This window comes from Ictidomys tridecemlineatus, chromosome 5 (genome assembly GCF_052094955.1).
Source record: "Ictidomys tridecemlineatus isolate mIctTri1 chromosome 5, mIctTri1.hap1, whole genome shotgun sequence".
Classification (NCBI taxonomy): domain Eukaryota; kingdom Metazoa; phylum Chordata; class Mammalia; order Rodentia; family Sciuridae; genus Ictidomys; species Ictidomys tridecemlineatus.
In genome coordinates, this window is record NC_135481.1 from 41,212,567 (window position 1) to 41,356,745 (window position 144,179).

General features: G+C 37.9%; 2 protein-coding genes across 3 annotated transcripts; one reads left to right on the plus strand and one right to left on the minus strand.

Annotated features, from left to right (window-relative positions):
* Positions 1-13,249: 13,249 nt before the first annotated feature.
* Positions 13,250-83,316, plus strand: Rasgrp1 (RAS guanyl releasing protein 1). Of its 2 annotated transcripts, none has more exons than XM_005316384.5 (17): positions 13,250-13,531; positions 17,009-17,193; positions 48,023-48,128; positions 53,947-54,009; positions 54,908-55,039; positions 57,372-57,525; positions 60,641-60,814; positions 61,773-61,889; positions 63,105-63,380; positions 64,491-64,571; positions 65,913-66,017; positions 66,871-66,980; positions 67,705-67,849; positions 68,573-68,609; positions 69,385-69,537; positions 78,299-78,684; positions 80,704-83,316. In XM_005316384.5, exons 1-17 carry the CDS (start codon positions 13,497-13,499, stop codon positions 80,836-80,838), a joined length of 2,394 nt encoding a protein of 797 aa, XP_005316441.2. In that variant the 5' UTR covers positions 13,250-13,496; the 3' UTR covers positions 80,839-83,316. The 2 variants fall into 2 exon arrangements, with proteins under 2 accessions (XP_005316441.2, XP_040132341.2); XM_040276407.2 differs by lacking the exon at positions 13,250-13,531 and adding an exon at positions 14,774-14,875.
* A 3,048-nt stretch (positions 83,317-86,364) lies between these two features.
* Positions 86,365-116,913, minus strand: Fam98b (family with sequence similarity 98 member B). Its single transcript, XM_021725698.3, has 8 exons — positions 116,766-116,913; positions 107,950-108,095; positions 106,313-106,447; positions 102,038-102,216; positions 99,554-99,634; positions 98,530-98,646; positions 90,444-90,611; positions 86,365-87,136 (listed from the first exon to the last, which is right to left on the minus strand). Exons 1-8 carry the CDS (start codon positions 116,834-116,836, stop codon positions 86,762-86,764), a joined length of 1,272 nt encoding a protein of 423 aa, XP_021581373.2. The 5' UTR covers positions 116,837-116,913; the 3' UTR covers positions 86,365-86,761.
* Between the last annotated feature and the right edge of the window lie 27,266 nt (positions 116,914-144,179).

Here is a 144,179-nt window from a genome sequence, read left to right on the forward strand (position 1 = left end):
TTCATTTGTTATCCTAAAACATAAACACTGGGCAAATGAAAAAATAACCGTCTGCCTTAGAAAATCTATGCTAGTAGGTTCCACTTTTAATTCCACCCAAGATCTCAATATTTTTTGATGAGGTTACACTGGCCTTGCCTCCCTGCTTCTTTTTTATATTGTGAAGCCTTACTTTCTTGCCTATTACTTAACCCCAAATCCTGAGATCCTTCCTCCTTTCCTATCCAGGTAACTCCTATAGCACTTTTTTTATTTCCCTGAATCTGCTTCTTTGAACTCATTTGACACTGAAAATGTATACTCATCACATATATCTGAATGAGTGCCCATACTCATGGTCACATGCAAACACGCACCTTTACAGACTCACACAGAGGAACCCTATACCTAGGCCCAAAGCTCCTTAAATTGCCCTTGAAAAATCAAGATCTAATCAGTCACCCCAAGACTCACAACCTCATGACATCTTGTTTAATTTCTCAAGTTTGGGCCAATTGGTGTGAAGCAAGCAAATGTGCTGTTTAAAAAAGAAAGAAAGAAATCTGATCTACAGAATATCCTTAAGAATACAGAGTTTTGTGGTGTGTTTTTATTTTTTCACTTCCAGGACAAACATTAATGGAAGATTCTTTCAGACTGCTTTGCTAAACTTATCTATAATTAGCAGCAGTGCTTCAGAAGTATGCGAATCTTCAGAGGTAGTTTTCTTCTTAGCAGGTTATGATTTGCTCATACAATCATATGCTTAGGTTTAATAAACACTTGCTTCATGTATATATTTAAAAAATAGTAAGCTTCCTCGCATACCTCTGGTTTGACTAGCCTCTCCAAGTATGGAGTGTGGATGAGTGACATTTTACTGCGTCACATGTCTAATTGAAGAGCTGTCAAAACTAAGCCAGGTGAAAATTATCAGCTACCAACTAGAGCACAGCTGGGTAGCCCAAGGTCTCAGAGATGAGTGACTGGTCCAGGGTATTAAGCAAGGAAACAAAGAAATGAACTAATCTAAATACTGTGTGTTTATTAAAAACTGAGGGAAACTCTGCAAAACTTAAAGTCTGATGACCCCTGACCCCTTTCTAGGTCCTGTCCCTTTTGGACTGTGGTGGGGCATCCTGGCTGGTGCAGTTTCTAGGAAGAAAGGAAGCAAGGAGATAGAACTCCGAGACCAACTCCGAGACCTTCTGGCCCTCCCCAAGTTCACAACAGTCCTGATTAACGTCCTCAGAAATTATCTTCTCAGACAAGCTTTGATATTAAAAGATCGTTGGTATTTATATTCAAAGTAAAAATATAATTGTACTTTGAGTTTTCATGTCTTATTCCCAGATTTAAAAAAAAAAAAAACAAGAATAACAAAAAAGACATACTGGAATCATCATCAGTAGAATCATCATCACTAGAATTCCTGTTAGGAGTCTAGCCAGGTACTTGGCTCCCTCAATCTCAAGACCATGTACAGCTCAGAGCAAGAGATACAATGGAGATAATTTCTAGACACAGAAAATTTCTACAAGCCAAAAAGAAAAAAGGAAAGAAAAAAAAAAAGCTTACGTGGCCTTCTGCCTTTTTTAAATGAGGAAAAATAATTCAGCACAGAGAGAACATGTAAAAAATCAACTTATGTAATGTGAATCAATTACAAAAGCTAATCAGGCTTTCATATAATACCGGCTGGAAACCAGGAAACGAGACTAAGAAAGGCAAAGGCCAATGCTTTCCCACCTATGACATAATCCTTTCAAGTAAAACTAGACACTCTTTTGGTCAGAAAGCCAGGCTGGGTTTTGAAGAGGTGATGCAATTCTGTATTTACTACTGACTCACCCTGTGGCACTTATCTCTGGGCCTTGGGAGGACCTCGGTGAGTAATGAACGATGAGCGGGAAGAGGAACTAACCTGTCCACTAACGTCTTAGGAAAATCAGGAAGGTTTGGAAATTTCCCACGCTATAGCCCTGTAACTCTGGACCTGCCTGTTGCAGTCAATCTTCAGTTGTGAAAATTTAGTTTGATCTATTTCCAGAAGTTTCTCACCACCCTAAATCTTCTCCAAGAAACCAGTCCCCCTTTAGATGTCCATGGGGTAGTCTCAGAAATCTGGATTCTTCCCAGTCATTCCCAGGATGGGGTCTACTTCTTAAGGTCCACACAGAGTTGATAAGACCATCCTGTACCTCAGGTGAGTGCTGAGTTCTGTGGTTTTCAAGAGGTGTCAAAAATGACAAGAATAAAAGGAACTTAGTAAGCTAGAAATTGATTCCCCGAGTGTTGTCCTCTGTTAGAATGTAATTGCTTTCTGTTTGATAAGTACCTGTAACTACAGCTATGCCTCTCATGAAGTACACATGAGAATAATTGCAGATAAGACAGAAAAGGGGTGTTTCTCTCTTCCACTCCAGACGGACTTTATGCCAAGCAATAAGCACAAAGTATCTTTAAGGGTGGCTGACCCTCCCATCAAAGTACAATCCTGTCTGGATTCCAGGGAGCACAGTTTGATGTACTTTCTCTGCAAAATGAGCAACTTTGATTCAGTGAGGAGTGAAATTCTGAAGACGAGGGACTAAAAGGATTTTTGTTTTAGACAGTTTTTTCAAAACCTTAATTTTCTTTAGCTCTGGTCCTATTTGTGTCACGCAACAATGACTTACTGTTTTGAAAGAGCTGCATCTGCCAAAAACCTGGGGCCTTGAGAGTCTGATTCAAAAGCCACCCCTGACACTGAGAAACTTACCCTAGATATGGGAGATGCCCAACCTGACTAAAGTTACAGCATACAGAATGTTAGGACTGTTGTCAATCTCCGGCAACTCAGCTCCCTGCCGCTAAGTCACTAAGGCAAAAATACAGGGTTTCTTTTTTTTTTTTCAGGGGGAAAAGAAATCTTTCACCAGCGGAAGAAGTCAAGAGGGTCACAACTAAATAATTTTTTCAGTCATGTGGACCTGATATGCTTCTTTTGAGCAAAGCTAGAAAGTTGATAAGCATGCATTTCCTTATATTTCCTTATATCTTGTCCCTGTCTATCTTAGAGGCATCGTTGCATAATTTGCCATCTGACCCTTCCTTTGTATACGTCGGGGTTTTGGGCAGGACGGAGTCTGCACTCCAAGGTTGTCAGAGCTACCAGGATTCCACTTTAAATAAAAGATAAAATAAAAATTGGCTCTCAAATGTCCTGAAAGAGTAAAAGGAGTAGTAATAAATAGAAGTTTATATGTCCCTTGAGAGTCCCTTCAGAGGGGCTAAAGACCAAGAATATTCAGGATCATTGCTGGTCCACTCCGGTGGCACATGACTGTTGAGGAAGGAGGATCTCGAGTTCAAAGCCAGCCTCAGCAACTCAGTGAGTCCCTCAGCAACTTAGTGAGACCCTGTCTCTAAAACAAATATATTAAAAAAAAAAAAAGGAGGCTGGGGATGTGGCTCAGTGGCTAAGCTGCCCTGGGTTGGATCCCCAGTACTAAAAACAACAATAAAAAAAAAAACAAACAAACAAACAAAAAAAAAAAAAACAGGACCACTAAGTCAAGTACCTCCAAGCATGTGAGTCATCCTGTATGGACAGCAAGGCAAGTGAGGGCACCTCTCCCTTCGGTGCCAGATCTGAGTAGGCTGTGAGCAGGTAGGGAGGGCCACAAGGTGGGAGAATGCTGAGAACCCTGGGTGTCTGAGCTATGACAGGAAAGAATGGTGTTGGCTGGGATCTTGAGAGACTGGACAAAATAGTCTGGGGAAAAAAATATTTGAATTTATTTCTGCACCTCAGAAAAATATTCTCATCTGTTCAAAGTGGATTTTGAGAGTGGAGCAAAAATTCTAATAATAGCTTGGGTCGTGAGAATATTTTTAAGAATATGAAAATAAGCTAAAACCCTCTTCAAATATACCTTAGTAAATAAAACTTTTTGGTTTGTCTTTAGAAAACCCTAAGGAAAAAATATTTGGATCACTTAATCTAATAATGTCCCCTTTTTTTATAGGAAAAAAATCAAAGCCCTCAAAAAAGGAATCATGGAGAAGAGATTATAACAAGAATATGTTTCTCACACACATACACACACACACACACACACACACACACACACACACACACACACACACACACACTATGGTACCTATCCTATGAGAACTGATAGATTAAACTAGCATGGCCCCCACCAACATACTCATAACACACTGACGACATATCTACTTTCACTTTTCAAATAACTTGAAAGTGAAAACTTGGGGCAAGGCCAAAGCAAGTCTAAGTTTATGGTTCCTTTTCTCTCGACCAATAGCCAAATCATTTTTTAGGAGCAATTCCAACTTGAGCTAGGCAAGGAATAGCTTGTAAAGAGGCCAAAATCCTCACCCCATCTCAGACTTGTACCGTATAGTTGATAAGACAGCTAAAGGTTTAGCACTTCACTGAAGACCAGGAACAACCAGAGTTGGTGACCATCCTCTTTGCCTCCCTCAGCACCTCATACCAAGTAATAACCAACAAGCTCAAATTGGGTACAAAATTTAATACAGCAAGAGTGAGCGGTGCAGCAAAGGGGACAGCTGGGTTCCAGAATCACACTGATCTGTAGCCCAGATTCACTTCTCACTAGATACCCGTTCTTGAACAAGCAGCTCGACCTTTCTCAGCCTCAAGTTCCTCATCTATTAAGGAGGGACAAGGACAATGGCAAATCATCCAGAAGCTGTTTGCGAGGATGAAGTGAAATATACAATAGGTATTTTTGGCACAGTGCTCAACCTGTAGGAGATGGACTATAGGATGGTGCAGATAATCATGAGGAATTTTAAGGAAACAGAAAGTACAAAGAAGAAAGTTTAAAAAAAAAATTGTTTGACTCTAACTCTGACTTTTGACAAAATTTAACCTGTAACTCAGCCCTTTTTGGTTTCCTTGTTTATTTGTTCTTGCCACCTACCAATTTTGCCTAATAGTCTGCTCAACTTTCCTCCGTTGCCAGAGGTTGCCAGGTGCTTTCTAGCCAGCTCTCTGAGTATAAGGACCCCAAGTTCAAGTCTGGCATGCAAGCAGTAGACTTGTCTGTGGTTCAGAGTTTGCATTTCTGATTCACTGAACTGACATCTGAGTGGACAGTAGGGACTGCCTTTTTGCCCCTTTAAATTAGATCCTCTGATCTTAAATGACCCTTTCAAGCCCTTAATTTGTTTTGTTCTTTTTTTTTTAATGGATTTTATTATTTTAAAAGAGCAGTTTTAGGTTCCCAGCACAATTGATTTGAATACAGAGATTTTCCACATTCCTTCTTTTTCCACAGGAGCACAGCATCCCCCATCACCAGGACCCCTACCAGAATGGTACATTTGATGTACTGATGACTACACGGACACATCATGATTTACTTTAGGATTCATGCTTGGTGTTGTGAATTCTCTAAGTTTGGGTGGGATGTTCAATGACATGCATCTACCAATGTCCTACAAAGTAGTTTCACTGCCTTGAAAATCCTTTCTTAGAGCCTCCAGTTCTAGGATCCTGTGTGTATGGCACCCCACCACTTGGCAAGCCCTCATTTCCCATCTGGCTGCTCTCCAGGTGGTCATCTTTCATCCTCCTCCTTAAAGCACAAGGAGGGACGAGGATCTACAAAAACAGGAAGCCACCAATTCTCCTGGAACCAAGAAAGAGCACTTTGTCTTTCAGGAAGGAGCAAGCCTAATTGAGATCCAGGAGGTACAGTATGTAGGACCAGGGAAGTTCTAGGTTATATAACTATATATGAGTTCTATTAATTTCTTTTAAAATCAGACAGCAACAACAAAAAAAGAATGTGATAATAATGAGTCTGTAATAATCCAGTCTGTGTTATATTTATCTTTATTCTAACAGTTATAAAATATAGTTTAGAAATTATTTTGGAAGAAGGGGCATGAAATGTCAAAAATTGCACTCCTACTGAGTTTAAACAGGCTTTAAAGGGTGGTGAGGGATCCTAGAACGTGTCCCACAACTGTCCCTTACACATTTACTTTCTCTTGGTTACAAAGCAAAAGTCACATTGATTTTAACTTTTAAGAGGATTTGTTAAACAAGCACCAATACTGATTATATATAACTTGTTTATTTCACGCACTCATCATAAATCTAGCCCATTTCTTCACACCCCCAACCCAAATACAAACTAATGACGTCAAAGCCACTAACAGCACAGCAGGATCACACCTGCATGGTCCAAATTAAGATCCAGCATGAGGTAAGTCCCTCTGGGAAGTCTTGCTTCTGGGACACTTGCAAATCACACATAAACGGGCAGAGATTACACTTATCACAACATATGGCAATGGTTTTTGCTGATTAATTAACTCAAGATCAATGATGCGGAACACTTGCTTGACACAGTCAAGAGCTGGTCACAGTCCATACTTGAGAGCCTGTCATGCAGCCTTCTTCAGCAGCACACTTTTCACTTTAATGCAAGGAACAGAAAAAAACTAAAACAATAAAAAACAAAGAAGGTGGTATTTTCTTTTATAGCAAATTTGCCGTCGCCCATGGATATGGATGCTAAGAAATTATTTCTACCAAAATGTTTGAGCCTGTTGCAAACTAGATAGGGTTGCAGGCCAGTCCTAACCCATACTATACAGCAAATTGAAGCTTTGTTTTTTAATCTGTGCATTTCGAATGCCCACAATGCTCTCTCACATGTGGTTTTATTATTTGTGAAACACAAATTCTAGTCACAGAAAACAGAGGGTGAGATACGCCCTCCTCAGTCTGTCTGTGAGTGCCCTGCTTCTCATCTCCCAAGCCAGACAGCACAAAAGAAAAGAACAAAGAAGACAGATTATTCGAGGACCCCAAGTTCTACTTTCATAAGGCTGCTTTCTGCCCACGGAAGTATGGCTCCCTATTACCATGACAAAGAATCAGACCGAATTAAAAAAAAAATACTTAAGGCTGTGTGTGATGCATAAGATTGCACTTTGGCACAGGGATAGAAGGATGGAGTACTAGGAACTCTACTGTCAAAATCAAGTGGTGAGCCGGGCACTGGTGGTGTACACCTGTAACTTCAGTGGCTTGGGAAGCTGAGGCAGGAGAATCACGAGTTCAAAGCCAGCCTCAGCAACAGTGAGGTGCTAAGCAATTCAGTGAGACCCTGTCTCTAAATAATATACAAATTAGGGCTGGGGAGTGGCTTAGTGGTTGAGTACCCTTGAGTTCACTCCCTGGTTCAACCATGCCCTCCCCTGCAAAATTCAAGGGGTGAAACGCTTGTGAATTTTGTATAAAACGGTTTACTTTAGGCTTTCTTAAATATGAGTAAATATGACTTCTTTTAGGAAAAACAATTTCTTGCAGACCTGAAGGGTTCATCTACAGATGAACCCCAGTTTGAGAAACATCCACCCACATTAAATTGCAATGATTTTCTCTACTGCATTTCTTGCAAGTTAGTCTATTAACATTCAGGAGTTTTCATTTCAATACTATGCTCATCACAGTACTTTTTTGACTGCATATTAAATTAAACAGGTTTTTTTTTGGTTTTTTTTTTTTTTTTTTACACAGAAAACCACATCCTTTGGCTGGTCCTGGTCATTTGAATCTTTCTATGAACTCTTTTTTCCCAGCTTTTACCTATGTTATCTTTGTAGGTGTTAAATTATTAAGCAGACCGAATGCAGCAAGGTGCTGGGTACACAATAGGAGTTTTAAAAATAGTTGGTTGCATGACAAAACTGGTTTTAGCATTTAAATTATTGCTGTTCAGATTGCAATGCCAGCCTTTTGAAAAGAGGCCCAGTGTGAATTTGAATTAATTCAGCCCTCTTTTTTGTCGCACTTGTCTCAAGCACCCAGAGGCAAACCTGAGGAGCAGTGTTAATGGATTCATATCCAGAGTGGAGTGAGGGATTCAAAGAGCTCATGGAGACTCTTCAATGTGTGAAGCCTCCCAGACTCCACATGCAGGCAGCAAGATTAAGTCAGACTTGAAAAACCTTATTTATATATAGGTGAAGGGTGGGGTGGGGAGGGAGGAAGATATGTTCCTGAGTGTTGTGGTTCAGCAAAGAGAGCCCTGTTCTGCCTTACCTCTGCAGATTCCTTTTCTCTAAAACACCTTCCTCTCCCCTCACTTCTGTTCAGCTCTTTATTCATCCTACCAGCCCAGACCTCACCTCCTTTGAGAAGTTGACCCTCCATCTAGCAAGAACCTGGCAGTTGCCCCATGGACTTGAACGCAGAGCACTACATTACCTAACCATTTGGAATCCTGCAACCTGGCACAGAGGAAGTGCTCAAAACACTAGCGTGTCTTCAGTGCTTACCACGTGTGAGGTACGGGTCCTTCAGTGCCATCATCAGCAAGGCTATACAAGCTGGGCAGTGCTTGTACCTACTTTCACAAACAGGTTCAAGAAAGTTGTTAACCAGCTTAAAGTCACATCACTATGAAGCATTGGGGCTGAGAGTCAAACTCAAACTAACTCCATACCTCACACTTTTAACTCTATAAGCCATTCTGTCATTCCAACATTTGCAAGAAATGATGAATTTCATCAGATAAACTTGAATAAAGTAGATTCGCCAATAACTTAACTTTGTGGCTCCAGCCTCTGGTTTCTAAAACCCATTCAGGCAAGATCAGAAAGCAGTTAAGTTCTGTGCTGGAATGATTTGAAATAGCATTTATTTATTGACTAGATGCATGCAAAAATAGAAAAATAAAAGTTATAAAGTGGGAACAATGAAGAATCCCTCCTATCCAGAGCCACTTGGTTCCCTTTCCAGAAGTAATTATCAAGACTTACTGATGTCATGATGGGCAGAACAAGAACTGGATTTTTAAAACTAGAATCCCAACCCAGTAATGAATTGATTTAATAGATTCTAAATAGCATTTTTAAAATGCCATTGAGAAATAATAAATTTGAAGGAACCACAATAAGGATTAATCTTGCAGAAGCACATGTAGTAAGAGTCATTATTGACTCAAGCAGCTTGTGTTCAGTTTTACATGTACCTTAAATTCAAGCAGCTTGTGTTCAGTTTTACATGTACCTTAATATAATGTCAGAAGCTGCACCTATAACTGTCCTATTATAGTTTAAATTTGGAAGTGCCCCCCTCCCAAGACCACAGTGTTCAAAACTGGGGCTATGGGAGAAGTGATTGGGTCATGAGGGCTCTGACCTCACCAGCGGATGAGTAATTTGAAGGCATTATTGGGAAGTGTCCAAGACTAGACCTGATTGAAGGAAGTAGGTCTCTGAGGGGTATGTCCTAGGAGACTATATCTTGTCCCCGAACCCTTCTCTCCATGACCACCACCTTTTTCTCTGCTTCCTGACTGCCGTGAGCTGAGTAGTTTTCCTGCCACACCCTTCCACCCTGATGTTCTTCCTTGTCTCAGGCCCAAAACAATGGCGACAGCAGACAGTGGATGAAACGGTGAGCCAATATTAACCTTTCCTCCTTTAAGTTGCTCGTGTCAGGCATTTTGGTAACATCAAGGAAATGCTGACTAATATATCTCCACCAATCTAAGTAAAAGGTCCTGACTGGAAAGAGGAAAAGTGACAGAGAAAGAGCCCAGAGGAATGGCCTCACCCAAAGGATGGACAGAAAGACTTTAATTGCCCCTACTTAGCTGTTACAGAAACATTGACTCTCGCCTATCAAATAAGTAGGAGAGGAAGAAAAGAAGAAAACAAGGGTACAAGAAAAGCAAAACCAACCCTTGTTCTCAAGGCCAGAGGGGCCTCATACACCAGGGAGACTATGGAGGATGAAGAGCAAGACAAAGCTAATTACTAATTTTTAGATATTTAGAAAAGTTGCATTGCTCAGGTAGAAGCATCCAGAATACCTCAGGTATACCCTTTCCTCGGCTGCTGCCAAGGTTCTAGTCCTTCTGAGAATGCTAAGGCTGTGTTGGGGTGAGGCTCTCACTTCATCCAACAATGACAGCCCTGAATTCCCTGAACCATGGCCTTGGTCTCCAAGCTTGCTTGTATCTATTCTGCTCGAATCCTGCACTTGAGTTGACCGCCACAGAAGATCAATGCCCTTGGCAAAGTAGCTGTTGTAAATGTTAAACCTTTTTGCCCTGTATGATTTACAGAAAGCCTGGCCAATATTCACCTTTGAGAGCCTCAACTGCAAAAATTGAGGAGGTAGGCCTACTCCAGCTGCAGCTTTGCACCAGAAGGAGATCCTGCCCTTCTATTACTGGGACTGGGCCCACTGTGGAGAAAGTAGAGGCAAAGAAAGAAGAATCAGAGGAATCTGATGAGGTCAAGGGCTTTGGTTTTTCAACGTATTTCTTTTGTAATACGTTCAATTAAAAAGCTGAATTTTTTTTTTTAAGATAGAGTGAGAGAGGAGAGAGACAGAGAGAGAGAGAGAGAGAGGAGAGAGAAAATTTTTAATATTTATTTTTTAGTTCTCGGCGGACACAACATCTTTGTTGGTATGTGGTGCTGAGGATAGAACCCGGGCCACACGCATGCCAGGCGAGCGCGCTACCGCTTGAGCCACATCCCCAGCCCCCCAAAAAGCTGAATTTTTTAAAAACCAAAAATCTCAGGTGGGCCCAGAATCAGAATCAAATACAGGTGAAGTGTAGATTTTTCAAAAAGCCCAAGAAAAATTGTGGAGACTATGTAGGCTTCTTTCTTTCTTCTTCTTTTTTTTTTTTTAAGAAAGAGAGAATATTTTTTTTTTTTTCAGTATTTGGCGGACACATCATCTCTGTATGTGGTGCTGAGGATCGAACCCGGCCTGCACGCATGCCAGGTGAGCGCGCTACCGCTTGAGCCACATCCCCAGCCCTAGGCTTCTTTCTTAACTCAGCAAGACTCATTTCATGAATGAAGAAATAATCTCAACTTGTACTACTTATGTTTTGTGGAATTTAGGTATTTAAGTGTATGTAACTGCCTGTATGTGTGTTTAATATTAAGAGTATACACCAAATAACCTATCTGTATACATAAACACATACTTACATATAAATATCATCATGTATTTACATAAAGATATATGATTAGTCACTTGGCATATATACATATATACAGTATAAGTCTGGATTATTTCCTTGCCACATACAAGGCCTTTGGTGTCCAGAGACTGAGTACAGAGGGGCTCTATTCTCAACAGAAGCAATGGAGCAATGGTGAAGGGGGTCCCATGAAACCTAGAGATTAGAGCTCCAGGAAGATTACCAATTTTTCTGTATATAAGACACTTTTAAGGAAAACACACATCCTTTCTTCAGAAATAATCAGTAAGGATATAATTTTCTTCTTTGAGATCATTATATTCCACATTGCAAAACTGAATCAATAGCAGTTTATGACCCACATGTGTTGCTCAAAGCTACACATGTGGGCTAGTTCTTTGGATGCTAACAAAGCATAAGACCTGATCCTTGACCTCATCATTTACAATATAGAGATAAAACAAAGATAAGATGATTCTAGAGATAAGACAAAGGCATGGGATATTATGTGGCAATATGAAGTCTAAGTAACATTTAACTTTCTGAAGGGCAATGGCAAAGAGCTCACTCTGGGACGAGATCAGTGAAAGGTTGTGTACCTGGTAGTTAGAGAAGATCTCTGAACAAAACCAAAGCCCACACGCTCATGATTGTTTTTGGAAATAGATATGAATATAGGTAAAGATATGACTCTCTACCATCTTCATCCACATTTTTTGCTTGTCTGTGTTTTAGGCTCACATGAGAGAGGAGGTATAATAGCACTAAAACCTTGTGAAAGTTAGAGCCCCTTAGTGAGGAATACAGTCATTAATTAATAGTTATTGAACTTTTGCCTGCCCTTCTCTCTGGCTGTGACCAAGGACTTGGTTCTTCATATTACTCAGTGTTCAGGAGGGTTTTCTGAAGAAATATATTTATGGTCTCTGTAACAAGAAGAACAGAAAGCCTGGAGGCATGGCTCAGTGGTAGAGCACTTGCTTAGCATGTGGGAGGCCCTGGGTTCAATCCCCAGCACCAAAGGAACAAAAAAAATTCCTTTTGAGAACTTGCCAGGGGGGTTGGGGGGCGGAGGGAGGGGGCTGTCACATATTGTGGCCCCACTTGAAGCAAAAGTATTGAACCCTGTGGGGTACAAGTTTTTCAACTCATGTTTATTCCCAGTCCCATTTTATGTGCCTTATTCTTCATTTTTACACACTTCTTTTTGAGGTCATGTACTCTTGCAAGTGCTCTTAAATTGTTCTTTACAACAAGGTGGCGTATAAATATAAGGAAATATGTAAGTGACATTGCAAACAGAGGTCTTAAAGTCTAGAACCCTGTGACTGGGAAGACAACTATCATTGTGGCTAGAGTTAGGGAATGTGACAATGAGAGTGCTATTAGGACAACCCTGCAAGGGATTATAGGTAGTAGGCAGATCTCAGTTCTCTGCTGTTTATTGGTGGTGTGATCTGAGGCATGGTATTCTCTAAACCTTTTTTTTTTTTTTTCTCATCTCTTAAAGGGTGACCTCTTTGTGATTGGGGGATTGGTTTAACTGAGGTATAGAAAACACACAACACAATCAGTATCAGCTATTGTTATTACCATCCTTTGGACAATCTGCTGGTGGGGAGTGGTGTGGGCCGCCATTCTTGTCATTGTAAGAAGGCTCTCCCACTCTTCCACCCCTGCTCCTTTTCCCACATCACCCACACCCTCGAACTCCAGGCAGCTGTCTCTCTCCGGGTCCAGATACGGATCTCGCCTCCCGAGCGCAGCTCTACACCTGCAGTCCTCCTCCAGGGAGCAGCGCACACATCGATGGCCAGATCTTGCGAACTACTACCAAGAGACCCAAATGCGAGGTTCCAGCAACTCCACAGCTGACTTAGTTCTCAGCCCTGACTCTGTGCTTTGATTGATGTGTACAAGAGAGGTCTGCGAAGGTGGGGGAAGGAGTCCCAGGAGAGCCACTAGGTGAAGCTCGCTCCCTCGGGCTCAGGTGGTAGACAGCTGGACTCACGGCTCCTCTGTAAGGAGCGGACGTGGGCCCGGGACAGGGGTGATTCAAGGGAGTCGCGAGCCTTCCCCCTCCGCTGCTCTCCCTGACTTAACCCTTCGCCCGGGAGAGGTCGACAGTCGACGGGTGTGAAGAGAGATCTGTTTGAGGCGCAGGCCTTGGGGCGCTACTGAGTAATGGGGGCAGGTTTCGTAGAAGAGCTCAGAGCCCTACACGTTTCCTACAGCCGATAACATCAGCGTTTGTCAGGTGGTTCGTGCGGGCGAGTGTGTGTGCGCGCGCGCGCGAGTGAGGCGAGGGGGCGCGCTCACACAAAGTTTGTGCCTGCGGGTGCGCCTCTGTCGGCTCGCCTGGCTCCGAGAGCTGCAGGCGGGCGGCCGGGGGCGGCGAGGACCCGGGGCGGAGAGGCCGGGCTGGAGGCGGCGGCCGTGGCGATGCGCCGCGCCCCGCCGAGCCCGTCCCGCCGCGCTAGGTGAGCCGGCTCCAGGCGCTCGGCCGCGGCCATGGGCACCCTGGGCAAGGCGCGAGAGGCTCCGCGGTGAGTAGAGGTGGCGGCGCCCTAGGGACCGTCAGTTTCCTTTCTGGGGGGAAAGGACAGCTGCGCAGGCGGCCCTTGCGATCCTCTTGTTGATGGGCAGATGGGAGTTGCGGGCGACAAGGACCTTTCTCCCAAGGGAAGCTGTTGGAGGGGGATGGAGGACCTCGGGGAGCCGGGGTCTCAGCTGACGTCCGAGGAGACCCGCGCGAGAGGAGAACGGGTCCCGAGCGCCTAGCAAGTCGCGCGTCGGGGGTGGAGGAGGGATTTGGGGCTGTGCTGGCGGTGAGGCTGCGAGGCCGAGTTCGCCTGGAGGGATCCAGAACGGCTAGGACCAGTGCCTTTCACCCATGTGGTACCCAACCTCCGACCTCCTCCCGAATTTTCCCCGGACACCCGAACTCCCATTTTCCCACTCGCCGACTCTCCGCGCCCCCAGCACCTGCTGCTGGCGCGGGGCTCTGGCAGCGCCACCTGGCGCTCTCTTTCGGTCCTGCCCAAAACGGCCAAAGGCGTTTGTAGCGAGCAAACAAGCGGAGGTGGCACCGCTTGGTTGCCCCTGCGCCAGAGAAGTTTCCAAATCCTTGGTTAGCAAACCATATAACTTCTGAATGAGAGCCCGCACTCCTCCTGTCCACCACTGGGATTCTAGAGAGGTGCTTAAGAGGGTCTTGGGATGACAGGAGATGAAGGAAGAGTGACACTTAGTTAAAGGGCTCTTGGCAAGAGAAAAAGCCCTGGCAGGGCCAGGCAAATGAAGAACTGACTCCCAAAGGACCGGAAGTAGGCTAAGAAGTCCTGATTGACCAATGCCACCAACTAAGAAAGAAAATCGAATTTTCTCTGAATCTCCAGTCACCTCCCAGCTTTAGCAGGATGAGCTCTGTTTGCAAAGCAGGACAGGTGCCTATGTGCTGTGCTTTTGCCTCTTTTCCAGAGTCTAGGGAAAACTATTGTGGAAAAGAGAAAAGAGACTTTTATCAGGAAGGTCAGGACTTATGTCTTTCTCCTACTCTGCCTTTGGAGGTCATCTAAATGCAGCACCTAAGGCAGCAGGTGAAGCAGAAAGCTAACTAATCCCTACACTGGGCCAGGATTAGGGAATTGTCAGTACTTCCAAGAAGGGAAAGGAGCCCAGCTGGGAAATATGGCATGGGGCCTAGGAGGCTGGGTTTTAGACTGCTTTGCCCTGGTGGACAGTCACATTGCCTTTCCAAGCCTGGACCTCTATATCTATAGGCAAGGAGTTTGGAAAATGAATGTGAAAAATCCATCCAGCCCTGAGGTTCTGAGGAGAGTTTCAAGGACCTGAAGAAGGAATAAGGACAGAGATTCAGCCTCTGTATTGTAAGCTATGTTTTTGAAGGCTTCAATTTGTTTTACATTGAATTAACCTTTTCAGCCTCTCTGTGAGTCTGCTTGCCAATTCTGATGTAGTGGAAGGTTCACAATTGAAGGCACAGTAAATATTTTTTATTCTAAAGCCATGGAGGTTCCGAGAACAAATCCCAATCCAGCTCAAGTTGTGCAACCTTTAGGCTCTTTTCTAACTCAGCTTGAGTATCATGATATGAAAATAACAACTTCAGAGACAATGCAGATCCCCAACACAGTGCCCCCATAGCATAGGTACTCAATTCATGGTGGCCATTACTGTTTTGTTTTTAGATTATCATTTTATTCTGAGGCTATCATAGGACCTGAGTAAAAATCAGTAATGGCCAGAAACTTGTTTGAGTCATCAATTCACTCTTTCAGGAATCACTGCCTTGGGTTAGCAAAACTCAGTAACCAATTGGTGATTTGTTTTAATTGGCCTCATTCCAGGTTGGAACAGAGCCTATTGCTACCACAGACCAGTGTCCCAAAGCTAGTTTGAAACAGAACCTGAAGCCCCGAGGTGCTCCCTCCTTGAGACTGGCCTGGTACTGATTGGCCCGTGTTCAGAGTTGTCTTATGGCAGGCTGGCTTTCCAAAACCCAGGTGTGCTCAACATTTTTTGTTGATCTAAGCACTTAGCCCCTTCTGAGTGAGATATTATCTTGTCAGAGAAGCTCTTCCAACATTCACCCAGAAACTGCTTCTCCCTCCTCTGAGGACATCGTATTTCTTGTCCTTGGCCCTCACAGGACACTTACTTAAGAATTATGTAGTTACCTTTTTATTATCTCAGTCTGATTCCCCAACTAGGTTTTTTTTATATATATATTAAAGAAATTCTAGATTGCCTTTACATAACACCTAACATACAATGAGCATATTTTTTGGCATACAAAGTACCCTCAGGTATACTATCTCACTGTGGTCCCTCTACTAATGCAATGTCTTGCTCATAGAATAAGCACTAACCGATTAATTGATTCCATTTTGTGTTGATCATAAAATGTGATGAGCACAAAGTCACAGTTATGGGGTATATGTCTCTTTCACTTTGTCCTTTCTCTTCTTTGGGAGTAAATTGGGAAAAAAGCCACAATAGGGAAGGAAAATTAGCTACATGCTAAAAAAGCTATGAGCAGCAACACCTATCAATGCCCTTAAGAGATTTCAGATATGTATCTGTGTGAATGTATTTTTTAATAAACAGGAAAATAAAATACTTAATGTTCGTGAGAGTTTTGCAAAATAACTCATACAGACTAGGCCATGACCAAAGGTAAACTAAGTGAGGAAAATGAAGGGCCTTAGGATCCTGGATCCAGATCCAGATCCAGATCCAGATCCAGATCCAGATCCAGATCCAAACTTCTCTTTTTACATTTAGTTCTGGAACAAACCTCTCTTAGCTCAGCTTTCTTTTTTAATTGTTAAGGACCCAAGCAGGTACTTCATGGAATAATGTGTAATGATTAAAATGGCCCATAATGACTACCTGTATTATCAATAATGACACCGTTTCTTAAAATTAGCCAATATTTGTAATAAAGGCAGAGCTAACTTAAAATCTAAATACCACCACCACGATTCCTCACTCCGTATGCTTCAGTCTTTGACTTCTCCCTTAAAGTTCTTAAAGATGTTTCTGAAGCTGCCTGGCCACCTGTAACATCTCTGGTTTTGCTCATGAAGAATGAACTTAACTGAAGACTAGGCCAACTTAATTCTTTTAAGGTCCAAGTCAGGGGCCTAACAGCTAAAATAAAAAAATATATAGATAGATAGAAACTAAGGACTGCCAGGATACAGTCTTGCCTCTGCCTTTCCCCTTTGGGAACCAGGAAACAGCAGGACAGAGCAATCCTCAAGCCAGGGCAAAGAGCCATAGCTACAATCCTAAAATCTCACCTGTAATTTGCTGGGGAGATGTCTCTTTAACAGCCAACCAGTCCATTTGGTGCATTTGCTAAGTGGGAGGGGTATGTATTCTATCAGCCCAACTCTGGGGATTAATTGTTTTATCTCCACGCCTTTTGCTGTCCAATCTGCCTTCAGAGCCTGGAGCTGCTCTGCTTGCTCTCACTGCCTTCTCTCTTTCCCCAGGAAACCTTCCCATGGCTCCAGAGCTGCCCCTAAAGCAAGACTAGAGGCAAAATCAGCCAACAGCCCCTTCCCTTCCCATCCCAGTCTGGCCCAGATCACCCAGTTCCGAATGATGGTGTCCCTGGGACATTTGGCCAAAGGAGCCAGCCTGGACGATCTCATTGACAGCTGCATTCAATCTTTTGGTGAGTTGGCTAATTGCTCGTGTGCAGAGAAATCGCTATATTACTTTGTTCTTCCCTTAAAAAATGTTTTATAGAATAGCAACCTAGATTGTATTTTGGCTTTAAAAATAGCTTTTGAGCCTTTGAAATGTTGGAGACAGTCTGCAGTGCCTATGGCACATGACTATGTGGGTGTAATAGGTCGTGATGAGAGGTGCAATTTAAAGTGAAAAAAGTTACTGAACAGAGTTTGCATTTTCATTTTTCTTAGGTTGGAGATCTGTCTCATGGTGAAAAATATCATAAAATAATATTGTGCGTCCGGTCCTCTGACACTCTTTTGTCCTTGTGTTCTTGGGGCAGATAAAGTCTGTTACGTGAGCAAACATTGTTATCCAACAGAAATTTGAAAGCCTTCGAATCATTTGGACAAATAATGTCTCGATAATTCCTCTTACAATCTGGAATTGCAATTGTGTCTGTGATTAGAAGATTCTGGTTAACAAATGTTATGATGGAGGATCAAGGAGCTGGGAAGTGAGCGTGTGGACACACATACGGGCAGCGAATTATCCAGACACTGCTCTTTGTCAACACCTGTACGCATCACAAAGGGTACTCAGGCTCAGCGGAGCTATAAAGCAATTCTCTGAAAAGATTTATTTTTAATTTTATAAGCACTATCTTTCTTTTGATTATCATTTGTGTACAAGTGATTAGAAAGTGCTAAATATTTGCTTTGTTCCCAAAGGGAAAAGATTAAATTAATGGATTTCTGTGAAATCTTTGAATTCAAAGATTTCCAATATCCAATTCCTCTGTGTTCCCCTTTTTGTATTCTTCCATCTCCCATTGGGAAGAAGATGAGTTTTGTTGGCTCAGCTCTGTAGCTCCCACCCCAGCCCTGGTAGCCTCCTAGAGAGCAGAGAGGAGGGTTAAGCGGATCCCTGGTAGCACAAGAGCTATTAGATCTCAGAACTGGTCTATTGACTGGACATGTTTAGTGTTTGGTTAGACTTATTTATAGAGATACTCATTTAGTACAACACTGAATCAACTATTTCAAAATTAGTTTAAACAATCATTCCTAAACATCAATGCATCAGAATCATGTGGAGGGGTTTTTTGTTTTGTTTTGTTTTATTTTTAAGTAATGCAGATGGCTGGACCCCACCCCCAAAGTTTCTGCTCCAGCGGGTCTGGAGCAGGGCAGGGCCCCAAATTTGCATTTCTAACAAGAGTTCCCAGGTGATACACATGCAGCTGCTCTAAGAACCCCACTTTGAGAATCACTGTTTTGCAGTGCTGTTTATTGTAGACCTTTTAACTTGAAAAAGAGAGAGAAAATCTAGGGGTGTAGTTCAGTGGTAGAGTACTTAACCTAGCATGCACAAGGCTCTGGATTTGATTCCCTGTACTGAAAAATAATGCAAGGGTTTTATTACTAATAAATTCCTCTTTATTTACCTTTTGATCTTTCAGTTAAAGATGAATTTGGGAGCAAAATGAATGATTTTCTTTTTCAAAATGTTCTTAGAACACACACATGCAAAGAGATAAGTAAAGACAGTGGAAGCCAATGGGTACAAAAGCCATTATTCACATGCTGCTTGTATCTAGTTCCCAGCTTGGATAAATTGCAAAGTTCCTTACCCACTTTTTTTTCAGTCATATTTACTGGTCCTTAGCAGAACATAATGATTGTTTTATGAAAAATGACTTATTTTCTTGCTCTTTCACTATTAAGAAAATTGGGATCATTAATATATTTATCATATTATCTTTTTTCCTCAGAGCCATTCAACCACCTGCTGAGTGCAGGACTCTTTTCCTAACATTCAAGTAATCATGACATCAAACAGAAAAATATATAACCAATTGCAAAGTCCTTCCCCATAATAACCAAGTGTAACCCACTCCTCTCAACAAATTCTACAAAGGCACTAATACATTGTTTTGGAATGTGTTGAACTCAAAAACATTTAATAGCTGGGCTGGGGTTGTAGCACTTGCCTAACATATATGAGACCTGGGGTTCACTTCTCAGCACCACGTGTAAATAAATGAATAAAATACAGGTCAATTGACAACTAAAATAATACACACACACACACACACACACACACACACATATGTTTGTGTGTATGTGTGTAATAGCTGTAAAAATCCCATTGAATCTAATGGTTTCTTATTCATTATCAAGAAGCATTCTTTAAGCCCCTAATTGCATCTGACTTGCTGGGCAATGTGTAAGGGGAATGACAGTGACCAAACCCCCATGCCACTAGAGCTTATGATACCTGAGAAGCATACTATTTAGAAAAACATATATATTATATAAAAAATATGTACATATATGCACACACAAAAGATGGTTGATGATAAATGAAGGTATGCAGGAACAATATGTGCTTTTCACCACGCAGATGTGTACTGTAAGTAAGTGTACTCTGGTACAAGGTGGCAGATTGAGGAGCGTGGCCAGTCTCCAGACTGTCTTGGGCCTAGGAAATGCTATGGGGAAATGATAAGGTTAGAGCTCAGGGTTTGTTGTAGTATGTACTGCAGAGTTTCCTGTCACAGAATTTACATGAAAGAGGCAAAAAAAAAAAAAAAAAAAAAACTACGTCTAGAGGGGATGGGAGTGCTTTTTATTCTCTTCTCAGTCTTCTATCTTTGGTTATCAGTTGAGGTATCTGTTAGGATATCTGTTGGGATATCTGTTTTGTATCCAAGCTACAAAAAAAGCTCTCTTGAAGATAGACTGACTAATTCATTAGTTAATTTGGCTCCAGCCTCACTATCCGAAACAGTAGCCAGTAGCCACTGGCCACACCACGGGTTTATTGTCATATGCATTTCAATTAGTTAAAATTAAATCAAATTGAAAATTGAGTTCTGGAGCCTCACTAGTCCTAGTTCAAGTTCAAGCAGCAGTGCCTACTGCTGGACAGAGTAAATAGGGAATATTTCCATCATCACAGTCTGTTTTACGGTACTAGAGAGGGTAAATGGTTGACTTGAAGGGGGAAAAGTAGCGGATAGATTTTTCTGGAAACTATGGGATTTGCATTTCACTAGCATTTATAGGTGACAGTCTGAATACTGTTAGCATCACAGGCATTCAGAAATCTTTAGGGATGGCTGTCTCTAGCATTATTAACCATTAATTTTATCACCCACACTGTTCTCAGAAGAAGTGTGCATTATAATGTTTATGAGAATAGATAGCCTGCACATACAAATTAAGGGTATGTCTGAAGGTCTCCAGCAGACTTCCCAGTGCCTCACACAAATTTACAGACCTGTGATTAGAAACTTAGTGCCTTGAGTCATAATTCATTGCTCTAACCATGGAACAGCCCACTCCTACCTTCTGTTCTAATTAGAGGTCATGTTTTACATCCTCAATATATTACTGCCAGTTAATCCACTCTTCAGCTGAGCATAATGAGGCAAATCATCACAACCTGGTACATTTATGTCAAATGTATGTGAATCATACCATCTGTTTCAGAGGTAGAAAGACCTATGAGATCATCTGGGCTTTTTATTTTTTATTTTTTTTTCCACTTTGTAGTAGGGCCATGAACATTGGGGACAAATAGAAGTCTTCAAATGTACAAATTCATGAAGCCTCTCCTAGTTTCCTCAGTGTAAGGCAATTTCTGATAGCATTAGAAAAGAAACACACACACATACACACAAATACACACACACACACACACACACACACACACACACACACACACACACAAGACCCAGAAAGCACCTGTCTGCAAGCAGCCCTTCTGCTCTGGGGAGGGGTGAAAAAGAAACTCAATGTTTTGTTTTAACTGTCAAAGCAAAGAGAAATGCATCCCGGTATCTCATATTTATGGACTATCATTTTTTTCTTATCACTTCTTGTGTATTGATTTCTTTTATACTCAAAACAACTCTGAAATAGGTCAGGTATTACTATCTTTTTTTGGACAAACAAGAAAGTGAATTGAATTTCTGAGAATTGAAACAACTCGCTCAAGCTCATGGCCTAAAAAAGAAACATGTTGCTCATGTTCCTCCCCTACCCCTGGCAGCCACAGCAACCTGAGCTGGGGCGGACTTGGATATTTCTCTTCAAACCCTCCTTCCTGCACTCAGGAGACCTACATGCCACACAGGACAGGCCTGTACCTAATTCTGCAGGCCTGGCCTCTCCAGATTAGAAATTTAACCCATTCCATGTAAGAAATATTTGTTAGATCCCATCTTTTAGACCACCAGGCATCTTCCTGAATTTCTTTTTAATTAATGAGTTAGTATATGCATTTTATTAATGCTACTCAAAGACCTTGCAAACTGGAAACAGCCCAAAATGAATAACATATTTTCTCCATCACGAAGCTGCTAGCTAGATATTAAACATTTTGTAGACCTTAATTAAAGATAAAACATTATATCTGATTTTAAAATCAGAGTCAAAAAAGGCAAACACACTTGTTGGGATCACAGTTCCCCTGTTGACAAAAGGAACGTTAGGGATTTCTCACCACTCTTCCACTTTAAGTCTGTGTACTAGAGCAAGGTGCCTGCAGGCATCCGGAGAACAAAACCTGAAGATAAGGGCCATGACATCAATGAGCACTTAGACCCAAGAACTGGGAACAGCAAGAACCAAGTGAAGAGTAAGGTCAGGAAGGAGCCCTAGTCTTACCCCCTGCTGATGACGGACTATATGAAGCCCACAGCTGACCGAAAAGCCTCCTCAGTGGAACCCCTAGTTGCTGGCAGTCATGACCACAAGGTTTCACATGTAAAGCATGGTTCTGGGGTGCGGCTCCCAGGCACACCTACTCTTAGTCTTCAGGAGTGAATTGCCACTTTGTGGTCAGGATGCCTTTTATTTTAATGAGCCCTCTGTTGCATCTTTGACTGGCTGGCACCACCCAGTGCCTCAGGCTGGCATGCTTGCCCTCTTACATGCATAAGTTATAGTGACCATCAGGCCTTTGGAAGGTGGGAAGTCCCTTCCTGCTTATCTGTGCTCCCCTGTGTGCACTGTTCACAGCAGGCCTCCCTCAGTAATAGAGGATTATTGAAAAAACTCAGGAATTCTGAGTTTTTTCAATAATCATCCAGAGATGAATTTTACTGCCAAGAGAGACAGTCAAGGACTGACAGTAGTTGAAAACTTGCATACTACATTCTCCTAGGGCACTGTGCTTTTACCTGTTTTGATCCGGTTATCTTCCTCATTACTCTATGAGGTGAGTATTGTTTTGCTCTTTGAACTGCTAAGGAATTGAAACTTGGAAAAGTTCAATGGCCCGTGTACAGTGCAGCTCATTAGTTGGTAGGAAGCTGACCTCTGGTTAAGTTATCTCAGGCTCAAGACGTTCTGCTATACTTGACATTCTCCAACTGTGATGTGAGGAGTAGTCTTTAAGGGAGGGTGTTCAGCATTCTATTCCTGTAGGCCAAACCCAGAACTTTCGATTTGGCCAGTAGTCACTCTGGTTTTGATGGAGGTGACCTATGACCTACGATAAAACTGCTGCATAGCCCATTTGCTTCCTGGACATCCCAGAGGTTTCTCTCACTCTTTCTAGGAAACCCTGAAGAGCACAAATCTCTGGAGAAGCAATGGAGCAAATAGGTTTTTCAAGCTATGAAATAGAAAAGCACATGAGGGAAATAGCCTCTTGGGGATCTTTAAAGCAGTCCAGCCTTTGTGTAATTAAGAGGCCCTGCCTGTGAGCAGGTTTGAAACCCAGGGACAACTACTGTCAGATTTTCCTGCCTTCCTGTTTCTTCTCAACTAAGGTAAACTGTCTATAGAACTAAACTAAGTCTGTAAATCTTTTGACCATAGAAATAAAGAGAATGTGGATGTCTGTTGTAACTATAATGTGATTGTTTGCATTCAAAGGCAACTTTCCTACTGTATGTTTCTACCTTCATGCAGCACTCAGTCCTGTTTCATAAAGCATGGCAGGGGCAGGCTCCCTAATTAACGCCCAGCCTCCATGGGTTAGAGGCTTACAAGTAGTGGCTTAGCTGGAGAAGGGCCTCCCAAGAAATCACCCAGATATACCACTTCACCAATTAATTTTTTTAAGGCAGTCTGTTGATCTAAAGGTTATTAAGAAACAGTGTGAACACAGTCCGCTCAAAATCAACAGAGACAGCAGTAACAGAACTGTAGAACCATGGAGAAGGACAGTGCCACCCGGGGCCTATCTTCTGATCTAAGAGCCTGTTGGCCTTTGCCTAGAGCATTATAGTGTCCAAGCATTGTGCCTTATTCTGCAGGAGTAGTGAGTTTGAGCTACAGCCTAGCTGAGGTACCCTAGATTTACTGGGAGGAAAATACAGGGCAAGAGACAAAGTATGGGCCAGCTTTGGGGCACACTAACTAGGTGTACTTTTTAAAATTTTATTTCACCTCTGGTTGCATTATTTCCTAGCAGTGATGTGCTGGATTGACTGGTACCAGCTCACAAGAGCAAGTTGTTAAATTTTCAAGAATTCTTCAAGCTTGCATCATTAAAAATTAAACTATATTCACTTAAATCATATTTTTACAAAAAGGTCAGAAGTATTCAAGACTTATCACTTCCTAATACATTACTATATTTTACTATGATCTGTGCTTTTGAGAATATGTCTATTTGGTATAAATGCTGTATAATGGCATGCATTTGTGCAGTTGCTCCCCAAGTCCATGACCAGTAGAATCATGCTGGTAGCTTAGCTTGATATTGTCTACGTTGGAAGTATTCACACTTTGGAAATCAACAAATGCTACTATCAGTGTTCAATACCAACCCTAGAGAGACCATTGTCAAACGTTTACCAGCACATCACTGTCTTCCAGGTATAGAGGATGCTTACCACACAAAGTGTTTAGAGGGGAAGGGAAACTCCTCAACTGGGTATCTTATTTTGTATCACTTAGTTAGAAGAAAGTAATAATTTTTCCATTGTTTTGCTTCTTTCATCTACCTATCTTTTTTTAAAAAAGAAAATCCCCACGTGTTCTTCAAAGGAAAGAAACAATATACCGTAAAGATAAGGAAATCAAATATTAGTAAGGTTGAGAAGTGTTTTTGAAGTGATAATGGGACAAAACTTTAAAACCAATGAGAGATTCATATTCTGGAATTGAAGTTATCACTCTGTGCTTTTTTAAAATTTTTATTTCACTTCTAAAAATTCTCCAGGATTAAAGCATCCCTTGTTTCTGATCAACCAAATCTCAATTTTGTGGACTTCTGTTCATCATATATTTTATGCTCTGTCTCTTTATTTCTGATTCCACCCGTTTAATCATTCTACTACATGGTAACAGGCACCCTTAATGTATACAACCAAACTTTTATTGAGTGTGTTTTTGTAAGTTTGAGTGATAACCGTATTTCAATTTTATAAACTGTTCATATCTTTTGCCTATTTATCACCTGCTGCTTAATTAATGCTTTTTACTACTAGAGGTTTGCAAAAGCTTTTTATATTTAAAAATTTGGTAACTCTATAGATATTATTTTGCTACAGGCATTTTCTTCCTATTTCCTTTTTATGTTGCATTTAGTTTTATAATATGTAGAAATTCACATTTTTATATAGCTAAATTTGTCTCCATTTCTTTTTTTCTTTCATTAACTCTAAGCTTTAAAAATTCATATTCCAAAGACTTGGTGAATATCTCATTGCCATTTTAATTAGAGTTTTATTAAATCCAGTGTGTAATGCCACATCATTCCTGTTAGGGATGACCAGCAAAAGTTTATGAGTTGCTCCTGGAGAAAAAGAAGTGTTGAGTTTTATTTCTGAAATTGACATTGGCTTGAAACCAAAGTGCTTTAACAGGTCACTTTGTAACTCAGAGCTTTGGTTTTTCCTCATTGTGATACTATTGAAATGAATTCTGAAACTAAAAATGTCTGGGAGAAGGTTTCATTTTGATATCAAATGTGAACTTGAAAAAAGTTCTTCAGAATTTGTATATTTAAAGAAAGTGCTTTTGATTGTTTGGAGAGCCAATATTCTTAGGGCGGAGTCCCAACCATATTTAAATCCATTATATCTTAATTATTAATATAGACTGAGTTTATATTGTTCTTACGTAAGATTTTTTTTCATTGTGGTAAGATATACTAACAAAATCAACCACTTACCTAGACTTTTAAAATATTTAAAATATCATCGATTAGTAATACCTAACTTTTCAGTAATTACGATGAATAACAGTGTTTATATTAATACTTTATATACATGATCTCATTTAATTCCCACTATTCTGTAAGTTCTTGTATTTGTGAAGCTCTAAGTGTCACTCAGTTCTCATACTTACTTTTTAAATATTAACAACTTTTAAATCACTCATATTCACTATAGAAAACTTAGAAAATACACACTAGCAAAGGGATTATAATCATTCATTCTACCATAAGCAAGATTAGCAATATCAACTTTCTTGTTTTTTTTATTTCCTAAATTGACTTCTGTGCATAGTTACAGGTAATATAATTATGTTGACTTTTGATAAAATACCATAACTTTACTTTCCATAATTCAACCTTCATATTTATAAAATGGTGTGCTAACCCACAAAGTTGCCAATCTATCCTGAAAAAAAAATAATTCTTTCAATTATGGGACATAAAATTGAAGGTTGCTTGGCAACTACAATGATGCTAATGAAGAATTAAAGGAATTACAAGAAGAGTACTTTGTTCTTTTCAGTGCTAAATTGCAATAAGCCTGACTGATTATAATTGTAATAAACAAAGAAAAAATATTTCCATTAACTTAAAATTCTATCCCTCATTTTTGTTATGTATAGTGAAAGTTTTGTTTAAGCTTTACTTTCAGAAACAAAAAAATCTTTTCTTAGCTTTCTTAGGGAGTCTCAAGTAACCTCTAGGTGAGAAATACAAAGACAGAACTGCAAAGAAGCTACAGTTGGATATAGCTGTGATTCTTCTGCTGTGAGGAAGGGGTGGTGGGCAGCAGTTGAGGGAGGGAGGCCGTGTTGTCTACTCTGTTTTTTTCCCAGAGTGTGGTCAAGGGCCGTGGGGAGATTCCTGAGATTCTTCTAGAATCTTCAAATAAAAGAAGCTGCCAGAATGGGATTGAATTGGAAGGACACCAGTAGTTAACTGAAATGGACAAAAGGGAGTAGGGATTGACAGTTTTGTAATGAGGGAGGGAAAGTAAAGAAGACAGTTGAGGATGAAGATATCTGAGAATTAGGAAAGTTTAGGCTTAAGCCGGTTAAGTGAGAGTTTCTGGGTGGAGGAGCAAAAGGAGCCATATAAGTGTCTTCTTCATTGATCTGCCTGAACCACACAGTCTCACACAGGTTTCTGTTACTTTGTGAACCATCCCATTTTATAGGGGAACCCAGGGCATTCAGAAAGCGGAAAAAAAAAAAATCCCAACGTTAACATAGTTGAATGTATCTTGTGAGAATGTAGTTATAGCCTATAGAGCTTCCTTCAGTCTGATGAGTGGTTCATTGTTTGGGTTAATTTTGCATTTATTTATTTAAATGCCATATGCATATAGGCTTTTTCACGAATCCTTCCTCCTCACCGTGGGTTCCAGCTTTTCTCCATTTAAACCTACCATGGTGGGCTCATCATTTCCCTCTAGTCCCATGCAATCCAGACCAGACAGTGAGTCATTCCACTTCTTCTATGCTGCTTTCAGAAGATAGCCAGTGACCCATAGTGCCTGCCACTGAGCTGTCCAGTTATTGTTAAGGACAAGTGCCTGCTCTCAGCGATGAACTCTGGGGCTCACGTGAGTGTAGGGCCTCAATGAAGCAGCTCCCCACACTTACTCTGCCTGTGGTCCCACCACCTGCCCTGTCCCCGGTGGCTTAAGAGTCTCATTAGCTAATCAGTAACCACCAGGGTCAACCTTAATGGATTTAACTTTAGTTAACTGAGAAAAAGGGCACCCTGAAAATTGCAGAAAAAAGAGATGGAGGAGGACCCTCTGGATTAATGAAGATCAATTGTAGAGTATGATTCTTACTTCTGAAAATTATGTGTGTATGTGTGTTTACACATACATTTTTAATATGTCATTATATATATTTGGAAATTTGGACACTAATTGGATATTTTATGATATTAAAGAATCACTGCATTTGGTGTTGTGTTATTATCTTTTAAATTTTTATCAGCATGTATTAATTACATGTATTAACAGGGTTCAATGTGATATTTGCATACATGTATTCATTGTACACTGATCAAATCCAGCCTTCCTTTATCCACTGTTTTCTCCACACACACCCTTCACAGCTTCTGATAATCACTATTCTACATTTCAGGTTGACTTGTTTTAGCATCCACATATGAGAGAGAACACGTAGTACTTGTCTTCCTGTTCTGGCTTATTTTACTTAACGTGATGATCTCTAGTTCCAACCATCTTTCTGCAAATGACAGGATTTTATTCTTTATGGATGAATAATATTTCATTGCACATATGTGTATCACATTTTCTTTATCCATTAATTCATTGCTAGGCACCTAGGCTGATTTCATATCTTAGCTATTATGAGTAGGGCTGCAGTAAACATGGGCATACAAGTATCTCTTTGGAATGCTGGTTTTATTTCCTTTGGATATATACCCAAAAGTGAGATAACTGGATCATACAATAGATCTAATTTTAGTTTTCTGAGGAATATCCATACTGTTCTCAATGATGGTTATACTAATTCACAGTACTAACAACAGTGTATACAAGTTCCTTTTTCTCCACATCTTTGCTAACATTTCTCTTGGGATTTTTTTTTTTTTTTTATAATAGGCATTTGACCTTCTAACTGGGATGAGATAGTATCTCATTGTTGTATTGATTTACATTTCCCTGATGGCTAACAATATTTATTATTATTTTCATATATTTATTGCCATTGGTATTTCTTCTTTTGAGAAGTGTCTGTTAGATCATTTGTGAAAAATAAAAAAAAAATTAAATCTTAGAAAAGAAAAATAAAGCCGGGCATGGTGGTACATGACTGTAATCCCAGTGGCTTAGGAGGCTGAGGCTGGAGGATTGTGAGTTCAAAGCCAGCCTCAGCAACTTAGCAACTCAGCAAGACCTTGTCTCTAAATTTAAAGCAAGGGGTGCCTAGGGGTGTGGCTCAGTGGTTGAGCATTACTGGGTTCAATCCTCAGTACTAAACAAAAAAAGAAAAATAGATCATTTGCCCATTTATACACTGAATTACTTTTTTTGGTTTTTATGTATTCTGAATATTAACCCTTTGTCAGATGAATAATTGGCAAATACTTTCTCCAGTTCTGTGAGTTGTCTCTTCACTCTGTTGGTTGTTTGCTGTGCAGAAGCATTTTGGTTTGATGGAATCCTATATGTCAGTTTTTTTGCTTTCATTTCCTATGTGTCTGGGGTCCTATTCAGAAAACTATTGCCTGTACCAGTGTTTTGAAGTGCATTCTTCTAGTGAATTTTTGAAGAGCATTCGTCTAGTAGTTTCAGGTCTTATATTTAGTTCTTTGATTCATTTTGAGTTGATTTTTTTGTACCAGATAAGAGATAGGGCTCAAGTTTCAATCTTCATGTGACTATCCAGTTTTTCCAGCTACACATGTTGAAGAAGCTGTCCTTTCTCCAGTGTATGGATGCCTGGGTTTTCTTTGGGCTTCTATATTTTATTGTTCTACATGTCTGGTTTATGCCAATACCATGCTATTTTGGTTACTATGGCTATGTAGTATGTCTGAAAATCAGGTATAGTGATGCCTCCAGCTTTCTTCTGGAATTGATTACTCTCATTTTCTAGAGCACTGAAATGGAGTAGCCATGTCTATCTTAAAGAGGGGAGAGGAAAGTCAAGAACAAAAATGGGCTACTTTAATTGCACATCATGAAAATAACGTATCCATGTATATTACATTCCATGTCATACCAGTCCATTCTCTACTAAATGTTGAATTCTTGGATATTAAAAAAAAAAACCAAAACAAATGTAAAAAGCAACTAGAAGCTCTAATCTTCATTTTTACTCTCAGAGACCTGAGCTGGAATTCAGTGATTCCAGCTGGCCCCTCCACCCCTCCCAACTTACCCCAGCCTTGGTGGAAAGACCCAGCCTGGCCTTGATGCAACAGCCAGGTCACAGCAGGGTTTGGGGATTTAATCCTGCCCCTGCTGTTTACCAATTGTTGCCTAAGGCAAATTGGTTTACTTTAATCTCTTCATCTACAAAATGGTTAATAGTACGAAGAAATGTTAAAAGAGTTAGGTGAAAATTAAATAAGTTTATCTTAGTTTGAGAATTCCCAGAAGCAGATCCTGAGACAAGAATTTGAACAAAATGTACGTTTGGGAGGTGATCCTACCAAAAGCTGACAGGGGAAGAGGAAAAGCTGCTCCTGGATGGTGTATCATCAAATGGGCTCCCACACTGGGGTCAAGTTGAAGACTGCCTTCAGAACCATCCCATCCAGGAGAAGTGTGTTTATATTCCAAGTGCCACCAACCAGTAGTTAAGGCTGCTTCTAGAGGGTGTTGGCTTCCCAGAGTGTCTTGCACTCAGATGGAGGTATGAAGGGCCTCCAGAAAGCTCTCAGTAGGTGGAGTTGGGTTGGCACACATTATAATGGTACAACCCAAGAGCACGTGAATGCCACTGACAGGCTCTGTTCCCAAGTCAAAAAGTAAGGGCTCAGTAAATATTAAATGAGCAAGTACAAGCTAGATAAAAATCCAAACATATTCCAAACTGGTTAATAGTCATACTCACAGTATACCTTTATGGATATGAGACGGACAGATGTCATTCTGTAGGGTCATGGATATAACCATGAGTATAAGTAGCTCTGGATATTTTTATCAGACTTAAACACAGTCCATGTTTTCGTTATATGCACTGCTGTGAATAGTAAACACCTTATATGAAAATCAAACTTCAGGAAGGTCAAAATGTAGAACAAAGAACCTAGATTTCAATAGGAGTAAATGAAGTCTTGCACTTGAAGTTTAAAAATATTGCTGCTTATAAATTCTGATGGGGGGAAACTGGATTAATTGTAGTTCTTACAATAAATACTAAGGGATTTTAGTGTATTATAAATTTAATATGAGCTGGTAGTGTCATACATCTTCGAAAAAGTTAAGTAATCTGAAATTGTATTTATAGAAATAGAATTTCCATGTTAAGGGAGTATTTCCCTCATTATATTGTGAGGTCCAGTCCTAACTCTGGAACACAGTAATTTTGTGCCCTTAGCAAGTTTCTTAATGTTTCTGAGACTCAAATTCTATCAACAAAAAAGCTATTACATACTTCCCTGGTTTGTTGTAAAATAGAAAGTTTGAAAGGATTGGGCTGAATATGTAGCTCAGTGGCAGAGAGTTTGCCTAGCATGTGCAAGACCTTGGGGATCAATCTCTAGCACTGCAAAAAGAAAGAATTGATATAAAATGTTATCATTACTACATTACACAGTGTATACTCAAAAGTGGCATCAATCATTATTACTGTAGATTTATTGAATGTTAGTATATTACTACCTCAGATTAATAATGCAAAATGTTATAAGATCCAAAATCACACTGTGGAAATACTAGATGGAAATATCTGGTTAGAATGGCTGTGAGCTTAGTAGGTGTGAGCTTAGAAGGTAGTATTATAATTTAGATTTTTACACAAATTTGAGGTATATTAATTTGGTGTTCAATAAATGAAACCCAAAAAGCTTCTCATTTTTCAAGATATTAATCCAGACCATGACAAAAATTCGACATGAACTGTTTTATGAAATTTATTAGAAGGAATATGGGGTATTTCATATAAGCATAAGAAGAGTATAGTACAGGATGCCTGTATGTAAGCCTTGGGATCATCTGATATCAGGGACTACACTATCATTAGGAGACTCCTGCGTGTTTTTTCACTGTCTTCTTTCACTTCTTCCCACCTAACACACACCCTTCTGCTTGTCAGCTAATCATTCTCTTTCATAGAAAATTTCTTTCCTCCATGGACAAGAAACATGATACTATCGTGCATTTCTTGCCTTTAAAGATTTAATATGTTTTTCTCTCAAATTCACTGAAAAAAATCCAGGAAAGAACTTTGATTCCAATTGGACCAGGTGACTACCACTTAAACTGATCTACTGTGGTCACAGGGGTGAAACTTAAAAATACAGCACTTGAATTTATGGAAGGAATACTTCCCAAAGGAAGGCTTATATGCTGGGCTCAGAAAACATCTCTCTGTTGCACCAAGAGCCAACCAAACACTAGAGTGCAGTGTGCAATTGAGTTTGAGTTTTAAGGTAAGAATAGAAAGATTGTAGAAAGTACAGAGGTGGTAAACAATTAAGAAATGACACCGTAATACAATCTATGAGAACATAAAATGGCAGAACCTAAGAAGAAGACAGGTGGATTTCTCTTCTTTGTCTTAATAACATTAAGCTTATGTATGTCTTATTAGTGTGAAGTATAGAAGAGCTACTAATGAGTTATTACCTCCAAGAGGACATATAAAGAATAAGTGCATTTAAATTTGACAAAGAACTTGGACTTCCCATTTATTTATTTTTTTAAATTTGTTCTAATTAGTTATATATGACCTCAGAATACATTTTGACACATCATACATAAATTGAGTATGATTTCTCATTCTTCTGATTGTACATGATGTAGAACTACATACCAGTCATGTAGTCATATATGTACATAGGGTAATGATGTCAGATTCATTCTACTATCCTTCCTATCTCCATGCCCCTCCCCTCCTTTCACTCCTCTCTACCTAATCCAAAGTACCTCTATTCTTCTGTAGCACTTGTCCCCCATTGTGAATTAGCATTCTCATATCAGAGAAAACATTCCACCTTTGGTTTTGGGGGATGTTCTCTATCATGCTAAGCAAAATAAGCCAAAATGTGTATATATACCACATTGTCTTTATTCATTCATCTGTTGAAGGACAAATAACCCAATCAATAAATTGACTAAAGAATTGAATAGATACTTCGAAAAAAAGAAAAACAATCAATCAACAAATACATGAAAAAAAATGTTCAACATCTCTAGAAGTTAGAGAAATGCAAATCAAAACGACTCTAAGATTTCATCTCACTCCAGTCAGAATGTCAATTATCAAGAATATAAGCAACAATAAATGTTGGTGAGAACGTGGGGGAAAAGATACACTCATTTATTGCTGGTGGGACTGCAAATTGGTACAACAATTATGGAGAGCAGTATGGAGATTCTCAGAAAACTTGGAATAGAACCACCATTTAACCCATCTATCCCACTCCTTGGTTTATACCCAAAGGACTTAAAATCAGCATACAGTGATGCAGCCATATCAATGTTTATAGCAGTTCAACTCATAATAACCAAACTATAGAAACAACCTAGATTTCCTTCAACAGATGAATGGATTAAAAAATGGATTTCCCATTTATAAGGGTATTAAACATCAGAACAGGAACTTAGATTTTGATCATAATGGAATATTGAGTATTAAAATTATTTTCCTCCTATAAACAACTCTCAAACTTGACAAAATATGTGAAACATCCATTTTTAGGTATTAGAAAATGCAACAGACTTTGTGACTGTGGATAAAATGGAAGCACATGAAGTGAATTCAAAACTCACCTTAGCTTTCCACCTGGAAGTGCTTTACAAATCATGATTTAGGAACTGGAGCCCAAGGAGTATTATGTTGCCTCAAAGAGAAAGCAGAGGTAGTATTCAGGGGTTCTGGGATGTTAGGAATTTGTGGAAAGACATAGAAGAGAGATGGGATCTCCTTTAGTCTTCAACCAAATACTAAACTATTCATGAATATCAATCCATGACACTTAAACAGTTACTGGGGGCATGTGAGTCAAAGAAGTTCGCATAGAAGGGAAATGGTATAGTTCCTACCAGAGAGTGGAGAGACATTATGCTTTGTGCTTTCAAATGGGATGTAGAAAAGACTATAATATAGAAGTTGAGCTACTTTAGCCCTAGAATAAATACTACTCTTGTCCCACCCTAAAAAAGCCTAACTCTAAGCTTGGAAAGAGCTATTTACTGGGCTGGGGTTGTAGCTCAGTGGTAGAGTGCCTGCCTAGCATGTGTGAGACACTGGGTTCAATTCTCAGTACCAGATATAAATAAGTAAAATTAAGGTCCATTGACAACTAAAAAAATGTATTTTAAAAAGAGAAATCTATGACTCTAATAACTTAAATATCTCTATAAAGGAACATAATCCAAATTCTCAATATCATGCTCACAGTGCCCAGCATTCAATAAAAAATTTCAAGGCATAAGAAGAAGCAGGAAAATGTGATTGATAACCAAAAGAAAAAGGTTAATAGAAATGAACTCAGAGATGACACAAATGTTGGAAAAACTGGACAAAGAATTTAAAACAGCTATAGTAAATGCATTGGAGGATTGAAAGTAAGATGAACAGATGGGTAACTTCAACAGAGAAATGGAAACAATAAAAGGAACCAAATCAAAATTTTTGAACTGAGGGCTGGGGTTGTGGCTCAGTGATAGAGTGCTCATCTTGCATGTGTGAAGCTCTAGGTTCCATCCTCAGCACCACATAAAAATAACTAAATAAAATAAGGTATCATGTTCATTACAACTAAAATTTTTTTTAAATTTTGTACTGAAAAACAAAGTATATGGAAAATAAAATTTCATTGTGATGGATGTAATACTATACTGAATGCTAAAATTTAAAAAGAAAAGATGATTAAAGTTGAAGGCAGGTCATTATCTTAGCAAACACTAGGAAGGAGGAAAACAACTAGAAATTCAGACAATGTAACTACAGCTTATATGGGAAGGAAAGGACCTAGAATAGCTAGAACAATTTTGCAAAAGAATGAAGCTGAAAAATTTACACTTCTTGTTTTCAAGACTTACTATAAAGCTATAGTTTAATTGGGAACAGAATAGTAAATTCAAAAACAAATCCACAAATATTGTCAACCAAGTCCACAATGTCACCTCTATAAGCACTTCACTTCCATTAGCCCTGAAATCAGCTAAGAGGCCTTACCACTGACTTCTGAAATTGGAAGGGTCTTCATGGGGTCATTTAGTAGTTTATAGAACCTACCCCAGGCAAGGAGTGAACGAAATAGTCTAAATCAGCCTAATAGATCTTGACTGATCATCAAATTCCTAAAGAACTTTCTAAAATGCAAATTCTATGCTCCATCTCTGGTATCCTGATGTAGTAGATCTCAGGAAAGGCATTGGAATATGTTTGGCAGTTTATTGTTTGTTTTTTGTTTCTGAGGTACTCAAGAGGTCTTGGAAATCAGTCAGGTTTAAGATATTCATTTACTGCTGAATAAATTGAACCTGTTATTCATTATAAGAGGGAAAAAAAAACATTGATTCTTCTCTAAAACTCTCCAAAGGGTGAATACTAGCAGAATATTATATTAAGGCCTCTTCAATAGAAAGAAAAAAAAATCACCCACTTAAGCCAAATTTTACTCATTACTATGCTGTCTTCTCATAGTGATTATTAGTGGATCTTTCCTATGGTTTGCAAAGGTGACCAAGTGTTTCACAGTACTGAAAGGTAGAAGAGCAAGAGAAAAACCCAAGTGAAGAAGGCTTTCAAGTGCTTACCTGCTTTACAGTCTGCTCTAGACCTGTCCTGACTGACTAAATGGTAGTAGTCACTTTCTGTGGATCAGGGGTAGATGTGCCAGCTGGTACTTATGAAGAACTGAAGGTGAAATAACCATATTTACCCCATTTGCCCAAGCAGGTGAGGCCAAAGCCTTGCCAACTTTAAGCCTTGTTCTTGCTGAATTCTAATACACTTAGGGGGTCTGGATTTCTTCCATCAGCATCCAGGTGACAGATGGTGGAAGCCCTCGGGTCTTTGAATCTCTGTCACCATGGATGTCCTTCCTTTATGATTCCTCAGCTTCTCAAGGAAGCAGAGAATGATGTGGACAGGAAAGAACTTGATGGTTAAGATGCTAATAGGGGTAAGGTGAGGGAGGAAAAGTGATAACTGCAAGTGGCATCTTTTCCTAAATAACAACAAAATTAGTCAAGTTCAGCAAAAGCCACCCTTGGTTTTCCTCCTCCATTGTGACCTCACTGGAGCAGCATGTGCATGCTTGGACACGTGTACTTTCTAGCCACCTCAGGGTGGCTGTGGCTGTGCAATTAGGGAAAAGTATATATGTGGAAATCGAAATCAAGTTCCAGGTTCTCTGGAAATGACCTACCTTGAAAAGAGCCCTTAGGTCTCAGGTCATAAGGTAGAACAACCCGTCAGTAGCAGATGCCGGCTCAGAGAGCCTGCTTTCCTCTCTCAGTGGTCCATCTGCTTTTGAAGTTCTATTTTTTTCCCCATGTTTTTAAATCAGTGCTTTTGCAGTTTAAAAACAAAAATCAGAATAAGGGCAATTCCTCAGTCTAGTGTGTAATCTCCAGTCCTGACCCTGATCTACCTCTCCTCATGTCTCTCCCTACATATAGAGTTTCTAATTTAACCAAACTGAACCTCACATCCTTTCCCCAAATATATTTTTAACTGTCATTTCCAAACCTAGAAGTCATTTCTTGCCTGACCCCGCACAACCCTTACCATTGTGTTACTCTATCAAAATCTGACCCTCCTCTAGGGCCTGCCTCAAGTACCGTCCTCTTTATGAAGGGTTAGCCATGTTTTCTTGTCAAATACGGTTTTTTGGGGCCTTCTTCTAGGCTTTTACTGTATCCTGTTTGAATTATTGCCTGTAGATTTCTGACATTTCCTGGACAGGATCCTTGTTAGGTCTGTGGCCCCCACAGACTCTATCATATTATTATTATTAATTTATTTATTTAACAAAGAGCTCTGGGCTTGTAATAAGAAAATCCAAGCCTGGAACTCCAGCTCTGCCATTTGGTGCTGGTATTATCTGTGGGCAAGTTATTTATCCAGTGGTGATATTCAAAATATTTAATAACTGGTACCAAATTGGTCCCCATCAATCTGAAAAAAAAATGCCAGTTGGACAGTATCAGCCCTGTCTTTATGCCTTTCGCATCTGTAAAATGGATGTAGTCCCTACCTACCTCACAAGACAACTGCACTAGTCAAATGAGATAATGCATGTGAAAGTGTTATGCAAATGTAAGTCAGAATTGTTTGGTGGCATTTCTAGCACCCACATTTGGGGTTGGTCCACTGACCTCATCGCCTTGACCACTGCTCCGCTTCTCTCAGAACAGGGTCCAGGAACAAACCAAGGTCTTATTGAGCAATTAATGAGGATACCACTAATGTGAGAAATCTTGGAATCAATCTGTTGGATCTAGATCCTTCAAAGATGCATAACATCAGCTTCTTCAAGCATGGCCCCTTACCATTTTAGGCCTGGAAAATAATATGTTTTCATTAATAAAATCTGGGATTTTTTTTTTGTACTAGTGATTGAGCTCAAGGGTACTTAACCACTGAGCCACATCCCCAGCTCTTATTTATTTATTTATTTTGAATTTTGAGGCAGGGTCTTGCTAAGTTACTGAGACTAGCTTTGAATTCCATCCTCATGCCTCAGCCTCCCAAGCCGCTGGAATTACAGACATACACCACTACACTTGGCAAACTGGGAAAATCTAAAAAGTTTACAAAGTTTTTTTTTTAATGTTAGTATAAATTTTTCTCATGTGAGGATACCTCCTTCACAAGAGATTGATGCCATTTTATGGCATAGTGACCACAAAATTCAGGATTCTTAAAGGTATCTGGGAGTCTCAGATTCACCTGGTTTTTACATATGGCAAGGGGCGGCCCTGCCTAGGTCTTTAAATGGAATTAAATTCCAGTGACACTAACATAGATTAATAGAAGAGTCTGAATATTAGTTCCTACTTTGTCCTTAAGAGTTTCTTTTTTCCCCCTTTTTACCTTTTTGTTTCTTAAAATACTGATGTTTGTTACCATCACCTCCTTGTAGCCCCTCCCATCTCGATACGCTAGGGACACAAATCCTTAGCTTCTTGTCCCTCCCAAAGCCATGTAACTCTTTCCTTATATTAAGTGTGCCCTTACTGTTTTATGTTTATTGGCAGTTGTCAGTCTATGTCTGTTCCTACATTCTTTGATTAAATGAAGGAAATGGTCCCAGTATGGTATGTATAGCAGGGCCCTAGAGATTGCAGGGAATCAACAGAAAGTAGACAACCTTTTCCCTTACCTTTGAAGGATTCCCTCTTAAGAGGCAATGCATAATTATCATAGATATGAATAAAATAAAAACCTAAAACCAGAATGATAAACAAAAAAGGACAAAAAATGTGCAGCCCTTTCTAGCTACTTTCCAGCTGTGGGACCAGTGACAACTTATTTTCACTTCTCTTGAATCTGTTTCTTCTTGTGTTAAATGAAGAAAACATTTACCATGCAGTGTTGTAGTAAAAATTAGAATATCTGTAACATGGCTGATGCTACATTCTGGTGGCGACCATTGCTAGTGTGCTCATTTAGCATGTAGGCTCGCTCCAGACTCAAGTGCTGAGCATAGGATGTGCTTTTTGTCTTCACAGCTTTCAGGCTGAGAAGCAGTGGGATATGGTAGAAAGGGTAAGGCTTAAGTCAAAAGATCAGAACTTAAGTCCCCATCCTGTCACTTATCAAATATGTGACTTCAGGCAGGTCACATTGCCTTCTTCTCTGGTTCCTCACCTATAAATAATAAAAACAATACCTATTTCAAAGTTGTGAAGCTCAGCGGAGACAATATACAAGGAGAGACTGGTTGTCCACAAAGCACTAATAAATGTAGGTTGGTGGTATTTCAACAGCACAGTGAGAGTTTCATGTGCCTACGTGACAACTGTCAAGCCATCTAGATACTTGACACCCACAAATCAATGAGACATCACAGTGGTTTGAACTCAGCTCAGAACTTTGTTCACCCTAAAAGATATCAACATTCTTTCTTCTAGACTGATCTCCTGATTACCTCTTTGCTGGGAAGCCAGGGCTGAGACATCACCAAACTGTCCTTCTGCAAGTGAGCACACAGGCTCAGCAATGATCGGGGTCATCCTGGGGCCAGGTGGCCTGTCAGACTCAATCCTGGTCTGCCACTTAATAACTGTGTTAACTTGGGCAAGTGACCCTACTTGAGTTTTTTTCATCTAACAGATGCCAATGATATGGTTAATAATCTTGGAATAGTGACTGCTACACAGGAAATGCCCCCAATATGTTAGCAAAAAGATTGAGAGCAGCAGCAAGACTGTAACTGTAACTCATTTCTTCTGGTTAGATTCTGCCTTTTCTCCAACAAGACCATTATTTCTCCTGGTCTCTTCCATTTTCCAGTCGGCAACAACTTGTGAATTTCAGTGTTGCCTTTTAGCAATTTCTATAAGACCGTCACAACACAGCATCAATTCACACTGAGATGTTTTGAAACACTTTCTTATTTGACTTTCGACTGCTGAGTAGAGCCAGTTTCTTCCTTTTTTCAGAGATAAAGAGATTCCTCACCCTCCCTTGCAGTTCTCTCCCTACACCCTCATGTGGGTTTCTCTCCAGCACCTCTGTAAACAACAAAAAACCCTTTTGAGGATCCCAGGGGAGGATACACTTAAAAGCTAGGATGGGAAGGAAGCTTGGAAGGCCATCAGCCAACTGCTATGGAGTGAGACCATGTTTGAGGGGAACCCAAGTCCAAGTCCAATTACAGATGGTTTGACAAACCACAGTGGACAGCAGCTCTTTGGATTGTGTTTACAGTGAAGGGTTTAACAAAAGAAAAAAAAATCATAGTCCCACTCAGGATAGCCAAGGACCATCAGGAGCAAAGAAAAAGACAAGATGTTTTAAATCCCATTAAGAGAAACAGCAATTTATCACTGTTATAGTACTCTATAGTTTATCAAGCATTGTAATACATTTAATCTAATCAACCAAACTCCAACCAAAGAAGAGTAAGGGACACCTCAGACTATTTTCTGTCTGACTGCAAAAGACTTTGCTCAGTGACTTCTACCATGCATGGTGTTGAGATATATATATATATATATATATATATATATATATATATATATATATATATAATAGAACTATTTATTGCAGAGAATCATAAGCAAAGAAAAATTTCTGTGGTCATAAGTATATTTGGTGGTTGAGCTGTAATCAGTATATTGCCATTTTATATCAGCACACCCTGCTACAATGCTGTCATGCACTGATTGAGACTATCTATTCTTTAGGCTTGCAGATCTGATAGGATCAAAATCACACATTCAGAAAATTTTTCTGAAGAAGGCTGAGGTCTTGGCTAACCCATGATTCTCAACTTCACCCCAAGTTGTTCCTTAGTGTCTGTCCAAAGATATGACAAAAGGGCCCAGAATTTAATAGACAAGAGTGAAATGCTAGGAATAAATTCCAATGGGCAAGGTATGAGCGTGTCCCAGATTTTCTTTTCAATTTGTCTCTTTTTCTTTGGGTTCCCTGGCCTTTGCTGTCCTCCCTCCCAGCCATGTGCCAGCAGCTCTGTGTCCCTCTGGGAAGCTGGGACAGAACCTTGCTTCTGCTTTTCCCCTTGCCAGGTACATTCCTACGACACTGCAGTGGGAATGTTCCCTGTCTGTGAGCCAAGTAGACCGCCTTGACAGCAGTTCACCAAAGAACCACATTGCAGCATAACATTGCAGCCAGATAATTTGGTTGTCCCAGAGAGTTGGATGGACACTGGAGAAAGCAGAAGTTGGCACTGCATTTTGACAGTGACTCTTAAAGTCTGTAGCCCCAGTGTTGTCCCAGGTTGGCTCACTGGGTGTGCCCAAGACCTATCATGTCTCCTCCCAGGCCTCATCTTTAGTTCTAAGCCTCAGCCCCACCCACAGAACTGTGTCCACTTTGCAGAATTAAAAAGAACAGCTTCCCCCATGACTTCTCAGACTGCAGATTCCTCCAACATGACAGATCCAGATCGAGGCAGCAGTTCCCCAGGGAAGCTGGCTGTCTCGCTCAGCAGAGGCAGTACAGCTAAAAGCTCTTTCTCACTTTAGGCAATTCATGTACTTGCTTAGACATTTACAGATTGCAATCACTCATCCAGGAAATCTAGGTCATACTTTACATAGAGTTTCATGCCTCAGAAGGAAAGCAATGCCAGGGAAGAACATTTCTGTTGGTGGTGATTTGACTATAAGAGTGGAGAGCACTTTTGCTGGCTGTGCAGGGCACTGAGAGCCCAGGGCACCTGGCATCTTCCCACTAGCCACTGGCTAATGGACTCTTTGGATACTAGTGACCCATCTAAGTGATGCCAATAGCTTCCTTGTGTTGATTCCATGAAAAGTGGTAGGTTTGAGGGTTAGGGTCTCACCAGAGATTTTTTTCATCCTTAACATTGAGCTCATGGTCATCCTGTGGAGCAGGAGACGGTGTGGGCAGGGATACAAAGGAAGCCTAGCAAACAGCAGCCCTGTGACCTCAGATCTGCTGATGAACTTACAGAGGTAGGTGCACATTGGAGGTCGCCCACAGCTGTCTCCAGAGATTACTGCAAGCATTTCTTCCCCACTCCATGTTCAGTGATTTCATTATGGTAGCTGAGATTGACCATGTGGGAACATTCGTACCACGGAAATATGCAAACCCTATATAAACCATTCCCCATCTTTCTTGTTTGTTACTTTTATAAGCGTGCTGCTGGTAGCAACCATACTGACTATTCTCATACTTGCCCTGAGAAGTGAGTCTTGATCCTTGGCAAATCACTTGCTTTCCCCTGATTGTTGTCCTCTTCAGGGACAGAGGATTTAAAAAAATATCAAAGTGGCATTGGTTATGTTATAAGCTGCTTAGGGAGTAAAAGCTATTGAGCTCAGAGTGGGCATCGCCTCCTTCCTCCTTCATGTGCATCTGCTGCCTCAGTTTCGACTGTCAGCACTAAAAAATAACAAACAACAACAAAAACCAGTAATCTTATTTTCTACTCACCAGTTTTTGCACACTCTCCAAATAAAGTTTAACACATATTATAGTCTTGCTGTGGGGTGGGTTTTATGTCTCTGGAACATTCCTCCAGCTACCTTTTCTGGAGGTTGTGACTTCCATGAGCAGCTTCAGCTCTGCCTGCATGGTCTTCTGGTCCTCGTTTTTCCATTATCATTTTCAGGGCCTGGTTGCAACCCATCTGGTACGTCATGTTATGCCCCCAGTGCTGACGGCTTCCCTACCCTCAGAGTACTAGTTTCTGACATTTTGCCTTTGGTACACTCAATATCCCTTAACACATCAAGAGATTTCCATGGAAACCAAAACAAAGAGGGAAGAAAAGACTGTTCTGGAGTTCCTCTCTGGTGTTGGCTGTTTGTTTTCATTTATGTCCATTTGGCAGCATAGCATTTCCATCTCATCCCCTAGACTCATCTCACTGTAGCAAAGTCCCCCAGCTCTTGTCAGAAAGAGGCAGGATGTGGTATGCAACCCTTGGCTGATTTTCACTCACAGGATTCTGATTGTCCAGGAGCAGTTCATCTCTCTGAAGCAAGCAGTTTATTTAAAATTACGTCAAGAAAAAAAAAAAAAAGCAAGCAAGCAAGAAAGAAGTTGGTGGGGTTTAGAGACAGATTGAATAGATGGTCTTTTGAATCTTGAAGTTGCAGGTCTCCTGGCCAAGGTCACCTGATATCCTTCCCAAACCATCATATCTGAATGGGATGGCTCTCCTTCTTAACTTACCGTCTTATAGCTGGGTCTCCATGGGGTTCCTGCTTAACATTTCCCATTTGGTAATATTAGGCGTCTTGAGTGTGTGTTAAATCCTCAACTAGATTGTGTGCTCCTCAAGGACAAGGGTTTCTTACAGCTCATCAAACCTCCTTTAGTGCCTATGTCAGTGCTTTCCATAGGGTAGCTTCCTTGTCCATATTGGGTAATAGTACCAAACAAAAATTGTGTGTGTTTGTGTGTGGTACTAAGGATCAAACCCAGGGCCTCAATTCATTGCTATGCCACTGAACCAAAGTCTCCGCCTCCCCCACAATCTTGTTAATTGAAGTAGAATGAAAAGTTGCCACACAGAATAGTTAGGAAATTCTTTCCTCTCGTTGGAAGGATGTAGGTAGAGGTTAGGTAGGTATCACGTCCCAATTATGTTTTCAGGAGGAAATAATGCCTTAGATAGAAAGAAAAGGAGAGGATTGTCTTTTTCTCCCTAAGAATCTGTGATTCCATAAAGCACAGCTACTGCCAGCACTAAGACTAATGGTGGAAAATTGGTTGTTGGCTCATAGACAAAAGAATCTCACATGGCTTTTCTGTTTGTTCTGTTGAGCAAATGGTCCACAGGTTAGGTGTCTTTAATTAGTATACTTTTCTAGCAGCATACATTATTCCCTAAGTCAAGTGGTAGAGTATGTAGGATTGACAGTTTGTACCTCACTGAGGTTTCAACCCTTTAAAGAAGTCTTTCTCTGAATGTATAAGGAGAACAGATGGTAATGAAAAAATATGCACATTTTATTATGCATTGCACATTTTACTTATTAGAATTTTTAGTATGACACCCTGTATTTTTAAAAGCCTAAAAGATGAAAACAAAATAGAATAATTCCTTGAAATATTTAAATCAGCTTACAGAAATTATATAGATGTGTGTGTGTGTGTGTGTGTGTGTGTGTGTGTATATATATATATATATATATATATATATATTTATATTCCAGCAGCCCAGAAGGTAGATTCCATCTTGACCACCATTTGGAAAATGTGTTTTTCAAAGGGAGGTGGTTCTCAAAGGGAAGAGGCGTGCACTGTATGGGATGAGGGTGGGAAAAGAATGCAACGTCAATATGCTCATCTGGCATTTGATGGTCACATGGGGAAGAGATGGTGGTGGGAATGAGGGCAAGTGACTACACTGGGCTGTTCTCTTGTTGAAAAAGAACTGAGGAGGGAGAGGCAGTGGAGCTCTTGACTAGCCGTGGAAAGTCTCCTTGCTCTTTCCCTCACCCCATCTCTGCCTCCTCTTGTGGAGTGAGTCATCCCCTCTGGTCTTAACATTTGCCAGCACTCACCCCCACATAGAACATGGTAGGACTCACAAGCTGCAGTGTGGGAACGTCACTGGAACCCTAGAAGAGGCACAAGGTAAAGGTAAAGTGTGAACAATTGTGACTCTTAGGCATGGCCACCTGGGTTCTCCTCCTAAAGGCAACTTTCAAGATCAGGACCAAGTGACCAAAGCTTTCAAGAGTTTTCAAGAATTCACCAGAATATAAAGCCATTCTGCCAAGTGTGCCTTGGCTCCAACCCAGGATCCTCATGGCATCTCTTATAGTCATAAGGACTGGAAGAGTTCTTAGCACTCACCCTCATTAGCCTCCCATTTAATTCTTGGCTCCCTCTCCCAACAGATGGCCTGCAGATTGCAACCAGGTGTGATGGAAAGAACAGGGGTTCTGGAATCAAACACACCTAGGGCTAAATCCTAACTCTGCCATTCATTGTCCCTTTCCTAACCTCACTATGCCTTAATTTCTTCAGCTGTAAACAGTGAATAACGCCAACATTGCAGGGTCTTCTGAGAATTATAAATAACATTATTAAAGTCCTTAGCACAGCCCCTGGCATTAAGTAGGGCTTCAGTAATGATAATTGCTATGTGAATGACAGCAATGCTTATTAAGTGTCATGCCTCCTCTTAAGTACTATAGTCAGCCACAAAGGGAAAATTAGATAGCAAGTCTTGAGTGCTGTCCATACCTACCACGCCTGGGCCTGTGTCCATAGCTCATGGAGCACATGGGAACATTCTAATGCATACCTTTAAGTATACTGCATATTGCAGTTTCACTATTAAAGAATATAAATACTGCCATCCCTGTGAAGAGGTCCACATTGTAAAAACTATTGTCAAATGCTGCATTAAGAAGTTACCCCTCTGTAGCTATGGGGGTTTGATTGCATGCTTGCCACCAATTTTTTTTTTTTTACCTTCCCTGTGCCTGGTATCTTCGATGTGACTTTGAAGTTCCCTCCCTTCAACTTTAGATTCAGAAATATGACTTACTTTAGCCAGCAGAATGAGGCAGAAGTGACAGCATTCCACTTCCAAGACTAAGTTCAAGAGGCTTTGGATATTTCTAGTTACCTTTCAGTGCCCTGCCATCATGAGAAGAACCTGTCCCTGATAGGCTGCTGCTCCAAGGAAGCAGGGAGATATGTGGAGTAGTGTGCCAGCAAAGCCCAGCCTATATCACTTGCCCCCCAGCTGAGACACTTCAGCAAAAATAAATGGTTGCTATTTTAAGCTACTGAATTTTGGCATAGTTTGTTTTGCAGTATTTTGTGGCAAGAGACAATTATCACAGAAATTATGTGGGCCAGAAAACAGAGAAAGCAATGCTAGATGTACCTCACCAGAGTATGAGTACAGAAGAATTAATGGAAGATTTACACAGCTATAACCATGTATATTTCATTAAAATGTTTTACTAAATTGTAATTTTGAGTTTCTTTTGAAAACTGTGGCTGAGAAGAAAATAAGTGTGTATATTATACACAGTCAATGATATAACTAATTACAAGCAAACTCAGTTTCCAGAGAGGCATGAATGAGTTCACTCATCTACTCAACACATGCCTAGAGTGCATCCCATTGTGGGTACTGTTCTAGGTTTTAGAAATAGGTTGTGGGAAAAAAACAGAGAAGGCTTAGGTTTCATGAAGTTTGTGTTCTATTGGAAATTCTGTAAATTAAAAATTAAAGAAAAAATAACCAGATAACTTTAGAACATAAGTGCTATGAAGAAACTCAGGCAGGAGAATGGGTACCTTAGGTAATTTAAGGAAGACCTCTCTGGGGATGTGATGATTGAGATTTACATAACATGAATGAATCAAGGGAAGAAAGACTATGTGGAGGGGAATAGCAAATGCAAAGGCCACGAGGTAGGAATAAGCTTGGAGTATGAGGTATACACAGATGCATGGAGAGGAGTAATGTGGTTAAAAAAAATGAAGTGGGTAATATTAAAAGAGGTAGAATAGGTGAAGCTCTGCTGGCTACAGTAAGGGGTTTGTTTTATACCAAATATAATGGAATTTGTTAACGTATATTAATATAAGCACATGACCTGATTTATAGTTTTCAGGAGCTCACTTCTAGCTACTGTGTGGAGAATGGACTATAGGTGAACCAGAGTAGAAGCAGGGAAGTCAATTCATTGCATCATGGTGGCAGAATGAGGGTTATGGCAAGGATGGAGACAAGTGAGATATATTTTGAAAGTAAAATCAAGACCTCTTGATGGATTAGATATGAGGAAAATGAGAAATGAAGCATGACTCCCAGGCTTTTAGGTTGGGCAACTCTGAAGATGGTTGGTTGTGCCATTTCTAGAGATGAGGACAAATGGAGGAGGAATGAACTGGGAGGAGAAAGTCCTGATTTTGTCTGGGTGAGTTAAGTTTGAACTTGCACTTCCAAGTGGATTTTCCAGGTAGGCTGCTGGGCATACTAATTCGGTGGTCATGGCTGAAGATACATAAGTTGGACAGTTGTCAGCATAGAGCTGGTATTTCAGTCATAGGACTGGATGATTTCACTAGAAAAAGAAAGTTGATTTTTAAATTTAAAATTTAAGAAGTTTAAACAATTTTTTTAAATGTTAGAAAAAAAGAAGTGGGAAGACTAAGCCATAGAGCATGATGACATTTAAGAGCTTAGCAGAGGAAGAGGAGACAGAAGAAGAGCGTGAGAGAGAAGTGAGAGAATGTGATGTTATGGAAGCCAAGGGAAGAAAGTGTTCCAGGAAGGAGAGTTGTCAACTTTGGGTTGTGTTTTTGGGTTGAATGCAATTGAATTATGAAATAACATGAACAGAGGTATGACTATTGGATTTGGCAATGAAGTAACCTTTGGCATTGGTAACTTTAGAAAGAAAATATTTAATGGAATAAGTCACAATGGAATGACAGAAGAGTAAATGGGAGGTGAGAAAGTAGTGACAGTGAGTTTTTGCTGAAAGGAAACAGAAAGCTGCAGAGGAAGCTGTAGACTAGGAGGAGAGTTATGGTTCTGTTTTTATTTCATTTTGTTTCAAGTGGGAGATACATGGGCACATGGAATGCCAGTGGAAGTAAACCAGTAAAGAGAAAAGTATTGGGATTATAGGAGAGAAGGTGGCCAGGTGCAGCACCAGAGTCCTTGAGGAGAGGAGACTGGAGCACTATACGAGGTCTTCCACTATGAAAGGTCTTCCATGGTAAAGGGCAGTAGGAAGGGCACCAGTAAATTGGTGGATTTGGCGGTAGGGAGGGAGGAGCCTGTCAGTTTACAGTGTTTTCTCAATGAACTAAGACTTTAGGTTTCATTTGAGGCATCAGAACTTCTGGGCCCAAATGTTCTATGTCCTTTGTTTACAATTTGATAAATGTGAAAGAAAATAAAAATGACAACCCTTTTCTATAGTGTATTTGTGGGGACCGGGGGTTTACTGATCATTGAATCCAGGGGTGCTCTACCACTGAGCTATATCCCCAGTCCTTTTTTATTTTTTATCATGAGATAGGGTCTTTCAAAGGTGCCCAGGCTGTTTTCCAACTTGCAATCCTCCTGCATCAGCCTCCCAAGTTTCTATGATTACCAGGCCTAACCTCTATAAAATATTTTAAATAGCAATACAGATGACAAACAATTCATGTATATTCTTTCATTTGATGCTTTTCATTGAACCATTCAAATTCCTGGCTAGGAATAGAATTCACTTAATTTCTGTAAATGAAGAAATATTAAAAGATGTTGCATTAGAAACTGTCAACAGTTAAGTCATTACCACCCTTAGACTAAGGGTCAAAGAGATAAACAGTTTGATATCCCAGCCAGAGCTGTAGTCATGAAGGAAGGGCCAACCCATGTGATTATTCATCCAATTGCATGTAGCTACTATCAAGGATGTGCTGTTAAGGCAGAGAGGAAATGAGAAAGACATATTTTGACTTTCCTCCCATCTCTTGCTCCTGTTTCCCAATGGCTGAACTCAGCTGGTAAGGGAGCCCCAGTGATGTAATTCATGCTGAAGACCAGAGAGTAGATATGGCAATAAGTAATCAGCTCTGGCCCTGACACTTCATACCACACATGTTGAAAAGGTTTTGAAAACCACTTCAAGGGAATCTTTATGTTCATTGCTGGTGTATAGAATGCATCTTATTATCTGTTACCAGGTGGGATTTGGAAAACCCAGCTAACCAAGCTCTTCAATACAAATCAACATGAATACCTGTAATCTACTGACAACCTTCCAATGTCATGTTTGCTTCTAATCTGTCTCCTTTATTTCAATCCAGAGGCACATTAACCATGAAACTAGGAGAATTTTCATTCTAGGGCCTTTCATTTGCATGATTCACTCCTAAGGTTGTGGGAGGGCCCTATTCAAGTGATCATACATTTTTGTAAAACGTTTTGAAAGTAAGGTATTTTAATTACAATCAATTTATACTGTAACTTTTCTCATTATGACCCTAGGGAGGTTTATCCTGCATCATATGAACTTTAGGCCTCACAAAACCTGGACTGCCTCTGCTTTCAACAGACACTTAGGTGTATTGATGTAGATTTTATCCTTTTTTCAAGATTTTATCATCTTTGGGGCAAGGGGACTAATGAGCATCAAAATGGACACTTGGGAGAAGATAGAGTACAGCAAGAAGAGAGAAAAGCCAAGAAGGAGGGATGAGCCTGAGGCATGCTCTGGCCAGCTTCCAGAGCAGTGGAAGAGGAGGGTGTCAGGTGTCCACCAGATGCCTGACTGGACCTGACTCAGATGCTGCTCTTTATATTTTCAGATGCAGATGGGAACTTGTGTCGAAGTAACCAGCTGTTGCAAGTCATGCTGACCATGCACCGAATCATCATCTCCTCTGCGGACCTGCTGCAAAAAGTTATGACCCTATATCCTTTAACATAGTGGCTGGAATGCCAGAACGGGATCTATTCCAAAAGTAGCTGGAGATTTGAAGCATGCTTTCGTTTTGCTTGGTTTGGAATAGCCTGAGTGAGAAATGTCCATCTCCTTTTATATGGAATGTGTGCATATTCATTCATGTATTCATTTGTGTATCATGTTCATTCATGCATTGAGTGGGAAACTGGTACTGATGCTGATTTCTCTGCAAGTGGTCAAAGGTGCAAACATGGTCACCTTCAGTATCTCTTGCAAGTAAAAACTACTTTTCCTGTAGTCAAAATTCATGTTTATCCTGAACAAACTGACAAGGACAACAGCACGATTCAAATGATGCATTCCTTTCTGGCTTCCCTGCCCAGTTCTCAGCCTTCCAGGCTCTGAAGAAAGCTTCCCAAGGCAAGAGCATCTGGAGAATCTGCTGGTGCCTTCTTGCTTCTGGCAGAGACATTGACTGTGCACCAAGCAAGCCCTGATGAATGTTAGCCTTCCCGTGGGGTGTGAACCAAGCAGGGCAGAGAAGGACCCACCTCCTCCTCCTTCTTCTCACAAATGACACTGGGGGATGTAGCCCCCAAGAAATAAAGGCTGTAGAGGAGGTGAGACTGTTTAGCACCTGAGGCCCAAGCCCCTGGGACTGAGTCATGACTTGTGACTGCTGCTGTAATCCTTCATTACTTTAATTCCCCATTTCATGTTGCCACACACAGAAAAAAATACTAAAACTTAAAAATTGCTGTGTGCAGTGGCCCATGCCTCCAGTGACTCTGGAGGCTGAGGCAAGTAGAGTACTGCCTGGGCAATTTAGTAAGACCCTATTTCAAAAATGAAAATTGAAAGGTCTGGGGATGTACCTGATGGTAGAGTACTTGCTTAGCTTGTATGAGGCCCTGGGTTCAATCCTAAGCACATCAAAAAACAAAACAAAACAAAAAAAGGTAAAATTGAATCCCTCCTCTAAATGTGCTCAGAAATTTTTATCTCTCATCTCAAAGGTGGTGTTTCTAAGAGCGTGCCAAGGGTATAGTGTTTGTTGGGAAAGGTCCCGGTAATGAGAGGTGCAGGTAATAAGTGGGAAGCCTCCTCTGCAGAGAATTTTAAAACCACAGTAACACTGACTCAAAGTCTGTCTGCTTTTTATTGACTGCATGCATGAGTGATTGTAAACAGTGTCAGTGATTATGTACTCCTCCTTAAAAATTTGTTTGAGAGCCTCTGAACTAAATTGTACCTGGGTGCTCACCCTCGGGATGCACTGGGTGCTCCCTTGAGTTGGCCCCCTCTGCCCTGCCATCACCCTATGAGTTATTTCATCTCCCTCCTGTACTTCCAAACTTTGCCTCTTCAGGGGCACCTGCCCATTAACTGAGCCACACATTCAAGTGTCCTTAACCTAAAAAACTAAACTTTTAACCTTGCCACCCCTTCATTCTATTGTTAGAAATTTGATGCAGAAATGTCTTAAAGCAGTCTGCATTATCTTCAATCTGTCTACTCCTACGCACTCTGTAAGTCAACCATGGCGCCTACCCCAGGACTCATACTTTTCTCTGATGTCACCAGTGCAGTGACCTCCCAATTGCTAAGCCCAGGGGCCTTTTTCCCATCCTTGTTTACACTGACCTTCCAGAAGTAGTAGGCATCACCAATGCCTGCAACCCTCAGCTCTCTTCAGCTCTCCCCCAGGGCTCCTGGATAGGACCTTCCTGGGTCTCTGTCTTTAGGCTGTGCCTTCTCCAGCATCTCATCTGGCCTCTTCTCTGAGCACCACTTTAATCCCAGGATAGCATCCCAGTGTTCCATTCTCTTGACTGCCTTTCCATGGGCGGTTTCTCCCCAGGATGTCCACCATGGTGGTTCTGTGCTGATGGTGACTTCTTCCAATTTATGTTTCTGTAAACTAAGCCATTTTTTGAAGGTCTGGACTAGTTTTTTGTGCCCACACTTCAATCTTAACATATCCAAACACCTTAATATGTTCATTTGCTCACCACTACCACCCCCAACTACCCACAGTCTTATTATATTCCACACTGGCACCAGTATCTTCATTTTCAGTTTCAGGTGGTGGTGTCATTATCCATCCAGTTGCCAAAACCAGAAACATCAGGAGCAGTCCTGACTCCTCCCTGCTTTTCACCTTCTACAGAATCTGCCACCCAGTCCCAGGGTTTCTGCTTCAGAATCTGCCACCCAGTCCCAGGGTTTCTGCTTCAGAAATGACCTGTTTCTGCTCTTGTCCCTTCATTTCTATACCACCATCCCTGTCCAGGTCCCCACTGTCACAATCCCAGACCTCTGCCCCCTACTGGTCTTCTCATTTATATGGTTCTCCTGTCTGGTTATTATCCACACCTGGATATTAACTCACATCCTAAAAACAAATTGGGCAGGCTTTGCTTTGGAGCCTCTGCCAACTACTAGGATTCATGTCTGACTCCTCAACTTGCCTGCAAAATGCCTCCACAGTGTGAGCCTGCCCCCACTCCCTGCTGCATCTTGCCTCTGGCACCATCCACCCTCCCTGTTGCATCCTACAGCTCTCCCAGGAGCCTCTTTCCCTCTACCCTGGATTCCTCAATGCTCCAGATTTAAGGGGCCTCTGAGATGCCTGGGCTTGGAAACCCATTTTTCCCTCTGCCTAACTAAATGTTTTCCTTTCAAGACCCTCTCTGTGGAGCCTTTCCTTGACTTTTCAGGCCTTCTCTTCTTTTAAAAATACTTGTGGTGGTTGAAGATAGTCTTCTTGATTGAAAATCTATTTAACTGCTTTGACTTTAGTTTTGTATTGCTTCAGTCAAAGTGTGTCTCCCTCTAGCCTGGAGGTAATCTGCCTAGAAGCTTTTCAGCTTCTCATCTGTGACTGCAGAAAGTGTGAAGTGTTTTTATTCTGTGAACTAACTAAAGATATCTACCTGATCTGTCTCTAAGCTTTGCATGTAATACTGTGCGCTCTGGCTAATGACTGTGTCAAGTAACCGAGTCTAGCTGCTGAGGCTTGAATGTTGTTACTAATATGAAAGATTGCAAGGGTACTGCAAAATTAATTAAATCACAAATTACTTTAAGAGCAATATAAGTATGTTTTAAAGCACATTCACTTACGTATTTGCAAATCATCCCTACACTAGATTGCCCCCCAAGGGCAGGGACAAAGGCTTACTCCACCTTTGTTTCTCTGAGCCTAGTTGCCATCTCATGATAGGGTGCAATCAATGTTGCAACATATGGACACAAAGCACTGGGATAACTTTTCTCTTTATACCCAAACTTTTTAGATATCTAGGCTTTGCTTAGCTTAAAAAGAAAGCTAGGGTGGAAGACAGGATTCTAAGACAGGCAGTATGAAAGAAGACTCTGTAATGGAAAGGTTAAACACTGACAGCAAAATGATGTTTTTCTTTACTCTTGGTTTCCTTGTTCTTTCACCTGGAAATAAGAGAATTTTTAGTTAAATAAGCTCAGATGGTTTCCTCTTTTTCATTGTGTTTGTGTGTGTGTGTGTGTGTGTGTGTGTGTGTGTGTGAGAGAGAGAGAGAGAGAGAGAGAGAGAGAGAGAGAGAGAGAGAGAGAGAGAGAAAGAGAGAAAGAGATTGATTTTAAAACATGCATTGAATAGTTTAGATGCCTAAAAAGTAAGGTCAGCATGTGCTGGTGCTTTCTGGCCATAGTAGGAGCTGTGAAAAGAAGAAAGGGGGGCCAGAGTCTGAGGCTTCCAGCAAACCCTGCAATTCACGCCAGAGTAGCAGAGCCTCAGCCTCTTACTAAGTTTGTTTCATCTCCTAGAGTTGGAAAGAGGGAGCTCTGCCTGGCCTGCAGGGACTGCCTCTATCATGGTTTCTGGGCTCTGAAGACCTCAGGCAGCTTTCAGCCTTCCAGACAACATTCAGAGTGGCTCCAGGCTAGGCATTAGATAGACAGACTGGATTTGTACAATGACACAGAACCACATGCAGACTACATTTGCTGTCAGTAGACATGAAGGGAGGATAAGGAACAACCAGGAGGAAGGCAAATACCACCATATTGATTTCATATATCTGTTATTTTAATAGAGAAGCATGTCTTTTGTCCCTTCCCCTTTAACAAAGAAAGAAAATAATTCAACTAGCCGAATATTACAAATATAGACTCTTAAGAGGTATTTATCTAAAATGTGCTTTGTGCTTAAATCCCAGCTTCAAAGCAATTAATTTGGCATAAAGAAATATGAAACCATCTCATTCTCACTTCTGCCTTTCACACCTGCAGAAAGGTGGGCACCAGAACCTCTTATTCCATAAAGTTTGCCAGTTGCTTGTACTTTTGTTTTAATTACCTTTGTTGATGTAGGGGGGTTGTGTGGTTTTTGTTTTGTTTTCTAATCTCAAGGACATATTTTAATAGGCAGTAAGTCTATTAAAATTCAATTTTTAAAATTATGAATCACTTTATTAAAGTTATAAATTTCATAACCATAGTCCTTTAGGTTTTCAAGTTGAGCTTGCATATCTTATTTTTGTATAAGTCTAGTACATGACAGCAAGCAGTTGAAAAATGTTTGGTTAATTTGAATAATGTTAATTGAATACTTTAAATGGTCTTAAACTACAGGTACTCATTTTTTACATTTTATATTATTTTTAAGTGCTTCAGATATCTCCCTGAATTCTAAGTAATTATTTACAACTCTAATAAATTAAAGTTATAAACAGTAAAGCTAGCATTATCTACATGTTTCAAAACTATGCATAAAATTATTTAAGTTCCAATTTAAAACCACAAATGTGAAGCACTTAAAACATTCCTAATGGAAATTTCAAGGCTATCATTCTAATATGCTCTAAAACATATAAAGTTTCAAAATGCACAAATGCCTTCCTAATAAACATTAGCACTATGGTTTTGACTATCCTTGGCTTTTCTATATTTAACTCTAAATATGGTTTTGACTATCCTTGGCTTTTGATCTTTCCTGGCTGCTCACTGCACTCCTCTCCTGAGCTCAGCTGGAAGCCACTCAATCATAGATTGCAGTGATTATGTTTTTGCTTTTTTGGTACTGGCAACTGAACCCAGGGGCATTTTACCATGAAGCTACATCTCTAGTACTTTGTATTTTTTGAGTTAGGGCCTCAAACTTGCCTCGAACTTGCCATCTTCCCGTCTCAGCTTCTGAAATTGCTTGGATTACAGGCATGCACCACCATGTCCAGGCTTGTGAAATACACAGCCCACATAATCTAATTCCTAAATCCATTGATGGAGGGAAGATGGCAGAACCTCCTGCCTCAGGCTCCTCACTGGATTGAAGTTCTCATTTCTTTGACTCTTAAAATAAATGAGTACGCTTTCCATGTATCTATCTCTACAGATAAGAAAACTCCATGAGATTTTTCTGTTCTTTCATATTTTGGAATCTTCAGAATGGCAACACTCTTTAAGGTGATCTCCAGTTGTATATTGGATTATGCCCACAGCTTTGTCTGATTGGACATCACAGTTTACTGGGTCAGTCTAGTGGCATCCTCTAGGTTTATTTATTATAATTTTCACAGTATTGTTCTTAATTATCATGAAAATATATTTGAACATATATGCCTTCCTTTCCTAATTCACTATACAATTTTTTTCACTGCATGAAAATTACATTTTAAAAGATAAAAGGCTCATTTTAGCTTGTTGATGCAGTTGGACTCCTCTTGGGCACAGGGAAGAGGTCATGTGCCCCTTATTTCAGGCAGTTGTTTTAGTAAATACTTTCAAAGATGGAGGTTATTTGGTTTCTGTGACAGAGGCTTCCATTTCCCTTAACCACAGTCCTACCTATAAGGAAGCCTTGGCAAAGAACTCACCAGGGCTTTGCCTGAAGATCTGCTATTTTGTAAGGTAATGTTTCTGCACTTGCATGGAGACTCTGTGGAGGGGAGCTGAAGTGAAAGGCTGTAGTTCTTCTGGTCCTCCCTGCCCTTCCCCTCCCCACCATCCATAAAGCCCCTTGGACAGACCAAAAAGACCAAGGTTTGCTACTAGAACTGCCTCTAGAGGGCACAGTGAATTTCTTCTGGTATACCTGAACTTAAACTTCATATCTTTTTTTTTTTTTTTCAATTTTACAGTATTTTGGCATCAAGTGGCTTAAGGAAATACACAGAGATAAGGATCTCTTGTTTTTATTTCTACTTATAAAAAGTAATACTGAACAACATTTTAAAAATTTAGAAAATAATAGTCATCATATCCAACTACCTATTTTGGTATATTTCCTTTTTTTTTTCTACACAGATTTTTAAAATGTGGTTTGAGATAAAAAAATACATAAAGTTTTATATTCTATAGTTTTCACTTAGCTTTCTATTGTCAGTATATTCTATAGTCATTAAAGACTTCTTAAAAACACTGTTTTTTTCATGACCATATAACATTCTAATATGTTATAAAGTGTATTTTACAGATACATTGTTCCATTTTGGGACATTTGGTTTATCTGCAGTTCTTCACTTTGTGATTAACTGATGCACATAATGATGCATGATTATGTCCTGGCTACTTTGCCTGTCTTGTCAGAGCATTCTGTGTATGGAGACACTGAAGACTTTGGCTGGATGATTTAGGTCCCTCCTTGTCCCCACCCATCTACTTCACCCCCACCCATCTACTTCACCATAGGACGGATCATCCTCTTTTTCTGAATCCTCCTTGTGATCAAAAATTCCTTTGGGAGCCCACCCAATTATGAGTCCTTGGCTTCAGTGTTGGATTATGGTTTTTAACTCCCTCCCCATAGGTACTGGATAACAGAATTCTGGATCATGTTTAAAATGGATGCCAGCTTGACGAACACCATGGAGGAGTTTCAGGAACTGGTAAAAGCCAATGGTGAGGAGCTACATTGCCGCCTAATTGACACAACTCAAATGTGAGTGTCAAGGATTTCATGATTTTTTTTTTTTTAACCATCTTCCTCCTATGACTCAGACTGCTTTTCTAGGCTTCTGTCCCTGTGATGATGGCTGCTCCCCTTCCCTGCTGAGCGCTCTGATCTCAGAGAAGTGGGTTCATATTGCCTCACCATGAACGATAGTACAATGGAATATTACTCAGCCATAAAGGAACATGAAATATAGCATTTGCCAGTAAATGGAGGGAACTGGAAAGTATGTGCTAAGTAAAATAAGCCAATCTCACAAAACCCAAAGGCTAAATGTTCTCTCTGATATGCAAATGCTAACACAACATAAAGGGGTGGGGTGGGTTAGGGAACAATAGAAGTACTCTGAATTAGACAAAGGGGAATGAAGGGAAGGGAGGGGAGATGGGAATAGGAAAGACAGTAAAATGAATCAGACATAACTATCCTATGTTCATATATGAATACGTGACTAGTGTAACTCCATATCATGTACAACTACAAGAATGGAAAGTTACATTCCACGTATGTATAATATATCAAAATACATTCTACTGACACGTATAACTAAAAATAACAAATAAAAAATAAAAAAGAGTACAATGGACATTTAATAGGAAAGCAGACAGAACCCATGATTGAGCCATAGGTAATTAATTAATATCCAAGAGTGGGACAAAAATAAATCCCAGTCAAAAAGAAATCAGGTAGCAAGAGCTCACCTAAAATGTATCCGCCTCCTGAGAAACTGAAAGTACAACACTGGATTCATGCTTCTTTATTAGTCAATGCAGGAGGCACCCTGAACTTGTAAATGGGGAAAGAACTGCTTAGAAACGTAATCAACAGAGGGTTTATAACATCTACGGATGTCTTGAAAATCATTTAAACTTCTAGAGCTGGGAAGGGATCTCAGGAATATTTTTATTATTTCTTAGATTGGCTGAATCAGGAAAATGAATGTCCTTCCTAGTTTGAGGGATGAGTGCACACACATTGTATGCTAAAATTTTCACAGCATAGCCATGTTATTTTGCAATAGCACAAATCCCTAAGATTTATAATTCTAGCAATGAAAAAACATTCTAGCTATCAACTCATCTAAAGTCTTGGTTTTCTGACTGGGAAACTGACCAGTCTGTGGTCACACAGCTAGATAAGCTGTGTCAGAGCCAAAACTGGACTGGGAGGCCTGTTCCCAATGCACGATGCCCTGCCTACATAGAAGTGACTTCAAAATCACATCCCAGAGCCCCACACAAGGCTGTTCATCAGTTTGGATTCTGTGTACTTCTTTGCTTAGAATTATATATCTTGAAAGGTTAAAGAGAGTTTTCAAAGTAAAAATTTGTTTTTCATTTTGAAGATGGAGAATTTAGAGAAGTTGTCAAACTTAGGTCTCCTGTCCTAATATTTCCTAGCTGACTTTCCTGTACCAATATTTTCCACAGAATTATAATCTGTGGGGTATTATCTGACCAGATGTACTTCAGAAATAACCTGTTAAATTTCGCTTTTACAATGCAATTTAGAGTTTGTAGTATACTCACCGATCAAGATGGCTACAGAATCTGTTGCATTTCCTAAGCTCATTTGATCACAGAACTCTTGTATCAGAGGCAAGGTATCTAGGGATACCAATTTGGGACACACAAATTTCCAAGTTACTGCCTTTCAAAACTGGTCTGCTTTCCTCTGCTTCCGTCTTGTTGGGGGAAATTGAAACCCCATAAAAGACACAGGGGTTTCTTATGAGGAACTAGAGGAGTAGGGGCACTCTAGGGTCAGCTAGGTTTCCTTGGTCATTTCAGTGGCTGGGGACAGTGGAGGAAAATGACTCAAATCTGCCCTGGGCGATCACTTGTTCTACACACAATTCCTTCCAGCATGATGTCTTCTCTCTGTGGTTCTCTGAGCTCTTCTGGCATGAGAACTGTCCCACTGCCTTCAGATTTCCACTCTCCTGTCTCTCTCATGAGAATTCAGGAACAAAAGCATTGGGAGAGCAGGCATAATACACAAGGGAGCCTGGACCAAAGGCAAGGAAACTGTGACCAGTGCCTGAAACTCTCCTTCCACTGCCTCAGAGTAAACTCATTTACCCTGTTCTCCAAGATATATTCAAAAGGCTACTTGAAAACCACCAAGGCTTTCTGGTTGCTACCACAGGGGGAAAAAAAAAAACTGATCTGGAGAAATTCTGTTAATGCATTGTTTTAGCCAAGCAAAGCTCTTGGTGCTTTGCATATCCTGTGGACGAAACCAGTGGATATATTTGCAAAAAGTAATTGGAATTTATTCTTTCTCCTTGTCTTCTCCCTCTCACAATTACCCACAAAAGCAACGCCCGTGACTGGTCCAGGAAACTTACCCAAAGGATAAAATCAAATACCAGCAAGAAACGGAAAGTCTCCCTGCTCTTTGACCATCTGGAACCAGAAGAGCTATCTGAGCATCTCACCTACCTTGAGTTCAAGTCCTTTCGAAGGATATCAGTATGTACCCAAGGGGCAGGAGAAAACCTATTCTGGGAAATTTCTAAAAATAAGCAGAGAAATTGAGCAAACAGTTGGTCTAACTAACACTAGGGGCCCCAGCAGTGCTGGTAGGCTTTCCCAGTAAACCATCATACAGTCTGGAAATTCAGTACATCTGAGTTCTCCTGGTTTGCTTCTGCTGTGCTTCCATCTCACATCCTCCATACCCACTTCACCCCACCCCAACACTTGCTCCAGTAATGCACTTTGGGCACGCAGGGACCTTGCACACGTGCATATGCAAGAATATACGCACACACACCCTCCCCCCCCCCGCGATGATCATTAGGCTTCCAGAACTTCTTTTATATCTTCCTAAAAAAATAAAACTGGGATGTCTCCCTAGAAGTTTAAATTCATTCAAGGGTAGGCTTTGAATGATTCTGGGAAATCCTAAAGTAGAAAATACACTCCTAGCCTAACTCAAATATCCCTAAACCCCTAGAGTGGTGCTGACATGGCCCAGCAGTCATACTTCTAGAGATAAACTGTGCTGACCTTATCATTGCTACTGGGGCAACTAAGCAGAGCCAAAAGAAGTGATGCTGGAGAGAGATTTCAGTATACTGCCAGGAACAGGGAGAGCACACACATGCATCCTCATGTGTCATACCAGAGCACATTGTTTCCATACAAGAGAAATGGTCAACATTTCAGGTGCCAACAGACCCTCATTGGCCAATACACCTTCCTAAGAACAGACACCATTACTCCACTCAGGCTCCACTCCTGCCAGCAGGTACAGTTTTCAGCTTTGCTCTAAAACTAGGGAGTACTAAGATGCCCAGTGTATTCTAGAATGACCTGTGCTCCCCAGATGAGAGAGGAGGCCTAGAGGCCTGATTTGAGCAAAGTCAGTACAGCTTAACAGAGTCAAGAGCCAGGGCTGGGACTACATCTCCTAGTCACTCAGCACCAATTTATTGAACCTAGTTGCATCTGGAAAGAGACATGCCAACCAGGTTACAAAGGTTATTTCATTCTTTCCCATTATATTGACAAGACTTCTGTTGTCATCATAGCTGTTTGGCCAGCCAGCCAGGAACCCTCCATTCTACTTAGAAATAAGTCTTCAAGTATTAACCTGTTCTTGGAGTCCCAGTACCCTCACCTGCACCCCCAGACACTCAGCCCCATTGTAAAGCTTCATTTGGGGAGTTTCCATTTGGCAACGCCTCCCCTATCATGGGGCAGGACACCAGGCACAGCTGAGAGCCACTGAAAAGGGTTATTTATCACACTGGAAATCTGAGCTCTGCTGGGGAGAAACTGGCAGGGCTGTTCAGTCAGGCCTGCAGGACATCTGTTTGATGCCAGTGTTCAGATCATTGCAGGCAGAAGTGAAAAATCAGTTCAGAACAAGCAATCCTAGCCCATCTCCCTGGGGGTTGAATAAGTGTTCTATTTCGGACTAAAAACAAAAGTTTGAACCTTCATTTCTTTTTGAGTGGTTTGATTTGTTTTATAGAAGACTATTTCAGGGAATTTTTTTGTTTTCCCCACGTAGTCCTAAAGAGTTTTCCCACTTTTCTTTCCAACTGAGATTGAAGGGAAATTTATCTCTGCTGGGAACCTTGTTTGTTGCAATTCTTTAGCAGGGATGAGCCTATGGGGCTAATTCTTAAAAACAGCAGCAACAACCAGGGGATGCAATGGTGTCTCTACAGTGGGAGGCTATTCATTGGAATGAATCATGGTAACTTTTAACTTGTTTCAGACACGTGTGTTTTTTATCTGCAGCCCAACACTTTTGGTTTCTGTGTCTCTTATGTCTCCTTAAAGGAGTAGTTTTGGTCCTACTCAGATTTCTCTACCCATCAGCAATCACCACACAGTAAAATGGTTACCTTCTTAATTTACAGCTCTTTTATTTAGGTTACATAATCTCATTGGTATTATAACCTCATTGCTTCTCATTGGTGTTATATACTACTCTTAAGGCAAGACTAAGGCATACTGCTGTAACACCCCCCAACACATGCACACACATGCAATCTCAATGGTTAACAACACAAAAATTCATTTTTCACTCTAAGTAATATGAGACATGTCTAACACGGGTCAGCAGGGGTTGATCATTGACTCAGGACCCAGATAATAGCAGCTTCAACTTCTCAGGAATTGCCACTATCTCTGTGGCAAACGAATGGCAATGTGGTAAATCATTCATTGGCTCTTAGATCTTTCCCTCAAATCCTATGGTTATGCCACGTGGCCATACCTGCTTTCACTGAGAAGAGTTCAGACTGGGCATAGCTCCAAAGACTCCCATAGGAGTGTTGGAAGAAAACAGACCATTCCTCCCTCTTGGCTACACTGTGTGAGCAGAAAGAATCTTATGACAGGGACATAATGTCTACAGGCATCACATACCAGATCTTCCAGGACATTTCCAATTTCACATATGCTGTTTTGTTGTAAACCACAGAAAATGCCATTGTCTTGTTTGGGAAACTATGGTCACTGAATATATAGTTAACCACGTCTCATGTAGCCCTTTCCTTTGGCCTCTGTTCAAGTTAGCAGAAGAAAATCCAAACAGGCTTGTTTTAGCATAATAATTATCCTATTAGCACCACTTTGCATGTATATAGCACTTCAAAAAGTTAGAAGTGCTTTCATATATTATCTTGTTTGATTGAGATAACTTTATGTCCTAAATAGGGGAGATTTTATTATCATATTTTTAAGAAAATAGCTGGGAAAGATTTGTTTTTGTGAAGGGAATTATCTTTTTCAAATTTAGCAGCAGAGCCAGAACTAATGGTGAAATAGTTCTACAGTGTTTTTAGAATCTAGAAGAGACACAAACAATATCCACTCAAAAACAACAGTTAGATTAATTAGGGTGTGTACTTATCCACTGATACCTAATTAATTTTCATGTACAGGGGCCATGATGTGATTTCCCTCCCATCATTCCTTTTGGCCTCATGGCAGAGATGTCGGAGGGGAGGATACAAGTTTTTCTGTCCCATAGCATATCCCAGCTACTACTGAGCAGAGCTGACTTGTCCCTCAGATTTCCCAGAATACCAGTGCACAGTCCTGATGGTTGTTTTTTCCCCCCCAGTTCTCTGATTATCAAAATTACCTTGTAAATAGCTGTGTGAAGGAGAACCCCACCATGGAGCGATCCATTGCCCTGTGCAATGGCATCTCCCAGTGGGTACAACTGATGGTTCTCAGCCGCCCCACCCCGCAGCTCCGGGCAGAAGTTTTCATCAAGTTCATCCATGTGGCTCAGGTGAGTGGGTTAAGATTTTTGCCTGGTCTCTGAGTTAAATCATCCATTCCCTTTCCTTTCAGCCTACTCTATTGGTTTGAGCTGTTCTTCCTGAACTTTATAGGCCTTATGTGCTTCAACTGTCCCCTAATTTAGGTGTGATTTTTAAATTTTCTCACCCAAGGACAATGTGGAGGGCCATACAGGCCATCTCAGGAGCTGGATTCACATGTAGATCTTTTAACATTTTCCAGAAGATGCTTACCTTTTTTCTTTCTTTCTTTTCTTTTCTTTTTTTTTTTTTTTTGCAAATCTGGTCCACATGGAAAAGTCAAGGAAGTTCTGTTTTGCTAGAGCCAGCCTGGGTTTTCTTAGGTCTTGGAGCTCATGCTGCATTAGTTGGATTTAATGTCTAAGGGGTAGAGATTCCAGTTTCTGTATCCCTTCTTATGTCTTCAGGCATTGAACATTGCCTAAAGACAAACTCCTTATGCTCAAGAATAAAACAAACTGATAAATCTGGGGTAAACCAATAAAACATTATACTTAATGATATTTTTCCAACTCTGGATGATATACACTAGTGTTGCTCAAAGTTTGGTACCTGGACCACCTACTCTGATATTCATTAAAGGTAGAAATCTCTAAGCCCATCCCAGATCCAGGGAATCAGAATGTCTGGTTTGGGTTTAACAGTTTTTGAGTTCAACAAATGCTCAGGGTGATTCTTGGACACCACTGATTTAGATGGTGGTCACAGATCAGCTACAGCAAAGAGAGAAAGATGTGACACCTTGTAATTTAGGATCCATTCATCTGGAATTCAGCTGAAAGGGAGAGAGAAACAGAAAAGTGCAATTCTTGATTACTAGTCTTTGATGGGTATAAGGAAGACTCGTGGCAGAGACAAGAGTCAGCCTCTAAACTCCCCTTATAACTCACATGTACAATGACTCTGCTGTCTTGTCTCGTGTCACAGAAACTCCACCAGCTACAGAACTTCAATACATTGATGGCTGTAATAGGGGGGCTATGTCACAGCTCAATCTCCAGGCTCAAGGAGACCAGTTCGCATGTCCCACATGAAATCAATAAGGTCAGTGCTACTATCTTCTCTCCGGCCCTTAGGAGCATTCCCAACACCAGAACCATTTTCTCCTTAAGGTTCAGATCAGCATTTCCAAACCACACCACACCTCATCAACCAGGGAAAGGACCAGGGAGGCAAACCCTAAGGAAATCCATAGGATTGGAAAGTTATAGATTTGAGAGTATTTATGATTCTGTCTGATCATAAGACAGTGTCACTGCACACCTTCCTGCTGGGCCAGTTGAAATGATATATGTCTTTCCCAAGTTCATAGGCAACTGAATATTCAGTCACCATCTTTACTGCTGATTCCCTTGACCCAGCTCCTTGCTCCAAAATGTTTTCCCAAAAGGAGTAAGGTTCAGTTAACCAAAGTTCAGTTTGCAAGTCAAGTGTATAGTGACATGTTAAAACCCAAGCTTCCCAGAACACTTGGAAAATGACTTTCTGAATACTCAAATTTTCTCACAGTTGGAGAAGAGCTCTGTCTTGAGATAAAGCTCCATAGAGGGCTTCATAAGGAAAGTAACATGCAAGAAGCTACTGTAGCTCCACAGTTAAAACACATGCGTCCCCCTTGCCAGCCACAAAGGCAGCACTTTCTGACATCACATTTCAAATGTTAAGAACTACAGTGTCCCTGGCTCAGGACTAAAGGGATACTTGTTATTTATTGTATGTACCTCTGTAAAATAAATAAAAATCTTCAGATTTTATTTTTATGTGTGTCTGTGTATACTGGGCATTGAACGCAGGTGCCGACCACTGAGCCACATCCCCAGCTCTATTTTGTATTTTATTTAGAGGCAGGATCTCACTGAGTTGTTTAGCACCTCACTTTTGCTGAGGCCAGCTTTGAACTTGTGATCCTCCTGCCTCAGCCTCGTGAGCCACTGGGATTACAGGTGTGTGTCACTGTTCCTGGCTGCCTCTTCAATTTTTATGTCAGGTGTTTATATTATTAATTTTTGAAAAGAAATAATTTGAATACAAAAATAATTAAACTCTACTTAAATTCTTTAAGTTATGTAGTAAAATCAAGTAAAGTGTGTAGTGTATTCTGTGACACTTGATATAGCCAGTGTTAGTTTGGAAGCCACTATCTCTACCTTTTATGGATAGAGTGAAACCATGGCAGGGAATGAGAATAAGCAAGACAGCCATTACAGACAACATACCATATTCAGCGAGTACCTGTGACTGGTCTGTTCTACTTTGTAGGTTCTGGGTGAGATGACTGAGCTGCTGTCCTCCTGCAGAAATTATGACAACTACAGGCGAGCTTATGGGGAGTGCACCCACTTCAAGATCCCCATTCTGGGGGTGCATCTCAAGGATCTCATTTCCCTGTATGAAGCTATGCCCGACTATCTGGAAGATGGGAAGGTGAATGTCCACAAGCTACTGGCTCTGTACAATCACATCAATGAATTGGTCCAGCTGCAGGAGGTAGCCCCACCATTGGAAGCCAACAAGGACTTGGTGCACCTGCTCACGGTGAGGTTTACTCTTGAGAACAATTTTTGTATGACAAGCTTCATTCGGTACACCTCGCCAAATATGAGCAGTTAAGCCTCATAAAAACTCTATGAAATAGAACTACTATTTCCACTTTATGGATGGGGTGCTAGGGCATAGACATAACATGCCAAGAGACCACACATTATTCAGTATCAGAGCCTTGATGCAGACTCAGATGGGGAGATCATTTCTCTTGAGCAGTGTGCCTTTTTAACTGCTAGGAGTGTTTCCTTACTCCCATGAAAGCAGTCTTAATCTCTTTAGGAGCAGCACAGGGCAAATCAGGATATAGCATTGGAAACAAGGGGAAACTGTGTGCTATCTAAAAACGGGGAGACAGTGAGTATAACAGGCAGGTTTGTTCTTTGAGTCCTGGCTTAGAACCCTGCTCCTGGAGATGTCCAAGCCAAAGGGTAGGTAAACTCTTGTCAGTGGTGTGGAAACCAGGATTTGCATTTTGGGTGTGAGGTAAAAACAGCTGAGCTTCCTTCCTTCCAGACCTGCAATTCTGTGGTTCACTGATTGGGCGACTGTGGGCCCATACTGTCCAAGTCTGTTTCCTCTGTGAATTCAGAGGGGTTAGTTTCCAAGAGACACCTTCTAACTTCTCTCTCAGTTCTAAAATTATACAAGTTTTAACCCAATTCTTTTTGTGAAATGGAATAATGACCATAACCTCTTTCTACCTTGCAGAAACATTTCGATAGCACCCCAGGCTGAATCTTGGTGTTCTAGCCCTTTCTCTTTAGTTGCTGACCTTGGCTGATCTCTGCCTTGGACAAAATGAACAGGGGCTTAGATGGCTTATAGAGGCTTAGATGTTAAACCAAAAATATGAAATCATAGTTAAAAAGAGGGCATCCTGGGACTTCTCCAAAATTTAAAAACAATTTAACAAGAAATAACTAATGTTTGCCCTATTGCAGTAGCAGGTGTTACACTGGCCAAATTTTGTGAATTTTTAAAACAAACTGTTACATGCCAAGAAGATTAAACCACTGGAGAAAAGGAACCAGGAAAGGAACATGAGTCTTGGGGTAAGTAGATGGCATCCTAGCAATTAACCTGTTCTGCTTTGATCCACAGTTATCTCTGGATCTCTACTACACTGAAGATGAAATTTATGAGCTTTCCTATGCACGAGAGCCAAGGAACCACAGAGCCCCAGTGAGTTTCTCACGTTAAAACTGGTGTGTGGTGGTACTTTACCAGTTGCTCCTCAAGTTAATTTATCTTAAGAAACAGAATTTTTTTGTTTCATAAGATAGTCATAAGAATGTTTCATAAGTATATTGTTTCTATGTGACAGCCTTGAGCTAGGAACAGATAAAGCTTCTCGAAATGAGTGACACACAACTGCTGTTCATAAACAGCTTGTGATCGAGTTGAAGGGATGACTATGAACAGTAAAAACTATATACCATGAGAGCGTCTTGAGTGGTGGAATCAGTCAGTGGTTTACAAATTAGAGAAGGGAGATAGTACTATGAACTAGAGTGACATCATTTTCCTATGAAAAGTGTCCCCACATAAGTTGTTTTACTATGATTTGTTAATGAGGGGGAAGATATGCATACTAATGAGAAGCTTTACTTCTGTTTTCTGGCATGGTAGGTAGAATAGCCCTATTATTTCTGATGTCAGATTCAGACCTCACAGAAAGAGCAGTTTGCTGGGTCTTCTGACCTCTTGATGTCCAGCAGTCCTCAAAATAGAACTTAGTCCTGGAACTGCACATCTTAGGAACCTCAAAGTGAGGTTATCGGCCCTGTCTCTCCTGCAGGCATGTAAAATCATTTCAGTCTCCTTGGAAGTTTCCCAACCCCAAAATCAGTGCTCCTTAAGGGAATAGCTGTCTGCACATAAGAAATACAGCTGATCTATTTAAAGGGGCTAGATTTCACTGCCTCTACACAGAAAAATCAAGTTCTAGCTTCCTATTGTAATGAAAAATATTCACTGGAAATATTTAGTAGGTTCTATTTTCAGGGTGCCAGAGACACTTCAGTAAAAAGGTGAATTTCTCCTGTTTTTAGAGGAGATTTTAATTTGGGCTAAGTTTCAAATATTTAGGAATGGATTCTATCTCAGCTTATTAGGGTTCAGTTTTTGTTTTTTTCTTATGTATCTTGATGCCTTTTACTAGTTTTTTTTTTCTCATTCACCTCTCTACTAAAAAGTGACTAGAGGATAGAGCAAATTTAAATGATTCACTTTACTTTGTTGATAACTCTGACAAGAGTATAATGGAAAAGGAATAAAACTTGGGCACATTGAGTATTTTAAATTATCTGTAGCTGGAGATAATATATGAGAAGTTCTCTATAGGAACTGTAAAGTACAACACTATTAATCAAGATCATTCATACAGATTTCAGTTACATGTGTACTCTATGCCACTGCACACAGCCAGGGCTTATCTATAGATGGAACTGTCAGGTAGTGGGAAAGGAAGGGGCTCTAAGTTGTAATACCACATTATGGATTTCTCTGAATATTTCATTTTAGCCACTAACACCTTCAAAGCCACCGGTAGTAGTAGACTGGGCCTCCGGAGTATCTCCCAAACCAGACCCAAAGACCATTAGCAAACACGTCCAGAGGATGGTGGATGTAAGTACCTCTGTTTCAACAGACAGAAACAAGGCATTAGTTTTGTGTGGGGGCAAGGATGAGGGGAGCACAGTGACAGAAACACAAAGGTGGAGAAAGTCGAAACTCATTCCTGCAGGAGCACAAGGACCCTATTCTCATACTGTAGCTAAGGAATGGTTCAGAAGGTATAATTTGCTAGCACTTTGGTCTCATATGAGGCAGGTCTGACTCTCCTTAAAGACCTAGCAAGAAAGCATGTCTGAAAGCTGGTTGACAGGGGCAAAGAGGAATTGGGAAAGGTCTGAGTATAGTAAGGGTAACAAGAATCTGAAACTGAGCATTGTGGCCCTACTTGGTTCAATTCTCCATGCTAACTGCAGAAGGAGGGGCTCCATACTTGCATACTTCTGCCTGTATTACTGTGGGCCATTCTTGTGTAACAAGAGAAATCAAAGAGCACAACAATGAGGAACAGGATTAAAGTAGGGAGAAAGCACTTCCAACTCCACTATTCATAGGAGCTTCTCAGAAAAGGCATAATCTGAGCTGAGTGATGGCAGAAGGGCAGGGTGGAGGGAGAACACCCCTTATGCAGTGGACTAGCAGTGCAATGGCATAGCTGATTGCTAATTGTCAAGAGCACCTGGCCACCCCTAAAGGCAAAGACCTGGGAAGCAACCTGTGCATCTTTGCCACAACTCATGGAATGGATTCTATCTCAGCTTATCCAGGGTTCAGTTTTTGTTTCCTTGTTCCTCTCATTCAGGCTGTCAAAAGGCTTGTCCCAACTGCCCCAGCCCCTTTTTCACTTGGCTAAAGGGAGATTATAGGTTTCTCTATAGTAATCACCACAGACACTCCTTTTTTTCAGTCTGTCTTCAAGAACTATGATCATGACCAGGATGGATACATTTCTCAGGAAGAGTTTGAAAAGATTGCTGCCAGTTTTCCATTTTCCTTCTGTGTGATGGACAAAGACAGGTGAGGATGTATGTACAGGAATATGTTGTTATGAGCCTGCTGATGAGAACAGGTTTATAGGTGTTTCACTAGAAGAACCTGTAAACTCGTATGTGTTGCTGCTATGATTATGTAATGAATACTGGAGATAAAAGAGTCATCAAATGAAGGTCTCTTTGCCTTCAGTTTGGACAAAAGACCATGAAATATTCATGCTTTTAAAAATATCTCGAAATTGAAGATTCCATAAATCTGCTATCTTAGGAAGAGCCAACTACAAATAAGAAAAAGTTCAATCTTCCTTCTTGTTTCATCTTACAAATTATGGGAAAGAACTAATATTTACTCACATTTTGCATATTTACTTTTCTCAGTTATTATCTTCTATTATAATTCTTTATGAGAAACCAAATATATGGCTGTGGGTTCTAGTTATATACTGTCTAAAGTCAGAAACTATAACATAAGTCATTTTTCCTCTCTAGAAATAAATTTTACATCATTTATTTTTCAAGTCTTGTAGATAGTGGTAAAGTCAGTTACCTCATCTAGCCAAAGAATGGCTCTGGGACTGAGTAACCTGCTTTACCTACTTATTACATGCTGTCCTCATCACTATCCTTAGGATGAGGAGGGCTTGTGGAAGCAATCTTCACGTAGTACACACTGTATTGCCACTGATGATAAAAGGTGAGTATCTAAGGCTGTGCCTCAACTCACATACTTGCCTGTCATGTGCTGACAGGGAAGGCCTCATCAGCAGGGATGAGATTACAGCCTACTTCATGAGGGCCAGCTCTATCTACTCTAAACTGGGCCTGGGCTTTCCTCACAACTTCCAAGAGACCACCTACCTGAAGCCCACTTTCTGCGACAACTGCGCTGGATTTGTAAGTTACTGTTAGGCTGTATCAGGGTTGAACTTGGTGAAGCGTACAGGACATTTAAGTGAGTAAGACAGGCATGGGCTTCACAATCCTTACAAACTTATCCCAGCTTAGTGCCCAAGCAACACGGAGAAGGACCTAGTCCTCAAGTGTATGGATTTTATTTGTGTTCACCTTATCTTTCTTTTTCTCACTTTTTCTTATTCCTGGTAAATGAGGCCTGGGATAAATGGTACAACAATGGTGGACTTTGGATATACATTTCGAAGTATCATATTCATGTGCTGTTTCAAATGCTAGAAAAAATATTAGATACCCTCCTTCCCCTGTCAAAACAAAACAAAACAAAACATAAAACCTGCCTTTAAGAGCCCACCCGAGCTCTCCCCTCCTCTGTCCCACCCTGACCCAATAAATGTCCTCTAAACCAGGTTACTGACCCAAGACCATATCCTTGTCTGTCAGTATGAAGTTCAGAGCAGCCTGTTGCTCCTGATTCATCCATTTCAGGCCTGCAGAAGGCCTGAATCATAAAAACACTAGTCAAGCTTGGCCAACAATGCTTTTTCCTGCTTTCAGTTTAAGGTCTGAGGAACAAGACAAGAAATAAAATAGGTGTCCTTTCTATTTAAGCTAGAGAGTAGAGTGAAGGAAAATGAATGAGTGTTACCCGGTAGCCTCACACCAGATAGATGAATGACATGTATATTCTCATTTGTCTCCTAGCTCTGGGGAGTGATCAAACAAGGATATCGATGTAAAGGTAAGAGTCAGCTTTGTTGGCCACATTGTTCTCCCTAGTTTGAGGGACTCTCAACAGCAGTACTCGTCTATGAAGTCCACAACTTCTTGGTAGAGACAGAACCTCATTTTCAAATTGGCTTCCCAAGAGCACTCTGAGAGGGACTGCCATCACACAGGAGAGAGGAATACCTGGGTGACCTGTGACACAGTTTGCCTTTACAAGATCCTCTCTTTACCTTGACTGCTCTGAAAATAGGGGCAGCTGATAAGAGACTGTTTTCATACTCTCATGGAAGGGTAGATTCTCAATAAAAAGGACAATCCCTTCTGGAATATGATATAAATGATTATAAAAGACTCTTGTCAGCTTTCCTTTTATCAGCAGATATCTCAGAACCTAAAGTGTCCTTCCTTGTGAGTAGGATAATTCAGGAATGGGAGAAAGTTTTATTTTTATTTCTTTTACTGCAAGAAAGAAAAAGTTAAGACCTAGCAGCTGGGAGCTTCCAGGGGTCTCCCTAGAGTAGGCAGAGTGTGCAGGATGACCTGGATACCATCTCTTCCCTCCAAGGTATTCTGCTTTTGATTCTGAGACTCACAGATAAGGGATATGATCAGCTTGTGAGGCCCAGGGTTTATCAAGAGAGAAGAATGCTGGGTTCATGGGGAATGTTAGGTATCCTAGCTCCAGAAGATAGGATAGACATGTTTGAAAAAGAGATCACTGGATGAGTTTGGTTGTGAGACCCTGGAGGAAACAGAAAGCCCTCCTGACTAGGGTTTCTTGTCCACAGACTGTGGGATGAACTGCCACAAACAATGCAAAGACCTGGTGGTTTTTGAATGCAAGAAGCGAGCCAAGAACCCAGCACCTTCCACTGAGAGTAGTACCTCTGTGGGGCCAATGCCCAACCTCTGCTCACTGGGAGCCAAAGATCTGCTCCATGGTAAGTAAGCACTGGGAATATTCATCTTGGAAAATAGAGGAAGAGTGGAGTGTGTGGGTAAGAAAGATCACCTCATGATTGCATGTCCAAGTTTCAGTAAACCTTAACCTCTATTGCTAGGCCAGGACTGATCTCTGCCACACTTTTGAGTTTTAGTTCCCTGCCTCTATCTCAGACATAAGGGTACTAGAATAATAGTGCAGGGTAGGCATAGAAATCAGGAGTTGCTAGTGTTTGCTGAGCACCTATACCAAGTGCAGACACTGATTTCTGGCCAAGATAGTGCTTCAAGTTAACAATTGTCCTACTCCACCCCCAAACCTAAAAACAGTAAGGTGAATGTGCATGTATATATAACATGATCTATAAACAGTATATTAATTTAAAAGGAATAATCAAAAAGGAGCTAATCACTCTTCTACTACTCAGAAATGTAGTGAAAACATACTATAAGAAGTGAAAACTGAAGCCATAGGTTTTCTTGATTCCATTTGCAGAAGCAGGCAAATGTGGCTGAGAATTTTATTTCTGCAGAGTAACAGAGACCACCTTTGCACAAAAGGTGAACAGAACCAGACTCACTACTTAAAACTGAGATAGGAGACAAGAAAAAAATGCAACTGTCACTTAAAGCTATCAATAATTACAGGCAAGGCCATCCACTATGAGTGGCTACTTGTGATATTCCCATTTTTTTTTTTCCAGGATAGGAATCCCAAACCATTAAGACCTGGTCTTAGACTGGGGACTCAATGAGGACAGAAGGAAATAACTGTCAAAATTCTAGAAATAGAATAGTAGACACAAAAGGAAGAGAATAAGCAAAACTCTCAAGACAAATTTGCAGATTAAAATTCCAAATCATACAAGGACTAAGCAATCCTAGGACTAAGCCAAAAATTTCAACAATTGAAATATAAATGTGCTTGTGTCAAAATGCAAATAATAGAATAAGAAAGTGATTTTTAAACTGTCTCTGAGATTCCCCAGGTCCAAACTGCAAAGCAGCAGAAATGTCTGCCTCTGTCTACTTAGCAAAGATACTATACAAACAAGGAGCAGGTTAGAAACAACGTAGAAGGGTATGTGCCAAGAGTCAAATAGACTGCAGTGACACAAATGACAGGAGTACAGAAAAGAGAGACTATTATCCTCCATTCAAACTGCTTCCATCTTAGCATTAATAATTATTTTCTGGGATAGCACACCTTCTTATCAAATCAAAATTGCCAATGACTTTTTCTTAGCCCATCACTTCACTGTAAATTTTTTTTATGGATGAATTTTCACTTCTTGAAATTTATAGCTCTTTTGGTTTTTATAACACAGCAGTGTCTTGGAACTCTTTCTGTAATTTTAGTTTCTGTTGCTTTTTTCTTATTTGCCTTCTTTTATTCTAAGCTGCTTGTATGTATAGGAATTTGAACAAAATAATAGATGTTATATTCATAATTGGGGAAATGTGATTGGTAAAAATAGTATAACTGGGTTAAAGAAAAGTAAAAGAATAGGGGAGTTCAAGATGGCTAAAGAGAGGCACCTAGCACCTGCACCTCCATAAAGAACCAATATAACAGGTATACAGCTGCATTTTCAGTACAGTGAATGTGGGAGTAAACTGGAAATAAGATAAACAAAAACCTTGTAAGATTCAGAGATGAAGAACAACAGCAGAGTAAGAGAAACAAATATCCCAACACTTGCAACATGACTCCACAGTCAGAAGGGAAATCTCCCCTATGCAGGGGTAAAGGTGAAAAAGTTCCAGAAAACTCTTATTGGTACAGATTCTGGCAATCCTAGCTAACAGAGGGTTTCACAACCCTCTAAGGATTGCAGTCTAACTACAGAGTGTAACCTGAGATTTGCACAGCAGACTTGCTCTGGAAAAGGATTTCGCATCTCCTAGTGAACCTCCAGAATGTTACAGCAAGAAACCATCTTAAGAAGGGAGCTACAGTTTGAATTTGGACTGCTCTAAGGGTCAGAAAACCTTGCATATGACCAATTCTAGGAACCTCATAGACACTCCACTGCAATGATTCAGTGCATAGCTACCTCATGAACCAAATGCGGTTCAGTAGAGTGTTCAGTAGAGTGTCTCCGATTCAAATCTGCTGAGTGCTCTGCACAGCAGGGGATAGATATTGCTACACAGGAACAGAAGGTACTGCCCTCAAGAACCAGGAAATCAGGAAGCCTGCCCTGCTAGCCCAGGGGCATGACCAATTGCATGCAGATTCACACCGGTGCCAGGACTGAAAGCAGATGAGCCCATCACTAACAGGAAAGAGCTGTGGTTCCACTGCTGTGTGCTGGGCTTTTTTCTTTCTTTGTTATTTGTAAGCCTAGGGATTGAATCCAGGGGAGCTCCTCTACCACTAAACTATATCCTCAGCCTCCTAAGACAAAGCAGTTAAGTTGCAGACGCAGATCTTAAGCTTGGGACCCTCCTGCCTTAGCCTCCCAAGTCATTGGGATTATAGGTGTGTACCACCACACTCATGGAGCTATGGAGCACTCCATCTGTTCCTCCCCACCCCCCAACATGACCTAAAGAGGTCTAGATAGAAACTGGCTGGCACCAGCCATGTTCTGCCCTTATTCATGGGGGCCTTCTGCTGACAGAGTTGAGGGGTGGCCCTGGCAGTCACTCTGTTCCTTGGCACACAAGTCAAGGGAGACTTTGAGAGAAATTTTGCTAGTTTCAACTGGGACACAATTCTACTCACTCCCTAGTAGAAACTACAGCTAAAGAGTAAGAGGATACAAAGCCCCAGCTGTCACCCAGTCCCCTGGCACACAACTAAGGGTTCCTGCTCCTAGGTGGGCATGCAGCAGACAGAAACACGACAAACCTTTCCACCACTGGCTACCCCTGCACCTTATTTGATCACACACTGCTGGCAGGACTGGGTGTAAGTTCCATGGAGGGGTTGCTGTGATTCCTGTCCCCATCTATCCTGGTGAAGCACCTAGGTCAATACCACTGTCTGATCAGAAGTACTTCAGGTCCCGTGTCAGAACTGATGCAACCAATACCAAATACTCTTATAAGTAACAAAGCCAGTATCACCAGTGCCTAAGCAAACCTCTATCATATAACAGGGGCCACCACTTCTATAGTGGTAGTAGCTACAAAGTGTGCAACCCACACTCTATGCTGTCTATACCATACCTGATTTGAACCATTAGTGTGTCCCATTCTTGCATGAGCTGCAGAGACAATAAGTCTCTATGACTTGAACACAGTGTCTACATTCACTAATCACAGCCAAAGAAACTTCAGGGAGACTACACCATGGTGCCCAGCTGGAAATAGGGTATTACAAACCAATACCCTAAGACACATTTCAGGAGAAAGCTGCTTATAAAGAAAGCTACTCCATAAAAGTGGTAGAGATGTCAGATCTACAAGAAGGACAAATTTCAACAGAGGAACACAAGAAATATGAAAAAACAAGGTACTATGACACCCTCCAAAAGATCATATCTTTCTAGTAACAGAGTCCAAAGAAACCAAAATGGATTAAATGCCTCATAAGTCAAAAGAATGATTTTTTAAAAGCTTACTAAGATCCAAGAAAATATAGCTATATAGCTAAGGTAGGAAGAAAATGTAGGATATGAATGAGAAATTCCACAAATAAATAGAGATTCTAAAAAAGAACCAAACAGAAACCATGGGAATGAAGAGGTCAATAAATGAAATAAAAAATTCAGCTGAAAGCCGAGATAACAGTAGATCAAGGGGAAGAAAGAACATAAAGCTTAAAGACAAGTCTTTTGAAATGACACATTTAGACAGAAAAAAAAAAAAGAAGAAGAGAGCATTCAAGATCTTGAGACAACATTAAACAATCAAACATCTGCATCACTGGAACATTCAATGTGAGGAAATGAAGGTTAATGGGGGTAGAAAACTTATTAAATGAATAAAATCACAAAATTGCCCTTATGAATAAAATCACAAAATTGCCCTAGGGAAAGATACGGACATCCATCCGTGTATAGGAGGTTTATAGAACTCTAAGTAGGAGATCAGAAAAGATATTTTCTATGGCATTATATTCAGACTATCAAAAATACAGGACAAAGAAGTAACTTTAAAATCTCAAGAGAAAAGCACCCAGTCACATTTAAGGAGTTCCCCATTAGACTAACAGATTTCTTAGCAGAAAACCTATAGGCCAGGAGAGAATGAATATTCCAAATTCTGAAAGAAAATAATTGCCAACTGAGATTACCATACCCAACAAAGGTATATCCTTCAGAAACAAAGACCTTCTAAGATGAGCAAAATCAGGGAATTCTGGACCAACAGACCTGCCTTACAAAAGATGCTTTAGGGAGTCCTATATCCCTAAGTGAAAGAAAGATGACTACCATAATGATAGCATTAAATTCAAATCCCACTAGAAGAGTACATACACAAGAAAGAAACAGAAAAGAAGTAACCATTACAATATGGAAAATCATCAAATCACAAAGATGATTAAAAGAGGGAGAAAAGAACAAAGAATATGCAAAACAACTAGAAGAAACTCAACAAAATGACAAGCACAAATCTTTATCTTTCAATAATCTTGAATGTAAATGGACTAAATTCTCCAATTAAAATATACAGGCTGGCTGAGTGAATAAAAAGAAGACCCAACAATATGCTGGCTACAAGAAACTCACCTCACTAGTACAGTCAGACTTAATGTGAAAGGATGGAAAATGATATTTCAAGAAAATGGAATTGTAAAGCAAGGAAGCATAGCTGTACTTATATTTCTGACAAAGTAAACTTTAAAAGTTGTAAAAAGAGACAAATAAGCTCACTATATAATGATTAAAAGATTAAGTCCTCAAGAAAATATAGCAATTGTAAATCTATATGCACCAAATGCCAGAGCAGCCAATTTAATAAGATAAACACAATTAGATCTAACAGGATAGGCTCTAGTACAATATCTCACTCTCATTAATGGACAGATACTAACCCCCTCAAAATCAACAAAGAAACATCAGAGTTAAATTCTATTATAGATCAAATGGACTTAATAGACATTTATAGAACATTCTAACAGCTTCAAATTATCGATTTTTTTCATCAGAACATGTTTTCTAGAATAGATCAAGTACTATCAAGGCCACAAAACAAGTCTTAACAATTAAAAAAAAAAAAAACCTGAACCACATATCTTTTCTGATCATAGTGGAATAAAACAAGAAACAATAAGAGAAACTTTAGAAATTATATGAGTACACAGAGGCTGAACAATTGAATGAACAGTGAGACATTGAAGAAGTCAGAAGGGAAATTTAAAAATTTCTTGAAGCAAATGAAAATGAAAACACAACAGACCAAAACCTGTGGAATGCAGCAAAAGCAGCACTAACATGGAAATTTCTAGCAATGAATGCCTACATTAAAAAAAAAATTTTTAAGAAAATTTCAAATAAACAACCTAATGATGTATCTCAAAGGCTTAGAAAAGAACAAACCAGACCAAAAATTAAGGGGAAAAAAATCAGCAGAAATAAATGAATTAAAAAAAAAAACCAAAGCATCACTTACTCAAAGGGTTCTTTGTAAAAATAAACAAAACTGGCAAACCTTTATAAGAAAAAAGTGAAGACCCAAATAAAAAAAATTAGAAGTGAAAAAGGAGACATTACATCTGACATTACAGACATACAAAGGATTATTAAGAATTATTTGAAAAAAAACATGTTAACCAATTGGAAAATCTAGAAGAAATAGACAAAGTTATATGACCTACCAAAACTGAACCAACAGGATACAAAACCTGAACAAACCTATAACAAGTAATGAGACAGAATCAGTTAAAAAATGCAAACACAAACATCTCCCAAAAAAGAAAATCCCATAATTGGAAGCTTCACTGCTGAATTCAACAGTTTTAAAGAACTAGTACCAATGCTTCTCAAACTGTTCCACAGAATTAAGAGAGAGAGCCCTGCCAAATACATTCTCTGAGACTAGCATTACTGTGTCACTAAAACCTGACAAGGACATAACAACAAAAAACTACAGACCAATATCCCTGAGGAATATCAATATAAAAATCCTCAACAGAACAGCATCTCAAATTCAACAGCACATCAAAAATATCCTACACCATGATCAAGTTGGTTTCCTTCTAAGTATATAAAGATGGCTCAACATTCACAAATTAATAAATATATCACATAAACAGAATGAAAGATAAAAATCAAGATCAACTCAACATTTGCAGAAAAAGCATTTGATTAAAATGCAATATCCTTACATGGTAAAAACCTTGAATAAATTAGGTACAGAAAGATCGTATCTCAATATTATAAAGTGTATATATATGACTGGCCCACAGCCAACTTCATACCAGTGGGGATAAAATTAAAGCATCTTCTTTAAGATCAGGAACAAGACAATGGGAACTACTCTCACTTATTCAATAAGTACTAGAAGTTTTAGAGCAATCAGGCAAAAGTACATATAAGGGGGCCAGTCATACATATACTTTATAATATTGAGTGAGATATGATCCTTCTATACCTAATTTGTTCAATGTTTTTACCATGAAAGGATATTGAATTTTAATCAAATGCTTTTTCTGCAAATATTGAGTTGATCATAATGATTTTTATCCTTTATTCTGTTTGTGATATGTTTATTGATTTGCAAATGTTGAACCATCTTTGTAGGATATTTCTGATATGCTGTTGAATTTGAGATGCTATTTTGTTGAGGATTTTTGTACTGATGTTGGGTAGCATGGACACTTTAACAATATTCTTCCAATCCATTACATTACAAATACAATGTAATCCCATCAAAACACCAATGGCATTCTTTACAGAACCAGAAAAAAAAATAATCCTAAAATCCATACATAAGCACAAAAGACCCCAAATAGCCAAAGCAATCCTTATTATATCAAATTTAAAAGTTTCTGTATACAAAAAAAAGAGTGAAGAGATAATATGCAAAAAAAAAAAACACTTCCAGCTGTTTATTTAGTTAATATCCAGAATATATAAAGAACCTAAAAAACTTTACAAAAAAAACACAAATAATCTAAGTTTTTAAAAAATGGACCCATTATCTGAGTACTTTTCTGAAGAATTTTCTGAAGGCCAATAAGTATATTAAAACATGTTCCATATCATTAGCCACTAGAGAAATGCAAATGAGAACTATGAGATACCATTTCGTCCCAGTTAGAATAACAATTGAAAAAAAAAAAAAAAACACTAACACATGCTAAAAAGGATGTTAAGAAAAGGAACTCTTATACACTGTTAAGGGGAACTCAATGAATACAAACATTACAGAAAACAGTATGGAGGTTCCTCAAAAAACTAAAACTAGAACTACCATATAATCTAGATATCTCATTTCTTGGCACATATCCAAAGAAAGTGATGCTAGCAAATGAAAAATATATCTGTCTGCCAAATTTACTGCAGCACTATTCACAGTAACAAAGATATAGAACCAGCCTAGGTGACTGCCAAGATGAATGGATAAAGAAAATATGGTATATGAACACAACTGAATGTTATTAGGCCATAAGGAAAAGTAAATTGTTATTTGCAGCAAAATGGATAAAACAGGAAGATAACATGTTAATCAAAATAAGCCAGATACAGAAACGTATTGCATATTATCTTTCGTATGTGTAAATTAAAAAAAAGTTGACTTAAAAGTAGAATAGTGATTATAGGGACTAAGAAGTGGGGGTCAGGAGGAGGGTAGAAGAATGGGTAGTTGGACATGATCGATCATCAATATGTACATTTAATATGCATTAACTTAAAAAGTAGGAAAATAAGCCAAGTTTGGCGGCATACCTATAATCCCACCTATTCAAGAGGCTGAGGTAGGAGGATCAAGTTTGAGGCCAGCCTGGGCAAGTTAGCAAGACCCTGACTCAAAATAAAAACATAAGAAAATAAAAGGTTGGGATGGATGTAACCCAGTGCCTAGCATTTGTAAGGCCCGGGATTAAATCCAATGTCTTAACTAAAAAATCTATAACAGGAAAAAAACCAAAAACTTTAATACAAATGTACACTTTCACATAGGCATATCATTCCCCAAAGTTTGGAAGGTAGGATTTTTTCATCCCCATTTAATGAAATAATCCAAAATTTGTGTGTAAAGTGTTGTCTAGGACATAATAGGACTTTTCAGAGAACCCACACTTAGTGCTGAGTCTTTGCAAACAATAAACTTAGTTGACCTGCAGTTTACCTTAAAGCCTACCATTCATCTCAAATACTCTACTTTTCTAGGAAATTCTCTTTATGGTTAACATTTCCATGCTGGGTCCTAGGGAGGTATATTGGTTCAATGAAAAGACTCAGAATGACACATCTGTTCTTTTGTATCAATATCAAACAAGAGTGATATATTTTGGAACATACTTCCACAAAGCTAACTTTTCCCTCATATTTAAGCTGTGTCTATTATACAAATGGGATCTTTTCTGAATTGATGAAACTTTGCAGCATTCAGACAGGGATTCCAACTTACCTGCAGAAACACTAACTCTCCAGGCAACCTTTTTACAAACAGGAAAAAAGCCTGTAGTTTGAAATCCCTGGGTTTCAGCCTCCACTTACCCCCGGCATGGATACCTGCAAATGAAGGCTTTGGAAATGAGGAGTTCCTGTAATAGCAAGACATGTCTCATGTGAAACTCATGTGAGTATCTTGAGTCTCTGCTTTTCTGAGAATACTAACTCACTGTGTGTCTTCCCATAGCACCTGAGGAAGGCTCTTTTACATTCCCTAATGGGGAAATGGTGGAACACAGTGAGGAGAATAAGGACCGAACAATCATGTTGATGGGAGTGTCCTCACAGAAGATTTCTGTTCGTCTGAAGAGAACTGTTGCCCACAAGACTACCCAGACTGAGTCACTTCCTTGGATTGGCAGTGAGGGCCCTTCAGGTCACTTTGTGTTGTCTTCTCCAAGGAGAACAGCCCAGGACACCCTTTATGTGCTTCCCAGTCCCACATCTCCATGCCCCAGCCCAGTCTTGGTCAGAAAGCGGGCTTTTGTCAAGTGGGAAAATAAAGAATCCCTCATTAAATCAAAAGAAGAGCTCCGTCACCTCAGACTCCCAACCTACCAAGAGCTGGAACAGGTACCTGTTCATTTCACTATTTTTCAGAGTCTTGTGGTAAAGTACAGCTAAACAGGGCAGAACATGTAAACTGAAGATTCTGAAGATTCAACTCAGATTATTACTAATAGAATAAAGGAGGGGAGGGAGAAAGGGAAGAACAACATTGCCAATTATAGGCAATAAGCCATTTTAGAAACAAGGAAGCAAGGATATATTAGTTTTAACATTATCCCTCATTTTATTAAAGGGGAGGAGTGCTTGTCTGCCTTTTCCCAAAACATCAAGGTTTGCAATACATGTTGGGAGACATATAGCAGTACAAACATCCACCTAGTTCGAATTCCTTATCTAATTCTACAGACTATACAGTGAAACTGCCCAGCCGGCCTCAGGATTCCCTGCACTGTTCTCAACATCACACCTTCCCTGTCAAACTCCACAGAACAGAATTAGAGAAACTTTTGAAGAAACAAGTTAGATATGTTTGCAAAACTCTTGATTTGATGCCTGGAATGAAGAACATAATATTAGGAAAAACATATGAAAACAAAACAAGAGATTTCCTGGATAAAAGGGAAGACTTCTTATTTAAAGTATTAAGATTCACTTTAGGAATCAAGTGACCAACCATGGTTACATAAAGCCCTTTTTCCTTAGGGATAAAAGTTACCAAACAGAAGTTTTATAAACAGTGAAAGAAAGCTTGAAAAATAAACTTGATAAAGTTAAAAGGACTTTGATCTTGGAGGCAAAGATTTGTTTCCAATCCTAGATGTTTCTTTGGTCTTCTATAAAATACAAAAATGGAGTTGCATGTTAAGGTTTCAAATCTTGAAATTTTACATGCCTATGAACTGAATAATGTAGCTAGCAGAAAGATTTCAGATAAATTAGGTCCAGGATAATTCCTACACAGGGCCAGCAACCCCCCTAAACATTTTCATGGTTGCTCTCTTTATTTTTACCCATGCCAAAGAGACTTCAGGACCGTAATTCAGTAGTACATTTTAGAGTAACAATAACATGTCCCACTTTTCAATTAAATAAAATCCTTATAAAGACTTGTTTGTAATTTGACAATTCTATCCACAAGAAACTAGTTAAATTATACCAGTATTTAAAAGTAGCATGTAATATATGAATAGAAATATGAATAAACATGACATGTTGTTTTAGTCTACGTGTACCTCTGAATCAGCATGGGACAAAAGAAAAAGCAAAGTTTCTTGGGTCACCTGTACCCAAGTTCCAATCTCCAGTCTGACACTATATAGCAATGTTTTCTGCTTCTATTTAAATCTAGATCTACCACCTATTTTCAGAGTGAGTGGAGGGTTAAGATAGTCTGTCATCATGTAAGAAAGCACGAGCACATACTCAATATTATATGGTAGCCAATGGACAGCAAACCAGGTAATTCAGGCTGAAAAACAACCCAATTTATCCTTAATTGTCCAGACACCACCCACATATTCTTTTGGTGTAATCAGTGCAATGCAATCTATAAACACTGGCTTCAAAATCAGAAGCTTGGAAATAAACTGATGACTCTGTAATTAAATCTCTACAAATTAGATCACTAAATCCCAGTTTAGGGGGTGCAGTAAAAATTTTTATCTTCATCAAAAGGATATACTAGTTTCAATGACTTGGAGAGGGTCTTAGATTAAATAAACTATAACATAGAATCTGCAAGCACTTCTTTCACAGCTCAGATCTCACCAGACTTTTTTTCTGCCAAGTTAAGATCTACTACACAATGTCTAAAGGTTTTGTCATCCTCCACCCACTGCCCAGGAATGGTTTATTCTGCTTGCTAGCCACTCACATCTGTGATATGATAACAAAGACTAATTGCTGTTTGTACATGCTTATTTAATATTTACATGTTATTTTATATTCAGGGCAAAATAACTATTTTTAATTCTCAACCATAGTGAATAGGAGATGCCAATCAAGTGTAGTGCTTCCAATACTTTAACTGATTTGCTATTCATTGCTGCTTTATTAACATACCTTATTCTCCTTTCCCTTTAGGAAATAAATACCCTGAAAGCAGATAATGATGCCCTAAAGATCCAGCTGAAATATGCACAGAAGAAAATAGAATCTCTCCAGCTTGAAAAAACCAATCATGTCTTAGCACAAATGGAGCAAGGTGACTGTTCTTAGCCCAGAAACTCAAGAAGCACAATTTGTAGATGAGTATACTGGAGATCTATTCTTTCACTGATTAACCTTACATGGACTGTTTAAAGAGGGTACTTTAAAAAGGAAAAGCAGTTTTTGTTATTTGTTTTTACCTAAAAGATTCCTAATCTGTAGCACGGTTTCCTCTTTTAATCAATTGGCTCAAAGGGGAGGAAAGCTGAAGAATGAGAAACTTTTGGTATTCATACTATTTTCCCTTTCTGGGACTACCACCAAAAGTGTGCTAAAACATGATTACAGTTTCCTGAAAGGGTAGCATCTCATGTGGCATGCTCAACTGATTCTTCTTGAGAACTAAAATCTCTGGAAAATGAATTTGCTTCCTTCCCTGAGTTTTCTGTAAACTAAGGAATTTAATTTGTTCCACCCAACTTTTTTGTTCATAATGAAAAAATACCCAATTCCAAAGCAGATTGACTCCTACATGCCAGCACGCCTTGTGAATCTGGTTTCTGCTTCACTACCTCAGACCTAATCAATTAGCTTCTTTCCCCTCCTTTCTCACTGTGCTCATACACACGAGCATATCTACCTAGAAATAAATTTCCAGAAATGCAGCCATGGCTTTTTAGGGACCTAGTAAACAACACAACATTATCCAATTGCAGGTCTGCAGGTCAACTCATTGTTCTAGTCTTAAGTCATTATAGGTAATCAAATCCAATACCTGGAAACATAGCTATTCCCATCTCATACATGACTGGCTTAATGAGCTAAAACAATGTGAACATGTTTGTCCTCATATATTCTACAGTGGATAGAATTAGGAATTTATGGTTTTTTAAGAAACAGTCTCTGAAGTATATTTAAATCATGTTCCATCTTTATCTTTTAAGTAAACAATTTTTAAAGTCCTCTGAATTTGTGCTTAAACTGTCTTTACTAGTAATACTATTTAGAAATAAGCTAATTGGATTAGTGGCTTAAATAATAGTTGACAGCATGTACATATGTACATAACATGTATATACACTATCAGATATGCATGTGGCTTGGGACTTTTTTTTCCTTCAAAAATGTGGAAGTGAATTGAACAACCTTTAGTCATTTATTCACAAATGTGACTTTTTGTTTCAAATTCATAAATATATAGTTCTGTTTGTTAGAAGATGAAGAAACTGCTTAAATGTAAATTGTTATTGTTTGGCAAAAATAACAACAGTCCCAGGAGTACCCTAATATGATGATTAATGATAAATGGGATCATTTGGTTGCCTAGCCAAGTATTCACACACTCCATATCAGCCTTATTTTAGTTCCATTTTTAAAAATCATATAACCATTTTTTGGGGGGAGGGATTTTCATGCTTGGAAAGCCTGGTATCAGGCCGACTTGGAATTCCTATACAAAATAACCAACTGCCAAGAATATAATTTTAACTGAAAGTCTCAAACCTAAAGCTAGTAGTACCAAGTCTTCATAACAATGCAAAGTGTACACAAACACACACACACACACACACACATCCTGTGTTGCCTACTTGGAGGATTCAGATCACTCAAGTAGTTTATGAAAACCTACTTTCCATCTGAACACTTCTTTGTACTGAGTTTTACTGACACAGAACTAGCTTACAGTTGGTGTTTCATTGCATTTTAAAAAATCACTTTACACACAAATTTATCTTTTCTAAGTCCAAAATCAGAAATCCTCAAAGCAGGGCTACTCAGGTCTACCACCTCATTATAGCACTGTTACATAGTTTATATGGAACAAATACGCATTTGTGACAAATTTTAAAATTGTATTCTTCACTATTATTTTCCTCTTATAAAGACCAAAAAGGCTGTGTAACTCAATTTTTTAAAGAGTCACAGAAACAAATTTTTTCATTCTTCTTACTCTCCCATCCAAAATAAAGACCCCCTAAATTATTTTTTAATGTAAATAATCTTTATATGTAGGACTTCAAAAGGTCATAGTCCCCTTAGTCAAATTATGACTAGATAGTCTCAAGCACTGCACAATCTACCATCAAAATGAATAGAAGGTAATAATTTCATTACAGGTTTTTACAGTTCAGCAAGAGCCAAATTATGTTGTATAAGTTAATATTATTCATGTTGAGTTACAGGGTCTGGTGGAATCTATAGAAATAATCTGAAACAAGTTTTTGTTTATCAAACCTAGGTTGCAAATTTTTGTTTCTCACATAAATTTGGGCACAAATAGATCTGTCAAAACAAGGAATTTTATTTTTCTTTAAATATAGCAATGTCACTTCTCCTTTTCTTTGTTAATTGTCCCACCTTTTCCCTGACCATTTGTGAATTTCTGTCTAAAGATGTATAATGTAAAAGAACTGCAAGGGAAAAAAAATGTACAGATTGTAAAGTTTTTTTTTTGATACTTGATGTAAGTTTTCCTTGTGTAATATTTATATGATAAAAGACATTAGGATCCCTACAAAATAAATGTCTTGTGTTTCTTCAACTTTATGTATAGAAACTTCACCTGAATTTTTACTATACTCCACACTGAGATCACTCCCCTATGCTATTAAACAAACAATTTTCCTGAAAGGACAAGCAAAGCAACTAAACTTTCAGCTTGTGTTTTTTATGTCATGAAGAAGTAACTTTGGGGGCTGGAATCGTGGCTCAGAAATAGAGCACACACCTAGCATGCGAGAGGCACTGAGTTCCATTCTCAGCACCACATAAAGCAAAATAAAGATACTGTGTTCACTTATAACTAAAAAATAATTTTTTTTAAAAAAAAAGTAACTTTGGAGAAATATCCAACATTTTCCAACCATACCCAAATATTAAGTCTGTAATTTCTTAACATTAATGGAGACTACCTGAGGTTGTCATTTCTCTGTGGCTTTCATCTTTAATTTCACAGTTCCACCTCAACAAACTACCGAGCAAAAAAGATATCACTGGTAGAAGATGATTCAACCTAGTGTACAAACAAATTCATGCAATTTATTTGTGGTCATGATTCTTTACAGTGATTAGAAATAGTCAAGATTATTTTGTTAAGTTAATTTTGTTAAGTGGACCAATGGAGGTGTTTCAACCATTCAAATTCTACTGTGGAATGCATTCTGGTACATGTGGAGGGGGTTGTATTTATCATTTTGGCAATTAATAATATTTCATACAAAAGAATGAAATCATACTGACAACCTGACCCTGAGGAAAAGATTAAACTGCTACCAAAATTTTCTCTACCCTGTGCTCCTTACAAGGTATAGAAGTATCACTATCAAAATGTTGTCTAGCCACATACATTTTAGGCTGTCCTATATTTTGTCACAAATACAGGTAAATTTTTTTTAAATGCTGGTTTAAAATTTTTGTTTATTCTCTTTAATGAGGCAAGATTTCCAAGATCTACAAAACACAAGGAAATAGATTCAAAGAAAATACCTACTTCCCTTTTGAGAAGAGTTTATGAGTAATTGTGTGGTAATTACATATAGACAGAAAGTATGTTATTATATGGCCCATAGGAAAGGTCAATTCCTACTTTAATCCAGAAACTCCTAGTAAGATCATGTCCATAGGTGCTATTAGGTGCCACTGGTTGAACAAAGACAGGAAGAAAAAGGAAGGAGGAAGGAAAGTATAAAAATAGAAAAAAATGAAGCTGAGAACTAGTAATGAGGAGGTTCAAAAGAATTAAGTGGATGTATCAAAAAAGCTGTTAGATTTTAGGAAGCAGTGGAGTACCATTCATCTTATTCTACATTTGTACTTAACTCAATTTATAAAACATTTTTACATTAATGGCCTTTCACATTAAGGTCCTAAATCAGTTATACAAAAGAAACTTACAGATCAAAGATTATTAAGAAAATCCCATATTAAAAGAAAGAAGATGATGTTAGGGTCTAGAGGACTGAGCTTTTCATTCAATTGACATTCACAGCAATGTGAAAATAGGAGTTCCAGCTCTACTACAACTCCAGGAAAGGTGTTCAACTAAGAAAAGATTTATAGTGACTGCAACAGATAACCGAGCAACAGATAACCTATGAAGGTACAAAAAAATTTTGTAGAAGTTTATAAACTAATGCTTCTGCCATATTTACCATAAACCTTTAGTATTAAAAAAGTTAAAAATGGTTGTAAATCTTCTTTCCATATCAGTAACTAATGCTCCCAAAAAGAAAAGCAGCAGAAATGTAAAAGTTTTAAATGAACATTTTTTAAAACTAACTCTTTTGGAACATTTTACTCAAGTGGTCTTTTGCTTATATATATATACATTTTAAAGTATTTATTTTTGAGTTCATAGCTACTGATAATTGGTGTTTTCTTAATTAGGTAAAGCCTTTTTCCTTCAATTATAACAAATGAAACTAAGTCTCTTAATTAAATATAAACACAAAAAAAGCGTTAGTTTACAAATAACCAAAACTTTTGTATGTTTTTCTGTCCTGAACACATTCCTTCAAAGAGTTAGCTTGATAAATACATGTTGAAGACTACATCATACACAATATTTATGTTTAAAGATTTAATTAACATTATTTTAGATTTCACCAGAGGATTTACTGTAAAATAAATTATCAAACTTGCCAAATATCAAATACCATTTGCTCACTGGTAATTAAGCTATCGTTGAACTGGTTAGATCACAAGTTATTATATACAGGTATTGACCAGGAGCCCACACCGAAATTTTATAAGTGTGAGAAATTTTGTATGATCAGCTTTTTTCCTCCAATTCTTACACTAAGAGAAAAATACCAATCGCCTCTTAAACCCTCACAATAGGAGCTTTATAAATTTTCAACAAATTCATTGGTAAGTATGTCTTTATGAAACAACCTAAGCAAGTGGCAACTGGCTCATTCCTCATTTGACAATGAAGAGCAAATTAATCCTTGAGAGCTAAGGTCATTTCAATCCAAAACACCCCTGACCACAGTTTAAATTCATAACTCTCAATTCCTAAGACTTTGCTCTATTCACCAGACCACATATAGCTATTCTCTAATACTATGTTTCCCAAATTTAGCTATGAATCAGAATTATCAGTGAATGCCCTACCCGACCCCTGATCTACTGAAGCTGGAAATTACTGCCTTAATCCTGTGTGATACAGTTCAGTTGAATATCAGATTATCTAAAGCGAGGGCACAAACAATGAAAAGACCAATTCATAGGAAAAATTTTCACAACATTATGTAACATCTGTATGTATTTTTGTCCCTTCAAATAATTCTGACCTCAAGTTGTATCTTAGCTTAATTTCAAATAAAATCATACCAGTTTCAAATCCAACTAGAAAACAAAATCAAATATGCAAAGTAAAAAAAACCTAGGCTATCACTGTATTGTCTTGAGCAAAAAAAAAAAAAAAAACCTGGGCTTCAATTAATAGAACCTTAAACAGAAATGTGATCAGAAGAAATCTCATCCCATAAAAGAAAATACAGGAACAGAAGTATCAGTCCCTTTCCTACTTTGTAAAATAGAATTAACAAATATAAAACATCTACAGGAAAACAGATGAGGCAAGAGTCTATATTCTTTTCTATCACAGGCAGAATCATTTATGTGTTTCAATCCTGAACAAAATACAGGTTAACAATCTAATTTCAATCATGACAATAAAATACTTTCCATTTTCCAAGTTTGATGGTAATAAATATTTACACTTTTAAAAATATTTTTGTTCATTTTTGTTTTTTAAAAAGACACAACATGCTCAATAGTACACAGAATATGGAAAAAGTCATCACTTTGAGAGATCAATTGGTAGTATAAAACAATGTTCTTACACATTAACCAAATTCAAGAATGATTTCATCAGGGAATCTAACATGGTATTTTCTCCAAAGATAATAGTCAAATTTGTTATTTAGAATACTATGCCTAAAGTATCTAACAAGAAGTAAGCACTAATATCTAATTGTTGCAGTTTTTAATATCTTCTATATCCTCCACCACCACCTCCCCCTCCTCCATATGGATCTCCATAACCTCTCCCACCATAGCCCCCTCTTCCACCATAGCCTCCTCTTCCACCATAATCTCCCCTACCACCATAATCTCCCCTACCCTGGAAACCTCCTCTACCCCCACCTCCTCCACCACCTCCTCCCCACCCGCCTCCCCCACCCCCTCCCCAGCCACCTCTCCCACCCCCACCACCTCCTCTGCCACCACCTCCACCTCCACCACCCCAACCACCCCTTCCGCCACCATCTTGTCTCTTTTGCCAAGGGGGCATTTCAGGAGGTGGTGGTTCAATTTCATTCGGCCGTCCTCCCCTGTCAGGCACCCTTCCCATCAGCACCTGTGTGAAGAAATATTTTCTTTCAGTTTCTAGTATTTTAAAAGTTAAAACTTACATAAAGATTTCAAATAATACTAAAGTTACTGTTTCTAATAAAGAAATATAAGCCAAATATTTAACATGAAAGTATCAGACATGGAAGTATAAATTAATATTGAAAATATAAGTGTGATGTATGACAAATTCCTCAGAATGTGGTATTATTTTTAAAAAATCTGGGGGAGTATTTCTGAAATGTAAAGGCTTATTAATTTTCTCTTATTTAAATTTGTCTAACAAATTCTATAACAAATGTAGTATCTATCATGCTAAGAACTTTTTTAGTAAAAAAATTTTTCACATACATGAACTACATACCCTACATTTAACATTGATTTGGTAATACATTAACTGATAAAAGATTGTATTCCTAAGCACATTTTATTTCAACAAAGCATAATGTATAGAAGGTAACATGTAAATGTAAAGAAGTCAGAGTTGAATATAAGTATAACATCAGGCATCACAGCAGAGAGATGCAAGGATTCTCAATGAATTATTTCTTTCTTGTGAGAAACTTAAGCTCACTTACTTTTTTAATGACAGTAACTATAACATTACAGGCTGAACATCCCTACTCCTAAAATTCAAAAGGTGAAATACTCCAAAATCCAAAACTTTCTGAGCATCAACATGATGTTCACAAGTGGAAAATTCCATAATTGGTCTTATGTGATGGGTCACAGTCAACACATAGGTGCACTAAAAATATGGTATAAAATTCCCATTAGGCTATTTGTAACATGCATAGAAAACATAAATGAATTATGTGTTTAAACTTAGGTCCCATCTCCAAGCTACTGCATTACATATACGCAAATATTCCAAAATTCAAAAGAAATCCAAATCTGAAACACTTCTGTTCCCAAGCACTTTATATTCAGCCTATATAAGAAAAATAAAAAGTTGATATACTTCCTTAACTTATGCTTTGCAAAATCTTGAAGGACAAATCAGGGAATAATTTAAGTTCCTAACCTTCTCTAGAAGGTACGACACATGCCATGAGCAGAGAGAAAGACAGATAATTGAGGAGGGTGTCAATCACCCACCACAGCCAAGGGGAATTCAATAGCATCTTACTAACGCTTTTCAGAAAAAAAGCAAAATATATACTCTCTAACCAAAATGACCTATGAATCAGTTGCATCACTTCCACTGATACTCTAATCAAAGTGACTTTAAAAATATATGCGGTAAATGTGGGCTGGGGTTGTGGCTCAGGGGTGGGGTGCTTGCCTAGCACGTCCAAAGCCCTGGGGGTTCAATCCTAAAAACAAATAAAATAAAGGTATTGTGTCCAACTACAATTAAAAAAAAAAAATTATGGAGTAAATGAATGACAAAAATTACCACCACATCCTCATTTTGCAACAACGTTCTAAGTATGCAAACACTCTTTTAATGTCAGCAATAATATCCTAATCATCAAATAAAAAAAATAACCTTTTTTTGCTTGTTATTATCACTGGTCTCTCTAACCAAACATAATATGTTGGTGGGCATGTGGAGATGCTGCTCCAAGAAATGAACTTAAGGTTACCTCAACTAATCAGACTATAAACTCAGAAAAGACATGGGTAATCTTACTTAAAGAAGCAGAACTTAAATCCAGGAAGACTACATTTTGACTATAATCCAATGCAAGACATTAAGTAACATACTGAAGGAAAGAACATTTTCAGAATATAGAAGGGGATGATCTAAAATGGAAGCAGAGAGGCAAACATTGGTGATGCTTAACATAGCAATAATTAGCAAGTTGACTTTAAAAACAACTATCCCCAAGGTTGGGGGTCTAGCTCAGTGGTAGAGCATTTGCCTTGCATGCTCAATGCCCTGGGTTGGATCCCTAGCATAGAGGAAAGGAAAGGAAAGATAAGGGAGAATGGGGGAGGGAGATGAAGGGGAAGGAGTAGGAAAGAAATAAGTCCCCTCAACAAGATATCCTATCTCAAACTGTACTAAAAAACAATGCCTTAAAATTATCCACATCTCTTTTGATTTTTTGCTCTTTTGTAATAAAGTCTGCCATGGACTTCTCTACCTAAACAAAGAAGACATACTAGTTAGCTGATATAAACATTCTAAATTAGTTTACTGTTACTGCCACTGTAACGAGGGGGGGGGGGAAACACCTCAGTGTCCTTGGGCTTGTTTAATTTAAGACCACTATCAGAGAAATGAATCTGTACTTCGAATCAGGAAATAGAAGCTCAAAGAGATTCAGTAATTTGCTATGGTAGCAATTCCTCTAAATTAAGGCTAGAGCTAAGGTGTTTACCCAGATTAGTATAACTCTAAAACATATGCTCATCTTCCCTTTATATCAGAGATATAAAGAGTTAAAATATCAGTCATAAAGAAGAATGAAATTATGGCATTTGCGGGTAAATAGATGTAACTAGAGACTATCATACTAAGTGAAATAAGCCAATCCCCCAAAACAAAGGCAAAATGTTCTCTCTGATTCGTGAATGCTAACACAAAATAAGTTGTGGGGAGGGACAGAATTTCATTGAATTAGACAAAAATGAAAGGAAGGGAGGTAGAATAGGAATAGGAAAGACATTAGAATGAATCAGACATAATTTTCGTATGTTCATATATGAATACATGATCAGTATAATTCTACATCACGTACAGTCACAAGAATGGGAAGTTATACTCCATGTATGTATAATATGTCAAAAATATATTCTATTGTCATGTATATTTAAAAAGAACACATTTTTAAAATCCCCCTAAAAAAAAAAAAAAAAAAACAAGTACCTGGAACAAATTCCTTCAAATTCTTACCAAAAAACAAAAAACTTCACACTGGATATAAAGCAAATAATTCTTGCTAAAGCTACTGATAAAAGCAATTCTTAATTACTTAGATTGAAATAAAATTTTGATTTAATTTATGAATACAAAAATTCAAATAAATAATACACATTAAAAAGCACAATTAAGCCAACATGGACTTAAGCTCCTCCATGCTCTTTTCTGTTTCACAAAAAAACACAAAAGAAAAATGGGGGCTGGGGTTATGGCTCAGTGGTAGAGTACTCGCCTAGCACATGTGAGGCCCTGGGTTCGAGCCTCAGCACCACATATAAATAAATAAAATTAAAATGAGAAAATCTCTCAGGTCTTTAATATAAACAAATACCTTTAAAAAGTTTAAAAAAAAAAAGAAAAAGAAAAATGAACCAAACTGTGTAAAAATGTCAAACAAGAATATGATAAATTTACTCTCCACTATGTTGAAAGAAAAACCAACCTTATTAATGGCACACGCTGTCTTTTCCCGGCTGGAGCCACTACTTGTCCTAATGATCTTAGATAGATCTTCTCGAGCAGCAAGTAGATGTGCCAGCGTAATTGTTGTCTTAGGTGATAAAGCATAACGTTTGGGCTGGTAAATTCTTGCTATGTTATCTGTTTTGACCTAAATGACAAAGGATAGAGAAAAAGTGAACAAAAGTAAAGTTTAATGAAAGAGCAATGTAATAGCAGTCACAAACTTCAGAAAAGAAAAAGATTAAAAAACAAATAGGAAAGAGCAAAGGAATTCAAATATCTGATAATTTATATGTGAAAGGAAAAAATAGACGAACAGATGCTAAAAGAATATATAAATACCAGCAACAACTCACAAAGAAATATAACACGAAATGATTCTATTCATATTAATAAAAAAATCTAAAAATTTTACCAAAAAAAAAAAAAAAACACAAAAAAACCAAGTACAGAACTTAAAAACAAACAAACAGCAAAAAAAAAAAACTTCAGTAAATCTTGCAAAAACAAAAGGAAAACTTGAATAAATGGTGAGAAATATCAACTTTCTGGGTGGAGACAGTGAATATTCATGTTAACTTTCTCTCAAATTAACCTATAAATTTAGACTTACTATAATCCCATTAGAATGGTTTGGGGAAGGATGAAAAAAAAAAAAATAAAAGTGGCACATGCCTATAATCCCAGCAACTGAGGGGGTTTCGGGAGGCTGGGACAGGAAGATCCCAAGTTCATGGCCAGCCACAGCAACTTAGCAAGGCCCTAAGCAACTTAGTGAGACTTTGTCTCAAAATAAAGAAAAAAAAAAAAAAAGGTTTGGATATAACTCAGTAGTAAACTGCCCCTGAGTTAAATCCTCAGTACAAAAAAAAAAAAAAAAATCCAGAAACTAAATACGTTAAGAATGACTTGAACAATTTTGAAAGAATCCTACAAGATATTAATATAAAATTATCATTGTCCATTTACTAATAAAGGGCTGACATTTAGCCAGACAGAGTGGTGCACACCTATAATCCCAGAGGCAGGATGATTCAAGTTTGAGGTCAGCCTCAGCAACTTAATGAGGCAAGCATCTTAGTTGAGAGACCCTACATCAAAATTTAAAAAATAAAGGGGATGTAGCTCAGTGGCAAAGCTCCCTTAGGTTCAATCTCTAGAACAAAAATTTTTTTTTAAAAAAAGCTAAATATTCCAGGATATTGTTCACTTAGGCATGATTTCTTCAATCTTCAAAACATCCCTTTAGAGTGGTTGATTTTTAATATCCCCTTCTGCAGACAGGGGGGAAAAAATAAGCTTAGAAATGTTAGTTACTATTCCAAAACCACAGAGAGGAATACCAGTTTTGTCCATTTACTAATAAAAGTCAAATGACGCTGAAGCACAAGTTTATAGAGACAGTATACTATCCTACCTCAGTTGAAAAGAAACAACTGATATTGAGGGCCCCATAGACATATGAATATATTTACATAAATGATAAAGGAGGCATCAGAGATTCACAAGAAGTGAGAGATTTTTTAAATAGTGCTCCAATAAGGAATTAACTATTAATTATTTATTAAAACATTATTAATAACAATAAGGCATATCAAATACCAAAGAGAATTCTGAAGTGAATAGTTAACTGCTTGAAGTTTTAGCTTAAAAACTTAACCCTATTATAAAGATTAAAATTTCTACACATCAAAAGGTATAAAACAAATCAACAGACAATGGGGAAAATATTTTTAACAAAGCAACTAACAAAACTTCCTTAACATATAAAAAGTTCAGTCAAGAGGAAAACAGGAAGACTCTGAGGGGATGGGGGGAGATAGGAAAAAAAGAGGAAATTCAAGTGTCTAATATTCTTACCAAAAAAAATTCAACTTTTTTCATTTTTGTTAATATGGGAAAAAATATAAAACAATAAATAAATTATGGCAATTTCACATGACAAAATACAATACCAACATAAACAGGACACCAAAAGGACTTAAGTTCTTTTACATGTTACAACATGGGCAAACCTTAAAAACATTATCCCTAGTAAAAGCAGCCAGACACAAAAGGGCACATGTCATGTTCCATTTACGTGAAATCTTCAGAATAGGTAAATTGGAGACAGAAAATACATTATAAAAATGGCTGCCAGGAAATGGAGATGGGGTGTTGGGAATAACTGCTAATGGATACTTATTCATTTGGGGCAATGCACATTTTCTGGAATTAGTGGTAATGGTTATATAACAAAGTGAACATACTAAATACCAGTATACTGTACATTTTTAAATAATACATTTTATGTTATGTGATAAAAATTAATTTTAAAAAGGGTACTGAAGTAGAGTATTTAGTAATATGGGCAATGGTTACAATATATTTAGTGAAAAAGGCAAACTATAAAATTACACTCATATTATTACTTCAATACTAGCAAAATAAAAGAAACTAGATTAATCTTACTAATAACTGAGTATAATCTTCGAAGGTGAACCCAGAGTATGACTCAAAAGCCTTAAAATCATGAATTTTTTTAAACAAGAAATTCCACTTTTAGGAATATATCATTTAGCTGCCAAGGATTTTAGTAAAGGGTCAAACAGACAAAGTAAGAGGAAGCCTTAATGTGTAGTATATCAATATGACAAAATACTCTGTAGAAATTTAAACTGTTATAGAACAATATTTGATGACAGCCACAATATCAGACATATTTTTCTATCATAATAATAAAGAAAAAATGATAAAGATGTACTAAATTTAACAAGAAAACAAAACTTAGGGTATATACACACATAATCAAACCAAAAAGACTTAATTAAAAGGCCAAAAATTATCTACAGATAGCCAAGGTAAAATATATATTTTTTAAATCTCCTAGACTGAGGAAAAGACCAAATTTTAAAAAAAAAAACCTCCCCCCATCCTAATATATGATATATGATGAAAAAGAAACAAGATCAGAAGATATAGCAACATATTTCCTAAAGGCACATTTGCTCAAAGCCTCTGTTTAAGGCCAGTAAAGGATCAACATGCCTATGTATCCATGTCACTCTGAATGTTCAAAGAAAAGAATGTATCAAAATTCACTTGTGGGCTGGTGTGGTAGCTCAGTGGTAGAGTGCTCTCGCCTCCCTCATGTGAGGCACTGGTTTTGATCCTTAACACCACATTAAAATAATAAAGTTATTGTGTTCATCTACAACTTAAAAAATATTTTTAAAAAACTCATTTGTTTAAGATTTCTCTATAAATATTAAAGCCAACATTAAAAATATCCTTCAAGTTGTTTAATGAGGCAAGTTTCATGTAACTACCTTTCACAATTTGCCTCATATTTCTAAATTCCTTTTTCTCATAAAAATTCTATAAGGTTAAACTACAGACCCAACATATATATAATAGCTCTTAAGTTGCCGGAGGTTAGTAAAAACTGGTACTTCTCACATAGCTGAACTGTTTTTCTTGAGGTCAACAATTATATACACTTCTTTGATAATTCACAGCCTTCAGGGTATATGAGCTTCTTGCAAACAGTTACTCCAATAACATGTACAGACACATCCAAGAGTTTATCCAGGTACACATGTAGAAAAGAATTAAACTTTAACCACCTGAGAAGCTGAGTAGGAATTATAGAAACAGAAATCTTCTACAAACATCTATACCTAATTATAGAGAATCTGATATGCCTATCCACATCAGGTATATCACAGTGCTTGACATTTGACATACACAAGGTACTGCATTATTACTGAAAAAAAAAATACATGGATGATAGCTTTCAGCTCTGCCTTATAGATATTCTACTACTATGCTTAAAAAAAAAAAAGTTATCTGAGCCAGGTGTGGTGGCGCACGCCTGTAATCCCAGCAGCTCAGGAGGCTGAGACAGAGGATCATGAGTTCAAAGCCAGCCTCAGCAATGGAGAGGCACTAAGCCAACTCATTGAGACCCTGTCTCTAAATAAATAGGGCTGGGGATGTGGCTCAGTGAGTTTAATCCCCAGTACCCAAAAAAAAAAAAAAAAAGTTATCTGAAATAATATTTTGTACCAAGAACTCTTCACTTTCCTTTATCTGTCTCCCAGGTGTTTGGAAATACTCTATGTAAGATATATAAAGGAAGATTTATAGATAAATAAGTGAGTCAGAATGAATACACTAAATATAAAAAGAGACACACATCTTATAGCAAAGAGAATAAAAGGGATATAGAGAGTGGGAAACCAACATCACAGAAAACTACTCCAATCCCTACTTCCATGCTGCTATCCCTCCCTCCCTGACCAAAAAGGGGGGGGGGGATGTATAAGGTAAAATGAAGTTTCCTTTCTTGTAAAAAAAAAAAAAAAAAAAAATGGGCAGCTACAAAGACATGCTAAAGTCAAAAGTGCCACGGCACAGCAGCCAGCTTCAAAGCCTGATGTTAATAATCCTTATCAATGACTAAGTTTCCAATCTGATCTTCTGTTCCTCTTTCTTATGGACAACCGAGGACCACCATCCAGCTGAAAAAAGTCACCAGTATGAGATCAAAAGGGGAAAAAAATGAAAAAAAAATCACCCTGGAGGAAATTGAAGGCAAAATAATAATAACAAAAACTCCAAAATAAAAAAAGTTCTCACCTGCATTCAAGAAGCCAGTACATTCAAAAATAAGAAAAAAAATTTTTTAATAAAACCCCGAGGGCTGGGACTGTGTCTCAGTGGTAGAGCACTTACCTAGCATATGTGAGGCACTGATTTGAGCCTCAGCACCACATAAAGATAAATAAAGGTACTGTCCATCTATAACTAAACAATAAAGATATTTAAAAAAACCCAAAGAATCAAAAAAGAATTTATGACAATTTAAAAACGATGGTAGAAACAAAAATTCAATACTAGGTATAAAATAAAATTGAAAAGATTTCCAATAAGTAAATCAAAAAGGAAGTGAAAGAAAATGAGAGAGAAAATAAAGCATCTTAAGCAGATCTACCAGATGTTCACTATCTGACTAATAAGAATTTCAGAGAATAAAAGGGAAGAAATTAATACAGAATACATAAAAGCTAAAAGAATCTACAGATTGAAATGCCTAGCTAGTGTTTGGTGTAATGAATAAAAAAAGATTCAAACCAACATACATTATAAAATTTCATAACTGCATAAATGAAGAGCCCAAGAGTCTGGAGAAAAATAAAAGGATACAAACAACAGCAAATGACATTGGTTTTCATAACAGCAGTACCAAGTTCTTGAAAAAACTGAAATAATGCCTTCAATATTCTTAGACAAAAATTTTTTTATTTTTCAATTTTATATATATATATATATATATATATATATATATTCATCAAAAAAATCAAATGTGATGGCAGAACAAACATTTTCAGAATTTGGGATTCAGAAAAATCATGTCCTATACACTCTGTATTAACAAGTTGTTTGTAAATTTACTATGGCAAAATGAGGGAGTGAGAGAGTGAGGGAGTGAGGGAGTGATCAGTGAAATAGCAGGTCATGAGGTCCAGAAAACAGAGGAGCAGCCAAAGATAGCCATATAAACAGATGAGCTTGCAATAAGAGGACACAAGTTTCTGGGAGACAAAAATATAACAGAAATACTAAATACTCATTAAAAGACTTAATTTTTATAAGTATTCTTACGATGAAAAAAAGCTACCACCATTTTGTAGAAATATAATGCATGAAAAATAAAATTCAATTAAAAAAATTAGACATCTGTATATCCTTATCCACAGAACCTGGGAATATTACCTTGTAGATGCAGATACAATTAAGACAAGCATCTTAAGATGGAAAAATTAATCTGTATTATAATCACAAATATCCTTTAAAAGAGAGACAGAAGTGTATCAGAGACAGAAGGTGATTCAAGAACAGAAGCAGAGACAGAGAGAAAGACTAGAAGATCAGATTCTGCTACTTGCTTTGAGACAGATTAGGGTGAAAGCCACACTATGCAGGTGGCATGTAAAAGCCAGGCAATGTAAGGAAACAGATTCTCCACTAAAACAACCAGGAGGTCTGCAATCCTGTAAATACCTTCATTTTAGAACTTCTGGTCTCCAGAACTGTAATAGTTTGTGTTATTTCAGCTACTAAGTTTATGACAATTTGTTATAGCAGCTGTAGAAAACTAACACTCTACATGGAGAGAGAGAGACTGCCAAGAACCAAGAGGAGAATGGAAGTACTACAACAGAGTCAGGACACATACACAATCATCTTGGTCATTCCAGGCCAGGTATTAGATGAAAGAAGCTACATGTATTAGTTTTGTGTGGCTATAACAAAATACCTGAGAATGGATAAAGCATAAAGAAGGTTATTAGGTTCACAATTCTGGTGAGTAGAGAGTCCAAACAGCATTGCCCCCCCCCCAGCTATATCACAACATGGCAAATAAGCCAAATGGAAATAGCTGTGTGCAGAGGGACCAAGTACACGGGGTGGCCTTGCTTTACAACAACCCATTCTCACAAAAATGAATTCACTTCTGCAAGACCAAACGCACTCACGACCAGCACTAATCCATTCAAGAGGGTGGATAATCTAATTACTTTCCACTAGGTTCCACTTCTTCTTCTTTTTTTTTAATATTTTCTTAGTTGTCAATGGGCTTAATTTATTTATATGTGGTGCTGAGAATCGAAACCAGTGCCTCACACATGATAGCCAAGTATTCTACCACTGAGCTACAACACCAGCCCTACTAGGTCCCACTTCTTAAAGGTTTCATTATCTTAACACCACCACACTGGGGATCAAGATGCCAGCACATGCCCACTTGGGGGGCAAACCATATCCAAAACAAAGCCCTGCATAAGCAGCCCCAACTGATATTAACACAAAACAGAAGAACTACACACTTAATTCAAAAAATGAAAATAATACCTGAACTTCACTTGCATCAAGTAACAGGCACCAACCAGATTTACCCTTCGACATGAAATAATTTTTTAAAACTGGGTAATTCATATGTACAAATGACTTTCAGATAGTGGACAACAAGGAGTCTAGAATGGTGATCCTTGAAAGAAGGTAAGTTCTATTATTGTCCCTGTTTACTGCCTGGAAAGTATCCAGGCTGTGATGCAAGTTAGGTTAGGGATATTTTAATCGGCTTTTTCACTGCTATGACCAAAAGATCTGACAAGAATTTTAAAGGAGGAGACTTTTATTTGGGGGCTCATAGTTTCAGAGGTTTCAGTCCACAGATGGCCAATTCCATTCTTTGGGGCCCAAGGGCAGGTAGAATCTCATGATGGAAGGGTGTAGCAAAGGAAAACAGCTCAGAACATGGCATCAGAAAGCAGAGAGAAAGAGCTCTCTTGACCAGGGGCAAAATAAATACCCCAAAGACCCACTTCCTTCAGTTATACCCTACCTGCTACAGTTACCACTCAGTTAATCTCTGTCAGGGGACCCAGACACTGATCAGGTTAAGGTTTTCATAACTTGATCATATTAGCTCTAAACTTTATTGCATTGTCTCACAGGTGAACTTCTGGAGAACACCTAATATCTAAACCATAATAGGGAGGATCCCAAACTAAATCTTGAATACAAATTAAACACCTAAAATGTGAGTGATGGGAGACAAGCTTTCTAAAAAGCTTTCTGAAGGGATTCATAAATGGGAATTCCCCTCTCCTGAAACCTCCTTTTCAAATGGAACACATCCCCCACCTACCCAGTTTTAAGACACTTTTAAGAACTGTTCAGGCATCAGTACGATCTGTCCTGTTTCTATATTCTACTTTCTTAATAAGTTACTAATTATCTCATAGGATGCCTCCTTTGCAATGGCATATTCTGACATAAATCACACCATCTATGAATTTAAAACAAATATGAAAGCCTGTGGAAAAATTAAGTTTTTGCAAACAGGAATTTGTGCGAGACTAGGATCATTTTATATAAGAGACCAGTAGTTGACCTAGACATGTGGTTCAGATTAGTGATAAGGAACAAATGTGGTACAGTTGCATAATAGCAAACAAGATCTTGAAGAGCTGTCACAGGATACCACCTACAGGATACAAATGGGAAAACAGCCTTACCTTTGCTCTATCAGACCATCCAAAGGACTGCACTGTCACATCTAAACGTTTCATTAACATGCGGCGGCGGCATTCATATTCACAGGAAAGGGCATCATTAATTCTTTCCAGTTGTTCCTAAGGAATTTGGAACAAAAACCATAAACTTCAGACTCATTCTACACAGAAACCTAAGAATTAAGTACTTCCTACTAATTTAAAATATACTATACTTAACCATTTTCTAATTCCCTTTAGACTTTATAGTGAATTATTTAAATAATGAACATCTAATAGAACATTTATGATATTAGAAGATATTAAACAAGTTTATCTTCAATTAAACATATTAAGTAAAAACTCTAGTTTCCATGTAGTATGTCCAATATAGAAAAAATATACCAGTAATTTCTCTTCTCATTAGCTTTAAAAATATTGTCTTTTTGAAATCATAACTACACTAACAGATTGGGCAATTTCAATATTCTTGACCAGGTATGTTTTCACTTAATAATTTGACTGAAGAAATGTTTATATATATTACTCTAGAATATCAATCCATTTTAATTCTCCAAAATAACATGCATGCTATGCATTGTAAAACCTGAATGTCCATTCATAAAATTAAGTCATTATATGGTTCATATATTATTTGTCCCCCACAAAGTTTCCTGTGTTGGAGACTTTGTCTGAAGGTTGGCAGTACTGGGAAGCAGTAAGAGAATTAAAAAATAGGGCCTAGTAAACGATCCTTAGGTCAACTGGGGTTGCCTCTGAAAGGGACTGTGGGACCCCAGCCTCTCCGGCTTCCTGTTTGACAATGTGATATCTCCCTTCAACCATCCTTGCAATCATTAGGTTACAAAGCCAAGAGGCAGCCCTTGCAAGAGCCTACACCATGCTGTCTGGACATTCGGGCTCTAAGACTGAGATAGATAAAGCTCTTTTCTTTATAAAGTTATTCTGACTTAAGTATTTCAATGTAGTAACAAAAAATTAACTAATATAATCATATGCACCAAACTAATAAGAAAGGAAGATTTACCGCCTGTTCTGGACTTAAATCAATTTTTAGCAGTGGTTTTCCCACATGATTTTTCTGGACTTTAGAGAGAATATCCTTTACCTAAAAGTAAATTAAAAAAATTGTGAAAATGTATATACCTAATTTAAAAACAAGCTTATTCTGGTTTGAGTGTTGTTTTGAACATTAGAGAATAAATAAAATGTTAAAGTGATATAATTAAAATACACCTTCACAAATCAGGAAAGAGTACCATTACTATCTTTTTCAAATAAGCACCAGTTATATTGATTCAAGTTACAGAAGATCTTTCTAATAAGAAGAAATAGTGTACAGAGACTAAGGTACCTATTAAAGGGTTCTACTATGAGAAATTGGGTCTTATGTGAAATAATTTTGGAGTTTCTTCTTAAGATGGCAATCTCTTACTTCCTGGTAAATTCTCTAAGAGGATACTTACACATTTAACAAGCATACTGATTTTTCTCAAATACTATGTGCACATTCTAATTGTATTTATTCTGGTTTCATTGTTCAGCAAGACAATATAAAAATGTCAATTATTGTCACCACATACACATTTTCATTACTTTTGCAAAGTCACTGATTTAAATTACTTAAAACATTTATTTTGGTAAGCAAGATATTTGGCATTTACTTTTTCTTTAGTAGTATCAGGAGCTATCCAATAATAATAATCTATCCTGAATAAAACGACCACATAATGACAGCCTAAGTAGGCTCACCTTCCTAACTAGAGAATCTTTCACTAGCTAAAGAAAATGTTTCAAAAATAAATGAAATATTTAAAGTTTCTTAATTATAAGGTAGTAACAGAAGATAATCAGGATTATCTTCAGATTTTAAGGAGAATGAAGCTTATTTAATTAATGTTGGGGGCACTCCTGAAGAAAAATAATTCAAAATCACATTGGAAGATGGGGTAGTAATAGGAAATGACTGTAAATGAACATGAGGTTTCTTTTCACAGTGATGGAAATGTTCTAAAATTAGATTTTAGAGATGGCTGTACAATCTGGTAAATATACTAAAATTCATTGATTATATATTTAAGATGAAATGAATTTCATGACATGCAAATTATATCTAGAAAGTCATATTTTAAATTAGCTTAAAAAGTACCTATGCAAATGAGACCCCAGAGTTTAAGCTTCACTAGCTTAGTAGCAATCTACCTTTATACCAATGATATTGACCTGATCTTTACATATCTTATGGAATTAACTTATTTTCTTAAAATATATCATTTCTACAAATTCCAATCATGGTAAGTAATGTCAATTTTATGTTATTTTATACATTATCTATTTATTTTTGTACTGGGGGTTGAACCCAGGGGCACCTAACCACTGAGCAATATTCCCAGCCCTTTTTTATTTTGAGACAGGGTCTCACAATGTTACCTAGGACCTTGCTTGGCTAGCCTTGAACTTTTGATCCTCCTACCTTAGACTTGCAAGTCACTGGGATTAAGGCAAGCACCAGGTTTTAACTCCTCACTCCAGAGGGATTCTGAATGCACACATATAGTTTCCTACATGTAGCCACTCTTGGATATTCACATTCCTTGTTATGGAGTGAGTGAAGATCATAGTCTCTGGAAAGTGACTACATATGTTCAAACCTCAGGTTTTTACCATTACTTGGAAACTTGCTTATTTAAATTATTAAATCTTTCAATACCTCAGTTTTTTCCCATAGAGGTTATTATCTCATGTGTAATATGAGAATTAGATGAGTTATACATATAAGCATTTAGAACAGTAAATTATACCTATTTGCTGTTATACCTTTGAGCAGCTTTAGATTGTATTGTAAAAATTTTTCCCCCAATGATAATAAGTTGTCTTCTGGGCACACATCACAGATAGAAGAAAGAAAATAGAGAAATTTTTAGTTTTAATAGGAAGTGAGTGGTATAGGAAGCCTTTTTAGGTAAATAGCCCAGAAGACCATTATAAGGGAAAAAGCATGAGGTATGAGATTTGTACTTGTCTTTAACTATTCTGTCAGAATACTTATTTATGCATTCATTATGTAATACTCACTTACTAAACACTTGTCAACAAAAAAAAACTTTTTACTCAGAGCCAAAGAAACCCCACTGTAACATCCACTGGGAAAAAAAGTTTAGTTTCTCTTTTGACTTTACAGAAAAACTATCCTTCTTTCATTATACTGTATTATATCACCGATTAGTAACAGAATCTTTAAATTTGAAAAGTTATTTCTATTATGGCAAACTCTAGCCAAGCCTAACAGCACTCACATGTTAAGATCTGATTCTTAAATATTAGCCATAGGCAAATTAAGTCACCTGGACATTAAGTCCAAATCCAAAATTTAGTTTACACGAAGACAAATTTGTCTTGAAATGATAATGTATATTTTACTCTTAAAGGAAAGGCTTTCATTTTAATTCAGCATTTATATGTTACTATTTAGCTAAATTTGGAGAAAATAAAAATAAAACAAATACAATACCTTTGATTCCACTTGGTTTAGCATAAGTGGAATGTCGGAAGTGGTTGACTTGGGAACACCAAGAGAATCACATATAACTTGAACTTCCTGATAAATTTCACTGTTTTTATCTAACTGAGAACTTTTACGTTTCTTCTTCTGCAATATCTGTGAAGCTTGAAGTTCTGTACTTAAAAATACTATAACAAAAAAAGGTTAAAACAAATGCTATTATCTGCACCAAATATCTTAAATAAAATAAGTATCAACAATACCAAAACCAATATTCCCTTACAAAGAACCAAAGAGCAATACCAACATTTGCAGAACACAGTAAACTGTGTTAAGGCAGCGGAGGTGAATGGGACACAACTTACCTAAAGCTACATAAAATACTCTTTCAAATTTATACTGTACTTTAAATGGCTAATTGTTTTTCACATTGGAGAAGCCTGAGCAGCTCCCTCTAGAGTCAAGCATACAAGGCTCCAGGTCCCTCCAAAGGAGAAGCTTCATTTTTCATCTATTTTACCTGTAAAAATTTACTCTAAGACTTAGTTTGAATAAATGAATGAGTAAAAAAAAGGGGGGGGGGCACTAAAAATAAAAATGAAAATGAATTTATTTAATACCATCAAGTAAAAGAGGAATGAATTAATGACTTATTATATTCTCCTTGATTTTGCACTAGCTGGCTGCAGTTCAATTTTAATTAATACAGTAAATGATCTATAATGCTTTTTCAATGTACCTACACATTTTGTTCTGAGTCAGGCACAGTGTATACAATGGAGTTGCAACATCAGAAAGACTGCTACCCTTAAAGCGTTTAAAATCCAGTAGAAAAGACCTACCAAAAAATTAAGAATGTATGAGACTTTACTAACACATTCTCTTATGACAAAGCACTGGGCTAGGAGAGAATGTGTAGCTCTAACTCACCTATACATGGAGGGAACAATGTGAGTCAGGAAAGAGCACACGAAGCTGTTCACAACTCCCTCTCCTTTCACTATTCTATTCTATTCTTTCAAAAGCCATTTTTAAAAAAATTACTAAAAAATCTTTGATGGATAGTCTTATTTTAAATTAACTTTTCACTACAACAGTTATGATATTGTTTTTGTCCTTAGTTAAAATTGACAATACACAAAAGCCACAATTTAATATAGCAGTTTCAAATTCAGCTGAGAACACAATATCTAGGAAACTGTATAAAAAGTATAGATACCAGGATCCCATCCTCAGAGATTCTAAATGAACAGAGATGAAGCAGCAGTTGGGACATCTGTGTAGTTTGTTTTAGAGTCAAGGTGACTCTCATGGAGAGAGAAAAAACACTAATTTTCTATGCAATCTACATATTACAGTCTAAAGAGCCAAATACCAAAAGGTTATAACCAGTATCTACCATACTTCATTGATGAGGACTACACTAAGGACCCTCTGATTTAAAAACCTCATTAAAAGAGACTACTAGTTCTTCAAAAATGTATCTTTGAAAGTCTGCATTTGTTCTGCAGAAGCATGCTCTAAGCAATAGTTCAATCAAGAGTTTAGTCAAGACTAACCTATGCAGAGTATAAACAATACAGGGAAAAGTAAGTTGTCTTCTCACCACAGTAAATTATGCATGTTCTATGTTGCTTTTTACTACCAATGTATCTCAGAGATTTCTCCATAAAAGCACATTTGATCTATTTTCATTTTTCCTAACGACTAGATTGTGATATCACTGCATAAATACACCATCCCCATTTAACTATTTGTGGACACTCTGGTTTCCAGTCTTCTTAGTATCACAATGTTGTAATAAACATCCTTTTCATTTATCTTTCAATATTTAGGGCATTAGATATGTATTCAGAGACAATGAATTACCAGGTCAAAGAAAGGTGAGTTTTTAACTATGATTTTGAAAAGCTGTCCTCCTAAGAGGCTACACCAGTTATTTGACCCCCATAGCATGTCTACAGTATATAAGAATTTGTTATCCTACACACTTGTATTATTTTATTTTTATAATGCCTTGATTTTGAAAAACATTGTGCATCTTTTCACTTTATATGCAATTTTAAAATTCTTTTTCTTGCAGGGTGTGATGGCACATGCCTGTAATCCAAAGAGGCTAAGGCAGGAGGATTGCGAGTTCAAAGCCAGACTCAGCAACTTAGCAAGGCCCTAAGCAACACAGCAAGACCCTGTCTCTAAATAAAATATCTTAAAAAGGGTTGGGGATGTGGCTCAGTGGTTGAGTGCCCCTGGGTTCAATTCCCAGTACAAAAAAATTTTTTTTTCTTTAGAATACATGTTCACGGGCTGGAGATGTGGCTCAGCGGTAGCGCGCTCGCCTGGCATGCGTGCGGCCCGGGTTCGATCCTCAGCACCACATACCAACAAAGATGTTGTGTCCGCCAAGAATTAAAAAATAAATATTAAAAATTCTCTCTCTCTCTCTCTCTCTCTCTCCTCTCTCACTCTCTCTTAAAAAAAAAAAAAAAGATTTCTAGAATACATGTTCACGTCTTATATACTTCATACATTTTTCTAGTGAAGTTCTCATGTTTTCCTCTTGATTCATTAAAGCTTTTCCCATAGGAAGGAATTTAGCCCTTTTTATTTTAAACACACTACAAACATTCCAGGAGCAATAGCAAGATTATTATATGACTAAATATGATTCAAACAGCTAACTATAACTACACTTCAGTTAAACTAAAGATAAAGAGTAAATTTTGGTAAGACTGTGAATTGATTTCTGAAGCAAAATATGGCAATATAACTAGACAAAAGATTTTTTTTAATGTTCATAGTCTTTGTCTAAGTAAAAGTAACCAGAAACACAAATTGTTTTAAAACAGAAAAAAAAAAATTCAAATACCTCCAAACTTGAAATCTATTAACTAAAAATATTATGCCAATAAAAAGTAATAGAGTTAATTTAAATCAATTTGATAAAAAAAAAATAAGCTGGGCATAGTAGAGTACACATGTAATCCCAGCTACCTGGGAGGCTGAGGCAGGAAGATTACAAGTTCAAAGCCAACAGGAACACTTGCCTAGCATGCACAAGGTCCTGGATTCAATCAACAGTACCAAAAAATAATAACAACAGGAAGTGAGGGGGAAATGAAGAGTAGAATAATACATTAAATGAGGGGAAGAAGAAAAGGAACTGCATCTGTAACAGTTTCTCAATCATTCCTGTGTGTGTGTGTATATGTGTATATGTGTGTGTGTATACACACACACACAAGAAAAGGGGAAAGAAAATACACCAAAAAGTGGCAAGGCACAGTGACATAAGCCTGTAATCCCAGCATCTTCGGAGGTTGAGGCAGGAGGATTGAGAGTTCAAATCCAATTTCAGCAAAAGCAAGGCACTAAGCAACTCAATGAGACCCTGTCTCTAAAATACAAAATAGGGTTGGGGATGTGGCTCTGTGGTCAAATGCCCCTGAGTTCATTCCCCAGTACCCGCCCCCTCAAAAGAAAATACACCAAAAGTATTCATAATTCTCCCTAGGTAGTAAAGTTATAAATTATTTTCTTCTTTACAATTTTGTCTACTTTCTAAGACTTATACCATCAGCATGTAAGTTTAAAACTTTACCATTTTAACCATTTTTAGGCATACAGCTCTGTAACAATAAGCATATTTATATTATTGCATTGCCATTATCCCATTAATCTCCAGAACTTTTTCATCTTCCCCAGTGAAACTTGGTATCCATAAACATTAACATCCCATCACATTCCTCCTGAGCATATATTTTTATAATCAAAAAGGACTATACAAACTTTTCTTAAAAAAACAAAACAAAACACCAACATCTTCCTGGTGCCTATAACAGTTTTTGGTACAAGAGTAGGTGATCAATAAATGTTTTTGAACAGATTATCATTCAATGCCTATCACTAAAATGAGATCTCATAATCTCTTTAACAGTCTAGTTCCCAGAGTTTTAAATTAAATAGGACCTTGGAGATCACCAACTTTACACATCTAGTCATAAATGCTAAGAGAGGAATAAGGTGAAGGAAATAAAAGTACAAACATAGGGCATTCTATATTAACCATAACATCCCAAGTGTTAGAGGATATACTCATAGAATTTACTTAAATTTATTTATGCAAACATCTGAGACAGCATCATATTTTAAGTCAAATACTAAAATATTTTCAACAGATAAAATGAGTAATATTTCATTAATGAAACTGCATAAATTTTGGCTTGAAAATAACAAAACCAGATCAAACACATGCATTTAAATGTCCAAGGAAATATAACTTACAGAGAAGTTTCAAACAGTCATCCTTGTTTTTTAAACGGTCTTTAATATCTCCTGATATGAGAACAGAATATGGACATGCCATTTCTTTTAAAAAACCACTTATCTCAAGTTGGAAGCTCTCTAGGTCATCTCTCCCTTTAAAAAAGAAAAATCATAATACATTTACTAAGTACTTACCATATAATCCAATACTATGAAATCTACCTCATTAATTTCAATTTTATATTCAATTCTAAATTTTCACTTTCACATTTAATCCTTAGATGTGTAACTACAAAGCTTAGGTTAAGGCAACTAATTTCCATACAAAGTGTGTGTGTGTGTGTGTGTGTGTGTGTGTGTGTACACGCACGAGCAAGTGTTTAGGTTTAAATTTAAGAACAAAAATATCAATATAAGAACATCTGTAATAACAAGATTGCAAACACTTATATTTAAATCTCTGACAAGTTTTGTCCAATGAACTCTCCATAAAATCAGGTAAACTGGAAATATTTGGAACTAGCAATTGAAACACTTCAAACATTATAAGATCTACAATTATTGTAACTGGCTTCAGAGTAAATTACCCATTTCTTCTTTATTTCTAGCCAGATTATTAAATGCAATCATTTAATTAAGTTTCATTATCTTTAATTCGAAATGTAATTATGTAGGAACTTGTGCCTTGTTTTGAATTCACATTATTTTACTTTGTTTCACAGGAATTCTGTTAAATTTGTTGCTTGTTTTCTTTTGTGTTTGCAGTGCTAGAGATGGAACCTGCTATGGAAGTACTCTACCACTGAGCTACATTCCCAGCCCAACTTCTGTTAAATTTGGCAAGGAAAAAAATAACTTCAAAGGACAGCTTTAGAAGGGAAGACTATTTTGTTCCCTAGCAAATGCCCAATAGTTTTTCATGTTTTATTTTCTCACACTATCTGAAATTATACCAAAGATTGGGTGGAGAATGGGGACGGGGGCAGGTGGGTGGTGCATGACTGTAATCCCAGCAGCTCAGGAAGGTGAGGCAGGAAGATCAACAGTTCAAAGCCAATCTCAGCAAGGCAATTCAGTGAGACCATGTCTCTAAATAAAAAATACAAAAAATAGGGCTAGGGATGTGATTCAGTGTCGAGTGCCCCCAAATTCAATCCCTGGTACCAAAAAATAAAATAAAATAAAAAAAAGATCCACAAGGACTCCAGTTACCAAGATGATAATAAATTGAACAAGCTTTGAGTCAGGGCATATTTTTATAAAAGCATTTCTATATAAATACATGCCCTGAGTTTCAGGCTTAGAAATAAAATTTAAATTAGAGATTACATGTATATAAAATTAGTTCAAAACTGAGTTATATTAAAAATTTTTTTTAAAATAACCAAATTCAGACTATTTTTTGCTAAAGAACAATACTAGAGTCAACACGGCAGATAAATAGTATTGTTCATAATTTTACATCATATTTGAGAATCAGTTTTGTATTACCATAAAATTCTAAATCAAGATTTTTAATATCCCATACTGAACTTCTCCCCATTAGCAATTTTTCTTTCTACTGTGATCCCATGATTAATAAAATTATAAATTATGAGCTAGCAGTTTATTTTATTACTAATAACAGAAAGGTAAATAAAACTAAATGACAATACCAGTTGAAGTGATACTTTCTTCCAAGTTGCACAATGATTTTATTTGAGAGCCTAACCAAATACAGAGCTCTGAAAATTCGGGTGAAGACAATCCACCTTCTGCTGCCTTGGTAAGGGCTTGTTCTTCTAACAGTGGTCCCTTATACCTAGAAAGGAAGAAAAGGCAATTAAAAAAGAAAAGAAAAAAAATCTAATATTCTCTATCAAGGCCTATTCAGGCTTAGGAATAAAATTTAAATTAGAGATTACATGTATATAAAATTATATGCTATCTGTTTCGGTACATAAAGTGATATTAGAACACAGGGAATAAAAATACTAATTTACAGAATTGTCTATGGCTGTTTTCATACTACCACGGCAGATGTGAGCAGTTATAACTAGGTAATTGATCAGTAAAGCCTATAATGTTAACTATCTGGCCTTTTACAGAAATAGTTTGCCAATTCTTACTCTATACAAATAGTATTTGGCATTTTCCCCCCATATTTTAACATTTTACCATAAAACTATCTAACAATTGTCAATATTACAGATAATACAAAGTCAGATAATAGAAACTTTTTCAATTTTATATTAGTTCCAAAAATAAGATTTATAGTGAAAAAAAACACAGGCGCAAATTTTAAGTTTCAAAAACCTAAACCTGAAAAATACCTACGAGATCAATTTAACCTGAATCATTTTTTTCACTTCACAATTTTATACTTTTAAATACTTTTGCAAATGTATTTGACAAGAACCTTAAAGTTTCAAAATACCTTATTATCTTAATTGAATTACATATCAATTTTCTTTTATTGTTTTTTCTGCAACTTTTAAAAATGTCATAACCTCACAATTTTAATGTATTTAATATGTTTTAATCTACTGCAGTTATTGATATTTAAATTGTTCTAACTCTCATTAGTAGGAGCCCACTCATATGGCCAATGAGTCCTATGACTTATCCTTAGTAGTCTTTAAATACTTTCCTTGCTTTCTATGACAAGATGTTCCTGCCCTAGTCCTGCTGTAGTCAGACATCTCTCCAAGAGTCCCTCATCCTTTTTAATGGCATTTAGAGTATATAATCTGTTATTACACATTGGTCATTGTTTCCACATATTTGAGGGGAGGGGTTACTGGAGTTTCAGCCCAGGGCTTTGGGCAAGCTAAGCATGCATACTACCACTTAGCTATACCCCTAACCCCTGTATGTCTTTTTAAGAGAAATTACATCAGGAATACATATTGCTATTTCCAATCTGAATTTGCAACTGTGAGGTTTTTACTTGTTTTATATTTATTTTCTTTTAAAATGAAAATTCTAATGACATTTGCATAATCCAATTAGATATAAAATAGATATGAATTACCTAGTTTCAGAATAGGAAATCCAGCAATATTAACAACATTACAGAAAATAGTTTAAGTTTTTGAATCAATTAATTATCCCTGTGGGTCAAATTCCTCAACTGTGATTAATCCCTGTAAATCAAATTCAACTTTTCAGTGGTTTTATTTTTGAGAAAATTTTCATTTCACTCTCCCAATGGCATTTATTAAGATACGCTGTTATTGCCACTGTTCCAGAAAGGGAAATATGGATTTCTGATATTACAGATATTAGCTATTGCTTATTTGGAAACTCTTGGTGACTGCTCTTTGGTGACTGCTCTGCGCAAACCTTGCTTTCTATTCTGCAATATGCAGCTCTGTCTGGTTCTACCATTCACTGTGATTCATAGATTACTCCAATTAGTGGGCTACATATAACATTCAGCCTCTCCTTGGATTCCAACATGCTCAGGTTACCATAATAATCCCAACTTCTGTTTCATGTCACCTATTGGTGTATACACCCAAAACATTAAGTCCCATTGGAACAAAAAACAGAACAGAAAGTGCAAGTCCATGAGAGGAATTTGCCTTGATATGTTGTACTCATATTTGGCTGAATTTATGTGGCACAATGTGTAAATAATGCTTTCAATTCCCTTTCACTGTATATACCAGAACAATTTGCTATCAATTAACAAAATGTTTGAATTTTAATTGTAATATTTTAGAAAAATGTCTGGAGACAAACTCTTCAATTGGACAAATTCTTCAATTAAATACATCTGAGAAGTAAACTGTCCAATTAATCCAATTTTTTACATTTAGAATATATTCCATTAAGACTGTACAGAAAAACAGTTTATTTCCAGGCAATTACTCCATCTATTCAATATACCAATAGACATTTGATTCATTGTGCTTTAATTTTTAGGAATTTTTTAATATTTTAAAATTATTTTTTATTTGTTCTTTTTAGTTATACATGACAGTAGAGTATAATTTGACATATGTATATAGACATGGAGTACATCTTATTTTAATTAGGATCCCAATCTTATGATTGTAAATGATGTAGAGATTCACTGTGGTGTATTTATTTATGTATGTAGGAAAGTTAAGTCAGGCTGATTCTATTGTCTTTCCTATTTCCTGTCCCTCCACCCTTCCCTTAATTCCCCTTATCGAATTTATTGTACTTCTATTCTTTTCTACACCCCTTTGTTGTGTGTCAGCAACCACGTATCACAGAGAACATCTGACTTTTGGTTTTTACGGATTGATTTATTTCACTTAGCTATGCTAAGTCTCCAGATCCACCCATTTCCAGCAAATGTCACAATGTCATTCTTTTTATGGCTGAGTAATATTCCATTGTGTATATATACAACATTTTCTTTATCCATTCATCTGTTGTAAGGCACCTGGGTTGATTCCATAGCTTGGGATTTGTTTTGTTTTGATTTCATTTTTATTTAATTCTGCTTTATAATTATATAAAATATTACTGTGGATTTAAGGTCTAATTTACAAAACAAGGTACATTCACGATCTTAATCTTATTCTATTCCCTATGTTCTGCCTCCCACCCAACATGTAACCATATTTACAAGTTTGGGGTTATACTTCAATAATAGTTTTTAAAATAATACAAGCATATATATTTTTCTCCTTTTTAAGACAAAAGGTAGCCTATTATACACTGCTCTATTCCTTCCTTCAAACATACATGCTCATACATATATTTGCATTTACTAGAGATGAATACTTACAGATAAATTTCAATCATTTTTACAGCTGTGTATTATCTGTCTGAATACATCATATCTTCATCAGCTTCTAATGAGGATATCCTGGTAGTTTCTACTATTTTGTTATTATAATTTGGCAAAGTTTCATCAGTGTATATTTGGGATAGATTCCTAAAGGTAGGATTTTGGGATCAAAGAGTATATAGATGTATAATTTTGTTAGACATTATTAAATCTTCATTATTAAATCTTCCTCTACAGGAGTTGTACTATCAATGTATCTATCACTGTCTGGTAATTCACTGAAAATATCAAACTTGGAATTCTGACTATGTGGTAGGTCAATGTAATTTTAATTTACATTTCTTTTATAAGCAAGGCTATGTGTCTCTGCATATGTTTAAGTCATTTGCATTTGTTTTTCTCTGAATTCTCCAGTTGTATCACATGGGGAATATTTTCTAACTCCCACTTTGGAGGTAAAGAAATTAAGACTTAACAAGATGAGGATACCTGCCTTAAGTAGCAGGCCAGGCACAATGCTAGTCATATATAATTCATTCAGTCATTATAACAATGCTTTGAGGTGGTATTATCCTAATTCTATAGGACTAGAAAATAAGCAAATAAACAATGGCATTAGGATTTAAGTGAATTTAGCCCAAATACTCTGTATGAACTCAAACATCTGTCAATACCTATAAGGAAACTAAGCAACTAACCTGACCCAGATGATTCAGCAAATAAAAGGCAGAACTGGGACTGCACTACCAGCCCAAGGCTGCTTCCTCTATGTCTCACCTCTTCCTCTATATCATACAGTGATTTTCATTGAGACTTATTAGTAAATGTCTTATTTCCCCCATTTGCTTTCATTTCTGCAATAAAATAATCAAACTCCTGAATAAATGTTAACTAATTCATATTGGTAGATGTAAGTCAGTTTTCACTGAAATGCCATTTATCAAATTCAATAAAAATTGCTCAAATCACCAAAGGAAAAAATTCATAATATTTAATGCCTTAGCTAATCAAGTAAGGTAAAAATAAAAAGAGGAAAACATAAATACATTTAACAAATCTGAATATCTAATAATAATTGTAACAGTAGCTAACACAAACTGCTTACTTAGGCTAGCCCTAAGTGTTATGCATATATTACCTCATTTAATTGCCATAATACCTATTAGAGTAGGTACTCTTCTTAACCTCATTTCACAAATGAGAAAACTGAAGTACAGAGAGAGAACTTCCTTGGGACTGTCATAATCATAGCTAACTGGCTAGGAACTGAGCCATACAGTCTTATTGCTACAGCCCTATGTTCTTAATCCCTACTTCCCCTACTGAACTGTCGCCATTCAGAAACATATCTAATTGTTTTACATAGTAGAAGTATCTAAAAATATTCTGCTAGATAATTGAATAGGAGTAGGAAATAGTACATCAGACTAGAGCAATGCTTCTTAAACTTTCACATGCATATTGATCTCCTGAGGGTCTTGTTAAAATAGACTAATTCAGCAGAGCAATAGTGAGATCTAAGATTCTGTATTCCTAATTCCCAGGTGATATCAATGCTGCTGGTCCACAGACCTCTCATTAAACAGCACAGTACTAAGAAACTTTTTTTTTTCACTTAAATATCTCTCAATGTTTGTCATCACTGCTCATTGTTTTTACCCTTGTAGACTAGGAGAAATTACAGCAGGAATTCAAGAGTCTATTTATGTCATATTTAGCAACTGTTTAGTGCTTATCACTACTACTACTGCATGCTTGCTTTGATTTCCCAATGCAATTCTGCTATTTACTGAGAATAGCCATGCTCTTAGTTTGTTCTATACATTCCTATTAGGAAAGTGATATTGTTATTCCAAACACTGGTGACACCCCTCCTAAGCCTAGATTACCTCCCCACCAGGGCCTCTTACTGGAACAATTGGTAGTAGTCTGGCACCACTTCAAACTAGGTGATCCACATCTTTCCATTAAGGATACTGGCAACTTTCCTCAGAGAGAAAGACATCCAGGGCCTTACTTACTTTCTGTTTATTTTCACCAGCTAACATAACATGAGATTGTGTATTTTCCCCTGTCATTTGCCAACCTGACTAGTCGAGCCTCTGATTCAGCTCTATACCCCTACCTGCTTCCCATCTCTTCCACTGTGTTCCACCCATAAACAACTCATATTTTGTCATTATCACTCAAAAAGTCTATCCCTACCATCTCTAGCTTTCCTTATTTTTATTCTCAAATTGCACAAGATCAGTTGATAGGTTTTTGTCCTCCTTGCTTTCCAAGACAGTATCCAAATCACTGCTCCTGCTCTCTCAAAAGGTCTAGCCAGTCAGATCTGCCACCCTCTTCCACTTGTGTTTTTCATCTATCAATCTCCTGGACACTCAACATTCCCTTTTATCACTTTTTCTCTCCCCCTGTATTCTTGCCATTATAATGAGTTTATTCAAAGTCCATATGTATATCCTATCTGGTACTCTGAACTCGCAATTTCCTAATTTCGTTTTTACCAACCTTCTTTACCTTATATCAATCAGCTATCTCCTGGACCTTGCCTTCGCTACACCTACTCCACCTCCCAAATCACAAATTCAAACACATCACTCCCTCACCACAACCTACTACATCTATCCTTCCAGCTTGCCTTTTTAACTACTCACCTGCAACTACTCTTTGATCTCACTACTTCCATTCCATTGGTCCTTCCACATTCTATTTACTAGCTCCCTCCTTTCTTCACTTAATTTCCTATTCAATTTAGATTCTACAGTGTCATTTCACTTTGGTGCTTAATATTAACTAAAGAAATGAATCCCTGAAATCTAATATCCAATTACTCACTAAGTCTTATAATGTACTTCTTTTCATATTCACTGCCACTAAACAATGTCCCAGGCCACTAAATTCTCCAATTCATTTGCTGAGAGACGTACCTTTCCAAATAGATATATAATCACTCCCTTTTTTATTTAAAACCCTTCTGTCATATTCCATTGCTGTTAAAGAATAAAATCTACAACAAAGCCTAAAAAGTTGCTGCACGTGCTAGTCCTCCCCTGACTCTTGCTTCCAATCTCCCACCACTGTGTCCCTTGCACTCTGCCTTCTTACCACATGAATTTACTTCCTTTTCTTCTAATACAACATGCTCCTTCCTACTTCAAGGTCTTCATGTTTTGTTCTCACTATAAGGACACCTTTATCCTCCTTTTCCATCCAATCTCACGTACTTAACTTCTATTCTCCCTTCCTATTTTGTCCCAAAAGTCAATTACTCAGGAACCTACCACTAAGCTTTCTAAAATATTACTGTTCCTTTCATTTGAATAACTCGTTACAGTTTATGATTATTTGTGTGACCCTGTTTTTGCACTTGACTGTAAGCCCAACAGGGACAAGAACCAAGACTACTGTGTTCATCACCAATACCTCAGAACAGTGCTCAACATACAGTTGTGTTACCTTCTATACTAGTAGCTCTCAATCTAAGCTGTGAAGCTTTGTAAAAATATTCAAGTCTGTACTGCACCTCTGCAGATGATCATTCAGTCAGCTGTGGTATCTGCCAGAATGGGAAACATTTTTCACAACCTCCATACATGATTTTTTTTTTCTGAGACAGGGTCTCACTAATTGCTAAAGCTGGCCTTGAATTTATGATCCTCCTACCTTAGCCTCCAGAGTCACTGAGATTACAGAAGGGTGCCACTGCTCCCAGTTCCACACATGACTCTAATGTATAACAAGACCTACTGGTTGAGATCTACTGTTCCACAAAATCATGAACTATTGTGAAATCATCTGCTCCAACACACTCATTTCAGAGATGAGGAAACTGAGTGATTCCAACCATTTTCATTTGTAATATACTATAACATTATTCTTTATCAGATTCCCTTTTAGTTCCTCCCATTAATTTCTTTATACAACAAACTAAAGCACCTTCACTGGTATCCTAAATGTCTAAAACCACAATAGAAAACACATTAGTCACTATTTACATGGACATTTGAAAACAGTATTAAATTATAACACATATTGTAAAAACTATTTTTTCACATTTCATTATCATGAAATTCGCATGTCAAACCCTTTTCCTCAGGTATTCTAGAAAAAAAAACCAATTTTATAGTATGCAAACTCTTTTACTTCCCATACTGAATAATGTGAAACTAATTTTTCTTGATAAAAATCAAGACTACAGAAAACTTCATTTTCCAAAACACTAAAATATAAACAGTAAGTTCAAGGAATGAAAGAAGGAATAAAAACACTGTTTTCCCCCTTTTCATAAATGATTTACAGGATCCCATTGTTCTTATTGGGAGTACTTTGGCAATCAAACTGGAGTCTAAACACTTTGAAGTATTTTAACTTCTTGTCTTCATTACTTCTTTAATCAAGTTAAGGAAGAATTTCCAAGGGATTGCACATAAGTAAAAACAAAAACAAATGCCTCTTAAATAATCACTATCTGTTCCTTCATTAAACAAACATTTATTCAAGAGCTACTAACATAAAGTTCTCTAATGCAGGGTCACAGCAGAGTAGGTTTTATCTGGGTGCAACTAAAGAAGCAGTTGGTAGAGGCACAAATGCAGTTTGGGGGAGAAAAATCAAGGACATAAGGGTTTCAAGTTTTACACAGTACTGCGAAGGCACAGCTCACCCCATTAAGAAGTCCTTGCATGCAGCATAGCAAAAGACTATGCAGACTGCTCCAAGCTTTTTAGGTTTTTAATAGGAATCTTTTCGACTCTCAAATAATGGTCCTATGCTTACTTCTGTGCAAGTTTCCTTTGAACTTGTCTTCATTCATTTACCCATTCACTCAGTCACCATACACGTGACAGACCCCAATCTGGGATGTTGCTGGGAGCGCAGCAGGAAACAAAACCCGGAAGGTACCAGTTTTCCAGGAGCTGATTTGGGAGGAGGGAGAAAAAGCAAGCGTGAAGTTGAAGAGACTGACAAATTGGCAAACAAGATAGGAGCAAGGGCTGTGATGAAAAACGGGATGAGCGTAGGTTATGTTGTGGAGTATAAGGACCCCGACACCTGCAAGCTGTTAACATCACTGCCACCTCGACCCCTGGGAGTTCTCATAAAAGTACTCTGAATTGTGAATAGCAGCAGGCAAAAGACTCCTTGTACCTTCCACGACTAAGTGAGTTTGTAATAATCCGAAAACCTTTTCTAGCACATAAATATGTATTTGCGGACGGATTAAATGGTTCAATGCATGGACTCGCACTGAACTAAACAAAATGCTTTCTCCTGTCAAAGATGCAAGAATGATTGACTCTTGAGCCCCAAGCAAGTCCCGGGTTGTACACTGTAGGAGACGAGTCCACAGCCATAGTTCGGGTTCCAGGACCGCCTCCGGGCGCGAAAACAACGTCAACATAAACATCACCTGCCGGCACAGGCTTGCCTGCAGGACCGGCGGTAGCTCGCCGGCTCCACGCCAGCCCATCCCAGCCCATCCCGCAAAGAGTTTGTAAGAGGGGGCCACGGGCCCCAGCTCTCCGGCCCTGCCCCACCCTCTAAACGGATTTCTCTCCCGCCTCCCGCTTAACTCCGTCGGCGCCGGAAGCAGCAAGGCTGAGGAGGCCTGCACTGGGCCGCGCAGACTCAGCGGAGACTGACGGGGAGGAGGCTGCAGCAGCCAAACAGAAGAAAAGGTTACATTTTCGAAGGAAAAGTCCCAAGAACACTTACCCCAGAGCCTCCAGTGTGTCTAGCACGTCCCCCTCCATGGTAGCTTCGGGACCCGGCTCCGGCCCTCTCATGGTCCTTTGGCCCAAAGCTGTTCGGCTTTCTAAAGAGACCGCCGGAAACCAACGTCACAGCGCCAAGGTTCCGGTTAGGATATCGACGGTGACTACTGAGTGCACCTCTGAACGAGGCCGCCAAGGTTCCCGGCCTAAGGAAGTCCACGCTTGATTGATAGAGTCTAAAACCGCTTTGTATAACAGTAGTAGTTTCTTAAAACAATAATAAAAAGTAAATAATTGCAATAAAAGGAATCTTTCTGGAGCCTTATCAGTATGTTGAAATCAAACATCAAATATTAAGTTGCTTAGGACCTGGCTAAGTAGCTGAGGCTGGCTTTGAACTTGCGATCCTCCTGCCATGTGTGCCACCAACCCCAGCTTAGACCTCTCTTTTTGAAACAAAAATCCTGAGATGAAATTATAATTATCTCGAGTTACAATTATTAAACAATAGCATCTACTGACAAGTATAATTACTAAATCAATGTGCACAGCAATGCTCCGATTTTAATATAGAAGGGAAGGTAATTTATAACAAAAATATTATTTCATTATGAAACATAGAAGACCAATGAAGTGACCAGATATTTGTTTCTGTCTGTGGAATCACTTCAAATACGTATTCAAGCTATGTGTATTGCAAACAATATATGAATTGTATAAGCAACAAAAATACCAAGAGCAGAGTAAGGTACTGGATGTCAATTTATAGAATTATGACTAACCCTCCATAAAGTTCCAAAAAACAAAATACACTATTGAAAGACCCCCGTCCAATGAAAGACCCCCGTATCCCTGTCCAAGGAGAATCACACGAAACACTGGCTGCAAAAGCAAGAGGTTGGTTTATTGGGACACAGGCGCCTGCGGGTGCCCAGCAGAACCTCAGCCGGAGCTTTGGTGAACTGGCACACCGGGCTTGGGGATACAGAGATTTTTATAGGGTTTGGGACAGGTTTCGCGGGCGCGGGAAGCAACAGGTTTCTTATTGGTTTGTTTAAATCTAGCATATAGGCCACCTAGGGGGTACAGGTCTGCATTCTATTCTTTCTGTTCCTGCTTATCTGTTCCGGTTTATTCATTCATGCCTCAGGATTCGGGTGCTCTGTTCTTCCACCGGTTGTCCGGAGAGCATGCCTGGCGCCTGAACCTGTTTATGGCCTGTCTAGTATCTTGGTTTCATATCTTGGCCTTAGGTAACTAGGCTGACTGGGCTAGGGTCTTTCACTATTCCCTCTATTACCATTCATGGGAAATTCAATCTTTATCTAAACAATACAGAACAAAATCCCTAGGTTTTAATATGTAAAAGGGAATCAGAATATTGGGTCAGGTTATTATTAGCAGATATATCACCTACAGGGGTATCTCAGAAGGCCCTCTTACAGATTAAAGTCATGTAAGACATAGAACTATTTACAACTATTGATTTTTTTTTTGTACTAGGGATGGAATCCAGAGGTGCTTTACCACTGAGCCTCATCCCCAGAGCTTTTATGTATTATTTTGAGGCATGTGTCGCTAAATTGCTTAGGGCCTCACTAAATTGCTGAGTCTGGCTTGCAATACTCCTGCCTCAACCTCCATAGTTGTTGGCATTAGAGGCATGCACCACCACTTCAGGCTAATTATTCTTGTAAAAGATTGTCATCTACATTGCAGAATACATAGCATCCCTAGCCACAGTAAAAGTCAATAATACTCTCACCTCCCAATCAGTGTTCAAAGAAAAAGCCTACTCATAACTGTGTTTCATACCCTGAGAGATGCTTGCTCATAATGTATAATGACTACTTACAGGATACTGTTACTTAGTGTCCCACAAGATTTAAATGTCTTGCACTTTAATGAATCTGAATTCATCCCCAAATGAGAGAGAATGGATGTTGCCAGTGATTATCATCTTCATCAAGGAATTGGAGAGCTATAGAGGTATTAGTCTTAGTAATCTTGACAAAAAGTGTTTGTAAAAATCTAATAGCAAGGGGATGGAGATATAGCTCAGTTGGTACAGTACTTGCTTCACATGCACAAGGGCCTGGGTTCAATCCCCAGCACCACCAAAAAAAAAAAAAAATCGAATAGCAGCAACTCTGGAGGGTGAAATAGAAGGATCACAAGTTCCAAGCCAGCCTCAGCAACTTATTGAGGCCCTAAGCAACTCAGTGAGACCCTGTCTCTAATAAAATATTTTAAAAAGGACTGAGGATGTGGCTTGGTGATTAAGCTGACCTGGGTTCAATCCCCGGTATTAAAAAACAAACAAACAAACAAACAATCTAATACCAGAGGCCAGGCATGGTGGTGCACGCCTGCAATCCCTGCAGCTCAGGAGGCTAAGGCAGAGTTGAAAGCCAGCCTCAGCAACTTAGCAAGGCTCTGTCTCAAAAATACAAAGGGCTGGGGACGAGGCTCAGTAGTTAAGCACCTCTAGGTTCAATAAGCAGTACAAATAGCAATGAGGTAACTTTTTTTCATTCATGTTGACTTTGAGTTTTCTGCTGCAGGTTTTCATTAAAAGTATATAAACAATAGAACTGAAGCACTGACAAAGGTTTTTGTTTTTGTTTTGTTTAAGCATGACAGATATGTGAAAAGGTCTTAGACCATAAATGGAACAATTAAACTTCAAAATGAAAAACATTGAGAAAATAGAGAAGCAAAAAAAAAAAAATTCTAAACAAAAAATTTTCAATAAAACAACCACTGATCCAAGATCTCTACTAACTCCAAATCAAATAAATACAAAGAAAGTCACAATTTATAAAATTTGCAATTTAGAATAATCACAATTCAGTAAAAATACTGAACATAACAAAAGGAAAAATCTTAAAAGCAGCTAGAGGAAAAAAACCTCAAACTTCAATACTATATCATAAGCTGGCCAACTGAGGATACATCTCAGTGATAGCATGTTTCTCTAGAATGCACAAGACCCTAGGCTTGATCCCCAGCACTATAAAAAGAAAAAGAAAAAACAAAAACAAAAATCATAAGCTGACCTCTCAAGAGAAACAATGGGAGCAATAAAACAATGGAATAACACCTTTCATATCCTCTAAATAACTACAGATCTGTAACTTTACACATAGCAAAAATATCCTTAATAAGTGAAGGTGAAAATAAAAATGTTTTCAAATAAATAAAAACTGAAATACATTGTTTCAAGCATGCCTATATTGAGAAAATATTAAGACGTTCTTCAGGTAAAAAGAAAATAATGCCAGATGAAAACACAATAATACAAAAAGAATGAAGAGTGCTCTTGGAAAGGATAAATATGAGAGTGAAAAATTAGGCACATATTAACTCTTCAATAGTAATGTCTTATGAAACCAGCAATAGTAATATCTTATGAAATTTAAAATATAGAGAGAATTTGGAAATTGTTGGGGGGAGTTAGCAAAGGATTAAAGAACTGTAAGCTCTTCCATTGTCCAGGACATGGTAAAATAAATAATTCGTGGTAGTAAATCAAGATTGCCTATTGACATCATTAAGATAATCAGAAAAGGAATAATCAAATATTATTTAACTAACAACTAAAGGTAAAATAGAATAATGCAAAATGTTTATTAAATCTAAAAGAAGGTAAAACAGAAAACAAAATATAATAGCTGAATAGCAATATCAATGTCAGAAAAATTAATGATCAGTGCAAGAAGTATTATGGAGAAAGATAAGTAAGGGCATTTCATGATAATATGATCAAGACAGCAGGAAGCTCTAACAATCATAAATGTCTATTTGCTTAACAACCAGCATCCAAATATATGAATTTTAAAAACTTCAGTGCCAGAAAAAGTTTAACATATGTCCCTCATTAATGGTATAACAAGCTATCGAAATTATCAGTAGTTATCAAAAAGATTTGGAAAATGTGACTTATAAATTTGACCTAATTGATATACATAGATCACTGCACCCAAAACATCAGAATATGTATTTTTTCAAGTACTGTATCACTTATAAAACTTGATGTTTTAATAGATCCTAAAGTAAGTCTCTTCACATTCAAAGACTGAAAGCCTAAAGAGCATGATCCCTAATTAAAGTGGGACTCAATAAGAAAAGAAGAAAAAAATTCAAAAAAGATGCAAATTTTTGATTTCTGGAATTTAAGCAATACCTTTATAAATAATCAGGCATCAAACTAGAAATTACAATGAAAATTAGCATGTTAAACTGAAAGAAAATAAAAATACAACATATCACAATGTGGAAGATACTGGAAATCAGAAACTCAACCTGCAAGACGTTCAGCCTGAGCAGATGCCCCAGCTGAGTCTCCCATAGGTCATTTAGCCATTCTATGAGGACAGTTGCTTCTGACTGAGCAGTGAAACCCGAGTTTGAAACTTGATTCTCTGCTTCTTCTGGTGGGTGGGGCCTGTGAAAGCTGCAGGCTTCTGCAGCCAAAAAAAAAAAGCCCTTTTAGTGTTCAGTCAATCACAGCAAAGGAGTGTCCACCTGTGTGGCAGCTGGCAAAGCCCAGTTCTTCTTCACTACCACTGGTGGTATGTAGCAGCTCACAGAGTTGCAGCTTTTCTTTTTAATTTATTTATTTGTTTGTTCTTTCTAGATATACATGACAGTAGAGTGTATTTTGACATATTATACATCCATAGAATAAGTATAATTTTTTCCAGTTAGGATTCTATTATTGTCATTGTACATTAGGTGGAGTTACATTGGTCATGTATTCATTAAGGATCAGAAAGTTATATCTGATTCATTCTACTGTCTTTCCTAGTCCCATCCATCTTCCCTCCCCTTCATTCCCCTTTGCCTAATCCAATGATGTGGATTAGCATCTACATGTCAGAGAGAACACTGTCTTTGGTTTTTTGAGACTAGCTTATTTCACTTAACATGATATTCTTCTTTATGGCTGATTAATATTCCACTGTGTATATGAACCACATTTTCTTTATCATCTGTTGTAGGGTACCTAGGTTGGTTCCATAGCTCTGCTATCATGAATTGAGCTAGCACAAACATTGAAGTGGCTGCATCACTGTAGTATGCTGATTTTAAGTATTTGGGGTATAAACCGAGGAGGGGGATAACTGAGTCAAATGGTCATTCAATTCCAAGTCTTCTATGGACTCTCCATACTGCTTTCCATAATGGTTACTCCAATATGCAGTCCCACCAGCAATGTGTAAGTAAACCTTTTCCCCCACATCCTCACCAACATCTATTGTTACTTATATTCTTGGTAATTGCCATTCTGATAGGGGTGAAATGAAATCTCAGTGTAGTTTTTATTTGCATTTCTCTAATTGCTAGAGATATAAGACATTTTTTCATATATTTTTCAATCATTCATGTTTCTTCTGTGAAGTGCTTGTTCAGTTCCTTAGCCCAACTATTGATTGGGTCATTTGTTTTGTTTGTTTGTTTGTTTGTGGTTTTAAGGTTTTGGTGTTCTTTGTATATCCTGGAGATTAATGTACCATCTGAGGTGCAGGTAGTAAAGATTTTCTCACATTTCTCTAGGCTCTCTGTTCATGTTCTCGATTGTTTCCTTTGCTATGAAGAAGCTTTTAGCTTGATACCATCCCATTTATTGATTCATGATTTTACTTTTTGTGCATTAAGAGTCTTTTTGAGGATGTCAGTTTAAAGCCAACATGATAGCGAGTGGGCCTGCTTTTTGTTCTGGTAGGCACAGGGTCTTTGGCCTAATGCCTAGGTCCTTGATCCAGTTTAAGTTTTATGTAGGGTGAAAGATAGAGATTCAATTAAATTCTATTACATAGGGATTTTCAGTTTTCCCAGAACCATTTATTGAAGAGGCTATCATTTTTCCAATGTTTGTTTATGACACCTTGGTCTAGTATGACATAACTGTATTTATGTGGGTATGTCTCTGTGTCTTCTATTCTGTTCCATTGGTCTTCATGTCTGTTTTTGTGTCAATACCATACCATTTTGTTACTATACCTTTGTAGTAAGATATAAGGCCCGGTATTGTGATGTCTCATGCTTTGCTTTTCTTTCTAAGGATTGCTTTGGCTATTCAGGACCTCTTGTTTTTCCAAATGAACTTCATGACTGCTTTTTCTATTTCTATGAAGAATATCATTGGAATTTTAATAGGCATTGCATTAAATATGTTTGATAGTATGGCCATTTTGACAATACTAATTCTGCCTATCCAGAGATCTTTCCATCTTCTAAGATCTTCTTCAATTTCTTTCTTTAGTGTTCTGTAGTTTTCACTGTAGAAGTGTTTCACCTCTTTAGTTAGATTGATTCCCAAATATTTTATTTTTTGAGGCTATTATAAAAGGAATAGTTTTCCTGATTTCTCGTTCAGCGGATTAATCATTGGTATGTAGGAACACAACTGATTTATGGGTGTTAATTTTTTAAACTGCTACTTTGCTGAATTCATTTATTCTATTCTAAAAGCATTCTGATGGAATTTGGGGGGTCTTCTAGATATATAATCATGTCATCAGCAAATACTGATAGTTTGAGCTCTTCTTTTCCTGTTTATATTCCTTTAGTTTCTTTCCTTTGTATAATTGTTCTGGCTAGGGTTTCATGGACTATGTTGAATACAAGTGGTGAAAGAGGGCATCCCTATCTTGTTCCAGACTTTAAAAGAATTTTTCTCCATTTAGAATGATGTTGGCCTTGGGTTTATCATAAATAGATTTTACAATGTTGGGGTATGTTCCTACTATTCTTAGTTTTTCTAGTGTTTTGAACATGAATGGAAACTGAATTTTGTCAGATGATTTTTCTGCCTCTATTGAGATAATCATGTGATTCTTGTGTTTAAGTCTATTGATGTGATGAATTATATTTGTTGATTTACATGTGTTGAACCAGCCTTGTATTCCTAGTATCACCCACTTGATCATGGTGCACTATTTAAAAAGATATGTGCTTTTGTATATGATTTACCAGGATTTTATAAAAAATTTTTGCATCTATGTTCATCAGGGATATTCATCTGAAGTTTTCTTTCCTTGATGTGTCTTTGTCTGGTTTGGGTATCAAGGTGATACTAGCTTCATAGAATGAGTTTGAAAGGGTTACCTCCCTTTCTATTTCATGGAATGATTTGAGGAGTAGTGGTGTAAGTTTCTCTCTGAAGGTCTTACAGAACTCATCTGAGAAGCCATCTGTTCCTGGGCTTATCTTTGTTAGTAGGTTTTTGATGGTGTCTTCAATATCAGTGCTTGAAATTGATCTGTTTAAATTTTCCATGTCCTTTTGATTAAATTTAGATAGTTCATATGTCTGTAGAAATTTGTCAATGTCTTCATGATTTTCTATTTTATTGGAGTACAGATTTTCAAAGTAGTTTCTGATTATTGTCTGCATTTCAGTGGTGTCCCTGGTGATATTTCCTTTTGCATCACGAATTTTAGCAATTTGAGATTTCTGTCTCTTTCTCTTGGCTAGCTTGGTTAAAGGTTTGTCAATTTTATTTACTATTTCAAAGGACCAATTTTTTGTTTCATGGAGTTTTTGCTTTTTGTTTGTTTGTTTCAATTTCATTAATTTCATCTCTGATTTAATTATTTCCTGTCTTCTGCTTTTGGTGTTGTTTTTTTCTTCTTTTACTAGGTCTTTGAGACGTAAAGTTAAGTTCTTTAATTGGTTACTTTCTATTCTTTTTATGAATGAACTCAATGCAATGAACTTTCCTCTTAGAACTTCCTTCATAATGTCCCAGAGACTTTAATAAGTTGTGTTGTTACTCTCAATTATCTCAAAGTATTTTTTTATTTCATCCTTGATTTCTTCCATTATCCATTGGTCATTCACTAGTGTATTATTTAATTTCCAGATGTTAGAGTAGCTTCTATTTTTTATCATTGATTTCTAATTTCATTCCATTATAATCTGATAAAATGCAAGGTATTGTCTCTACTTTTTTGTATTTGCAAAGAGTTCCTTTGTGGCCTAAAATATGGTCTATTTTAGAGAAGGATCCATGTGCTATTGAGAAGAAAGAGTAGTCAGTCATTGATGGATGAAATATTCTATTTGTTTGTTAAGTCTAAATTAATAATTGTAAATTTTAGTTTTGTAGCTTCGTTATTTAGTTTTTGTCTGGAAGATCAATCAAATAGTGAGATAAGCATGTTAAAGTCACCCAGTATTATTGTGTTGTGGTCTATTTGTTTCTTGAAATTGAGAGGGGTTTGTTTGATATATGTAGATGCTCCATTGTTCAGGGCATAAATATTTAAGACTTTTATGTCTTGTTCATGTAGTTCAAGCAGTAGGAAATGGCCTTCTTTGTCCCTTCTGATTAATTTTGACTTGAAGTCTACTTTATCTGATATGAGGATAAAAACCTCTGCTTGTTTATGAGATTCATGTGAATGATAAGTTTTTTCCCATCTTTCTGCCTTCAATCTGTGGATGTCTTTGCCTATGAGGTGAGTCTTATGGAGACAGCATATTGTTGGATCTTGTTTTTTAATCCAATCTGCCATTAAATGTCTTTTGACTGATGAGTTTAGACTATTTACATTCAATGTTATTATTAAGAAATGTGTTTATTCCATGTAGTTTTGGTTTATTTCTAGTTTTTAAATTGAATCAGTATCTCCTTTGATTAACCATCCTTTAGTATAGTTCTTCTCTTTGCTGGTTTTCTCTTTTATTTTTCATTTCTTCTTCATGAAATATTTTGCTGAGAATGTTCTATAGTGCAGGCTTTCTAGTTGTTAATTCCTTTTACTTTTGTGTATCACGAAAGGTTTTTATTTCATCATCAAATCTGAAGCTTAATTTTGCAGGATATAGTATTCTTGGTTGGAATCTACTTCCATGCAGAGCTTAGTATATCTTATTCCATGACCTCTTAATTTTAAAGTGTGTGGGTTGAGAAATCATCTGAGATCCACATTGGTTTCCCCCTAAAACTAACCTGTCATTTTTTTTTCTCTGACAGTCTTTAAAATTCTGTCCTTATTCTGCATGTTGAGCATTTTCATAATAATGTGCCTTGGTTTGAGCCTGTTAAAACTTTGTATACTTGGGATCCTGTATGCCTCCTGCATTTGAGTTTCTACTTCATTTTTAACGTTTGGGTAATTTTCAGACATTATTTCATTGAGAAGGTTATGCATTCCTTTGGTTTCTATCTCTGGGCCTTTGTCTATACCAATAAACCTTAAGTTTGGTCTTTTTAATGGTATCTCATATTTCCTGGAAGTTTTGTTCATGTTCTCTTAACATCTTTTCTTCGTTGTCAACTTTATTTTCTAGATTAGATATTTTGTTTTCATTGCCTGGCACTCTGCCTGTCCATTGGTCTAGTCTCCTGGTGATGACTTCCAATGAATTTTTAATTTGGTTTATTGATTCCTTCATTTCAAGGATTTATGCTTGGATTTTTTTTCAGAATCTCTATTTCTTTATTGAAGTAATTTTTTACTCTATGTATTTTCCTCCCTTACATCCTTTCTCACCTCACAAGTCAATTTAACTATGAACATTCTAAACTCCTTCTCTGTCATTTCTTCCACTTTGGTTTGTTTGATGTGAATTTTTCACTTTACCATGTTTTTGCTTTATCATGTTGTTTGCTCATTTGACAGTATGTTTTGAAGCAGTAGGGATTCTTCCTTGTGCTTATAGGGACTCTGAAGGCTTCCAGTACTTCACAGTTTCAGGGGAGACAGATAGTAACAACAAATAATGCAAACAATTTATAGTATCAAACCAAATAGTTCCTGCTTTGGCATCTACTATGTTAATTGCCACAATAAACAGAGATGATATGATCAGTTGTTGCCCATGATCAAGAAAGTAATTTTACATATGAACTTATAATTTTAAATTGTGAACAGGGATAGAATAGAAGTAATGTAGGATGTGATGTTTGTGTGGGTCAAGGAGAGAAAATAGAAGTAGAAAATAGAGGATGAGTGACAGAGAGATCAATAAAGTTTGGCTATTGGCAAAGAAAAAAAAAGAGAGAATCTAGGAAACAGATAAGTGAGAGAGAAAAAAAGGATATAGAATAACAATTTAAGCTGGACATGGTGGCTCACACCTGTAATCCCAGTGGCTCAGGAGGCTGTGACAGGAAGATCACAAGTTCAAAGCCAGCCTCCAGCAAAAATGAGGCACTAAGCAACGAAGTAAGACCCTGTCTCTAAATAAAATACAAAATAGGGCTGAGGATGTGGCTCAGTGGTTGAGTGCCCCTAAGCACTCAATCCCCAGTGCCCCCCCAAAAAAACAAATTAAAAAATAGTAAAAATAAGAGTAAAGGAGTCACAGTGGCTCAAGCAGCTGAGGCAGGAGGACTGCAAGTTCAAAGCTAGCCTCAGGAACTTAGGGAGGCTCTAAGCAACTCAGCAAAACCTTGTCTCTACATAAAATATAAAAAAGGGCTGGAGATATGGCTCAGTGGTTGAGTGCCCATGGGTTTAATCCCTGGTAACAAAAAAAAAAAAAAAAAGAAAGAAAGAAAAAAGAAAAAAAAAGGTACAAATACAAATCTGATATATTCTAATCAAACATTTTAGTCCTCAAAATATTGATCAATAAAAAATAACTACCTTAAAATACTAGGAATGATAAACAAACAAAAGAAAAAATAAGTATGAATATGTAAAAGATGTCCATGAACCATTCTGGTCACAATTGAACAGTCAGTAAAAAAAAAATTTAAAAATAAACTAAAGAAGAGGATCTGGGCTGAGGTTGTGGCTCAGAGATAGAGTGCTCGCCTAGCATGCATGAGGCTTTGGGTTCAATTCTCAGCACCATATAAAAATAAAATAAAGGTATTGTGTCCACCTACAACTAAAAAAAATAAATATTAAAAAAATAAAAAGAAGAGGATCTTGATGAAAAGTTAAGGAACAGTTTCCATTGGAGTTATAAATATTCTTCTCAGGTGTGTTAGGTGAGGTTGCAGGACTGATGGAAGATCCCTATGTAGGACTCCTGGGATCTGAGTTTGGGCTTACTTAGCCTCCGAACTCTTCCTTGGATTGGTCTGAAGATTTTAAATCAACATATCTCAGTCTGAAAGTTGCTGGGCCTCGCTGGGAGACTGTTGCCCCAGGAAAAACCCCTGGGTTTCATTTGTGGAAGGGCCAATTCTTGTTCCCTTCAGACACGTGTGAAGTGAACTTGGTGTTTTTAGGGCTCTCTGGTTCAGTCTCTAAACTCACTCAATTCCTCCCTTTGACCTTTCAAATTCTCTGCCGGGGATTGGGCTTTTCCTGCCAAACTTTCAAGCAGCCCATCTTACAAGTAGCTGTTCTGGAGCAGCAGGAAGGAAGCTAGGTGCATTTTCCCAACCACTTTTCCCCTATATAAACCCTGATCCACTTTTGATTTCTTCTGGTCTCTTAGAGGCACACTATGCTAAGTGTTGTAGGGTCGTCAAACCTGTTTTTCGTGTTAGGCACATTTGTCAGAATTCAGGTGCCCTGGCTGTCAGCCCCTGTGTGGGAGCTGCAAAATGGCTCCTTCCTCTGATTCCCTTGGTAGCTGGGAGGTACTGGTTTCTTTTTTAATTTCCTTCCACACAATATAGTTGTGCAAGATACTTTTCAGGTTAGTCATGTGTCTTTGATCTCTGGCCTCTCTCTATCCATTGACCCTGAGCAGACCTCCTAAAATTCAGGGTTCCTTTAATTGATGTATCTCTCCACTATTTTAGTGCAGGGGAGATAGCACCTGCCCTTGCCACTAGTGGCAGCAGCAGCACTGGGGATTTCTTTATTTTGTGACATTTAACCACTTGATTCCCTGATCTGGTTTGAGTGTCTACAGTTAATTCCCAGGAAAGTCCCCCTCTCTCCTCTTGCTGAGAAGCTGTGTGCCTGAATTCTTAGCTTCAGGCTGCAGAGCAACCAGAAAAGTGGCATTCTTTAATTCTCCATATTGAGTCTCCAGATTGCACCTTTTTGTTTTTGTTGTTGTTTTGTTTTTGTGCCAGGGATTGAGCTCAGGGGTACTTAACCACCGAGACACATCCCCGGCACTTTTTATTTTTTATTTTGAGACAGAGTCTCACTAGATTGCTTATAGCCTTGCTAAGTTGCAGAAGCTGGCTTGGAACCTACAATCCTTCCCATGTTGCAGCTCTTCATGCGGGGCCGTGCCCTCCACTGTTGTAACAGACCCCGGCAACTCATGGCCAACTTCTTTCCAGGTTCTGGTCTTGTAAATCTGAAGAATGAAATTCATAGGACAAATGGAAGGCAAGAGCATAAGGAGTAGGATTTATTCAAGTGTGAAGAATAGAAACAGAACTCTTGCAAGGACAAGAGGGGACCCCCATGGGGTGGCCATTTGAGCATACTAGTCCAGAGGTTTATATCACACTTGGGCCCATGTGTTGGTACACATTTATGCTAATCAGGGTTTGGAAAAATCCTAATGCTATTGGTTAACCCTTGAATCTGAACTTCCATTCAGGTCTGCCTCACTTCTTCTTTCTCACCATTGGTGGGGAAGTGGGAGATTGAGGTTGTGGGATCAGGAATGCTGTGGCACTGTATGGAGCAGGCATCCACCTGGGCCTAGGCCAGGCTGCCTTGGTGTGACAGACAGATTGGCAAGTGCCTCAGGCTTGGCAGTCTCCAGAAGGTCATGGCCCATGCTCATCACCCACAGTCCAGCCCACCCTGGCTGCTGCTCCACTGCTCTGCCAATCTGGGACAAGGGCTTGGCTTGATTAGCACCTATAAATACTGTGGTCCCTCGCACACGTCTGCCATGAAATGGATCCTCATTTCAAGGTGATAGGTAAGATGTTCTGTGAACACTCAAACTGTTGATGCTGGGAGAGAAATTGGGCAGAAAAGGCAAACTCCCATCTAGAATCATCATCCCTCCAAGATTACTTGTAATCCAACTTTCCGCAGATGGCTGCTGGAATCCTTGAGGAACATGCCACATTGAAGTCTCTGCTGCTGGTAGATTAGCATTCGATAGGGTAATGTACTTCTGTCTATTGCTCTCCTTCCTGCCCCTTTCCCTTTGAACTGTTTCTTCTTCCCTAGTGTTGTACTTACTGATGATATCTTAGCACCTAAGCTTTAGTCTTAAACTGTTTTCTAGGGAAACCAGGTTAAGAAAATCAATATCATTTACTAAGTGCTTTAAGAAAATCTATTATGTTTTTAAAACTTTACATTACTTACTTACTTTGAAAGTAAACTTTTTAAGGAAATTAAAACATATACACAGACAAGTACAAAAATCATCAGCCTCGATGAAGGGAAACCCTTCATATTGTTGGGTCAATGTATAGTACATTCTTGTTTTGGGGATGCTCTGTTCATGGAACCTTAAGGCAAACACTGGTGCTGAAGACAGTCTGGCTGACAACCATGGAATGGATTGCCCTGTCTTTCTGATTGTTGACTGTATCTTCTGCATTATATACACTCTCACTGGCCTTGAGATGGAATGCAAAAAAGCCATAGCTTCTGGGCTCACTCCCTTGGACCTGAGCATAATTTTATAGCCAAGCCACCTGCTTTCCCAGGAGCCAATAAATATCCATACCTCCAACATATGGAGCCACCAGGAAAATCTGCTTTGGAGGCAGTCCCTGGGTTGGAGGAAAGAAAAGAAGTTGATCTGCTTAGTTCCTTCTATCACTTTTCTGTTGGTCAAAAAGTCCTTGTACTTTAAGTTGTCTCATTTTACCTGTTTGACAGCTTAGCTGGGTGCCACATTCCACGTTCTATGGTGTGGGTTTTCTCAAGTTCCGAAGTACTGAAGAAACCACAAACAACAGATGTGCATGACTAGTTGACTGAGCTGCATGGCAATAACACAGGAAGATGACTTAGAAGGCTCAGAGTGACAGATTAGTTGACCTCAGACAGATAGATACCCAGAAGGAGTCAGGCAGGTACAGCGGTGGCTGCGGTAGAAAAAGCAGCTAAGGTACCAGGAGAAAATCTAAGGAGGTACATAACATTTGTGTGCAACATACACATGGCCTAAAAGTCCATAGCAGATCTCTCCAAAGGCATCCATCAATACTCCCCAGACTATTTACTTACACTGGCCTCTCATCAGTTTTTCTGTTGAACTGTGTCCCTAGTTCCTGCAGAGTACTTAAAACTATTTGTGGAATAAATGAACAGAGTACAGTAGAATAGAACAGAATTATAATATCCAGAGATAAATGTTTGGGATTATAAAACTTCTAGCCTTTATGAACATCACCTGTTTTCACTATTGTGGCAATTCCTAGATTTCATTCAGATAAATTTTACCCTGGAGTCATCATAAATAGTACAGACATCATTAGGCAGCTATTAATTGGTTTAATTAAAGGAATGATGATCTTTGCACCCAGGACCAACTACATAATGTACAGGTTCCAGTGCAAAATGAGTAAGTTCCAAATTTAAAAAAAATGTTAATATTTATTATGAACTTCAAGAGCATTAAATCAAACGTGGATTCCTGCTAAAAGCAGGGTTCTGTGTAACTATATAGGTCACATACCTTTGAAGCTGGCCCTCCTTGTGCCCATCCACAATGGTGTAAATGTCTGTCCTCTCCAAAACTCATGTTGAAATTGAATTGCCATTATAAAAGTTCTAAGAACTAAGGCCTTTAAGAGGTGTTCAGGCCATAGGAGCTCTGCTCTCATGAGTGAATTTAATGCCTTTAAATGGGCATTTTGATGAGTAGGTTCTCTTTCTCTTGGCTTTTCCACTCTTCTGTCACGTGAGGAACAAGATTCTTCCCTGTCAGAGGACGTAGCATTCAAGGTCTTACTAGGAAGAAGAGACAGGTCCTTCAATAGACACCAAACCTGCCAGTGTCTTGATAAAGGATTTCCCAGCCTTCGGAACCATAAAATAAATTTCTGTTCTTTTAAAATTACCCAGGCTCAGGTATTCTGTTATAGAAGCACAAAATGGACTGAATTATTAGAGGCTTTAAGGCAAAAGCTATATTCTTTTGTATTATCCCAGACAACCTACCTGACCTCTATGTAGACTGACATATTCAGAAAAATGGTCTGTGTTCAGACATTTATATGCTTGACCAAGGAATTTACATGTACCTTACTAGTTGCCGAGAATGAATAAATCCTCTCAGACTCTCATATATGCAGGAAATCCAAGGAGTCTTTTATTGGGCATCATACAAACTAGAGAACAAATCAGTGGCAGTACATGTGTCTTAATATCAGTCCTTTGGACTTCTTAGCAGCAGAAATAAGATTCTTTGAAAGTAGAAGTACAAGACTGAACCTGTAACCAATATGTTGTTGACATGCAAATGATTTGAAGCAGGCCTTACACCAAAGAGGTAGCATTTATTATGCTACTCCATAGGTTCCAAGAATCTCTTGAGGGATGCTTATAAATTATGCAAATTATAAAATTCATTTGAACATATGCTATTCTTAGAATCACAGAGAAGCCCATTTCAAAAATACCTTGGAGTTTAAATAAGATTCCGGCACATGCAAAATAGAGCTTGGGATTTGAGGTGGATCCCTGACCTCAATACACCAGTTGTCTGGAGGTAGGCAGTTCTGTCTAATTCCATCTCTTTTGATTAAAGTCAGGCCCTAAGGACACTTTGGTCGCTTAAATGTGGTAGAAATGATGTTATGCCATCCCAAAAGTAGCCTTTAAATGGCTGTCTGCTTCTATTTCTTGCCTCTTAAAATGCATTAATAGGATGCTGCTTCTTGGAGCCCAATACCAGGTTGAGAGATTCTCAGGCCACATGGAAAGGCCACATGCAAGCACTCCAGTTGAAAGTCCCAACTAGGTTTCCAGCAAAGAGCTATCTGTTTTCATTCATCCCAGCTAAGCCATCAGAGGACTGACTGCAATCCTAGTCAACAACTGCCTTCATGAGCAAGAACTGCCAGCAGAGCCTAGTCAACCCACACAACCATGGAAATAATCACTATTATTAATAAAACACTATTGTTTAAGCCACAAATTTTGGGGTGGTTTTAATTCAGCAGTAGATAACCAGAACAATGTCCCTTCGTGTGCTAATTCAGGGACCCAGAATCCTTCTTGCAACTCTGCTATTTTTGACACATGGCAACCAAAGTCAGCATAAAAATGGATATGGAGAGTGTGGGTGACAGTACAAAGAGTTTTATGGTAAGGTCTAGAAGAGAGCACATGATTTCTGCCCACACTGCACAGATTGAAAGTGTCACATTACCCTAACCTATCTGCAAGAAAGCTGAGAACTGCACTCTTCTGTGCCTAGAAGGAAAAATAAATGGTGGATGAAGACATTGCATTTTCTCCACCAAAATATTCTCTTAAAAGACTTATTTCTCCTGTTAGAAGCCATCCAGAGAAGTTTTTATCTATACCTTACCATATACAAAATTTAACTTAATATGGGTCAGAGATCTAAATGTAAATCCTAACAACAACAAACAAACTTCCAGAAGAAAATATTTGTGGTCTTGGGTCAGAGGCAAAGATTTCTGAGAAATGACCCTAAATGCATAATTTAGAAAAGCAAAAACTGATACACCATGCTTCATCAAAAGTAAAACCTTTTGGTCCTCAAAAGAAATAATTAAAAGAATAAAAAGCAAGTCCCTGGCTCAGTTAAAGTGTTTACAAATCATAGGTGATAAAAGACTTGTATTCAGAATATATGAAGATCTTTCAGATCTCAAAAATGAGAAAATAAACAACCTAACTTTAAAAATAAGCAAAAGTTTCGAATAGATACTTCACCAAAGAATATATGGATAAGTACATAAACTTATGCTCAATATAATGCTTCATAGATACACATTAAAATCACAAGATACTACTACATACCTTTAGAATGGCTAAAAATTTAAAAAGGCTGCACAACGTATTGAGCAACCTGAGCTCTCACACATCATGGGTAGATAAAATGATACAATTGCTTTAGAATATAGTACCAGCTTCTTAAAATGCTGAACATATATCTATCAGATGCCCTCCAATCTAGGACTAGATGTTAACCCAAGAGAAAAGCAAGCATATGTTCAAAGAGTTGTATGTTGATGTTCACAGCATTATTTTTAACCACCCCAAACTGCAAATAGTCCAGTAATAATAATGGAATGGAGTAATAAACTGTGGCATTTCCATACAGGATACTACTTAGCAATTAAAGGAATAAACAAACTGATATACCAAACGATATGGATTGTTTCAAAATAATTAAATGAAGGAAACCAGTATATTATTCCATTTATGTAAATTTCTAGAAAATGCACAGTAATCCATAGTGACAGAAAGCAGATCAGCGGTTGCCTGGAGACTGTTCAGGGTGGGGAGTGTCAGGTAAGAGGGAGGATTACAGAGGAGCACAAGGAAACATTTGAACGTGATTGATATGGTCACCATCCTGATTGTGGTGATGGTTTGATGCGTGTAAAAATTTGTCAAAATTTATTAAACAATTTCAAATGAATGGTATTTTTGGTATTACACTCCAATAAAACTTTTTAAAAATATAAATAACACAAATATAGCAAAATAGCCGTTACCCCTTTCTTTTGTTCTCCCATGTACCTGACACTTTTATAGTAATGGGCCTTCATTCACTCTGCTAAGCCTTGCCAACCTTCTTATGCTTCTTAATGTGGTTCCTTTTCTGAACTCTGTCAGTCTATCAAAGGTGACAACCTGAAAAAGAAACTCTTTGCTTTGGCCAGAGGTAAGACCCTAGAATCTTCCTCAAAAGGCAAAATGAGAATGTTCCAATGTTCCCTTCTTTATGTGGTCCTGATGAGGGACCAGGACAGGGGCATAGGAGGGGGAACAAAGCTCTCTTATGTAACACAACATTAAAATGTCATGAAAGGTTTCCTATGAAACTTTATATGTAAATAAGTTGCTGAATTCAGATCAACATTTTGTTTTTACTTTTACCAAACATTTCAACTATGTCACACAAGTTTTTGTGCTGCAAGTAACAGAAATGTCAATCCAAAATGGCTGAAGCTAAAATGGGAATATGTTGGCTCAAGCCAATTTAGGGTCAAAGAGTATTTATGGTTTTAGGAATGGTCCCCCAACTTTTCACAATGTTATTAAGGTCCTAGCTCTATTTTTCTGCAATTCTCCAAGCTCTATCCTCCTCCATGTAGACTTTCTTTATATTTGAATATTTATACCACAAAAGAAGGATTTATTTTGATGACACTTTCAGAAGAGGGGAAGTACCTGTAAAGAGACCTCAGCCATATCTCCTTTCTTCTCACTGGCCCAAAACTGGGTTCTGAGCCCTTGTTGCACTAGTGACCTTTGCCATAAGAAGAGGTAGTGCTAATTGATTTAAACCTACCAGGCCTCATTCTTGAGTCTGGCAGCATGATTAGCATCCTCAAACACATGGAGATAGAAACAGTCTACCAAAACAGCAACTGGGGAACTGTTCCTGAGAAGAAGGGGATAAATGTTAGGTAACCCAAATAACAAAAGTTTACCTTAGGACTTTCATATTGACTTTTATGTTAAATTTTAGTACAAATATAGAATATATATAGAGAGAGAATATATATAATATATACTCTCATATAAGAAGGTACCCAGTGCATGAAGAAACATCAAGTACATAGTTATTATTGACATTATCTTGTGTATCTCTTAAGTATAAAAAAGGGCATTACAAAAAAATGCATCATTAAAGTATCTGTTGACATTGACTTATTTTATTTAACAATAGGCATAAGTTTTTAACTGACTCTACCTTTATTTATCCAACTCAAAGTACAAATTTCCCCTTTTTTTAACACACATAATGCTAGAAGCACATATTTATTTTAAGTGGTAAGCATGATAATCCATAGCCACAAAATGCTAAATGCTCTAGGAGGACATAAAAAATTAAACAGGTCAATTTCAAGTAATGAAATTGAAGACACCATCAAAAGTCTACCAACAAAGAAAAGCCCAGGGCAGGATGGATTCTCAGGCAAATTCTACCATACCTTCGAAGAATAACCAATCCTCCTCAACTCATTCCACAAAACAAAATGAGGGAACCCTTCCAAACTTATTCTATGAAACTAATATTACCCTGATACCAAAACCAGACAGAGACACATCAAGGAAACAAAACCTTAGATCTATATCCTTGATGAACCAAGATGCAAAATTTCCTAATGAAATACTGGCAATTTGCACACAAAAACACATTAAAATGATAGTGCACCATGATCAAGTGAGTTTCATCCCAGGGATGCAAGTTTGGTTCAACATATGGAAATCAATAAATATAATTTATCATGTCAATAAAGATAAGAATCACATGATTATCTCAATAGATGCAGAAAAGGCATCTGACAAAATGCAGCATCCATGCATGTTTAAAACCTAGAAAAATGAGGGATATAAGGAACATACCTCAACACTGTAAAAGTTGTATATGCTAAACCCAAGGCCAACATCATTCTAAATGGAGAAAAACTGAAAGCATTTCCTCTCAAAAACAGAACAAAGTATGGATGTTCTCTTTTACCACTTATATTCAACATAGTCCTTGAAACTCTTGCCAGAGCAAGTAGGCAAAAGAAAGAAATGAAAGAGATACAAATAGGAGAAGAAGGGGTCAAACTATTTCTGTTTGCCAATGACATGATTCTATATTTAGAAGACCCCAAACCTCCACCAGAAAGTAGCAGGATACAGAATTATCACCCATAAATCAATTGCATTCCTAATACACTAATGATGTAATACACTAATGATGAATCAGCTGAAAGAAATTAAGAAAACTATCCCATTCACAGTAGTACCTCCCTCCAAATACTTGGGAATCAATGTAATAAAAGAGGTGGAACACCTTTACAATTAAAACTACAGAATACTAAAGAAAGAAACTGAAGAAGTCCTTAAAAGGTGAAACGATCTCCAATGCTCTGGATAGGAATATAATCAAAATGGCCATACTACCAAAAGTGCTATGCATATTTAAATACAGTTCCTATTAAAATTCCAATGATGTTCTTCATAGAAATACAAAAAGCAGTCATGACATTTATTTTGAAAAATAAGAGGCCCAGAATAGCCAAAGGAATCCTTAGCAAGAAAAGTAAAGCAGGAGTTATCACAATACCAGAGCTTAAATTATTCTAAAAAGCCATAGGAACAAAAATGTCATGGTATGGGGAAAAAAAAAAAACAGGCACGAAGACCAATAGAATAGAAGACACAGAGACAAACCCACTTAACTACAGTTAGCACATACTAGACAAGTCACCAAAATCATACATTGTTTAAAGATACCCTCTTCAACAAATGGTGCTGGGAAAACTAGAAATCCATATGTGATAGAATAAAATTTAACCCCATCTCTTACCTTACACAAAACTCAACTCAAATTGGATCAAAAACTTAAGTATTAGACCAAAGACTTTGCACCTATTAGAAGAAAATGTAGGTCCAAGTTGCCATCATGTCAGCTTAGGAACTGACTTCTTTAACAAGATTTATAAAGTGCAAGAAATAAAATTAAATATCAATAAATGGGATGGCATCAAACTTTAAAGCTTCTTCAAAGCAAAGGAAACAGTCAAGAGCATGAAGAGCGAGCCAATAGAATGGGAGAAAATCTTTGCCACCTGCATCTCAGGGTGTTAATTTCTAGGATAGACAAATAACTCATAAAGTGTAACACCACAAAAACACACCAATAATCCAATCAATAAATGGGCAAAGGACAAAGGAACCAAACACCTCTCAAAAGAAGAAATATGATTGGTCAAAAAATATATGAAAAGATGCCCAACATCTCTAGCAATTAGAGAAATGCAAATTAAAACTACACTGAGATTTCACTCACTCCAGTCAGAATGGCAATTATCAAGAATTCAATTAACAATAAATGTTGGCAAGGATATGGGGGAAAAGGTACAATCATACATTGTTGGTGGAACTGAAAATTAGTGCAGCCACTCTGGAAAGCAGTATGGAGATTCCTCAAAAAATCAGGAATGGAACCACCATTTGATCCAGTTATCCCACTCCTTGGTATATATCCAAAGGATTTAAAATCAGCATACTACAGTGAAAGATATATCAAAGTTTATAGCTGCACAATTCACAATAACTAAACTATGGAGCCAACCCTGATATCCCACAATAGATGAATGGATAAAGACATTGTGATACACACACACACACACACACACACACACACACACAGTGGAATATTACTCAGCCATAAATAAGAATGACTTCATGACATTTGTCAGTAAACGGATGGATCTAGAGACTATCATGCTAAGAGAAATAAGCTAATCCTCCAAAATCAAAGGGTGAATGTTTGCTCAGATAGGTGGAAGATAACCCACAGTAAGGGGATGGGGAGAATAGAAGTTCATTAGAATAAACAAAGGGAAATGAAGGGAAAGGAGGGAGGATACGAATAGGAAAGACAGTGGAATGAATCTGACATAAGTTTTCTATGTAGATATATAAATACACCACAGTGAATTATCATAATGCACATCTACAACATTAGACCCCTAATTAAAATAAAATATATTCCATGAATGTATAATTTTATCAAAATGAACTCTACTATCATATATAACTAAAAAGAACCAATAAAAACATATGAAGAAAAAATGCTAAATGCTACTTAACTCACTAATATTGATTTAATATTTTGTTAGTTCCAAGCATTTATGATGAAAAATGGTTTTGGTCATGAAGTGTAAAGCATTTGTAGGAGATTTTGCACCCTCTTGCATATAAATTGTTTGAGACTCCCCTGCATTGGTTCACCTACAGAAAATCTTCATAGACCATGTCATACAACTACCATCTAAGTAGAGACTGAATGAATTGTGATGTCTATTTTGTGAGCAATACTAACAAGCAATTTAAAAGGAAAGCAAACTCAGATATATTATATCTGATCAAGTCTGTTTTCAAAGAAGGAAGTGATTTGATTATCTTTGTGCAAACAAAAGTCTCATTTTTCCCTCCACTAAACTGCTTAGACTTACACTTAGTATTCAAAAGCTCTGTTCTGTGTTCAAATGTTTTGTATGAAGACCAATAAAATTTCTTTTGACATTAAAGTAGATTCTCCCATGAAAACACTCCCCTTTGAACCTCACTGAATATTAAATTTTTGTATGTATTGATATTATGAAAATACATGGACTACCAAAATGATTAATTTGATTAATCAGTGCTGGAATCTACTTAATTTCCTCCTTTTATTTCTCATGTAATATGAGCTTGAAGCCACTCATTAATTAGTCCCATTCTTGAAAAATCTTCTGTTGTCTAGAGACTATTGACTCAAATGGGCAGAGTTTCTGCTAGGTGCTTTTTCTCTTTCACCACTGTTTTTCTAATCCTAATCCGAGTGTGAGCTGCACAAACCCCACCTCAATGCTCAATTAAAAAATGCATTTCAGTGGTTCACAGTGGAAGCTAATACCATTACTCATGTTGTCCTATATAGGACACAACTATTTTCAATCCCAGCTAAAGTTAGTTTGAATTGAACTAAGTCTTGAACAGAAAATTTTTCTTTGTAAATTCAACTTTAATTGTGTCCAGATATAAAAAAATATCCACAGTATGAGTACAAGAGCTAGAATTGGCTTTCAGAAAGAATCCTTGGACCTATACTGCTCTATACTACATAAATATATGGAGGATATCTTTAGGATACATAGAAAGATAAAAGGGGAGGGTGAAAAGGAAAGAGAAATGGAGAAAACATTGCTTGTGGCTGTTTAATACATGTCCACAAATTCCTTGACATTTTTTCCATTGAGAAGTAAGGTCTGTGGACTTCCCTTAAAATGTGGGAGGTCATGTGACCTACAGACCAATAGGTCCCAGTGGAAGTGATGCTATATGACAGGAGAGAACATAAAAGTCAATATGGTTCATGACTGGTTCTCTTGAGCCACTGAGTTTAATGCTCTGTTGTACCATATAGAAAGTCTGAGGTCACATGCTAGGAGAAAGCATAGTCTACCCAAGTAGGCCTCATGTAAGTGTACTGACCTATAGCTCCAACAGATGTCCAGGAGACAGACAGCATTGACTGTCAGTCCTGTGGAGGACAAAGCTTCCAGCTGATATCTGCTGCCAGCCATCATTACCCACTAGTTTCTGTGTCAGCTCAGCCAAGGCCCAAATGCATAGAGATAGTTCATCCTTATTGTGTCCTTTCTGAATTCTTAACCTGTAGAATCTACAAAGATGATGACACATTTGTTATTTGAAGGTGCTAAATTGGTGTGTTAAGCAGCTTAAATAATATGAAGTCTACAGGAAAAATAACCTAACCGAATAGATAAAATTCAAATAAAGCACAATGAAATCCCATTGTTTGCAGCAAAATGGATGGAACTGGAGGACATCCTGTTAAAACAATGTGAAATAAGCCTGTCACAGAAAGATAAGTAGAGTATATATCTCTTTTGTATGTGGCAACTAAAAAAAAAAAAAAAGTTGATCTGAATATAGAATAGTAACTACTGGAGGTTGGATAGAGGGAGAGGGTATATAAAGGAAGACTGGATTGATGAGTGTGCATCACATATGTGTGTTAAAATATCACTCTGAACTCCGTTAATATGTATGATTAATACAAGTTAATAAAAATAAAATAAAGCAAAACATTAGTATCATCTGCTGAAACATGTTTTTTTTCCACACAGCAATAAATCACACAAACATAGCCCTGAATAATAGCATGCTTAAAACATATTTACCCATGCATAAAAGGAATAAGAAGGTTTGGGAGTAAAGGAGGAATCTTGAGTTTTGAAGTCTCCTACACTGAGTTAGGAATAACATAAACTTCATTTAGATGGATTAAAAGACTTGATTTAAATATCATTGGTTAATCCTAATCCGAGTGTGAGCTGCACAAACCACACTACACAATAGGCAGTGCTGTGATTCCCTGACCTCATGCTTCCACGTGGAGAACTTTCATTCATTTTGGGGCTGTCTTTCATTTATTTCCGGGCTCTTCTTTATACACTTCTCTGCAGAAGTGAGTTATTTGGTCAGTGAGGTTGTGGAAGGAGGCTGCTATGCACTGGGGTAGCCACTTTTCTTTCTCTTCCTCTTTGCTTGCTTAAGAGCAGAGTGCATTTTGTTTACACCTTGCCATGTGGTAAGGAGCCTGCCTTTGTCCAGCTGTGCCAGCATCTGTGTCTAATTCATGGGTGATGTACTAGAAAGTCCACTTGGCCCAGACTTAAAGTTGCATGGTGGTTACGGTTTAGATATGAGGTATACCTCAAAATCTCATGTGTAAGACAATGCAAGAATTTCCAGAGGTGAAATGATTAGATTATGAGGGGCATAACCTAATCAGTGGATTAGTCCATTGATATGGATTAGCTATGTGGTAACTGTAAACAGGTAGAGTGCAGTTGGAGGAAGGAGGTCACTGGGAGTATGCCTTTGTGGTCCAGGGTGAGTGGTTCTCTCTGCTTCCTGGTTGCCATGTCCTGAGCTGCTTTCTTCCACCATGTCCTTCTGAAAAATGATGTTCTGCCTCACCTCAGATCTAGAGCAATACAGTCAGTCGCTTGACCATGGACTGAACCTCTGAAACTGCGAGTAAAAAATAAACTTTTCTTCACTATTTTGTTCTTGTCAGGTATAGTGGTCACAGCAATGCAAAAGCCAGCTGCAACAATAGCCCCATCAGTTTTATAGGTAATAAAGGTGATTTTTAAAAAATCTTTATGAATCTGTGTATACATCTCATGTGCTCTCCAATTCTGGAGGAGGAAAAAGAAAGGTTCTATACTGGCTTTTCAGCCTTTCCTTCAATTTCATGTGGTATCTTCAATTTTCCAATAATTTGCTTTTAGCTGAAGTTAGTGTCTGTTGTTTGTACCCAACCAAAGCAAATGGAGACACCACTCAATAATGAATAAAACTAAATTCATTCAACATTAAATTTCTGAATACGTAGTACAGAATAAAGAAAAGAATACTTTATCAAGACTTCGTTAGTTGTAACCTGTAACTTCAAAATACCCTGGAGCCCAAGTTCTATGAAAATCATAAACTACAGGATTCATTTTTTCGTCCAATTCTCAAAAATACTATTAGTACTGTTTTTTCCTAAATTATAGTCAGTTCTATCCATTATTGTTTCATGATTTATTTCAAATTGATTGCAAGACAAATTTAATGATCATTAACTTAGAAGGGGTCATGAATAAAATCTTGAAAAGTAGCAGTTTGCTATCTTTAAAATAAACTTCTTTCTTTCTCAAAAGAAATAGTACCAAATTATTCTTTAACATAATAAATCATCATTTAAAACCAAATTTTAAGAACCAGGTAATTTTCATGTCATTTTAAAGTACCTGGCATTAGATGAGATTGAGCACTGTTGAAAATGAAATAATGTTTCAAACCAGAATCAGTATCTTTATACTGTAGTGAACAAGAGCATAAGAATGTTGCTGGTGTTTTTAAGGAAACAGTCTTTGTAAAATTCATGATAAACTTTGAGTGATTGTATTTTCTTGAGTGCTGAGGTAGATAGATATTGTTGCTGTTACCTGGAATGATGAGATCACATGGCATTGCTTGTAGTAATCCAGGAGTCAGAAATAAAATGGAGAAGCACTGAAAGAACACCATGGATATAGGATCACAGAAGAATTTGAGAAATTTTTGAATCTTGTTATCCATGAACTATATCAAGCTCAATTTTTCACCAGCAAAGAATATTAAATTACTGATCACCAATGCAGATTTTGGAGTCACCAGGCAGACCCTATTTCTCCAACTGCTGTGTCACCCTTACCCACTTTCTGATTCCTGGAATCCACCAGACATTCTGGATCAGCTCTTGGGCTTAACAGTGCATAGTCCCTCACAAGCAATGACATAGCTTCTGCTAATCCACTCAGAAAGAACCAGGGTTCTTCCCAACTTTCCAAATGTGACGTTTTTGGTCTTAGATTTTCATAATAAATCAAGACCATTCAAATAAGAGGAAAGTCTGTTTCAAAGTTATTTTAAAAAAATACTTGGTAGGAGCTGGAATGGCCTTTCCCTAAATACAGTGAAATTTTTAATTGAGTATGCTGCTACTTGGCAACATCAATTTTAATTCACATGAATCAAAAGTGTTTAAAGTAGCCCCACAGTTTGTAGCTAATTATTGCAACCACCAATATTCACTTTAACTTGGTGGGCAATTACTATGGGCACTCACTGAGTGACCAACCTCTGTACTAAGCACTTTATATTTAATTCTCCTTACAACCCTGTAAGACTTAAGTGACTCTGCATGAGTTCACAGGCTAATCAGTGGTAGAGCTGGGAGGTGGTATTTGTCTGGCTTCATCCTTGAGTCACTGCACTGCCTCTTCAATATAAGGGATGCCATGTCAGTACTTAACACAAGAAACAAAACTTCTGCATTTCCTAACTCACCTCCCAACCAACCACATGTGTGCATGCACAACACACACACACACACACACACACACTCACTCGCAAAATTAACAATTAACTTACACAATTTCTTTACTTTATTCTTACATATATCTCAGTTTGACTATATACCCATAAGTCATATATATCAGCTACGTATCTGTATATATGTGTAGGGTATGAACTACACATATACTCACAGCCAACACAGACGTGTCTTTTGAGCCTGTCCATAGGGATTCTGTTTGCACTGAGGACCAAGCGAGTGTAAGGAGGTGGGGAGACAGTTCACTAGAGAGTTTGGAACATTGTTTCCGTTCTCACCCACCCAGCCCCCCTTTGGCAGGTAGCAGTCCAAGTAGAGCAGAAGATGGAGACAATAGGTAGAGTTGTGCCCAACCTGGGGTGAGGTGTCTCATCCAGGGAAAGCTATGCCTGGCAATGATCTGAGAACTGTACTGACAGAAGAGGAAAAGAACATCAAGCAGGGGTTAGGGGTGTGGTGCTGGGAATACAGGAGTGTATATGAGATAGTCTATCACAAGAAGGAAACCATTTTTCTTGGGGAAAACTCAGCCAGAGACCTTGCTTAGGTACACTGACTCACCGTCTTACATTTAAGTTTTTTAAAAATTGTAAACCCAAACTGTGATAAATGGCTTATAAAATGAGAATATTTAAAAATTCAGCATAAGGGACATTAGAGTCAGCAGGTCTTTAGAGCATATCCAGTTCCCTGTCAACTCCTCTGACAGATTCTCCTATCGACTCTCCTTGAGCATCACCCCCTTGCAGCAGCAGGTTCTTTTTGTGGTTGGATTGGATTGGCAGACTCTCTGTAAGAGCCCAAAACAAACAGAGCTTGATGAAGGGAGCTCAACATCCCCACATCACTACTGTTCCCTCCATCCTAAATAAAACAGACAGTGTTAGCCTCTATGAGTCGGCATCCTCTA

Coding starts and splice junctions, on each gene's coding strand:
- Rasgrp1 (XM_005316384.5), top strand. CDS start 13,497: ATGGGCACCCTGGGCAAGGCGCGAGAGGCTCCGCG. Junction 55,040..57,371: donor CTAATTGACACAACTCAAAT/GTGAGTGTCAAG, acceptor TACCCACAAAAG/CAACGCCCGTGACTGGTCCA. Junction 66,981..67,704: donor TGTGTGATGGACAAAGACAG/GTGAGGATGTAT, acceptor ATGTGCTGACAG/GGAAGGCCTCATCAGCAGGG.
- Fam98b (XM_021725698.3), bottom strand. CDS start 116,836: ATGAGAGGGCCGGAGCCGGGTCCCGAAGCTACCATGGAGGGGGACGTG. Junction 108,096..116,765: donor GACACACTGGAGGCTCTGGG/GTAAGTGTTCTT, acceptor CTTCCTTTCTAG/GTATAAGGGACCACTGTTAG. Junction 98,647..99,553: donor ATTTAAGTCCAGAACAGGCG/GTAAATCTTCCT, acceptor CAAATTCCTTAG/GAACAACTGGAAAGAATTAA.